The sequence below is a fragment of the Podarcis melisellensis genome (genome assembly GCF_964234715.1).
Source record: "Podarcis melisellensis genome assembly, chromosome: 7".
Lineage (NCBI taxonomy): Eukaryota > Metazoa > Chordata > Lepidosauria > Squamata > Lacertidae > Podarcis > Podarcis melisellensis.
The window spans coordinates 46,342,349-46,486,527 of NC_138539.1; the positions used below are offsets into that span (position 1 = coordinate 46,342,349).

General features: G+C 41.1%; 3 protein-coding genes and 2 long non-coding RNA genes across 6 annotated transcripts in view; 2 read left to right on the forward strand and 3 right to left on the reverse strand.

Annotated features, from left to right (window-relative positions):
• The first annotated feature begins 2,442 nt into the window (after window positions 1-2,442).
• On the forward strand, window positions 2,443-40,072 carry EMILIN2 (elastin microfibril interfacer 2). Its single transcript, XM_081918031.1, has 8 exons — window positions 2,443-2,975; window positions 9,445-9,567; window positions 17,760-17,935; window positions 20,570-22,465; window positions 35,159-35,644; window positions 36,587-36,628; window positions 38,902-39,030; window positions 39,703-40,072. Exons 1-8 carry the CDS (start codon window positions 2,854-2,856, stop codon window positions 40,038-40,040), a joined length of 3,312 nt encoding a protein of 1,103 aa, XP_081774157.1. The 5' UTR covers window positions 2,443-2,853; the 3' UTR covers window positions 40,041-40,072.
• On the reverse strand, window positions 19,724-24,330 carry LOC309373722. The gene is made up of 2 exons (XR_014170160.1): window positions 24,122-24,330; window positions 19,724-20,025 (listed from the first exon to the last, which is right to left on the reverse strand). It is a non-coding gene; the product is annotated as an uncharacterized lncRNA (long non-coding RNA).
• Window positions 40,073-41,573: 1,501 nt separating the features above from the next.
• On the reverse strand, window positions 41,574-76,780 carry LPIN2 (lipin 2). The gene is made up of 20 exons (XM_081918068.1): window positions 76,625-76,780; window positions 67,719-67,919; window positions 65,823-65,918; window positions 65,096-65,397; window positions 63,956-64,063; window positions 62,420-62,543; window positions 59,945-60,281; window positions 58,718-58,817; window positions 56,107-56,294; window positions 54,817-54,910; window positions 54,460-54,529; window positions 53,691-53,780; window positions 52,786-52,865; window positions 51,623-51,764; window positions 49,915-50,063; window positions 48,985-49,071; window positions 47,220-47,372; window positions 45,627-45,741; window positions 45,292-45,395; window positions 41,574-44,909 (listed from the first exon to the last, which is right to left on the reverse strand). The coding sequence occupies exons 2-20, from the start codon at window positions 67,908-67,910 to the stop codon at window positions 44,765-44,767; spliced, it is 2,676 nt and encodes an 891-aa protein (XP_081774194.1). The 5' UTR covers window positions 67,911-67,919; window positions 76,625-76,780; the 3' UTR covers window positions 41,574-44,764.
• LOC309373708 lies at window positions 69,300-73,838 on the forward strand. Its single transcript, XR_014170144.1, has 3 exons — window positions 69,300-69,764; window positions 72,474-72,582; window positions 73,498-73,838. It is a non-coding gene; the product is annotated as an uncharacterized lncRNA (long non-coding RNA).
• Window positions 76,781-84,326: 7,546 nt separating the features above from the next.
• The window catches only part of MYOM1 (myomesin 1), a 66,170-nt gene continuing 6,317 nt past the window's right edge, over window positions 84,327-144,179 (reverse strand). Inside the window, exons 3-38 of one of the 2 annotated variants that reach the window (XM_081917989.1) lie at window positions 139,418-139,543; window positions 135,752-135,965; window positions 134,394-134,551; window positions 131,081-131,173; window positions 124,327-124,415; window positions 124,172-124,234; window positions 123,295-123,459; window positions 122,555-122,716; window positions 119,173-119,314; window positions 118,590-118,789; window positions 117,660-117,716; window positions 117,080-117,204; window positions 115,051-115,234; window positions 114,218-114,392; window positions 112,398-112,519; window positions 111,219-111,536; window positions 108,712-108,908; window positions 107,746-107,872; window positions 106,450-106,634; window positions 104,713-104,827; window positions 103,380-103,536; window positions 102,269-102,375; window positions 102,080-102,124; window positions 99,442-99,578; window positions 98,938-99,082; window positions 97,680-97,739; window positions 96,284-96,351; window positions 95,527-95,640; window positions 95,322-95,409; window positions 94,053-94,091; window positions 93,851-93,956; window positions 92,493-92,656; window positions 91,930-91,966; window positions 91,121-91,143; window positions 89,113-89,168; window positions 84,327-85,139 (exon numbers count right to left, since the gene is read on the reverse strand). In XM_081917989.1, the coding sequence (XP_081774115.1) occupies window positions 84,840-85,139; window positions 89,113-89,168; window positions 91,121-91,143; window positions 91,930-91,966; window positions 92,493-92,656; window positions 93,851-93,956; window positions 94,053-94,091; window positions 95,322-95,409; window positions 95,527-95,640; window positions 96,284-96,351; window positions 97,680-97,739; window positions 98,938-99,082; window positions 99,442-99,578; window positions 102,080-102,124; window positions 102,269-102,375; window positions 103,380-103,536; window positions 104,713-104,827; window positions 106,450-106,634; window positions 107,746-107,872; window positions 108,712-108,908; window positions 111,219-111,536; window positions 112,398-112,519; window positions 114,218-114,392; window positions 115,051-115,234; window positions 117,080-117,204; window positions 117,660-117,716; window positions 118,590-118,789; window positions 119,173-119,314; window positions 122,555-122,716; window positions 123,295-123,459; window positions 124,172-124,234; window positions 124,327-124,415; window positions 131,081-131,173; window positions 134,394-134,551; window positions 135,752-135,965; window positions 139,418-139,543 (4,663 nt within the window). In that variant the 3' untranslated portion in view covers window positions 84,327-84,839. The remainder of the gene's footprint in view (window positions 85,140-89,112; window positions 89,169-91,120; window positions 91,144-91,929; window positions 91,967-92,492; window positions 92,657-93,850; window positions 93,957-94,052; window positions 94,092-95,321; window positions 95,410-95,526; window positions 95,641-96,283; window positions 96,352-97,679; window positions 97,740-98,937; window positions 99,083-99,441; window positions 99,579-102,079; window positions 102,125-102,268; window positions 102,376-103,379; window positions 103,537-104,712; window positions 104,828-106,449; window positions 106,635-107,745; window positions 107,873-108,711; window positions 108,909-111,218; window positions 111,537-112,397; window positions 112,520-114,217; window positions 114,393-115,050; window positions 115,235-117,079; window positions 117,205-117,659; window positions 117,717-118,589; window positions 118,790-119,172; window positions 119,315-122,554; window positions 122,717-123,294; window positions 123,460-124,171; window positions 124,235-124,326; window positions 124,416-131,080; window positions 131,174-134,393; window positions 134,552-135,751; window positions 135,966-139,417; window positions 139,544-144,179) is intronic. The other variant, XM_081917990.1, reaches the window with a different exon arrangement.

Consider the following 144,179-nt stretch of genomic DNA (forward strand, 5'->3'; position numbering starts at 1 on the left):
AGCCTCTCGGAGGGAGCAGGATTAGGAGAGAACAGAGAAAGGGGGTTGGAGCAAGGTGTTCAGCCGGAAAGGGTGGAGAGCAGAACAAGGGGTGGTGTAGCGGTCGAAAGAAAGGTCAGCAGCAACGTACGCGCGCCAAGTTCAAACGTAGAGGCGCGCGGAAGTGGAGAGAGCTCAGGGGAGGAGCCCGGCCCTAAAGCCAGAAGGAGGGGGGAAGAGGCGGCAGAGGATTCAGCCTCAGGCGAGTCACGGAGAGAGGGAACCCAGGGGGGCAGGAAGACCCTGCGGAAAAGAAAGGAGAGGAAGAGGTGGTCTAGAGCCAGGCTATTAAGTTGGTGTGGAAGAGGGGAGGAGTCAGAGGGGACTTCAGCGGTCTAACGTGACAGACGTACGGCCACGATGCTGAACTGTACGAGAAGCAGAAATCTTCAATAAACTTTTCCTGTAAATAAACTGCAACGGAGTGAGGTCTCTTGTGAGCTGGGACCCGTCCTGGGTGGCCGTGACACTAACTTTTACTAGTATAAAAATAAGTGGCATAGTCATGGTACAAAGTTGGGATTTCCTTTTGCACAACCATAACTCATACAAAATAACTGCAATAGCATTTTTAATATATATGTCAACTAATGCAGTTAGGGAATGTGCAGCAATGCAGATGTTGCTCGGCCCCAACTTTCACCAGTCCCAACCAGCATGGCAAATGGTCAAGGATTATGGGAGCTGTAGTGTAACAGCATCTGGAAAGTCGCATGTTCCCCACCCCTGAAATAAAGAGAAGCAGAGTTTGGGGAAATTGTGTTGTTTTTTCCTCACTTATGTCCCTAAAGGGTGGAGAATGAAGCTTAGGCAGCAGTTGGCTTATTTGATGTTTTGTTACTTCATTAAAAGGAAGCAATTGACAGTTCACCAGTTAATCTCACTTTCTGGTTGTACAAACACATTTGCCATCTAAGGCGGGGAAAACTTGGTGGCAGAATCAAAATATGTTTTCGAGGTAATTTTTAGTACAGCTGAAACAGATGTAACTTGATGTGATATTAGATCAAGCAAAATATTTTCTATATAAAGACATGTCAGTGTTTCCTGTTATTTTGATTAAGTCACTGTTAATATTTGGCACTTAGTCATTCAGATTAGAACATAGCAACGACCTCAGTAAATGCATTATTTTCTCTTGTTGCTTTGTGGTAATGGAGAGATATATGATTAATTTACTAGTCTTCAGGGATGCAAATAGTTTTATTTCCTTTCGGGGTGTATATGCATCAGTCATAGTCCATGGCAGCCTTGTCTAACCCCATGACCTCCAATTCCCATCAGGTCCCAACCAACTTGCTTATCACATGCCTGCTGGCTGAGGCTGATGGGAATCAGAGTCCAGAACATCTTGAGGGCACCAAAATGGGGAAGGCTATGGCTCTTTCGGGATTAGACTAGATGCTATTGTCTTTTCTCACCAGGAAGAGGTCTTGAAGCATCCAGCAACTGTTCACTGATATTAAGTGCAATATACTTGCAGCTGTAAATCAGAGCCCAGCAGAGTATTTAAAATATGTTTCTAACATTATAGCATGCCGTTGTTGTTTTTATAAAGCAACTCTGGACCCCTGTTAGAACACTCTAGAATCACTCTAGAAAAGTTATTAAATAGTTCAGTAGTTAGAAGCATTGGCTGTCTATAGCACGCATGGCCAAACTTGGCCCTCCAGACATCTGAAGACAGCCCTGTTTAGGGAAGCTTTTAATGTTTGACGGACTATTGTATTTTAATATTTTCTTGGAAGCTGCCCAGAGTGGCTGGGGAAATCCAGCCAGATGGGTGGGGTATAAATAATAAATTATTATTATTATTACTCCATATGTTTTGGGACTACAATTCCCGTCATCCCTGACCACTGGTCCTGTTAGCCAGGGGTGATGGGAACTGTAGTCCCAAAACATCTGGAGGTCCAAGTTTGGCCATGCCTGGTCTATAGCTTCATCCTGCCAAGTGGTCAGGAATATTTGAGTCCCCCAACAGGTGCACTGGGCTATGATAATGACCCGTGTAGGGGTAGCACGGCTGCCTGCATCCCCTCTGTGACGGCTAATCGCCTCCCTTGGCCTAAGTAAGCAGCCTTCCTTTATTAAGCAATTTTTTTGGGGGGGAAACGCTTGCTGAGTTGCGTAAGATTGTTCTTGGAAAAGAAGAAGGCTCCGCCGAATGGAAAGAAAAGTGGGGAAAGAAGGAGCAGCGGCCGCCAGAGGAGATTCCTCTGTCTGTAGCTCACAATGGCGCACGTGCCTTTCTCTCGGAGGTCACGCAGGGCAGAAGGGGGGAGAGGAGCCCTCGAGGAGGGGAGGGGGGTCAGCGCGCGAGTCCGTCGAGCGTCCCAGAACAGCCGCGTGCGGCGGGAAGCGCCTCGCCGCCAGCCCGGTCCTATTCCATCCCCGCTGCCCCCGAAGTGAGTGGTTGCGCCCGCCGCGTCCAGGGCAAGAGCGGGGAAAAGAGGAAGGGGGCTGCCGCGCCGCTGTTTGGCCAGGGGAGATGTTTGTGAAGCGAGGAGGCGGCTAAGTCATCTTCGGCTCGGGGTGTGCGAGCCGGAGGGCGGAAACTTGGGAAGAACTAAGCGGGGCGGGGAGCGGGGGGTTGAGGAGTCTTGCGTCAGTGAAGTAGAAGCGAAGCTGAAGCGAGAAGTGGAGTTCGCGGCGGCGGAGCCAAAGAGGGGCGACGTAACAAGGAGATAAATAGGCAAAGAAGGCGGAAAGGGGTCTCAGGAGAGAGAAGAAGTCCTCAGGACGGAGCCTGAGCTGCGGGACGTCTCTCTTCGCGCCCGGCGAGTCCGTGGCGCGCCAGCTGTGGCGAGCAGCATGGAGCTGCTCCCGAAGCCCCTCAGGTGGACTGCGCTGCTGCTGCTGCTCCTGTCTCTGTCCGGCTCCCTCGGCCAGACCGCGCCGCACTTGCGCCCCAGTCGGCCGGGCGTCAGGAACAAGTAAGTGCCCGCCTCGGCCCCTCTCCGCGCCAGCTTGGGCTCCCCTCAAACTCCGCTCTCGGGCCCTTGATGAAACGCTCCCCACCCCCGGGAAAAGTGAGCCGCAGGGCGGAGAGCGGCAAGCTGCCCGCAAATAGGCAAGTTGGAGCAGTGGCGTAGCGTGGGTTGTCAGCACCCGGGGCAAGGCAAGTAATTTGCGCCCCCTAACCCGTGGATTTGCGCCCCCTAACCCGTGGATTTGCGCCCCCTAACCCGTGGATTTGCGCCCCCTAACCCGTGGATTTGCGCCCCCTAACCCGTGGATTTGCGCCCCCTAACCCGTGGATTTGCACCCCCTAACCCGTGGATTTGCGCCCCTTACCCTAACCCCCAGATATTGCGCCCGATGCGGCCGGGCCCCCCTGCACCCCCCCCCCACGCTACGCCACTGGGGGGCACTTCCAACAAACACCACAGAAGCAATTTCTTAATAAGTTAGCGAAGCAAGAAAACAACAAGTTCATAATAACATGGCAAAACTTTAGCAAGTATAAGAACAGGAGAGAAAAAACCCCAGCATATTCCAATATAGCAAGATTATATAGCAAAAATAACAAGGGAGCTGATAACAAGGTGCTGAGAACGCCAAGGATTGGGACCCCGTAGGGGCCACCTGCATATTCCTGCATTGCAGTGGCGTAGTGTGGGTTGTCAGCACCCGGGGCAAGGCAAGTAATTTGCACCCCCTAACCCGTGGATTTGCGCCCCCTAACCCTAACCCCCAGATGTTGCGCCCGGTGCGGCCGCCCCCCCCCGCCCCCCCATGCTACGCTACTGAGTTGGAGCAAAGTGAAAGGGCTGTGTTGTTGAGGAAGAGGGAATTGGTGGGGGTCTGGCGTGTCCAGGGAATCCCCTCATCTTTGCGGCTGCGAAGCTCTGGTGAGAGTTTAGGTTGAGTTCCCAGCACATGGTCTGTCATCAGTCCCAGCAGAGAACAGAATTGGATGTTACACAACCGGGGTGGGGTGGGTGTAATCTGTATTACTTGAGATGGTTGGAGCTCTTTCCGCAGTGCTTGATATGTGACCAGTGTTAGAAACTCAGAACGATAAGCTAGGTGCCAAATGGCTCCGCTTAAACCAAGGTTACAGTCGCCAAAACGGAATTCCTACTTGCCATTTTGGGGCAAGAAGACAGCTCTAAAATCTTATTTTTCAAATGATGGACTGACTGTGAATGATTATCAGTTAAACATCAAATGACAACCTTCAGCTAGCTTAACAACTTTGAGAACATAAAGAAGAAAAGTCAAGTTATCCAGGGACAGTTCACACATTTATTGGTCTATTCCAACCTCTTTTTCTTAATGGTGACATGGACCATAATGTAAGAGTGTTCTTCACAGCTGAGAGCAGGGCAATAGGGTGGGGTAAGTAAGATACAATAATTGGTCCTGCACAGACTGCGTAAAAAAAGCATTTTGGTTCCCGAAATTCATTTTGATGGCGCAGATAAAATATAATTGACAGAATTCTACAGGATGTGTTATTAGTGTGAGATGTGTATTAGTGGGCATCTTCACTTGGTTGCAAGTGGCTGACAGGTACAAAATGCACCTGTTGCCTGGCTGATTTTGAACACTGTGTCTCTATTATTATTTCTTTTGAAGATTTACAGCTTGCCTTGGATCATGATCTTCAAGGCTTCTTACCACTAGTTGCAATTATTTAAATAGAAAACACTTCACATTGACAACCTCACAACCATGCACGTATAACTCAGCAGGCCTTAGTTCTCCAGCTGATAGTTAGGGCCAGACTCTGAAGTTAATTATCTTCTTGTAGGCAGTGGACTTTTAGATGATAATATTGCATTTAGGCATCCTTTGGGATTTCCACCCCATAGTACTGCCATGTGGGCCCTACGGATTAAAGCCAGAATGTGCTTCTCTTCAGTTCAGCCAGGGCAATTTGCAATTGGATCCGATAGCTTTTTCTATTTTTTTTTTAAATATTTTTATTGGTTTTTACACATATTAATAACAATACAAAACAAACAGAAACATCAAAGACAAACAACAAAAATTGACTTCCCCATGCCTTCCCTTCGCCACATCCTTATTTTACCATTTTTTCGAGCAACTCATCAATCAGACTTTGATTAAATCCCTTTTGAGTTTCCTTACAATTTAAGATTTACAGCTGTAGTTCTTTGTTTCCTACCCCTTAACATCTTATCAGTCCACAATTTTACAATAATTTTTTAAATATACTTTAAATTTCCCCCAGTCCTCCTCCACTGTCTCTTTCCTTTGGTCACGGATTCTGCCGGTCATCTCTGCCAGTCCCATGTATTCAATCACCTTCGATTGCCATTCTTCCAGAGTAGGTAATTCTTGCATCTTCCAATACTTTGCCAACAGGATTCTTGCTGCTGTAGTTGCATACATAAAAAATGTCCTATCCTTCTTTGACACCAATTGGCCGACCATGCCCAAGAGAAAAGCCTCCGGTTTCTTTACAAATGTCCACTTAAGGACTTTCTTAATTTCATTATAGATCATTTCCCAGTAGGCCTTAATCTTTGGGCAGGTCCACCAAAGATGATAGAAGGTACCTTCAGCCTCATTACATTTCCAACATTTATTATTGGGCAGATGGTAGATCTTTGCAAGTTTGACTGGGGTCATGTACCACCTATAGATCATTTTCATTATATTCTCTTTCAAGGCATTACATGCCGTAAATTTAACACCGGTGGTCCATAACTGTTCCCAGTCATCAAACATAATGTCATGGCCGATATCCTGTGCCCATTTAATCATAGCTGATTTCACTGTTTCATCCTGTGTATTCCATTTCAGCAGCAAATTATACATTTTAGATAGGTTTTTAGTATTGGATTCTAGCAATTCTATTTCTAGCTTTGACCTCTCCTTCTGAAAACCAAGTTTCCTGTCCTGCTTAAACACCTCATTTATCTGACGGTAGTGTAGCCAATCTCGTACTTTGTGCTTTAGCTTCTCAAAACTTTGCAGCTTCAGTCTTTCACCATCATATTCTAAAATTTCAGAATACTTAGGCCAATTAGAGTCCATGTTAATTTTTTTCACTGCTTTCGCTTCCATTGGTGACAACCACCTGGGGGTTTTACTTTCCAATAAATCCTTATATCTATTCCAAACATTATACAATGCTTTCCTAACAATATGGTTCTTAAAACTTTTATACACCTTTACCTTGTCATACCACAAATATGCATGCCAACCAAAACTATTGTCATATCCTTCCAGATCAAGAATGTCTGTGTCTTCAAGAAGTAGCCATTGCTTCAGCCAGCAAAAAGCTGCTGATTCATAATAGAGTCTTAAGTCTGGCAGGGCAAAGCCCCCTCTATCTTTTGCATCGGTTAAAATCTTAAATTTTATTCTGGGCTTTTTGCCCTGCCAGACAAATTTAGATATGTCTTTCTGCCACCTCTTAAAACAGTCCATTTTGTCTAGAATCTGCAATGTCTGAAATAAAAACAACATTCTTGGCAATACATTCATCTTAATGACAGCGATTCGGCCTAACAAGGAAAGTTTCAGCCTAGACCATATATCTAGATCTTTCTTAACTTCTGTCCAGCATTTTTCATAGTTGTCTTTAAATAAATTCACATTTTTTGATGTCAAGTTTACCCCCAGGTACTTAACCTTTTTTTCTATTTCCAACCCAGTTTCACTTTGAAACCTATCTTTCTCCTCTTTTGTTAGATTTTTTTCCAGCACCTTTGTTTTCTGTTTGTTCAATTTAAATCCTGCGACCTGGCCGAATATCTCCATTAATTCTAGAACTCTTTTGGTACTAGCTTCTGGCTGTTGCAAAGTTAACACTAAATCATCTGCAACCGATAGCTTTTTCTAGCAGGGGATGGGGTGGGAGGAAACTAGGTTTCCACAGTTGCTCCTTCTTTGGCCAACTGATGGGCAAGCCCTTGTTGTGATGTTCTTCCTGGGAGGCTGCTGTGGACTGGAGGAGGGCACTTTCCCAATGTCAGTATTAAATGAAGATCCAACTGCAAGCTCACTCAGATTCTTTACATGGAATTAGGGAGGGAAAATATTCTCCTTTGCCTCAGGCAGAAAATGTATTGGACCATCTCTGTTGACAAAATATCTAGGTAAGACATTTCGCAAAGGCTGTGTCTGCATGTGCCTTATTTGGTTGGCTAGTTGAACACTGGGTGACATAACAATACACACAATCTGCGTGTGTTGGGCATGGACAAGTTGAGCACAGACGAGATACTGAAAGATAAACAGCTTGGGGGTGGGTTCAGGCTCCATAGTTCAGTGACCTGGTCTACTTGTGCCACACCAATTCTGTTTTTGGTGCCTACTTGTGACCCCTTTTGTGACTAGTAACAGCAGAAAGATATTTGTTTCTTTTTAGTAATTTTCTCCTCCACGCATGTAGCACTAAATCATATTGTTAAATGAAGCTCCTCAATTCTCAAGCAGTGAGTAGTTTAGGGGGTATCAATGAAGAGTTTAGTTTCTTCCAGATAGAAAAAGCATTGGAGAGTTATGCTGCCTTTGTAGTGTTTTATTTATTTTATTTATTTATTCAAGTAGAGAGAGACTTTTAGAAATAAACAGTTTAAAACAGGCAGACAACTCACTGATCCTTCATCTGATTTCTGGACAACTTCAGCTTGGAATCCCCGCTGTCTTTCCCCTGTCCCAATCTAGTCTATCTAAACCTAAAACTCTGTCTCCAAACCTGCACTGCCAACTCCTCTGCACACACGTCTCTGCAAAAGGACTGGACTCAGACTTCATCCTAACCATTAGCTCCTTTTGAAGAAATATCAATTGAAAATAACTGTTAGCAAGCAATCCCCGAAATAGCATTCACCTTAAAAGGTGATCTAGTCCCTCTAAAAGCTCTAGAGAGCCTATAGCTCACCCTGGAAAAGATGATAAAGGGACATAAATTGAAAACATTCAAGATGATTCATAGTTACTCATTTCCATATTTACAAATGCATTTCTTTCTCCAGTCAGTATAACCATCCCCGGTAAATTATTCACTCTCTAAACAGCATTATTCCTTTCCAGAAGACTGCATTCACAGTTTACAGAACAAAGAGACTTAACAGCAAAGTTATATTCCCAGGTTTTTAAATACTTTCTGGTTCCATCATATTGTTTACAAAGAACAAAACAAAATGACCATCATTTTACCCTCTACACAAAACTGTAGATTCAGGCTTCGCTTCATGCTTCCATAAAGACAAGGCAGTTTGTTTCTTGTTCTTTTCAAGCATGGTATAATTTCCTTAAATATAACTGAAATTCACTAAGTCCTCAATATTTAGCCAATTTTTAAATGATGCCTGGGGTTTCACTAACATGGGTAAAGCAAGGATGAATTAATGTGCCTTAGAACCAGGCAGTAAAACTGCAAGTGTAAAGCAAGCATTAATGCAGCTCCCTTACGAACAAGTCTCTAAAACAAGTTTGGATTTCCTTCCAGCTTCCATTTAGACGCTTATCAATTGCTTGTGCACATGCAACTTACAGCATACTCTCCATCTTCAAATCCCAATTGCCAACTGCATATGACTTAGTAAAACCTCTGAAGTCCGACCGCACTCTGCAGATAACTTGCTCATTCAGGAAAAAATATATCCTAACCTTTAAATTCCCTCTGTGGACAGCTGATCATCCATCATAAGCAATCAATTTAGCAACAAAGGGTTGGTCACCCAAGTGTCCTACTACCAAAGAGATGGAAAAGACCAAAGGAGGCCATTTAGCCCAGTGCCTTCTCACAAGGCCAGAGAACATGGTTGATTCCTTAACATCCAAAGTTATCCACCCCAGATTCAGTATTCTGTGGCTTCAGTTTAATGTTAAGCAGCCAGTACCACATTTGTGTTCTAACATCAAGCACCTCCTAATTGCTTCATAATAAACTATATTGCTGGGCTGGGATGTGTATTTGGTCATTTAAAGTATCTGCATTTGTTCATATAGGAAGAACAGAGCAGAAAAAAAGAATGTACTACCACACCCTAGGTTCAAACACAATCCTTGTCAGTTTGCTATGAGATGCTTTTATTCCTCCATTTCAGCCTCTATTCTGTAGTCACCAGCTATATTTAGTGAGAATAGAAGTTTTAACTTGGTGCATTTTATTCTTTTAAAGTAAGCCGGGTATTTTTGAATACTCAACTTCCACAGTAGCATTCAAGAGACTACTTTTGTTACATCTCCTTATAGCTTTGAAATTGCTTTACAACCGTAACTGTATTGGGCTAATAACAACAACAACAACAATAATAATAATCAGATAATTTCAAGTCTGTCTTCTCTGTCTCTTGAATGGAATCTTTGTGGTTGTATATTTGACCCAGAGAAATGGCTAATAACTTTCACTGTTTGATGGCTTAACAGTGTGCCTGTCCTGTTCTTGTCTCCCTCTCTTCTTCTCCCCTGCAGGAACTGGTGTGCCTACATTGTGAACAAGAATGTGACCTGCTCAGTGCTGGATGGCACAGAGAGTTTTGTTCAAGTTCAGTACTCCTGTGCCTGGAACCAGATCCCCTGCCCACATGCTCCTGTGTAAGTAACAAAGGAAGACGAGGAGGAGACTGAGTGGGTGGGGAAGTATTTGGTCATCTTTCCAGCAGTGAGGTATTCCCATATGTAGGGAGAAAAATCCTCTGCTTCATCACACAACTTAGTACGGCTGTGGAATTCTTCACATTTCACCATGTGGGTACTTCAGGAGGATGTGCACCATTTTCTAACATCTGATTTCTAAGCCGTATTATAAGCTGAACAGAGCTTGCTCTTTTTATTGCAAACATGAGGCAGCTGCAACTAATTAGAGCTATGTTGACTCTTCTGTCAACAGATAATACAACAAGTCACCATACTTTAGTCAGACAAAAGAAGGAAATTGCAAAAACATTACCCTAGCATAACTACTTTGGGGTTGACATCAGTTAAGAATTATTATTTTTAAAAAACTCTGATTAAAGTTGAAGCAATTAGTACTTCAATTTCTGTGGCAGCTCTGTGAACACCTGCTGCTGAGTACAATTACATTCCTTGGCCTGCAATCACCTGCAGGCTCTAGTCATGCAGAGCAGTCATAAACTTTGCTGTAAATCAGTGCAGGTCCTCTTCTTTGAAATGCCTGGGTGGAAGCCAAAATGTTCCAGTAATTTTGAGCCCGTAATTTTTTGCAGTGTGTGCTGCCCTGTGATCCACATGGACAAAAGGAATATAAATAAGGGCTATAATGTTGGTGAACAGAATATACAGCCATTGAAGAGGCTATTTGAATAGGCCGTCTCAGCAAACCAGCTAACTTTAGGAGATGTTGCCAGGTGTGCAAAAATGTATTCCATCACCTGCTCTCAGAATGGTGACAATTTGAAGGTCTGGACAATATTTTACTCCCTCACAATCTGAGAAAACCTAGCAATTCAGATGCTCAAAGCCCTGTCTCTGTGTTGCTTGATAGTCTAGAATGCTTACACTCAAGCTACAAGCTTCTGGGCTATATAGTTTATTTCATAAGGGAGGAGGACTAGGAGAAGAGCATATGGAAATCTTCCAGAATAGTGTACTGGCTTTCATGAAACTACCCTGGAATAAGTTGTAAAGAATTGAAACTATCACCTTGTGTTAAATGGAAATCAGGTGCCTTGGAAATCTAGATATCTTTGCCAATGTATGTATGTCTGCATCTGGAAGAATGCTGTGAGTATTCCCACCCCCAGCAAATTTGCAGTTACAATTTCTTCAAAATCATGTGAAAAGAGGTGTATGATTAGTCACCTCCTCGGGTGTGTCAATTATGGCTTTACATTCTGATAGTAGTCAAAGACGGGATGCGGGTGGCGCTGTGGTCTAAATCACTGAGCCCCTTGGGCTTGCCGGTCAGAAGGTTGGTGGTTCGAATCCCCACAACGGGGTGAGCTCTGGCTGCTTGGTCCCAGCTCCTGTCAACCTAGCAGTTCGAAAGCATGCCAAAAAGGGCAAGTATATAAATAGGTACTGCTCCAGTGGGAAGGTAAACAGTGTTTCCATACATTGCTCTGATTTTGGTGCTCCATTGTGCCAGAAGCAGCTTAGTCATGCTGGCCACATGACCTGGAAAAACTAACTGCGGACAAACGCCGGCTCCCTTGGCCTGTAAAGCGAGATGAATGCCGCAACCCCAGTCGTCTGCGACTGGACTTAACTGTCTGGGTCCTTTACCTTTTTTTTTTTTTAGTAGTCAAAGACATCCTAACAAGTTATGTAGTGCAATCCTATACAAGTCAACTTGTAAGTAAATCCTGCTGTATGCATTGGGGCATACTCCCCAGTATGTTTGTTTAGAGCTGTAACTATTGATCAGCGTTTTTGTTTTGTGTGCTTGAATTTTGCAGCACAAATGCTTTTGGCAAAAAAGTAGCTTGCCTTTGCCAAAAAAGAAGCTTACATTCAACTAAACATTGACAACATCAGCTTAATTAGAGGAAGCTGTGGTGAGATGTTCTCTGTGTAATGTTCCCTGTTGATTCTTTTCATAGTATCTTAACTTAATTGACCACTTTATAATCCTTTAAAGAGAGAAAGAGGAAGATTGGATTGGGCTGACTGATGAGAGGTTCGGTCTCTCTTTCTATGCACCCATTGGGAGTAGTTCCACTTAACACAGTGGGACTTACTTACAAATAAGTATGCATGTGTTTGCATTGTGAATTAATAGAACAGCAAGGATGGCCTGAGCAGGTACCTTCACTGGCCTGAGAGAGATCAGCATGTGGGTACAGCTACAGCAAAAAGGTCCCTCCCATGTCTTTCTAAACAGAAAAACCATGTGGTTGATAGGGCTGCCTACCAGGTTAATCCTACTAGGAAGGTTCTCACTATCTATTGTTATGAGGCCTAACAAGAAGTCTCAGTAGGACTGCCTTGAATGGCCATCTGAGCATGCTCAGAGCTGTTTCTGGAAGCCACACCTCAAAGCCCATTCTTTTGTAGCTAGCCAGGAGAAGGGTGTGGTGGCTAGTTTGAGCAGCTTGTGTTTTTAAACGAATATTCATCAAGATAGAGCAATAGTGGACAGGGTGAGTATCTTTTTATAATATCGATATTTAAATCATTTTTGTGACTGGATGAGGAGAAATGGTTGGTGGCTTCTATGTGTGTTGTAACTTTCAACACTTCTGTATTATTGGAACTCTAATGTTTGTACATAGGCTTGAGATTGTATGGATGTTTTGTATTCCTGTTTTTCTTTAGGTTTTAAAAAACACTGTGCTGCTTGGTTGGCTACTGTGAGAATAGGATGCTGGACTAGATGGGCCTTTGGCCTGATCCACATGCTGATCCTAAACTACTCTGGTGATTATATACATGGTGGATATGTATGTTACATTATTAAATACAAACAAAGGTTTGGTGAGACTGATGCACTCTGTGCATGCTCTTTCTATTTATTTCTGAGGCTTATAGTTCCTAATCATGTCTCCTCTGCTCAAGTTTGTGAAAGGAAGGTGTGGTTTGTAAGGAGCAGTTGGCGGTGCCCTTAATCTGCATCACATTTTAATTGGATAGAATATTGACTGTACATTTTCCTTCTAAGTAAGCCAATTGGCAAGAGCCTTCTTGTCTATACCTTTGAAAAACAAGTACACCAGTGGATCTGAAGACTTAAGTTTATAATCCTCCTCTCTGTCACTGGCTGTTTGGGTACAGTACTCTCATATTCTTTTAATCAAAGGGGCAGTCAACTATTTTATAGGTGCCAACTATTAGTAAAATTGCAATGCTTAGGTTCCACAGTAGCTTTGCAAGGGAGGAGGATGGGGAGAAAATCAGAAGAACTTGGACACACCCCTGGGACCACTCATTCTCCACACTCCTGAGACCCCCTAGCAGCCCTACTACGTGTAGTGGGTATGAGCTGCTGCTGGGTAGCGGTAATACACAGAGCCCTAATCTGTATAAGGATGTTCATCAATGCATGCATTGTATGGGCTTAAATGTCTTGAGATAAAAATGGCTCAGGTGGAATAAATGCAGAAATCTGTCCTAAGCTGAAAACTTGCATCATATGTAGACAATACTTTTAAGTATAGACAATCTTCGTTTTGCACATGAGTTATATTCTGGACCCCTGCATACGTCAGCGGGCCCCACATAAAGCATTCTGCCCCGTCCCCATTCTGCTCTTTTAGTAATGTTTTCAGGTCACCTCTGGATTCATCGCAGTGTGTATACATTTCCATCGGTCATTGCCGGTAGCCTAAAATTTGTTCCAGTAAATTTAAGAGTAAAAAATGGTTTTGGATGTCTCAAAAATATTTACAAAAGGAGCACTGCTGTTACATAATCAGGAATGACTCCTGGGTGTGCCCAGGGAAAGGTTTTTCTGTAGAGGCCCCATCTTGCTGACCTCTTGGGGGAATGCTGCAGAGGGACAGTGTACTGGAAACAAAAAGAAGTTATCAGTTATCCTTAGTATTTTGGCATGTTTGATAGTCTCAGTTTGCTGGATGAGATGAACTTTTCTGGCCATGTGTCACTGACCTAAAATTGCCCGTTTTTGTCTGTAAACAGTGAACAATAGACTCTTTCTCATCTATGGGTTGCAAAGGGGTATATTTATTTCATACAACATTCACAACATATTCTCATGGTCCAGAACCTATCAAACTTCTTGTAACATCTTGTAGCCCCTGCTAAGGTATCGACATGGGAAATACTGTATTTTTCGCCCTATAGGATGCACTTTCCCCCCTCCAATAATGAAGGGGAAATGTGTGTGCGTCCTATGGGGCGAATGCAGGCTCCTTGGCTTAAGCGATAGCAACGCGAAGCCTCTGAAGCCTGCACTCCGAAGGCTTTGCGTTGCTTTCGCTGAAGCCAGGAGAGTCTGCTCTTTGAGGCTGGCGGTGGGGGAAAGCAGCGCTTCCCCCCATCGCCAGCCTCAGAGGATCGGGGGGCAGCAGGAAGGCGCGCGGCGCCTTTGCGCTGCTCCCCGACCCCGCTTTGAGGCTGGCGGTGGGGGAAAGCAGCGCTTCCCCCCATCGCCAGCCCCACAAGCTGGGTTGAAAAGCCCGCAGGAGCCGCACACTCTTTAAAGGGTGCGCGGCTTCTGCAGGCTTTTCTATGAGGTGGGGGAATTCCCCCACTTCGCAGAAAAGCCTGCAAGAGCTGCGCAGCCTTTAAAGAGCGCACCGCTCTTGGGGGCTTTTCCCCAAGGAGGGAGAAGGGTCTGACTGGCTGAGTCAGTCCCTTCTCCCTCCTGTGGGCTTTTGCAGGAGATGGGGGAATTCCCCCACCTCCCGCAAAAGCACCCAGAAACCATGCACTCTTTAAAGGCTGTGTGGCTTCTGCGGGCTTTTCTATGAGGTGTGGGGGGCAAATCCCCCCACCTCGTAGAAAAGCCCGCAGGAGCCGCGTACCCTTTAAAGAGCGCGCCACTCTTGGGGGCTTTTCCCCGAGGAGGAAGAAGGGACTGACTGGCCGTTTCAGTCCATTCTCCCTCCTGGTCGAAAAGTCCACAGGAGTCGTGCGCGGCTCCTGTGGGCTTTCACGGGAGGTGGGGGAATTCCTCCACCTCCCGCAAAAGCAGGGAGAAGGTCTTGGAGTAGTGCACAGGCTGCGTGCAGGCTGTCCGCTGCTCCCAGAGCTGCAGGGGAGAAATCATATTTTTTCCCTTGATTTCCCCCCCCCCCCCGAAAACTAGGTGTGTCCTATGAGCGCCTTATAGGGCGAAAAATACGGTAATATGAAATACAGTTGTACCTTGGATCCTGAATGCCTTGCAAGTCAAACATTTTGGCTCCCGAACGCCACAAACCTGGAAGTGAGTGTTCTGGTTTGTGAATGTTCTTTGGAACCCAAATGTCCGACAGAGCTTCTGCGGCTTCCGATTGGCTGCAGGAGCTTTGTGCGCTACTATAGAGGACAAGCCTTTATTTGATGGACTAACTAGATTAAACTAGATTAACTAGATAAAACCTCCTGCAAGGGTGGAGAACAGGCACCTTGAAGTTGGTCATCAACAGTTAGCACCTGAACAGGCACACAGGTTACTTAGTCAGAGTCTTCTCCCCTATGGCCACATGCGCTGTATATTTATTTAAATTATTGTAATTATTTTTAAATTTGCATCTATGCATATAAATTTTCATATGCACATTTTATGCAAATTTGTATCTTCTGTTGGCCTCCTTTTTGTTGATCTGTAAATGGCCATGCTATTAAAAATGTCTCGTTAAAAAAAGTTTTATTTTATTTTCATGTGAATCAACCTGGGGCGTATCTGCAGAGTCATTTTGAAAAGTCTTGACCCACCATCTCTGGATGTAATGCATTTTCCAGACCTTCCTTCCTGCAGCACATTCATGACTCACTTGTCAGGTTTTCCCATTCTTATTGTGTTAAACTAAGTCCCTTCAAAAAATGGGAAACTATTGCCAGAAACTATTTTGATGACAGGGTTAATCCAGTAAATGGATTTCTAATTAACAGGGAAGAGGGAGGAGAGGAACATGTGGAATAAAGGTGCTTGGGAAGGTTAAAGGCAAGAAGTGTACTTTGAAAATGGCATCACTGTGTGGCAAGGTAGAAAGGCCAAGAGCCTACCTAAAGTTTTCCGTTTGTTTCTATGGAGTTGAATATGTGGGTATCAATCTCTATTACCAGCCTATGCTATGATATACTGTACATAGGTGCAGGGAGTGAGGGAAGGAGTCCTCCAAGAATACAAATGCAGGTTAGCACTACTTTCTTGGTTTGCGTTTTTAGGACTCAGAGGTAGTCATGTATCACAATTCTCCATCTTTCTGATAGTATGCATTACTATAATAGAAGAATGAAAAGATTTGTGTTAATGCTTGCAACAGACATGCTGAACAAGTCAGCTTAGGTTTGAACCCAACAGATTGCCATCAGTTGATTTCAGTAGGACTTTGTATGTGTTCTTGATTTCAGGAAGGCAGCTTCAATTCATATTTCCCAATAAATGAAGATGCAGGTGGTAGCTATTATGAGTTCAAGCACTTCTTCGAACTAATTAATTCATTGATGTTTGTGAAACATTTAGAAAACGGTTGGAAATCCCCAAGCGACTTCAAAGGCAAATTTTGTCTTTTTTTCTGTAGTAAGATTTAGGAAGCAACCTTAGGAAATCTGAGCATTTTAGATGGTACAGTACAGTGGTACCTCGGGTTACAGACGCTTCAGGTTACATACTCCGCTAACCCAGAAATAGTACCTCGGGTTAAGAACTTTGCTTCAGGGTGAGAACAGAAAGCACGCGGCGGCAGCAGCGGGAGGTCCCATTAGCTAAAGTGGTACCTCAGGTTAAGAACAGTTTCAGGTTAAGAACGGACCTCCAGAACAAATTAAGTTCTTAACCCGAGGTACCACTGTATTTGGGTTTGTGAGTGTTTAGTTTCTTGTGCTGCATAGCTAATAACAGAGAATCAGCTGAATCCCATGAGGAGCAAATGATTTCATTGTTGGAGAATTTTTAACTGCTGTGGATTCAACAGTAACAAATAGATGAAAATAAGGGAGTGGTACTAAGAGCTTCAACTGTTCTGTAACGTAGAATATTTCTACTTGTCTTCTACAATGGACAATGTTCTGAAGTAATCCTGGTAGGCTGGTAATCTAGCCATACTCCTTAGCTCTAACTTTGATTGCAGATTGCATAGAGAAAGAAGGCTATGTCAATCAACAAAGCTCTGTAGATCATAATAACTGAATTTATGACTACTAACTGTAGCTAATGGCAAAGCACTGGTTATAAAACGTGGGTCTTTCTATTTCAGTGGACCACAATTAAGGTTGAACCTGATTATAATTTGTTATTTTGATGATGTTACTGTAATTTGGAAAATAAATAAAAATATTAATATAAAAATGTTAAATAAAGAATGGAAGTTACTTTAAAACACTTTCAGTGAGTTGATACAACAAACTTCTTTAAATATCAAAATGCTTTATTTATCAAACTTTGAATTGCGTTGGTGCAAAGATACCACAGTTGAAATGTGGGCATAGATTAATGCATGTGAATCAGATTTACTAGGCCTAATTCAAAGCAGTTAAATACTGTTAGGGCTGGAATATCTCTTTAATGACTTTAAATCACTTCAAAGTGGTCACTGTTGTCTCTAGCAGTGAGTTCAAAGAATACTCATCCTAGCTAAATTGCTTTCACAGTAATAAGTAGTTAAACATACATAAGAGAACAGGGAGGAAACAGGATAGTCATGGGCGAGCAGGATATTATATTTTCCCACTCTCCCCCTACTCATTACAGGGATTGTTTATATAGCTCTCTAATGACTTTAAACCTCTTAAAAGTAGTCATTGTTGTCCTGCTACATGGACAAAGAGGGAATGATTTATTATTGTTTCATATGGAGGAATGGTTGCTGAAGTTGAAATGTTTGATTAGAGAAAAACTATTGCTGACATTTATTAATAATAGTTAGAGAACCCCTTTTGGATTTTTTGTGTGAAAAGGAAAATGAATGGAGACATTTGGATCTGAAGATTGGGAAAATATTGCTTAACAGAAAGTCGTACAGTTGGATGTCGTGCTAGAGTGACTGTTTTGAATAATTTATTTTATATAACTGACAAGTGGAAAATCAGAAGTCCTTTTTATTTTTATTTCTTCTTTTTCCTTTTCTTTTCTTTTTCTTTTGCTTTGTTTGAAAGAACCCCGGCCCAATAAAGATCGCCATAATATGTTAATGCTACCATTTTCATTTTATTTATTGCAGGTATCGTACAAGTTTCAGACCTAAATATAAAATAACATATAAGACAGTAACAGAATTGGAATGGAGATGTTGCCCTGGATACATGGGTATAGATTGCAAAGAAGGCACACCCCAAAAGCCAAGGTCTGCTGTTTACCCAGCACAGCTACCAGCAGATGACATGAAGCCAAGCTTGGGTAATTCTTTTCTTTGAATTTTGGTATGCATGTCCCTGCCCATAATTTTTCTTTTTGCTATGTTTGACACAGCACTTGCAGTCCAAAGTGTTTTACTTATTTCTCTGCCATTTATCAGTCTCATTAACCCTTTGAGGTAGGTTTTTGTGGGCCCTGCCACAGAGCCATCCCACATGTACCCCAAAAATCTGGTCTGGAGGGTGCCCAAGCTTGCAGAGCTGTTTCTGAGGGTCTAGGAGGTTGTGGAGGAGACAGGAGAGGAAGAGCAAGCATAGCTGCATGGACAGAAGTCCATGGAGCTGCAGTATTGGATATGCATCATTGTATATATTTTTTAAAAAACCAGTATTTTTAAAGAACAGTCTATTAACCATATTGATAACATGGCAGTAACTATAAAGTTTTATTAAAGCAAATGGACTGATGGCGATCTGTTGGGTTCAAACCTAAGTTGACTGTTGTAGTATAGTATTATAGCAGTATAGCAAATTAACAGTATTGGGTTATAACACTTTACTTTTCTTTCATTAAAAAAGCCCTGAAAGCATTTCAGCAATAATTTAAAAAATGATTTTTAAAAAAAGGCTTTTTCTGCACAAAAGGTGGTAAACATATACCATCAGTCTTGGAAGTGTTCCAAGCTAAACCCCTAGCACAGTTATTATATGGGGCTCAGATTTGGACATGCACTCACCTTAGATCTATGGAAGCTGTCCAATGAAAGTTCTTAAAGCAAATTTTCTCTGTACCACCCTGTGTCTCAAACACATCATTGCGCCTAGAGGCTTATCTTCCCTTGGTAGAATTACGGATTTGGCATAGGACACTTACCGTAACTATTGGCTTCACCTAAACTTAAATCCCCCCGGTCTAATATGCCTAGTGCTGCAAAATTGTCACAAGAGCGCCTGGGCTAAAATTGTCTATCAAAAACTTCACCACAACAGCTACTCACTTTGGGTTTTAGCAAAGCAAACAGTCAAACTTGTCAGTGCCTAAATGATATCGAGCATCAGAACAACTTGGTCACAATAAGGAAATTTTGCCCATGGTATCACAATTTTCCACCTACCCATTTTGACTCTCCGGCACCCTATCTGCATAACCTAGCAATTTTAAAATATAGACATGCTTTTACTCTCACTTCTGGCTTGCACTCTTTATAAAGACTTGGGGAATGAGGTTATCACCCCTCTTTTATTGTCCATTCCGGGTCGCCCAGCCACTGCCACAGTGTCCTTTCTCTTGGCAGATCATGATGAGCAGGTAACAGCAAGGTTTTTAGCCGGGGCAATTAGAATAAGATCCAGTATTTGACTATTGATTCAAAACCCTAAAATGTATTTTATATAATTAACTTTTTTTCCTATTCTTTGTGTATTGTATTGTTGTATATCATGTTGTTTTACTGCTATGGCCAATGGCTGACGCAAATAAAGATCCATTCATTCATTCATAAATGGTGTGTGTGTGATGAAATGGCATTCACCAAAAGAGTTATAATGAATATGTGCTGAACTTAAAATGGCCTCACCCCAGCAGTGTGTGGGCAGAACATAGGATGTAAACACAGAAAAAGTGCATTACTGCCAATAGTGTAGAAATTTAATTCCAATTTCACTTGCAGCTTACAACAAAAGAACAGTGATTTGGTAGTGCTGGGGTCACTCTTTTGGAAGCAGCTGTAGTGTCCTTGAGCTTATTTCAGATTTACAAGTTCAGTGATTTTTCAGAATGTTGTATGGAATGATTCTGTATTATAAGAATATGTGGGGGTTTTTTTAATGCTAGTGCTTGTCACTAACACTAACTTGATAAGTTAGTGATGACTTTTAAGCTACTGTGTGGAAACAGAGGCTAGAACCAAGAGATGGGTGAGGGCTGTTTATGCAGGTGAACATGCTTTCTTCTGCACAAGAAGCTTTTGCTAGTCTTTCTTTCTTTCAGAGCATATTCCATTTGGCAAGGCCAGTTGTAATATTCAGTTTGGATGAATTGGGGCTGGTTTTCCTTGATGTCATGTTGCAGGCATTTCTCCTTCATTGTCAGGAAAATGTTCAGGATTTAGGTGCAGTGGCCAATTTGCACAGCTGTAGCAAAAGATAATCAGTTTGATATGCAATATCCGCCCAAAGTACTGTGCATATTTCAGTATTTGAAAGGGCAGCTTAGGTTGCTTCCCTGTATAAGCTTTTTTTGTGCTGACTCCCATGAAAGTACAGAATGATGGACTTGGGTCATAGTGAGATCAGCACAGATGATGCAGTCTCAAATCAGTGTCATATTTTGTGTGTGCATTGATTGTCATATTCCTAGTCTGGTGGAAGAGTGGGGAATCTGTAACCCTTCACATATTGCTGGGCTACAATTCCCATTATCCTTGACCACTAGGGATCTTGACAAGGACTGATGAGAGTTAGATTTCAACAACATCCATCATCAGACTTCCTACCCTTGTATTAAAGCACAGAGCCAAATATAAAAGAAGTAATTCACTTTGAAGGAAAAACATGGGTGGGTGAGAAAGTTGTAAAGATTTATCCCTCTAAACCATCTAAGTCAATTTGGGGTTTTGTAACTTCAAGTTTAGTTTTAAATGTTGTTTCCACATTTTTCTTTCTTTTCTTTCTGCAGACACTAATCCAAAGCAAGAACAACAGGACTCGCAGGATAAAAGAATTCAGCTCCTTGAGGATGAAGTATTCCGCCTTACACAGACTGTGCTAGAGCTTCAGTCCTCCTTAACAGGTGTGAATGAAAACCTAAAGCTTTCTGTTCAAGAAGATGCAAGTCGGATGCTTGTATCATGGTTGAACAACCTTCATGACCGTCCAGAGCCTGACAGTACGGCTGAGGGCGATACAAAGAAAATTCATGTGTTTGGAAATAAAGACCAAAAGGAACCTGGAATAGAAAATATAAAATCTGAACCAACAGAAGATGGATTGAAGGACAAAGATGACAAGGTGGAAGAAGTGAAAGGGAAAGCAAGTGGCTATGAAGCACAATTAAAACAGCTCCAAGAAGCCGCCCAAGGCCCAACCGTAATGATGCCGAGTAGCCAGTTGTATCAGCAATACATTGATGCTAAGTTTGAAGATCTGAGACAGGAGATTTTGGAAGGATTTGAGAAGAAAATGGCAGATCTGAAAAATTCCTGTGAGTACAAACTCATGGATATTCAACAACATTGTGATGATCATGAAGCCAGCTGCCAAGGGATAAGGGAACTTATTGGAGAGAAAGAAAATGACATCAGAAAGGAGATAAAACATCTTCAGACTCTTATCCAAGCACCATCAAACCACTCAGTTTGTTGCAGTAATGCTGAAACTGATGCTTTTGGACAGCAGCTAAAACATTTGGGTGAGAAGATTGACAGAACTGCAGAAGCAAATAGGATTTTAAATGCCAGAATAGATAATGAAATGAAATACATAGCCACTCCATATCTGGAAGGCAACTTTGATGCAAAATGGGAGGAAGTGGAAGCCAGGATCAATGTTACAGAGAGAAATGCTGAACAACACTGCTTTTACATTGAAGAAACACTTCGTGGTGTTATAGCTACTGAAGTAGATGAAGCGAGAGACATATTTGACAAAAAGCTTCGGGCACTGGAAAACCGTCTGAGTGCTACTTTTCTAGATGTTACTAATATCACAAATCCAGATGAGAGAAATGTTGATCTATTATCAATTTTGCATAGCAATTCAGGGTCTGGAAATGAACAGTTTGGTTCTGAAATAAATATTGTGAAGAACAAACTGCAAGATATTGAAAACCTTTGCAGGCAGAAATGCCAGCCGGTATCACACAATGTGGAGGGCCTCCAGAGAGACATAGAAAACTGCAACAGTAAATATGATGTATTGTTTTTTAAAACAGAGGGTAATTCTGGTCTTTTAAAATCCTTAAATGGCTCTTTAAGCGAGAAATTTAATTTAATTAAAGGCAGCCAACGTGACATTCAGAAGCTTCAAAAGGATTTACGAATTATTCGTTATGGTCTGAATGCTGTTGATAAAAATGTTAAGAAACTTCAGGGTGGTTTGAGCAGCTGCAATGAACAACTTCTAGGTATCAATTCTACTTGCGAAAAGGTACAACTTGATGCTTTCAGAAAGGTAGATGAAATACAGAAAACAGTGGGCAATCAAACCCACCCAGACAGTAATTGTTGTAATGACTTAAAGGATAGGATGGAACAGCTAAGCACGAAGCTATATTACAACCTGAACAAATGCCAAGAGAAATTGCCTGGTGTCTCTGATATGGAGGGTAGAGTGTCCAGTGTTGAAAAAACCTGCAACAAACTAGATCAAGTGTCTAGCAGCCTCCAAAGGATAAGGGAGGGATTAAACAAACATGTCTCCAGTCTTTGGAACTGTGTCAATAAGATGAACAGAACTATAATTTCCCATTCTAAAGATATTTCTGGACTCAAGAATTCATCCCAGCAGTTCCACAGCCAGTTCCACAAATTCACCATTGACCTCCAGAATCTGATGAAAACTAAACCTGCTACATGTAAGTTACCCTCCCTCTTTCTAGATACTAATTTTTAATTTTAAACAAGGTGACAATAGGGGTAAGCTAAACAGATTTTAAAATAACAATGTACATCATGGAGAGCAGACGGAATTGTGTTCATATTTTTACTTTCTACCTTTGTTTTTTAAATGTGGTTTACTGAAATCAAACATTTGGGGAGAATCCAATTTGAGCCAAATGCTGTACAATTTTTCTCTATACAACATGACATCACTTTATAGTAATACTGTTTTTTACAAGTTCTTGATCGGAATGTTTATGATGCATTAATTGAATCTATGAATCTAAATGTTTCATTAACTATTTCTGGATATTCATATTCATGAAATGTTGCATGCAAATGGACAGAGAGCACCATTCTTTGCTCATGTACAGAGTGTTCAGGCTCAGACATGATCTTGCCCTACTTTCTGGGCAAACACAGCTGTGTATGTTGTGTGGGGTGTGTGTGTGTGTGTGTGTGTGTGTGTTTAGAGAACAGCTGATAGTGCTGAAGTCAATCCCTTCTGCCCTACCTGTGGCACACTGAATGAGACAAAAGCTCCTAAATTCAGCATAGCTGGGCATCCCTTCAGGCAGATCTGTAGTAGAGATATCCATTAGCTTTTAGAGTCCAGTAGTGCAGAACTGTATAGCTCTGCCCTACCCTGCGCATTTCACAACTGACACCGCACGAGCTGTTGTGAAATAAGCTGCCATATTACAATTGTTAGAATATTCAGTCAGATCTGAAGCGAAGTGCTTGCATCATAGGGCAAGCACACCATCAGAGCATAGTGAGGAATCTGTCAAAACATTGCAGGCAGTGGAACTCCTAAATAGGAATGTAATTCCTCTGCACCCAGAGAAAATTTCCTCATGCCCCAAACATGTCACACATCTCCCTGACAGCATCCTTTGCATTTGGGACCAGATCCCCTACTCTGCACCAAGTTGCGAATGTGAAAAAATGTGAGTGTAGAAGGGGCTAGTATTTGTCTTGTTAGTATTTCTTCAGGTTTCATTTAAATGAGGCATATAATATTATTTCGTAATTTATATAAATAGGCTGTCTCATATGTTGGCACAAGCATATCCATTCTGCACTGTCTGTCTCATCCATGGCCTAGGCTGCCTGCAAATATTCTTGATTATTTTTTTTAAGCCATGGGTGGGGGACCTGGGGCCCTCCAGATTTTGCTGGACTCCCATCTCCCATCTGTCACAAACAGCATGGCATTGGTTAGGGATGATGGAAGTTGTAGTTTAGCAGTATCTGGAGAGCCACAGGTTCTCCATACTTGTTTTAAATCTTGGAGAATCAGAGTAGAAGGTTTCTGTACAGTCATAATTATAATTTTTTTGTTTTTTTGTTTTGTTTTGTTTTTAAAAACTTGCTACACAGTAGAACAAACAAATGCAAGAAGAGAAAAATGTGCTGGAATTAGACTCTAGTTCCCATTTACAGAGATGTGGAAGACAGCCTTGGGTCGATCGACCCTTTACTTAGTTCTCTTTTCCCTCCTATAAAAACTACGCAAGACACTCTCTTTTAAAGTTTAAACTGCATATGATTTTTACTTAGTGTACTTGCAGTTGCAGATTAAATATATAATGCAGGTGGGTATTTCTTAAATTGCTAAAACCTCTTACACAGATTAAACTGTTACAGGGTAACTGACTCTGAGGCAGACAGCAGCACAATGTAACATAACCTGCTGCTCTAACTGTTAAGACTGTTCAACTAACTGCCATAACTGTACCAACTGCTTTAACTGCCAACGGGTGTATGACATCACAGAGTTCTACAGCTCTTGCGATTAACCCTTTGCATATGCATTTTGGATGTTATCATCCCACAAAATGAAGTACTGTATGCATTTCCCAAACATACACCATTTTGAAACTGTGAGGCAGCCTTTCCCCATCTGGTGCCCTTCAGATAAACCTGCACTGCAATTCCCATCATCCTTAACTGTTGGCTTTGCTGGCTAGGGTTGATTGGTAGTCCAAAACATCAGGAGGGTGCCAGATAGGAGAAGACTAGGGCAAGAAATCAATAACAGAACACTCTTTGAGATTCAAAACACTTTAAGAACCCTTTTAATAATGCTAACACAAGTAAAGATCCTACCTTCTGAGTACGTACAAAGTATGCTTACATTTTATTTTATTTTTTTAATTAGAGGTTGGATGGTCATCTGTCATGGATGCTTTAGCTGGGATTCATACATTGCAGGGGGATGGATTAATGACTCTTGGGGCTACCTTCCAACTCTACAGTTCTAAGATTCTATCACTCTGCTGCCCTATGTTTCATCTATATTTTCTCTGTTTGCTGTCTTCCTTTCTCTTGGTCTTCCCAGGCTGCAAAGTACATTGCAATGTTGTAATGGTTAATATTTCAGGTTGAACAGCTGAAGTAGCACAATGGCACTCTTCTAGCCCAGGGAAGTAGTGTAGTACAGTATGTGAGATGTTGATCTGCTACTTGCCTGGACAGAATTGCTACCCAACTCAAGCTCAGAAGTGTAGGGTCTACATTTGTAGTTTTCCTTTCCAAGTATATATGACTACAAGGAAACGTCCAGCCCAATAGGTGCATGCGGTTTGCTTTGAATGAAAGCCTTCTACATTAAATGATGCTTGTGCCAGTTAGTGTGCAAAGGATTTCAGACTTACAAAGCAAATAGGTTTCAGAAAGTTTTGAGATGAAATGACAGCTGATACTGAAAAAATTGAGTAAGGATTCTTGGAGTACTAATAAACGAACTGTACTAGGAAATCTCTGATAAAGTTTTTCAGAGCGGTAACCATGTTAGCAGCAAAAATGACAAAGTGTATTGTGGCACCTTAAAGACCAATGGATCTTGTCCTACTTGTGTATATGTGAGTTTGTGTCTGTCACCTTGGGAATCAACTTGAAAAACAAAGCAGATGGTTCTCTTCGTCTGAAAATCATTAAGTCAAACTGAAGCGTTCAGTATATGGCTGCAATAAACTGCATCTGAATGGGCTATGGGCAACCTTTAATCTTACATAGGTTAGTTTTAACCTCAAGCATAGGTTTATGAAAATATCTGACAACGTATTATATGACTTAAATGATTGCACTTCAGTTTGGCAGGCTCAAACCATAATTGTCTTCCTTTGATAATAATTTTCGTACTGATTATCAAACAAATAGGTTAAATAATATATTCCAGTTGGAAATTCAAGCAGGGAAAAGGTGTGCTAATTTGCAGCCAAGAATATTCTAGCTTTGGCATCAGTTTTTACTTTAAGCAACATGGAGCCAAGGACATTTTTAATGAGTCAGTCCAGATGTATGTTGATGGGTTGTTGCTGTATAAGCCATGGGCCAAATCCTTATTTGGTTCTTAACTTATTCAGTGCTTCCCTGAAAGGTAGTGGGGTGCTTGCTTGGACACAGAAAGAATATTCATCCTCCAACAGCATTAGAATGTCAGGGCCTACTCATGATGAGCAATTTTGTCCTAGGATCAAACTTACTGTCAACTTCTCCAGTAGCTCACAACACAAAATTGCAACAAGGCCATCTTAAATTGGTAAAATACTAATACCAGTAGGGATCCACAGCACAATAAAGGTATTTGTGTTATCTTCTGATCATGCCTGGGCCATAAAGCAGCATGTAGAGTTGTGTCCAATATAGTAAAGGCAAAGGGTGGAAGTAATGGTGACATTCACCTGAATTACATGGTATATGTGGCAACCATTTTATGCATATCCAATTGGCATGCGACTCATAGGTCCTTTTGGACCTGGAAGAGGTCAGGACGGGGCGGGAAAGGGTGTGTAACAGGGCAGAACAGACTTATGTGCACTCCAGTGACGTTCACGGGGGCCAGGAATGGAGCCCCATGCAAAATGGTTGCAGGAGTTACCAGAGGGCCATGATCCAACCATAACAGGAGTGTCTCCCATGCTGTTCTGATAACAAATGAAATGGGCTACAATTGAGGTAGAGAAAGTCAGGAAAGCCATCAATGCATCTTGGTGTTCCTTCTGCAAATAGGACTGCATTAGAGGAGCCTAAGTCTAGGATCCTACTGCTGTTACCTTTTCCTTTATGCTCTCTCTATTGAATTCATCAGTAATGCTGGGAATGGATGGAGATTGAACTTTGATGGATGATAAAATTACAATTGGTTGATTGCCTAGTACTGTTACAGATTTTAGTTTTATTACTAACTTAGACTTCCTAGTATCCCTGCTTTGCATGAACCAAAGTGTAGAATCTGATGAAACCACTGATAATCATAATGAAAAAGAATATTTAATTAGGAACAGAAGGTAAGATGGCTGTGAAATTCTGCAGTCTGTTGGAGGAGTAGCCAGTGTGGTCCCCTCCAGATGTTGTTGGACTATAACACTCATCAGCCCTAGTCAGCATGGTCAGTGGTCAGCTGAAGGCCAGCATCCGGATGGCACTGTGTTGGGTACCCCTGGGCTAGAGGTTTTTGTTTTTTTTAAGGCAGTATAGTGGGACAAGGTTTTATGGATAAATGTGCGCCTGAATTGTTTCTTTTGCATGTTAGAGATTTTCTCTTGCAAAGCATGGCATATGCTTTGCTGATGTGGTGCATAGGTTTTGGATTAACTGTTGCTAACTCAAGTCATTAATCTTCTATATTTTGTGTAAATAGAATGGGTGAATCACTAGCTTTTAGTTTTGTCCCCTGTTCTAGTTTCTTCTTAAAGGAAATCATATTTTTTTCACACACACAAAAAGTCAACAATTTTGATTTTAGCACAGTTTTCTTTGTACCTTGCATACCTCATCACATTAATAAAAGTTGTGGACCAAGAAACAGAGGTTTAAATCTGAAGGTAGCTTATCTCAGTGTTTCCCAACCTTTTTTGGGCAAAGGCACACTTGTTTCATGAAAAAAATATCGAGGCACACCACCATTACAGCCCCGTGACGTCAGCGCGCAGCGTCACGCCGGGAGGGACGCACGAAAGTGTAAGTTTCAATTTTTTCCCCTCCCCCTTGCCTTCCTTCTGTGCCAACCGCCAAAAAGCCAAGAAAAAAGCCAAGACTTTAGGGCAGCAGGTCGACACGGAAGAAGCTCCTACCTAAGGACAGGTGCGACGGCCGTGTCCTCTTCTGCCACACTTGGCAGCCCTGCCTCACGGTCGTGACTCCCACCCTGATTTCTCCCCGCAGTCTGTCCCCCGACCTCTTCTGAAGGCTGGGGGGGGGGACAAGGGCTTTTCTTCCGACCCCCAGCATTTTAAAAAACCCCGGGACAGCGGAGGACTTCTCCGCTGTCCGGGGCAATCTTAAAATGCTTGCGGGCGGCATTTTAAAATCGCCCGGGACAGCGGAGGACTTCTCCGCTGTCCGGGGCGATTTAAAAGCCCCTGGGAAGGCAGGCAGGGGGGACAAAGATTTTCACCCCCCGCCCGCCTTCAGAAGAGGTCCTGGACCTCTTCTGAAGGCGGGCGGGGGCGAAAGCCTTTGCTCCCCCCTGCCTGCCTTCCCGGGAGAGGCAGCGCGTTTCTCCGCTGTCCCGGACGGCTTTTGAAGGCAGGCTTTTGAAAGCCGTCCGGGACAGCGGAGAAACGCAGCGCGTCCTTGCCGCTGCCCCCCGACTTGGCTGGAAGGCTGGCGGGGGGAGAAGCCTGCTCCTTCCCGTCGCCAGCCCCGCAAACTCGGGGGACAGCGGGAGAGGCGCAGCGCGCCATAGCGCTGTCCCCCGACTTGGCTGGAAGGCTGGCGGGGGGAGAAGCCTGCTGCTTCCCGTCGCCAGCCCCGCAAACTCGGGGAACAGCGGGAGAGGCGCAGCGCGCCATCCCGCTGTCCCCCGACTTGGCTGGAAGGCTGGCGGGGGGAGAAGCCTGCTCCTCCCCATCGCCAGCCCCGCAAACTCGGGGGACAGCGGGAGAGGCGCAGCGCGCCATCCCGCTGTCCCCCGACTTGGCTGGAAGGCTGGCGGGGGGAGAAGCCTGCTCCTCCCCATCGCCAGCCCCGCAAACTCGGGGGACAGCGGGAGAGGCGCAGCGCGCCATCCCGCTGTCCCCCGACTTGGCTGGAAGGCTGGCGGGGGGAGAAGCCTGCTCCTCCCCATCGCCAGCCCCGCAAACTCGGGGGACAGCGGGAGAGGCGCAGCGCGCCATCCCGCTGTCCCCCGACTTGGCTGGAAGGCTGGCGGGGGGAGAAGCCTGCTCCTCCCCATCGCCAGCCCCGCAAACTCGGGGGACAGCGGGAGAGGCGCAGCGCGCCATCCCGCTGTCCCCCGACTTGGCTGGAAGGCTGGCGGGGGGAGAAGCCTGCTCCTCCCCATCGCCAGCCCCGCAAACTCGGGGGACAGCGGGAGAGGCGCAGCGCGCCATCCCGCTGTCCCCCGACTTGGCTGGAAGGCTGGCGGGGGGAGAAGCCTGCTCCTCCCCATCGCCAGCCCCGCAAACTCGGGGGACAGCGGGAGAGGCGCAGCGCGCCATCCCGCTGTCCCCCGACTTGGCTGGAAGGCTGGCGGGGGGAGAAGCCTGCTCCTCCCCATCGCCAGCCCCGCAAACTCGGGGGACAGCGGGAGAGGTGCAGCGCGCCATCCCGCTGTCCCCCGACTTGGCTGGAAGGCTGGCGGGGGGAGAAGCCTGCTCCTCCCCATCGCCAGCCCTGCAAACTCGGGGGACAGCGGGAGAGGCGCAGCGCGCCATCCCGCTGTCTCCCGACATGGTTTGGAGGCTGGCGGAGGGCTTCCTCCTCCCCCAGCCCCGCAAGCTCCCAGAGCGATGCCAAAGCTGCGCGCAGCTTCGGCATGGCTCTGGGTCCCGTTCTGGGGGAGGGGGAAGCTCGGGCTTCCCCCGCCCCAGCCCCACGCCTGGCGGTGGGGGAATAATTTTTTTCCCCTTTATTCCCCCCCCCCTGCCAATTTTTCCCGCGGCACACCAGGCAAAGTCTCGCGGCACAGTAGTGTGCCGCGGAACACCGGTTGGGAAACACTGGCTTATCTCATGGCCTGGCATCTGACCAGAAAGCAAAGCATGACGTTACTTGGCATGTTGCCTCCTTTGGTGTCATCATTTTAAGTTGCCAATAGTAAATAAAGAACTATGAACACTGCTGAAAAAAGATGGTGCCCTGGGGATATTCTATTTTCAAATGCAACAATGATCTAAGTGCAGTTCGCCTTTCCAGCTGTTTTTCAGGCTGTGGAGAAAAGTCCCTGCTTTATAATTTATCCAAAAAAGAGTTAGACAGAGACTGTCCTAAACGTACCCTTTTAATTTACTGAGTTAACTACAGTGGAGTGACACCTGGGATGAATTTTGCCCTTGCTGTCTGGATTACTAACACATGCTTTGTCCAAATGGTGGTTCCTTTATCACTATTTTTAGATTTCTTTTAAAAAGCAGTCCCTGATATAAAGCAACTCAGTATCAGAGGCCAAAAAGGCCAAAACATCAGGTACTGCAAAGTATTAGCACATGGGCATCCATGTGTGGAATATTTATGGTGAACCACACCAAACAAGCTGACTCTTACACTTTTCTTTGGAACAATGAACCATCTGATTCCATCTAGATCTTTCATTGCCTTTTTCTCAATGAGAAGAATTTAAAAAGAGTTAAATTATATGGGTACAGTGCTAGAGATAAGGTAGCTTTGTGCCACATTTTTCAGGTGGCAAACCTCTATTTAAGGGTTGGTTGGTTGAAGCCTGGTTTAATGAGAGGTATTGCATTAAAATTTGTTAGCATACGAAATTTCTTTGCAAATCTTCACTATTGCAATTTCTCTTTTTTTGGTAATGCATGAGTGATCACCCTAGATGGATACTTTAAGAAAGCATAGCTAGATAATATAAAAAGTATTATTGTGTTTCTATCTAACATCATTATAGTTCTTTTCTTATAAAGAATACTTAGTACTTATTATTGTGTTTAATTCAAAGCAGTAATTTAGCGTCCCTCAGCTTCTGAGTTCACAGCCCCCATTTTTAGCACTCTATGTCCCCTTCCTTCTTAGCTGTCAACAACACACAGCTCCCTCTTAGCCCTTGGCTCTGAGTTATGTATTCCCCTAGTCCAAACAATCTAGTTTCCTTTCCACCAGCTATACTGGGGTAGGCAGAGCTTCCTTTTGTTTTAAATAAAAACACTCTATGAAATACATAAGGCCTGCATCAGTAGTGAATGTCACAAGAATGTTTTCAATTGCTGCTTTTCTTGGCAAATTACATGGAAATACGTTTCAGTCACCATTTCCATATATTTTGCAGAAAAACACCAGTTTCAATGCAGTGCACTGTTCACAAATGATGCAAGGAACATGTATTTTGACTATCTGTTAGAGTTCAAAGTGTCAAATGAAAACTTGCCTTCTTTAGGGTCACTGTTATCTTTACCCTGGGATTATGCAGTGAAGCATGGCTGCTTCTTACAAACTATTTTGCGCTATAGGCATATGCTATCAAATAAGAATGTGTGTGTTTGTCCATATATATTTGTGTCTTGTTTTTTTAAAAAGACATGTAAATGAAGACGGGGGGAAATGCAGGGTCCCATATATTTGCATTTAAAGGGAAAGGAACTTACTTACAAATGTGTGTGGTCTTCGTAATTAGTGCAATATGTGTGTTTGAGTATTTGAGTGCAACACATGTTGATGGGCTAGCTTCTTACATTCCATGAATTACTCTTGCTCATTAGCAGTTAGAGTATCTGTGAAGACTTTTGTGACACTTCAGTAACTCAGCCAATGATTAGCTGACAGACGGCAGTTAAAAGCTGATTTGGTATATGAACTTCATTTGCTTAGCATTATTATATACAGTGGTACTTTGGGTTACAGATGCTTCAGGTTACAGGTTCCAGACTCCGCTAACCCAGAAATAGTACCTCGGGTTAAGAACTTTGCTTCAGGATGAAAACAGAAATCGTGCAGCGGCGGCAATGGGAGGCCCCATTAGCTAAAGTGGTACCTCAGGTTAAGAACAGTTTCAGGTTAAGAACGGACCTCCGGAACGAAGTTCTTAACCCAAGGTACCACTTTATCTAGAATAATTCTCTGAGCCTCTGTGAAAAAGCTCTGACCCTCTCTGCCACTTCTGTCTTCACAGCATACTCTGAACAGAATATCTCACTGAAATTCCTGCATTGCAGGAGGTTGGACTTGATAGCCCTTGGGGTCTCTTCCAACCCTACAATTCTGTGATTCAGGGTGGGGGTGGGGATGTTCAGTCAAGCAGATGCAGAAGTAAATTGCACTTAGCTTTGTTTCAATTCACAAAGAAAAAAAAGCTAAAAAACATTTCAAGAATCAAAGTGCTATAACTAAACAAAAAGAAAGCTACATTATAGCCTGCTAAAGGAGGTGATGACACCTTACAGAATCACAGACTTGTAGAGTTGGAAGGACCATGAGGGTCGTCTAGTCCAACCCCCTAAATTGTAGGAAACTTCCACCCACCCATGACCCTGAGATTAAGAGTCTCATAGTTCAGGTGGCAGTGTTCTGGGAAGAATGACTTTGGCAGTCCCAAACATCCTTCAGCCCAGTGGGTTTTGACTATACTCGATTTTGGCCTTAGGTGTGATCATCAATAATAATAATAATAATAATAATAATAATAATAATAATAATTTATTATTTGTACCCTGCCCATCTGGCTGGGTTTCCCCACCCACTCTGGGCTACTTCCAACAAAGATTAAAAATACATTAAAATGTCACACATTAAAAACTTCCCTAAACAGGGCTGCCTTCAGATGTCTTCTAAATGTCAGGTAGTTGTTTATCACTTTGACATCTTATGGGAGGGCGTTCCACAGGGCGGGCACCACTACCGAGAAGGCCCTCTGCCAGAATATAACCACGATGTAAGTTGTGCACCTTCTGTATATTACTGTCGGGGGGGGGGGGAGCAAAGTGTGCTGCAAATGATGCTTGTGGTTGAACTAGATTGGCTGAGTGGGTGACCTTCATACCAGTCCTAGTAACAGGAAGCTTTGTCAGCTCAGGTATAAGAAGGCATCAATTTCTATTCCACCATATATTCATCCCATGCAGCACTTTTTCTGCTGCACTGCAGTATGGCTTCTTACAAAACCACATTATTTGTCTCACTGTCCACTATGGTGAAATTTTAAGTAATTAATTCTGTTATTCCACATCATTGCAATGCAAAGGAGATGCAATTCAAATTGGGGGTGGGGATTTATATATCTTTTGATTACATTCACTGGATGTGGGATGATGAAGTGAACATTGGCAATTGCTGCTTCCATTTTGTTGGTTGTCAAAAAGGATGTAGAATATTCTGTGCCAAAGAGCCAAGAGAATGTAGCATTGTCAGGGGCACCCACAGGATGGAATCTGTATCTTAAGAGATGTGCAGAATGGAAATTCGTTATGGTATGCCTTCTCCTGTCATTAAAACCCTATGATGTTGAAAGGCCGCACAATTTGAAGTATTGTGTTACCTTAAATACAACATGTTGGGATAATGGGATTGTTGCAGGGTCTTCTCCTTGCTGTCACTTTCCTTGGAATAGGGCATTTGGAGCACCACCTTATCAGAATATTGCTAAATTCAGCAATGACACTTACAATGTCAACATAGTTTATCTGCCTCAGATAAGCAGAACAGAATGGTGCAGAAATATATTTCCACTCATATCTCTGTATTCTCTCATAATTGTAGAGTTCACTCAGCCTGCTAAACATAGTAATACTTTAGCTAACACATCTATCAGCAGAATTATTTATACTATAGAAGATACAACAGTATTGTTTGATAGGGTGCCCATTTTTTTAAATAGCAAATGTCCTGAGGGCAGTGGGAGCTGTAGGATTTTTTTTTCTATATAAAATTTTGCACTGCCTAGGCAACATTCACACAGATTATCCTAAATAACATGTGCTCTGTTTATGATGTTATTAATAATCACTTTTTCTTACAAAATGTTTAGGGGTACTCTCATTTCCCTAATCATATTGAAATACTGCCCATCAATGAGGCTAAACTTAGATTCACAAAATGTTTAGGGCTGTGCGTACCTCTGCGTCCCCCCAGGGGGGAAAAGCACTGGAAATAGGGTGATTACTGTCTTTTTGCAAGCCAAGAACCAAGGCTAAGAGAGGCTGGTTTAGCAGACCTATTTCCCCACCACCTGCAATTACGAGTATATATTGCAGTTGTACCTTCTATAGGATTGCCTGTCCTACTGCCTTTGGCTCCCCTTCCCCTTTATCCCCAAGGACACAAGGACCTATGCATGTGGCAGAATAACAAGCAAGGGCTCCCTCTCACGGGACTTAGGGGGAAGTAGGAAGCAGGAGCTATCAGTCCTGGCAACTGGGCTATGGAAGCTGGTCCTGACAAGCGTTTTGGAAAGCATTTTGGGTAGGCCAGATTACTAGGATCACGTGGAAACAGCTTGCTCATTTGGTTTGTTCACTTCTCGTATCTCAGTGAACTATTTCTTTCATAAATTTCCTTTGTCACGTTCAAGATATCCCTGCAGCAACTGCATATATGTTAGAATACGAACTAATATCTTTCAGTGCAGTCAGTGCTGCAGTAATTTCCCTTCAGCACTTAAGTAGCACTTTTTAAGTCCCCAGAGGGCATTATGCATTTTTAAAATGGTAAACATACTAATATTTATCAGCCTAAACTGCTTCATAAATCCCACTCAGCACTGCTGACGTATTATTTGGCTGTGATCATCTAGCAAGTCTTATGTAATAAAAGTGGGGCTTCCCCTTTGCTGGCAATGGGGAAAGCAAAGCAAAACATACCCATGTTTCTCTCATAGCCCTAAGCTCTAAAGCAGTAAGGATCATGATATGATGTTCTATATGTAACAGCTTTAAATCCTTGTATATGCTTCCCACAAAACCATCTGTGAACTTATACAACAATGACAAGTATATTACATGGTTAGAAACAGGCAAGAACTGGGGCGGGAGCTGGGCCAATTGGCATAGGCCTACGATTTTGAGGGAGCTTGCTCTGGGTCTGCTAGGTAGAGGCAAAGGTTACTGAAAAGCTTGGCCATATTCCCAGCTTTGCAAGGCCCTAGTTAGACAATCTGAATTCAAAAATAGAAAGAAATGTTAAATCGGGAAAGATATGTCCTTAGCCCTGTGTCTGCAAAAACAAGACAGGGTTAACAACCTGTAGGAAGAGGTTGTTGATGCAAATCAACTGCAAGCTTTCCCCTAGAGTCACCGGAGGGTCATGCCATGGCCCTAGCCACCACCTGGGCTTCGGACAGGAACCACGACCACCGGATTTCTTTAACGGAATACTCTTCAAAGGGAGGGGTAGGTGATGGCCACAACCTCCCCTCCAACACACAACACATTTTCCAATGCCGGACCGCCAAACCTTACAAAGCTGTGATGGTTTGTTCCGTGCATGTAGGAACAAAACAGGCAGAGCGCAGGGCCCACGACTGCTTAAATGCGGCAAACCATGCCCCCCAGCTAGCTGGATAGGCTGGCTGAGGGTGTGATGCAGGCCCGGGACTCCCTGTGACTCCGGGGGCCCAACCATGCCCCCCTGCAAAGTGCGGGAAGCGAGTCCCACTCGCAACTCCTCCCCTAGCGGAAGAGGAGAGGCTTTGCCATTCTTATATATTCAAGTATTATTCAAGCCAAGTTAGCCAAAACTTCTGATTGGTCCATTTTCTTCCCTCTACAAACCTTTAGCTGAAAATCCAGCGGTGTTACTACCAAGGAAACCCCAAGGAAAGATTCCCCTGCCACCACCAGATCCAAGAAAACCATTACAACCATCTCAGTCAGGAACACATCCAGCACCATCACAGCCAAGGACACCACTACAGCCACAACCAGGGGAACATGTGCAGCCATCACAGCCAAGAATACACGTACAGATTCCAGAAATAAGAATACCTTTGAAGCCATCAGATCCACAAATAATCGTACAACCACCATTGCAAGGAATACCTCTTCAGCCACCAGATTCCAGAACTCCTCTACGGCCATCATCACCAGGATTTAAAGCAGGATCAAAACCTTCCTTGCCTGGGTCAAGTGGGATATTTATGGAAACTGGACAGGCAGGACCGCCTGGTCCAGTTTTAATGTCGGAAAAAGGACAGAAAAAAAGCATAAATGGCCAAAATGGCCAGAATAACATGCTGGTTTCCGAAGGGTCTGCTGGAGCACCAGGTGAGCAGATTATCTCTGAGTTACTTGTTGTTTCTTGTCATTGATAAAATATGCATATTTATTCAGAATCCGGTGATCAGATATTCTGTGTAAAAAATATGACTGTTTGTTCCATACCAACATACCTGAGGAATCCAATGCTCTTTCCCTTTGCATGTTGGGATTTACGATGCTCTGGGGTCGCCCAGAGGCCCCCTCAGTCCCACTGACCTTTCCGAGTGTCCTCCTGGTAAGCACAACTCTGGAATGGCACGTTCCTTCGTTCCAGTGTGCCCTTCAGTGACATCTTCCAGATGAAAGATGCACACTAATCTTCTGGCATAGCGCAGCAAGAAAAACGAACCATCCGTAGATCTAAACTATGTATTTATTTATACTATATACAGACACAGAATCATGGCTCTCTCTCATTCAGCTCCAAGAGAGAACAGGCAGGCAACTAGTAAGAGTGAAAGTACATTACATAGTACATACAGATAGGACTGTATCTGGTTCTCACGCTTCTTCTCAGTCATGTGAATTACACCAATCACATAATGCAGCCTCGGAGGAGTGATTTGCTAACATTGTACACCACTGCAGTGGAGGATAGCAGCCATTCCTATCTGCAATATTGCTGCTTCCCACCAACATTGTATAGATAGTAGCAGGAGCCAATATGTACGGTATATTCCTTTCTTCACTAAAACATGCAGGAAGGGAATGAGAATGTGCCAGGTCATGGCCCTCTAAATTTAAATAGCAGTAATTAAACCACTTACTGGTAGTCTACTATAATGCTACTCATTTCAAAAGGACCACTCCAAAAATTCTGAGAAATGCAAATGCAGAGTTTACTAAGTACTATAGTACAGATACTGGTGGTACTGGAAGGAGGGGTGTTTCATTATTAGAGACTGTAAATTTGCTTGAAATATGCATCTTTTTCATACTTGTTTGTAGGTTATCCAAAACTTCTACGGCCTCCCTCTACAACTGCACAAGGTAATCCCACGTTTTCAGATTTCTTTTCTTTTCTTTTTGCTAAATCCCATAACTTGCTTGCTGGCATTTACTAAAGCAGTTTATAGCATAAATACTATTTCAGATGACAGTTATTTCTTGAAATATTAACTAAGAAACTATTTCTTCTAGTATAGTTTCAAAATCTGAAATTTATAAACTACTTTCCCTAAATCATCCTCCTGCCCCACTGCCTCCTCTGTTCACTCTTCAGATTCCTGGCTGTCTCTGACACCTAGAGATCATTATTTAGTAATTTGTATACAGCCCTTCATCCATAGTTCTCAGGGCAGTTCACAAGATGCATGTAAAAGGCTATTAACTAAGTAAATAAGCAAAGAGGATATTTTAATACCTCCTTGTTGCTTTCCCTCTGTTTACAAAGGAAAGCTGGTGATATTCTCCTCTCTCAGGTATCCTACCCAAGTAGGAGTACAAAGGCTGATGCTGAAAATAGGCATATATGTCAGCATAGTGTCTGGGGAAATGAGGTGTATCATGATTGAAACACACGCATCAACATATGGCTGAGTGCTGGCATTGAATACATTGTGGCATGCACACAGATCCAATAATTTGTATCTAGTAGTCTATTACCTTCAATCTTCATGCAAGGCTAGGCGTGGAGAGACTTAGCTAACCAGAGCCCTTCCTTCAGCTAAAGATCAGAAACTATTCTACTTAAACTGTTCATCTTAAACTGTTTAAAGTAAAAACAAAAAAAAATTCTTTCCAGTAGCACCTTAAAGACCAACTAAGTTAGTTCTTGGTATGAGCTTTCGTGTGCATGCACACTTCTTCTTCTTACTTCTTTAAAGTAATTGGTTGTTGACACGTTCCAGACCCGACTGTGTGCAGGTGACTGACTGCAGAGAGCATAGCACTGCTGCTAACACTTGGATAAAGTTAGCTTTCTCATATTAGGCTGTTATGTGGCTCCATTGTTTAAGATAATGCCACTGAAATAATTGAGATTAAGGTAATGGTGAGCTTCATAATTTCTTTGCGTCAGCTGGCAGTCTATTGTATCAACATCTTAAAAGGTTATATAGTGTGTATATACAAATGCTGTAATAGTTACCTGGAAATTTATCTGACTACAGTTGGAGGTGTGGTTCTGCAGTCTGTTAAGCAGGGGTGAGGAACTCCAAGTCTGGAGGCCAAATGTGCCCCTCCAGGCCTCTGTCTGGCTCTTGGGACCCTTCCCAGGCTATGCCCCCTCCCTACTGGTCCTGCTCCATGCCCTCCCAGGGACAATAGGTTTGCAGGGCCCAGAAAGGAGCAGCTACTATGTAGAACTGATTGAATAAGAAATCAATCAAAGTAAGTTTATTGTACTAGCTGAAAGCCATGTTAATTCCATACAATCACAAATTAAAGAATAAAAGGAAATAGCTACAAAAATATTAAACTGGAGGGAAGTAAAAGTTAATTAAAACATCACTTTTGAATGTGTGTATAGAACAGTTGCAGCAAGGGAATATGCAGGGCCTATTTAGAAAAGTACTTCAGTGGGAAGGACTGGGTAGGGGAAGCTAAATCCATCCACACCACTCCCTAGAATGACTGTTTTTCTAAGCAGGCTCTGCATGCACTACACCGCTCTGCTAGGTGGATGAAGTAGAAGAATTGTACATATATTACTCTTAGATGGATTGCAACAACTGCTTGTTCACTTTGAACTTAGTTACTTATAAGGAATGGTCACTTTCACTGTGCCAGCACATGGGACTAAAATCGAAGGTTTGCAATGAAAGCAGTCTATTTAGCAAGTTTGTGTTATGCAACACACTTAACCCTTAGCAGTTGTGAAATGGAGCATGTTGCAGTAGCCTCCATGTGGTGGTTGTGATCTGTAGATTGACCTAGTACTTTCTGCATTGGGCCTTCTTGGAGAAGCCGAAAGGCTTAAAGCCATGAAGGCCATCTTCATGTGGTGGTAATCTCTTTTAGCATAATTGGGATGTGGTACGCAAAGCTATAGCTATATCCATTGTGTTTATTCATTCCACACACTTTTGGTGCTGAATGAGATAGGGATAATATTGCTATTCACTTTGTAGATGATAGGAAAAGTGTAAATAGAAGAGGACTGTCAGTCGTCATAACAGTGGTGAAACTGCAAAAGGTGTGCTTGTTTTGTTTTTGCTGAAGTGTTCAATTAAGGGCATGGGGAGAACTTCATGTATAAGACCAGCTAAAGCACTTGTAATGCTGCATTATGTGTCTAAATTATGACCACTTTTTCATTCTAGGAGCAGCTGTTACTTCACCGGTGTCATTCTCTGCTGGTCTCACTCAGAAGCCTTTCCCTAATGGTGTGGGTGTGGTACATTTCAACAAAGTGCTTGTAAATGATGGAAACCATTATAACCCTAAAACAGGTATTGAAAGGTTCATAATTGATAAAGGGAAACGGGGGCAGAATCTATTGAATGATTTTTTTAAATTTTAAATTTTGTAGAATTTAAATGCATTCCAGCATTTTCTCAACTTGTACCTGCGTAATATATAAAGCAACTTAATAGGAGGTTCCTTTCCTGTCCAAGTTAGTGTGAAAGTAGACACTACTGATACATTTTTTTCAGATCTCTCAAGCTACTGAGGTTGGTATTAACTCTGTTGCTAACATCCATTTCTTTTAACCTCCCCAATATTGTTTAGTCCTTGAGCATGCTGTCTTCCCCCCATAAAGTCACAAATACAAGTGGCAGAACTGAAGGATTTAATGTTGGGAGAACTTGCTAACAGCAGACACCATTGCATTCTTTCCTATGCATTGGGGAACTGAAGTGAAGTCACAATCAGCTCAGTGGATAAAAATGTATAATAAGCATGTGCAGGAGCTAAGGGAGAATGAGTTCATAAGAGGAATTTTATGTGAAGAACTCCTCTTCGTTGTCATGCCAAATAAAATATGACACGTTCAAATTAAATGCCCTTTATTTCCTCCCAGTTATTGTACTGACATACTTGTGTTATTTGATAAAGCGGTAGGAATTGGATTTGCGCCAACTGTACTTGTGTGTTTTGATTAATGTGCGTCTTCATTGCAGGCGTCTTTACATCTCCCTATGAAGGTCGTTATCTGATCACAGCTGTTCTAGCTCCAGAGAGAGATGAATACGTAGAAGCTGTGCTGTCTGTTTCCAATGCAAGCATTGCTCAGCTCCACACAGCTGGCTACAGGAGGGAGCTGCTCGAACACCACCGACCACGATCAGGGAAACGAACTTGTGGTGGAACAGGGGCTTTCCATCTTGTTCTTCACCTCAAAGCTGGAGCTGAAGTAAGCATTGTAGTTACTGGGGGCAAGCTGGCCTACACAGACTCTGATGAAATATACTCCACATTCAGTGGGGTGTTTCTATATCCTTCCCTTTCTCGTGCATAGAGGGGAGTAATTAATAAATGGTGAAGCTTTAATATTTTATTCCTCATTTTTTTTCATCACCTTCAATACTTCTCTGTTTTAAGTGCAATCTTTACATGACTATATTTTCTTTCCCTCAGTTGACTTTCTTTTAGATTATGGACATTTAAACACCCTACAAAAGAACAGTAGTTACTATGGGGGTATCACTGAAATATGTTCAAAGTAAATTATGCACTGTTTATTAACTTTTGAAAGAGAGACTTTATAATTGCAATCCTGAGTCATTAAAGCTAGTTAAATAAATTTAAAAATTATCCTTGTGAAACTATCTTGTTTTCATGCATTATCCTTAAAATGCTGAAAGAAGCAAAGGAGGTCCTTTTCAATTGTTTGAACTAGCTGTTGAAAATTATAGCAGTGGTTGCAGCAATAACTTTTGTATTTCACTTTCTAGTCTTCAAAGCATTTCATGTGCATTAACCTGTTCTAACAATCTTGTAAATCATGTTGTCATCATATTTTAGATAGGGGGAATGGAGCCCAAGGCCACAGAGTAAATTCAGGAAAAAGGTGATATTTGAACTACTATGCTAGAAGTACGAGGTTCACACAGAATTAGGTTCTTGTAAGTATCTGATGTCATAAAAGCCACTTTCACTTGATACTACTTTAATGTCCTAAAAGCTTTCATCTGGGAAAAGTGGAAGTTGAGAACAGGCATAATACAACATGGTCTAAATAGCATCACTCCCTTATGTGTTTGTTTTTGCAGCAAACTATATACTAAAAAGCAAAGACACCCAGCCAAATAGGCCACACCCTCCTTTTTCTGTACTTGGTAATCTACTAATGGTGTTAGGAATTCCTGCAGCCAAGGAAAGAACATCCCTCATGAGGCTTGAGAAATTTCTCTCCTTGTCTTGCCTCTTCACTCTTGCAGTTCATCCAAGTTATTACAAACTTGTAGCCTACCCTAAAATACGGAAGATGGCGCTACATGTACTTGTTCTGTAGGTTATGAGTGGAGTTTCTTTATCGCAGATAGTGCAGATACAGTTTTGTGTACTGTCTTAGTCCTATCTACTCATACTTAATAGAAGACTGCTGCTCTTCTGTGGGAATGGCCAGGAGCCCTTCAGTAAACAGTGGGTAGTGCCTTTACTAAAGGTCTCCCTCATGTCTCCAGAAGAGGCAGTCACAGTAAAAATCTAGTGCTTTATTGTAGTTGGCAGAAATTTTGCCCCAGCCCCCAACTGCATGAAGGAGGCTCACCAGCCCCAGTTCTGCAGCAAAATTATGGAAATTGCATTTCTCAAAGATACACATCACTTCTATGGTAACCCAAAACCTTTTCAGCCTACTTTCAGGTAAAGTCCAAAATGAACGTAACTACGGGCTTTTTCAGCTGACTGTCTCATCCGTGTTTATTCTCCTCTACACCCAAGGTAACTTTTTCCTATATTGTACTGAATGGAATTTCTGTGATTAGGCTGCAGGCTGTTCTGAGCGCCACAGGGAATAATTTCAAATGTATAAAGATAACACATGTAGTGAGGTTTTATTGTAAATTTTATTAACACAGCACAGTGGACATTTTTTCCTAACAGACCAGTCTTTACAAAAAAAAACACTGTACTGGAATGTTCAATGATTAATAAGTGAATAAAGGTATATCAAAGAAAAAACTGGTTATAACACAATTAAATAGAATGTACTGAAGAAGTATCTCCAATCTTGCATTCAGAACCAACCACAATGTAGATTCTCTCGCTCTCTAAAGAAAGGTGTCAAAAGTTTTGCTGATGAAAGCCTTATCGCAAAGGTATCAGTTCTAATATATCTGTCTTACATATTAGTTGCTTTAAAGACTTGAGATATCTTGCACTTCAGTTACCAGCCTGCATCACAGCCGTATTTGCATAAATGGAATGCATTTAGAAGTTTCCAATGCTGAGCCATGTAATATTTTTCCAGGTGAGGGCACAATTCTTGAAAAAGTATATGGATAGCGGAGTACTGTTTTTCAAGGATCCCATTTACCCTGCTTAATAGAGACTATTTTTGCATTTACACACACATTCTCTCCTCCAAATACTAGTTTTAACACAAGGACACAAGAGATCTAGAACCTTTACACTATAGAAAACAACTGTTTTCTTGCATAAACAAGCAGAGATTGCCTTATTTATCCATGCATTACTTGCAGGCTTTGATTTCCCAGCTCCTTACTTTACTTGTATTCATTTTATATGACAAATTCCAGGTAAATGATTTGAGAGGTGCAGCATAAGCTGTTCAATACACTTCCAAAGTAAAAGGAAATGCATATTCAAAAACAGCCTTTAAAAGGTTCTTTGTTCATAAACACAAATGTATATCTCTTTCATGGAAAGAACTAAGAAACTTGTGCTGATCTGAAATAGATTTAGTACAAGCGTTGTTTCCCAATACCAGTTCCAAACCATCCATTTCCAGTACAGCAAGGAAACAGATTAAAAATTACCTCTAGCAGATAGCTATATTGGGCACCATCTACCAATGAGCAGCTCTGGAGTCACTGAGGTAAAATCCAAACTCATCATGTAATGGTCTGCATAGCGCTATTCAAATTGAGACCAAGAGATAGAAAACAATAGTATATCATTTTAAGAAGTGCATATTTTGTTCAAAAGAAGGAAATGTTTGGATCAAGGTGACTCAAGAGTACTCTTCAGCATTAAGCAAAAGGGAATTCTTCCAGAAGTTTTGGAAATTCTTAATATTCAAAAGCAGCACACAGATCTCCACTCCAAACACTGTCAGAATTATTCACTCCAGTTAACAGTACTGATGCCTTATGAGGAGCAAGATAACCTATTACTGCAAATGTGAAATAATGTACCGTACCTCAGAATAAAGAGAAGAAAAAAGATTAAGAGCATAATGTGAAACAAACATTCAACTCAAATTGAAATTTAATCTAGGATATTTCAAATTTTCAGAGTGCTTTACAGAATACCATATAATATGAAAACGAACAAGTGCTAAATGTTGGAGTGAATTTTATCCAGTACAGTAGGCTTTTCTTTACTAGAGCTATAACTTGTACTTCCTTGTGTGTGGAGATTTAGGTATTCTATTACTTTAAGATATCTGATTGAAAAATAGTTTCAAACCACATACCACATGACAATACAGAGCCCAATCACTGTTTAGTTAGAAATTTCAAGCTCCAACATTTTCCTAAGGTTACATCTACTGTACTGATCTATTTAACTGATCTAATTAGTCTCAAATGTTTTCCCTGTACAAAGTCAAAAGGAGCACATTACTAGTTGTGAAACTCCTCGATAAGTCTGATAAAGATTTTATTGAGAGCACTACGTCTAGTCCTTAAGTGCTGCTACCATAGTTGACAACATAAAACCAGCACCGGTAGCAAACCTGCAGATTAAATTTAGTAGTTCATACCTGGCAGAGAATACAGTTTTGATACATTTACATGGATCCTTTGGGTGACCAGGAAAGCACTAGTCAGCATTTCAGTTCTTAAGGACTGACCTAGCTTCAAGTTATATGATGATTCAAAAATGTTAACTCTTTCAGTTTGAGTTGGTTAATGGCATAGTAGACTAACCTGGCAGGGAGTTGGAATGTTTTTTGTTTTAATCAACTATCATTTTTGTGTCAGGGGTTGGATAGAAATAGGTGAAAGAATGTAAGACAACTAGCTACTTAAATCAGGATCTCGATTGCTTTTGGATACACTGTGGAGCTAACATACTGAATGTCTAAACAGAAGTAACATTTTTGTACCTGACACACACAGTATTTCTCACTTGGATGCCCTTGTCCTGTGCCACTTTTATCAAAACTGAAAAACCCTGATACAGAGTTCTGGAAAGGCATTAATAGTAGTTCCAGTTTTAAAGACTGACTATATACATTACCTTCTGTTATAAAACAAGAATTTATCCCTGAATATTTTCTGAATCTGTTGCCTGCTGATCTATACAGTACCAATGCTAAGTGCAATTAAGAGAGCTGTTTGCAGCAAAGATGTTCTTACTGTTCTTTAGAATTCTAATTTCACATAGCAGCTTAGGAAGCAAAATTGCTGCAAGAAAGAAAAAGCATCTCGGACAGCCCCAATCACTGTATAGTAGTTGTTTATTCTTTTCTTTCTTTTTAAAGGCAATATAAACCATGAGTGGGTAATAGAAGTACCATTTCCACTACAATCCTCAGTTCTTTAAAGGTGTAGCAAAACAGAGTGACCACTACACGCGAACTCATGAATCCTTAAGATATTTTTAAAGAAATTAATAATGAGAGAGACATTGTATCTCAAACAGCCTAAGTGCTGAATTAAGTACTAAATATAATTCCTATAGTGGGCCTATTAAATCTCTGCTATCAGTTTTACTTACTTTCTCTTTTCCTTTAAGATGATATATCAAGGAGGCTAACATACATAACATCACACACATCCACTGTGGTTTGTATATATGAAGATGCAAATCTGCAACTAAATTTTCATTTTCTGTCCTCTATCCTCTGGATGGTCTGCTATTTCAAAGGATTGCTATCTTTCTAATGCCTTAAATCAAACTGTAAGGACATCTTAAAAGAACAAAGAGAGATCAGCCTTGCATTTTGTTTGCTTATGCCAAACCTTTGGCGCTTCCTGTATTTAATAAGACACATGGTACCAAAGGATAAAGGAGCCTCTGCAGAAGGAGGTTCTCTGTGATCAGTGCTGTTCAAGCTAAGTCTTCTATGTTCACTTCAGGAAGCTGTTCTCTCCAATAGCAGAAGGAGCTGAATTCTGGGCATACAAAAGCAGAGCTCTGTTCTTTATTAAGAAGTGGAAACACATGTTCTACTAGTTCACTCAGCCTATAATACCTGTATGCAGAAATAAATAGGAAGGGTTACTCATTGTTATACAGTGCAATCCTGTACATGCCTATTCAGAAGCAAGCACCACCAAATTCAGTGGGACTTACTCACAGGTAAACATCTATAGGATTGAAGGCTTAATATAGCCAAGCAGCAGTGCTAAAAAAATCAACGCTTGTCTAATTCTGGGCGTGTTTAATGGGATATAAACCTTACCAGGTTTAATCACCTCCACAACTGACTTCTGCCCATAGTCAAATCATTTAATACACTGGGAGATAGCCATGATTTTAGGCACTTTCCTAAAATTGCACATACTAGGCAGCATGGTTACCCAAATCAATTCAAAAATTGTTCTTCCCACTGCTTTTAAAAACCCTATACTTACGAAGATTTGTTTCCCTTTGTTTGTTCCTGGATTAGTTCACCCTTTGGGTTGACTGTGAATATTCTGCAGTCTGGAACTCCAACTTGCATGTAGGCATACACATCCTGCAGTCAACACAACTACATTTTAGACTAGAGGCCATAGTGCCATTTTTTTAATTGAGAAAATGTCACATTACAAAATTCATATGCATGTACTCACTCCGAAACACTTACAGAGATACGTGAAAAATCATCTCAAACTCCTTCCTACGTTTCAAGAACTATTTGTGCATTTAGCATATTCATGTAAAACAGCAGAACAGTTTAACTAATTGTTGGATGGTGCAGACTTACATTAGGTCTGTTTCCAAAAGCAGCATAGAAAGGTTGTTCACATGGAGAAAATAAGTTCTTGATATCATTTAAACACTCAATTTTGAATTTCTCTGGTTTCTTTTCTATCACTTCCCTGGGGGCAAAACATTAAAAAAAAATCAGATATTTTCTGTGGCCTAAGGCAATACCTTAGAGAAATATTGTCCAGGTTCTTAACAAAGTTATAACATTTAGTTCTGCTCTTCCTAAAAAGGTCATTTAAACAGATGAAACAAAACAATATATGAAGACAGCTAGGCACTGATGTAAATCAGTGCAAGTACAGCTATTGCCTCCTCCTGAAATGCTGTTGCCATGTGCCAGCTTTTGCCTTGCAATGAAGCTGTAAAGACAGTACAGTTTAACATACTCACTTGGAAGAAGGGGCTCAGTGGCAGAGCATATGTGTGTGAAAGAGCCCAGGTTTAATTATTAGTATTCTCAATTAAAGAATCTGGAAGGTGTTGAAAGAACCTCTATCTGATTCCCTGGGGAGCTGCTGCTAGTCAGAGTACAAAATACTGAGCTAGGTTTAAGGTGCTGGTTTTAACCTTCAAAGCCCTATACTGCCTAGGACCCTCGTACCTACGAGACCGCCTCTCCTGGTATGTCCCACAGAGGAAATTATGGCCTTCAAACAAAAACATCTTGGAGGTCCCAGGCCACAGAGAGGTTAGGCGGGCCTCAACCAGAGCCAGGGCTTTTTCGGCTGTGGCTCCGATCTGGTGGAACACTCTGTCACAAGAGACTAGGGCCGTGCGGGACTTGACATCTTTTCTCAGGGCCTGCAAGACAGAGCTGTTCCACCAGGCCTTTGGCCAGGGCACAGCCTGGCTCCCTCCCTTGGCAATCCTCACAGAACTTCTAGCCCAAATGGTTGCCATTAATTTGATTGGAATTAGTTTTATAATGAAATGATTTTAGAATGTTTTATCATTTTACTGTTGTTAGCCACTCTGAGCCCGGCTTCGGCTGGGGAGGGTGGGATATAAATAAAATTTATTATTATTATTAGATGAACTAATGGTCAGACTCCGTACAAGTCAGCTTCATATGTTCATATTCAATCCAGCTACTTATTTATTCCTGCACAGGGGGGCAGAAAACCCATTATGAACTAGGCTAAAGACAGATACAGTCTACAGAAGCTAGCAGCTTCTGCAGTGTAGTAAAGGGAAGCTCAAAAGCAGCTTTTAAATTCTGCTGCAATGGTGCCCTGACTTCATCATCCCTTCACTTTCTCTGACATATAGTGAAAAATTGCCGCTCTCTTCAATAGAATATAGTGACTTTCTTATAAGATCAGACTAAGGTCTAGCAAACAAGAGGTGTTCATCAATGGACCACTCCAGTTCTATCAAGTATATAGGCTATTAATACTACAAAGTCCCATGTGACTGTATACAAATGAAATATTTAGAAACTTCAATTTATGTCCATCACAGATTGTGCTATGATAAAAAGCAAGGTACCATGAATGATGACGAAAACACTTGTTTCACTCAGCTTCTTAAGTTATATTTCAAAATTCACCCCTTACAAAGATTGCTAGGGTGTTTTTTGCTTACATACCTATGAAAAGCAGAGAACAAACTGCTGGGAGACAACATCAAGGGACCCCTGGGCAAGATCGTTCCTTTGTCATTAACCCAGTGCAAGTACCCTCTTGTCATGTCTGCCATTCCAATGGCACGAGCAGAACAGTACAGAAACTTGTAGCCATTCCTAAGAATGAAATTCTAGATTAGGAAGATCTCTCTTGATGTGGTAGACCATTCACACCAAGAAGTCACAGTCAGATCATACTGAATTGAAAAAGAGAAGGCAGCTATTCATTTTTTATAAAGCATTTAAGCAACTGGAAGGGAGAAGGGTGTGTTGACCCAAGGTCACATCAGAAACTAATGTGCCAGTGCAGACATCTTTAAGACTATATTCCAGGGGTGGGATATTGGAGCCAGCTGGCAACCTTCCCCACCACCTGAGGGCCAACTCTGGCAAATGGGTGAGGTACTGCAATGTCATGTGACCCATTTTCCTTTGTCCACGATATGAAATCAAACTGGGCAAAGAGGCACAGCTTTGCAGGTGGTAATGATCCACTGCAAGCCCTGCTTTCAGCAGGGGACTGGTGTGCATGGAAAACGTAATGGTAAAAGACAAAGTACAATAAAACAACACTTTCAAGTGTATTTAATATTCTCCACAAAAATGGTTTGAACTGGTTTTGAATCTTTAGATGGTTCCAACTTCTCAAAACTCTGGTTACTAATTCAACTTTTATTCTCTTCCCACACTCCCTGAAGCATTTAGGCTGCAACTTTTACTTGGAAATAACGCCCACTGTATACACACATTAAGATTGGGCTGTTTTAAGCCTCCCTCAAAAACAAATAGACCTTGAAGCTTTTGATGTTGCTGCCATAGGCTTTCACTTTTCCATATCCCCCTTTCTGTGGTATTCACCTACTTGCTTGACTTCCACTTACTATTCCATATCCTCCAGCTGGTAGTCTGTCCACAGGGTGTGGCCCCTTGTGCTACTGCATCTCCTACTCCTCCTATATGTGATCTGCTTTATCACTATCACCACAACTCATAGCTACTTCGATATGAACCAGGATCCTAGACTTGAGTCCATCTTTTTGGTACAGCCTTAATCTACTAGTGATGCTAGTAGTATGCTTCCAGGAGCACACAAGTCAACAGAGGTGCCCTCTTTGATACCAGCAGTAGCTGTCACAGGGTGAAGAAGGGATGCACAAAAGAGAAAGGCCATGGGCAGGCTGCTGCTGCCTCCACTACTGGAACATGCAGGCGGCTATGGGAAATGGAAGGCAGAAAATCTGAAGATGGACAATGTTGCTGCTGCTGCTCAATCCCACAAATTTCAGCATTAGCAGCCACTTATAGGCATGCCCATTTCTTTTTGGCTGACATGAGGAGAAAGAGGAAGCTGGAACCTTTCCTCTGGAGTCATTTGACTGAAGTTTCCTTTGGTCTTTTTTGTGCACCGCAAGCTCAGCTCATGAATGCTAGGGGCTTGCAGCATGCTGCAGAAAATAATGATAATGTGCTGAATTGGCCTACATTTGCCTCATGTCACATGTCTAACTTCTATATTTTAATTCCTCTGTTATTTGAGTTTGAAATGTAACTTCTAAACAGGAAGGCAATGAGAATACAAATACAGAATATACAGGATCATGAAATGCACCTTTGGTTAAAAGTGAAAAGTGTCGTGCAAGAATTCAAAACTTTAGATCTTTGGTTGTTAGTTGAATTAGCATAATCAATTATTCCTAAGTTTCACAACGCTTACAAGCAAGGTACTTACTCATTAATGGAATGATAGAGCTTTGCAATACCCTGATGTGTCCAGTCTTTGCCAAGCTGTGGTAGGATCTGCCCTAAAGCATCAGACCTAAACCAGGAACGAGGGTTAGAAATAGAAGTAAGAGTGTGAATTGATGCTTTCTACATTAGGTATTAAAAGACCCACCAGAGTTTTTTCTGTGCCAATTTTTAAATACTTGCTGAAAACCTTTCTATTCTGCCAAGCCTATGCAGGCAATTTAACAATACAATGGTACCTCGGGTTACATATGCTTCAGGTTATGTACACTTCAGGTTACAGACTCCACTAACCCAGAAAGAGTACCTCGGGTTAAGAACTTTGCTTCAGGATGAGAACAGAAATTGTGCTCCGGCGGCACAGCAGCAGTGGGAGGCCCCATTAGCTAAAGTGGTGCTTCAGGTTAAGAACGGACCTCCAGAACGAATTAAGTTCTTAACCCGAGGTACCACTGTACATAATTCAACAGTAGCTAATTGATGCCTGCTTGAAACTTTTTGTATGTTTTTTATTGTACAGCTTTGTGTTTTATTGATGTAAACAACATTTTATGACATGACAGTGTATAATTAGTTCTTTAAACAAAGAAATATTCACAACAACTCAAAGCCTACCTCTCTTTAGTAACTAAGTCAGCCTTCTCAAACCAGGAGCAGTCCAAATATTTTGGACTACAACTCACATCAGTCCTGGACAGCACAGATATTATGGGAGTTGTAGTCCATATTATCTGGCGGTTACCAGGTGTCAGAAAGCTGAATTCCTAATTTACTTTTCCCTACTTCTTTCCAGGCTTTAAGAAAAAGCATTGGTTTTCAGAACCAAGTCACTGAGTAGTGTTCATCAGACACATATAGATTTTGAACACACTGGTGCAGTGATTTATAGAGGTAAAACTACACTACAGCTTACTTGGTTATTGTTCCATCGATATCTGAAATAATTATTTTGTCATTCCAGTTCCACAGATATATTGTCCCCGCACAACGGCAAGTTCCTTGATACTGGGTTGTAATGCTGAACACAACATCATTGGGGCCATCTCTTAGCTTCAGTTTTTCCTTTAAATTAAAGAGACACAATAATATATTAACCCAAAAGGATATTAGATTTCTCTGCCAAAATATTTTACATTTTAATGCTAATGTTAATAAAGATAGGATGTGGGTGGCACTGTGGTCTAAACCACCAACCCTCTTTGGACTTGCTGATGGTAAAGCCGGCAGTTCAAATTTGCATGATGGGGTGAGCTCCCATTGCTCTGTCCCACCTCCTGCCAACCTAGCAGTTCAAAAGCATACCAGCGTGACTAGATAAGTACCACTGCAATGGAAAGGTAAATGGCATTTCTGTGCACTCTGGCACTTGTCACGGTGTTTCATGCGCCAGAAGCGGTTTAGTCATGCTGGACACATGACCCAGAAAAGCTGCAGACAAACGCCAGCTCCCTTGGCCTGAAAAGCGGAGGTGTGAACCACACCCCATGGTCAAATTTGATTGGACTTAACTGTCCAGGGGTCCTTTACCTTTACCTAATATAGATAGTGCACAGAATTTCATCAACTCTGGGTTATTTTTTTTTAGTGCACTAGTATATAGAGTAGCCACCAGCTTTGCCTACAAATTAGATAAGCCAGATGTAATGAAGAAAGCATGTTACCCCTGATCATGTAGTCAGCGTACAGGATACAAGTCTTATGTCAGCACAGTGTAACAACTGATAGCAAAGTTTGCCTACTCTAGACTAGATTATGAACCATGGTTCCACACCAAGGTGGAAGCAAAGGCACTGTCATCCCATTACATGAAGTGCATTCGTAAATTTGGGGAATGAAGTAAGAGTTCTTCTGAATGGCACAACTTACTGAAATCTGCATTTAACCAGTCTGTGCATTGTAGATAAGCTTCTGCTGCAGTTAAAACTTCTCTCTTTTCTACAGCAGCATGAGAGTTATGTTTGGTGACTGGTAGAAAATATAAAATAGTAAAGCAAATAATAAACCTAATAAACCATGAGTGGTAGTCAAGGCCTGTTCTTGGCTTACTACCAGTGGTCTGTTTGGAGAGAAATAAACTATGAGCTTGGATCCAGATGACACAATAAGACAGGCCATGACTACCTTTTTGTTAGTGCAGCAACAGCAGGAGGAAGATAGAAGTGAAGTATCCAGTATTTCAGCACCATGCAAAAATGCACTGCTCATCCACATTGAACTATGGTTCAGTTTATTACGGGATGTGCAAACCATGCCACTATCCATTGAGAAAGGGTAACAGATTCCCCCACCATGACCATGACACAATTTAGAAAGAAAAAGACAGGGGAAAACAATGATTTCATGTTTGCTATAATATGTGATCATATCTCTCCATGACCCAGATCCAAAGAAATCTTAGCAACACTGAGCCAAAATTATGGAAATAAGGGAGTGTTGCAGAGCAGGAGGATTTATTTAGGAATTGCAAAAATTGACTTAAACATAGTTCACAGAACTGGTTTATTAATAACAACACAGAAACAAATTTCAGCAAGGGGGCCCTTTTCTCTCTCAACTACTCTTGTCATTTCCCCGCTAACTACTTAAAATCATCAATATGTTTACAGAATTTGGCAACTTACAATTTGATCTGAAGACAATCTAAGTGACTTTTTGTAAGATGTAGCATTCCCATGGCTTGGAAGTGAAGTGGATTCTATTTTTAAGGTTTCTTTTAGTTCCTGGGATCCTTCATCATCCGTTGAAGATTCATCACCTGTAGGCCTAAAACAATACAAGCACAATAAGCAATAAGAAATGTTGCACATTTCACAGATCCAAGCATTCTAAAGCACGTTAAGCCATTCTGAGAAGGAGAAGCATTTTCTAGACTGGGTGGGAGAAAACTAGGAAAACCTATCATCAGGGTTGTGCTTTGTTTTTTAAGCTTAATGGTTTCCCATTTTAGTGACAGAACAGATGGATTTATGCTAAATAAAGGTAAGTATACAGCATGCTGACTATTTCATGCTTACAATGCAAGCAATATAACTATATTTATGAACCTTTAACAAGATATATTCAGTCTCTGATGTATTCAGATCTTTTCAGTTAGCACAGGTATTTTCCCACGTCATCAAGTCAGACACCCCCCCCCCTTTCTGAACAATTTTAGCTGTTGGGACAATGGGCAGAGAAAATTTTTCATAGCTACAGGCCATGTTTTTTCATTTCATCCTAGTTTTAATGCTTTCCCATCAATACAGAACATTTTGAAGCTTACAAAGCAGATGGTGCATTTATGCAGCACCATAATTTCTTCAACTGGGTTCTGGTTTTGTGTGGCATACACATACACCTCACCGGACCTGGTCATATTTCTGTTCTGCATTGATGAAGTATCATAAGAAACTGCTTTATATCAAGTCAGGCCATTGGTTCATCAAAGTCAGAATTGTTTGTGACAAGGGTGTGGAACCTGTGACCTTCGAGATGTTGTTGGGCTGCAATTCCCAAAATCCCTGACATGCTGACAGGGACTAATAGGAGCTAGACTCCAACAACATTAGGAGGATCACAGGTTCCCTAGCCCTGGTCCACACTGTCAGAAGCTTTCTGGTGTTTCACAGGAGTCTTCCATCCCCACCTAGATATGCCACCAATTGAACCTGGAAACTATTGCATGAAGAACATGTTCTCTGCTTCACTGAGTTAGAACCCTTCCCAGATCACCCAGTAGCAAATTTCTATTCTGTTCTTCAAAAGGTCCGCTGTTCACTCTAAGCACAACCTATTTAAAACATACCGGATTTCAACTTGTTCCTTTGTGGCTGTTGATAGGTCACCTTTTGGAGCTTCAGATTTTCCCTCCTTAGCTTCTGGAAGCTAATATATGAAAAGTACATAAAGACTACATAAACATAGTCACACTTTCACCTGATCAGAAATAAAAGCTTGTAGTATCTTTAATTCAAATATCAACCTAGTTGTAAAAAGGTGCAGCAGGACTGAAATATTATTATTCAAATTATTTGAAGCCTTCTTCACAGGAGTGTTATTTCATTCACCTCATATTTAAAATATAACAATTGTTTACTATAAAGTGAGAATGCAGTATTATTAATCTCCTAAACCCAAGACCAGTTGGCAACAATAACTGAACAGGCTCCCAAATCACTGCACAGATAACAAGTTCTAAATTTATAATGAAAAATGTAAGGTTGTGTTGTTTGGCCAGGATAGGTGAAATTTTAAAAGGCTTATGCTGTTGGGAAACAAACAAACAAAAGCAGAATAAATGGTATAACTAGATTTCTGTATTGGAGCAGCAGCATCATTATAGATGGTAGACTTTACAATAAAATCACTGGTTTTAATGTATGTTTGTTTTAGATTATTTTGATCAGAGAGGAAATAAAACAAATATCTTTTTTTAAAAAAAAATCAACAAAGACTGAAGCAATTCAACCATGGGACCTGTACACAAGGCAGAACTAAATGTTGTAGAAACCAGAAGTTGAGCTTCCCTGTGCCCAATTAGATAGAGTACAACTATGGCTGGAGAATCTGTCCATTTAGATTTCTCTCAGTTTTGCTAGCCTTAGTTTGGTTCACTCCATTTCAGGTTTCAAATATTCTTTTAAAGTCTACATGGATATTCATATGCACTTCTCCTTACGCACACAGTATTTTTAGTGAGTTTTATCTTACCTGTTTAACCAAGCTGTCCTTCTTACGCCAGAACCACCACCTTCCAGACTTCTTCGGCATTTTATCCTTAATCCAGGATTCAACTGTAGCCTAATAAACATATGAAATCAGCGTACAACTACAAGGTTGCCATCTGGTTCTAACATGTATAATGGTATCTCATGTGTGCTTATCCATTGCTTGGTTATGCTAAATCTCTGAAATGTTTATGTGCTTCCATCATGACTATGCAGGAATGTACTTAGTTCAGCACAATTAAGTTATGGGAGAGCTGTACTCTCTTCATGGAACGGCTTCTCCCTATGGTAAAAAGGCTATCTCAGAGAACAGCTCACTACAGCTACCACTGCCTGGCCCAAGTTCCATTAAGGCTGTATTGCAGGACACCCTTGGGAAACTAAAACCTGCCAACAATTTCTTATGGAGTGCTCTGCCTTAGCAGATGCCTCCTTCCCAGCTCATTAGAAAAATTGCTGGATTAGGAGGGGTGGGGACCAAACCACAGTAGCAGAAGTGTTGTACCTTGGAACTTGGGAGCAGCATACTAGTGTTTCTCACACAACTGTTTGACAGGCTCATGCTTTTCCTTCACAAAGCTAGGAGACATCCCAAATACCCGAATTACTATGCTTTGCTTCCCCCATAACTCTGCCATGAGAAGCCTTGGAAAAGTAGGGGACAGTGCCTCTGCCACTCTACTCTGCTTCTGTGGCCCAAAATGGATAGCCTAGTTTAATATGTTTCTGAGTATTTGCTGGTATTAGATTACCTGTGGCAAGCTCTTATGGAACACCTGCAAGCTGAGAATCATGGGAGCAGCCAATGCCCAATTATAATACCTGTTTATATAGAAAAAGTTACTCATTATGGATATTACAAAATGCACAGCATGATGAATATGCCACATACTCTTTATTGTAAACATAAAACAGCCTCACGGCAGCGCTAAAAAAGTTTGGTATGAATTCTACATTATATGCTGCTAACAGGCAAGAATTACTCACAGAAGGTGGGTTTTAAATTTTAAAGAAGGACAATAGAATAGAATGACAGCTACAATACAGATGAACCAGACAAAATTATTATTAAATAGCATAGGAAAATTAGGAGATTTGAGGAATGTTACCTGTTGTATATTCGTATTACCAAATTAGGATTGTCTATGAGTCCTGGGTTTTCAGCAAATTCATGGTACGTAATGATATGCTCCATGAATTTTTCTGCAACACAATGACATTTTATCAGATAATTAAAGCATGTTTGTTTCCCCTTATTCGCTTAACCTAGCCCTTCTTGTATAAAAGATTTATGATTTTTTCAAATGGATGCATCTTCATTAAATGAGGGTGTAAAATCCTGATTAAGCATGTGGTTGCCTGACTCCCCACCCCCACTCAAAGCCCCAGATCACCTGGATCCAACTCCAGGTGATCAAGGGCTGCTTTGATCTGCTCTGGACAACTCCTGGATCAACCTGGACCTGCAATTTGTCTGGAGCCTATGTGCAGCCTGATTAAGAGTTCTGTAGAACTCAAAAGCTTGCACACTGTGTTGTGGTCCAACACTGCCATTTCTACTTTATGCAGAATATAGTGTGGTGGACCAAGAGGAGCTATTGCTACAAGGAAGCAATTTCTGGGGGCATCTCTTACTTTTTACTCATGCTTTGTATATCCATGGTTAACATGTGGAATAATTCAAAGTCAAGATACTAAGAAGCCAGATGTCAGTGGTTAATCTGCTGCTTTTTAAATGTCAATAAAGCAATTCCAAAGAAGTTCAGTGGTGAACTTCCGCTTATTAAAATGGCAGTTTGTTTTCTATGTAGCACCATTTGCTTCCAAACTTCCTGACTGCCCTACATGCACATCTGCTTAGCACCAGTTCCCTGATAACCATGCTAAAAGTGCAAAAGTAAGTCTGGAACACAGGTTTCTTTCAATACTTACTTGCCCAGCTGTCTTGTACTAACGGTGTTTGTGCACAAGTGGAAACCACTTCTGCTAATGCAGACATGGGCCCCTGCTTTTCACTCAACCCTCCATCCAACCCAATGCAGCCTCCTCTGGTTCCACAGAGCTCCCCAACCCTCATATCTCAATCAAACTGAGCAACAATCATAGCAACGGCAAGTTCTTAAAGCACTTCACAGGGTTTTGAAGCTCTCTGTTACATTGAAAGCAGGACTTCCACAAAACAGCCAATAGCAGATATGGCCTGGCATTTGACATATGCTGCATCTCAGCAGGAAATTACACTCGGGAAGACAGCTTCCTGCCTAGCTTTAGAAAAACACATGGTGGCACATATGTTATCATTTGATCCTGCGCACTGAGATAAGTGCTTCCTATAGGGCAAAGTTATATAAAATACAGACTTCAAGAGTTTATTAAAAACAAGGCTGATTATTACATACCTTTTGATATCTCCCCATTTTCACTAAGACCTCCACAAAGGGATAATGTGACATCAGGCAAGTCCATTGCAGAATCAGACATACACTCTGTACCACTATCTGCAGCAGCACTTCCCACCGATTGTGGCGACTGAGAACCTGACAGCGTGTCAGACTCCAGCCATTGTCTGGTACCTGGATCAGAGTCACTGAAGACAAGAAAAGCAAAACATTTGCATGTGATTCGTTGCGCTCACATAGTACCCATAGTACTCCAGGGCAGGTCACAACATGATAAAACACAATGAATCTCAGAATAAGGAAAACTTCGTATGCAAAAGCAAATTAGTCTGACACAGCAGGCAGCTGTTAGACTTCAGAAACGTATCTGTCTCCCAAAATATACGGTTTTTATATACAAACATGGATATACTGTACAGTTGATTATCCATAAGAAATTTCTGAAAAGTGTTCATAGCTTGTTGCTGTTGCTATTTTTTAATGTTGATAATGTTGTAAGAATGTAAGCAGCCCTTTTGGTGAACCGCTCCCTCCATCAAGGGCCACTCAGATGGCAAGAAAGGCATGACCACAGCCATTACCTTGTTTTCCTCCACCTATTTGATGATCAGAAATGTACCGCTTCTGAACATGGAAGCTCCATGGTTAAGTTATGCAGTTCTTAGGCTTTTCCTCCATGAAGCTATCTCAAGTGCCCTCCTTCTCAAGTCATAACTTATCTCTGCCATCTCTGCAGCATGAGCTGCTGCCAGAAAGCCACTTTGCCCTGAGTCAGCTCCAGTTCTGGCACAGCGCACAATGAAGTAGGTTTTTTCTCCTTTTTCAACACATGCTGACTTTCTGCAATTGGCTTTTAGCACAATATCAACACCAAATATAGACAAGCATGGCAGTGATGTGTTAAAAATCCAACCAATATGTAACTCAGCATGACTCAGCAATAATCATAAAACCATCCCAGGGTTACGTTAAATAGGCCTGGAGCAAAGTGCAGCCAAAGTATTCTTAGGCAGCCCTCCCCATTGACAGGAAATCACAGGATAACATAAGCTGGAGATTATCACCGTAGCATGAACAATGCCCTGTACGTAAATTACATGCTATGTGTGGAAAGGAGAGAGAGACAGAACGGTTACATAGTTTAGGCATGACACATTCTCTGTAAAACACAGATATATACACACCCACACACCAATTCTATCCATTATAACAGGAGAGAAGCCTCAGGATCAGAGGACAGACGCATCTCTATCCGGCTTCCAAGACTTCCAAGGCCCTGCTCCTCTCCAAGCCACATCCCTCACCCACACCCTAGAGTGCTTTTGCCTGGCTGAATGTGTCCTTAAAGAGTGGAGATGCCTCTTTTTTGGCTGTGTGGAAGATGAAAAAAGATGTACATGTGTACTGAGTCCCCTGACATGTGGCTGAAATGTAGCATATTGTAGGAATTTAAGGTTATATTCATTGCTCTGCCTGTTTCCCCCCCTCCCCCTGTCCAACACTGTAAGACTACCCACAAGGGAATATGGTCCTTGGACTGAAAAAAGACCCCCCACCCTCTCCCCCAACCAACCAATGATAAACCAACTTAAAATATTGGAGGAGGAGGAGACTTGTGTCACATTTGTGCAGTATCAACAGGCAGCAAGTGGCAGAATAGGTTCCACCCTGTCTAGCTCCCCCTGGCTGTCCCCACATACTGCAGTTTCCCCCTCAGTTTCCCTGCGCCTCTGAAGATAATGTAATTTTGATTAATAAAGGTTGCCAGGAGCCTCCAATGCAGTGCCTGCTGCCAGCACTTCCAGATATGGTTGTTGGCTTCTGCTGTGTTCTGGCACGCTGCAAGAGAACCAGTGCTCAGGGACTTCCACCCCACAGCTTTCAGCACACGCAGCATAAGAGAAGCTAACAGAGACTCCGGAACGCTGACAGTGGCAGGCTCCTTTCCCATGTCCCAAGCTGGCTGGTGGGCAGTGCGGAGGGACAAGGCGAGCAGCCAGGCAGACTGACTCATGTTAGGACTGGCCTGTAAATGAGAGGTTTGAGGGAAGAGTGAGAGAAAAAGCAGTCTTTCTGTCAAGTTCCTGCGACACACTGTGCTCTGTTGACAACAGCACCCACCAGGGCTCTTTTTAAAAAGTCTCAGAAAAGTGATTAGGGGGGCTTGGCTTTCAAAGTACAATTGTTAACATGGGAAAATTAAACTAGAAAGGGGCTTGGCAACCACTTCTCCATTATATGCCCTAGCAGCTGCGTTGGATTGTAAAAGCGCTTTTTTAAAAAGCCCATTATAGAGCTCTCAATGAAATTTTACACTGACGATTTTACATTGCTCTACAGCACCCTCTGGTGTCACATGCTTATAACGCGTTTATAATGTTTTAACTGACAAGAATAGATTAGTTCTGTGTGGCTGAGTAAGAGGTGGTGGCAGGGAGCAGATTAAAGTTTTTACAACTATCTTATTTTTAAGACTTTTCTCTTACATGAAAAAGGGAAATCAAACAGGGGAACAATGATTGATTTAAAGAAATACACATTACTTGCATGTTTTACTGTGAAATATCTGTGTGTTCTGTCAATTATCTGTGTGTTGTCAATTAGGAAATACCTTTTGGGAAAATAAAGAGCAGCAACTTCAGGTTCCAAAGCTGTCAGGTCATCCAAATATATGTCATCGGGTCCTTGGTGATGACTTCTCTTATGTATCCCTTAAAAAAAACCACCAGTATTCATTTAGAACAATTAACAAATGTATTTTAAAGCAGACTGCAGACTCCACATAAAAGTTGCTTCCCGTTAAAAGTTAATCAAAGAGCCATGCAAGATGTCTCCACTGAATTCCTTCCTATCCTAGGAGTCTCCTATATCCCGTTTCCATTCCTCTACAGCAGTGTTGGCCAAACTTGGCCCTCCAGCTGCTTTGGGACTACAATTCCCATCATGCCTGACCACTGGTCCTGTTAGCTAGGGATGATGGGAGTTGTAGTCCAAAAACAACTGAAGGGCCAACTTTGGCCAACACTGCTCTACAGGGAAGGGCCATATTTCAGTGGAAGAACATCTGCTTTGTCCTGAGAAGGTCCCAGCTTCAACCACCAGCATCTCCAGGAAGGGTTGGGAGAGAGACTTGTCTGAAACCCTGGGGTGATGCTGCCAGTCAATGTGGACAATACTGAGCTACACTGACCAATAGTCTTGACTCGGCGGTATAAGGCAGCTTCCTATGTTCCTCTAGAGAGACTTTTGGAGGGGCACAGCAAGCTGTAAGGGAGAGGAAGACACACTCAAGTCCTCTTCTCTGAACTTCCCTCCAGTTACATAATTACAATACAAGCTACTCTTAGGGGCACTTTTACCCATTCTGCTGAAATTGGCTTTCAGACCATTTAAGCTGTTTAAATATATTTGCTAAAAGACAAGAGAGAACCCCCCCCCCCGAAAAGATCTGAAGGCAGCCCTGTTTAGGGAAGTTTTTAATGTTTGACAGACTTCTGTATTTTAATGTTTTGTTGGAAGCCAAGTGGGCATGGTATAAAAAATAAATTATTATCATTATTATGAATCCAAATAACATTTTACATAATGTAATTTTATCATCTGCATTACAGATGAAGTAACATAAATGATTTAAGCTTTATTTGTGAAACTTAAAACTTTGTGTATGAACCAGAAATTTTAAGCTATTTATACTACAGTATTATTCTACATGAACAGCTGCAAGCAGGACTAGCAAACATATTTGTTACTTATCTCTTGAAAAATGGTTAAATATGTGGAATCTGGGGTAAAAGAGAAAGTATGTCAACACTTTATCAGGTAATTAAAAATATGTTACCTTTTTTCTTTGATGGGGAATCAAGTTTTGCTGGTGGTTTAGTTTCTGTCGGAGAATCTATCAATGGACTGGGAAGACTATCAGAATCTAATGCCAATGAACCTTGCAGAATGTCCAAAATTGGTTCTGTGGCTGTAGAAGCAAGTCTCTCTTTAATATCTAGCTCCTTAAGTAGATGGTGTGTTCTTGGTTCAGGCTTTACTACTGTACAAACAGAATCATTCACCAAAATTCCATCTTCAGCTACATCACTGCTGGATATTACCCTGAAATGCGTCTTCTCTGATGGAGTGATCGTAACTGTTCTGGGATGTTCCAATTTTTCCTTCTTGCTTATCTGAAAAGAAAAGCATCATTTTAAAACAATAATGCTTTGATCTCATTCATCATCGGCATGATTCAGTTCCAACAGCTTAAAGTGGTTCTAATTTAGCATTTCAATAAAACTTGTGTCCCACCCTCCTCCACAATTCAGAAGTGTGTTTGTGTTAGATCAATAGAAGTCCACCTCATCTGAAGTTTTGGCATCCTTACTGCACCTGATTTTCCAAATATAAGACAAGTCTCTGCAATGTCAATGGGCAGCATAGTTGATAGACAAACGTGGAAAGAAATACCAATTGTTTGTACATTAATGCAGCCTTGCAAATCACTCCACAAAACTTACACACTCCCAAGCATTAGGGACCTTCTTATAATGCTGTGGTCAAGTTGTTGACATCCATCTGTCTAGAGAGACCATGGAGTGAAGTCTGGGGGTGAAGTCAAACTGCTGCATTAGCAGCATCAAAGTGCCCTCCTCAGGGTGCAAGCTTGGGCAATGTGTATGGAGGTCCTGGGCTGCCCAGACAACAAGATCCCTCTCTCAGCCTTGCTGATGTGGTCCAAAGGAATTGAGAGCAGTATGTTTGGCACCAGCTTGGCTGAAGGAGGTGTACAAGACACCATTCAAGTGTCTTAGGGACTCCACTTTAGAGTAGGGTTTACTCCTTAGCCTTTTCTTCTCCCAAGAAATCACACAAAGCAGCAGAGGCTTAGGATCAGAGAGTTTTCCTTCTCCTAGATGGGCCAACTTCCCCTCTGCACCTCTATAGCATGTGCATCTTCCTGACAGCTGGATTCACTATTGGTGTTGTCCACTCAATCCACTAGAGCCCGTTTTGGCATGCAGGGAAGTTCCTAACTCATCAAGGGTCCAAGACCCTTTGGCTATCCTCTCCTGGTTTAGACAGCCAGTCCAAGCTGTTTCTGAGGGTGTGGCTGCTATCACATGCTGACAGCTTCTAGGAGTCACTGGTGAGAGTTGAGAGCAGGGTGCTGAGCAAACCATGGCTGTTAATAACAATGGCCATGGTCACACCACATTCTGGTGAAGCTCAGTTTGTCAGTAGGTAGCGGGAGGAGCTATTATGATGCCCCACCCTTGGAGACAGATGGAATCTGATGGATGCCTAAATGCTCTAGAGGTTTCTTCTCAGTTTCCAGCTGACAGGCCTGGCACTGCTGTTGAATCTAGAGTTTCACAATGGAATGGCTAATGACAGGATTGCTCCCAAGCAAATTTCAGATAGACTATGACTGAACACAAGGAAGAACAAAATATTGTGCGTATTTTGTGATCGTGATGGTGGCACAGTGTGCTCACTTTTGTGACACCACTGCATCTCCTCATATAGCAAAATCCAGTAGAGCTCTTCCAGGTGGTAAATACATATTAAAAAATCATTCTGTGACACATTTGCAAAGCACTTTTGGGGATAAAATCCATCCAATTCACAATGAACTAGACATTGATGCCAATACTTGTCTGTCGGAATAGGCCACTTGCGACACAGGTTTAACCTTCATTAACAAGGGTACCCAAGCCACTTAGGCACAGTCAACCATAAGAAAAGGAAGCACTTTTCAGAATACCGAGAACAGGAAACACATCGCATACAAAAATATAAACTGATTTACATTTTTCCATAATGCACGCTGGATACAAAATATGGCAGTGCCTCCTAACAGCACTCATCCATGAAATGAATGGTTGATTGCAGTTTCTATATTATTTTTTTAAAAAAAAATTAAAAATCTGGACTTTCAAGGCAGAATAGGAAAATGATTTATCTGGACTGCAAACTATCATCAAATGTGACACAAAATCCAACACTAGCTGCCCATGATCCACACACCACTAAGTGTTAATAATGTAGGTGTTTTTACATTGTAACACTAACCATTAGACTGCACAAAATTCACAAAATTCTGCAGCAGGAGCCATGTAAGATTCCTGTGGTCAATCACAGCCTATGCTGAAAGTTCGCCTCCTTTTAGAGAAGTACCAACAATGAACCACAAGAGGGAGCTACCTTCGTGCTATTTCTATTGGAACAGTCTCCATAATAGTGCTACTTTTTAACCTATAAAAGAAAATCTCACGACATTATCAAAACCTTCCCTCCAAAAACCTGTATTTGCAAATAACTTTACCTTGGTAGATTCTGGGAACCCTCCCCACGTCCATTCAATGTGAGACTCTGCTCGGAGTAAGCTCTCCGTAGGCTTAACTTCAAGTTCTGAATCACTTTTAGGACAAGTTGGCTGGCTAAATGGGCTGTCAAAATAAAACAAAGATATTGTGTTTCAAGGCATGAGTTGTTCAGATCTTTTCAAGGACTGTTTTCTCCAGTTTAACAAAGCTTCACTTATACAGAAAGCCAAGTTGGGCTTTCAGACTGTGAGGCAACAGGAGAAGAAAACTAAAAATCACAATAAAGTAGTTAATGTTGGCCATTCTAAACAGATTTCTTCATATGGTTTTTTTTTAGACATTTTCAACATAACTATTCTCACAAGGCAAAATAATTATAGTTGCAAGTTCTCTCTCTCAACAATATATTCCTATTCTGCAGGCTTAAAACAAAAATGACTGAGCACATTTTCAACCTAAGACAAGTATGTACTCATGTAAGCACATCCAGGACTCCCAATCAAAGCATGGTGTGTGATTCAAGTATATTTATGGAAACCTGCAAAACCAAGTTAGATTTCTTGGTCCATTTGCAGCCTACTTTTTTTTCTCTTGAAAGGAAGCAGTTTTCAAGACATACGTTCAAATCAAGGAGATAGATGGCAGGCAAAAATCCACTGACTTTTCCATTGTGATCATAGATCACCCTCATTTCTATTGCCATTCTACCCCTTCCCCACATAATTTACTTGGTCAGTTACACAGCAAAGAAGCCCTAGTTCTTCTCAGCTGATTTGAAGAAAAGTGTCTATAGAGTTAATACCACATGGAAGTTCCAGGTGTTATTAAGGTAAGAGGTTCTGGAAAATGTCTAGTATCAGAGGTTGGGGCGAGGACAGCTTAAATTAACTGCCAGGGTGCACTATCCATAGAAACATGGCAAGCCACAGAAGTATTGCCCATGTTTCAATAGTCCAGTGTTATGCCTAATGTAATGTTTATGCCAGAAAAGCCTCACAAGAAGTATTGATCTCTATTACAAAAGTAGGCAATCTGTTCTGAGTCAAGAGCAACATTCCCATGGGGGCATGTGCAATGCATGTGGTGCCAGGGGGGAGAGACATATCAGCAGTGGTTGGGGCCAAAGCTGGGGGGAAACAACCCTTTTTTTGCTTTTTCCTTCTCTCTCATGCATGCTTTGTGGTGCACACATTCCCCACCACCACCACCAACCACCCCTTCTCTCTCCCCAACTCTCTTCCTCGCTTTCCATCATTCAGTGTTCTCTCCCTGCCAGTCAATCTTCCCTTGGGATGCCTAGCCTCCAACTGCTACCAGCCTGCTCTGCTCCTGCCTCCCTCCCTCCCCAGTTTGCTCTGGATCCTCAGCCTGGAAAAACCCACAGATGTGAGTGAGGAGCCCAGATCTTCTCCTTCTCCGTCCCAGAGATCACAGGGAATACCCTGGAGAGTCCCATAGGAGCCAGGGTTTGCCCAGATGTGCTGTAACACCACCGTTCATTACATTAAAAAGAGTGACACATGAAAGTGACCTACTTCTCCAAAGGAGACCAGTCTCCATCTGATAAAGGGTAATGGTCCTTTGCGTGGTAAATCAATGATTCTTTATACTCCTCATCCTTTGGTGGAGAATCTGATGGGTTCCTGTGGAGATGAGAGTATATTCAAGAGGGGGCTCACAGAAACAACCCTGGTGATGTATTTTAACTGAAGAGTTCCAAGCAACTTGAGGAGAAACCAATAGATCCCGTAAGCAACTTTTCAACATGGTCCATATTCTGATTTGAGCAAAGCCTGGAGATCCAGCCCCACTGACTCACAAGCCAAGGGCTCTAACTCCATTTCTCCCAGAGTAAACAGCAACAGGAGCTTTGGAAGATCTCTCCTTTTTGTTGAATGCCAAAGCTGTTCACTATTGTACACATGCTTGGAAGGATTAAAGAGCCTTTGCTTCTTGGAAGAAAGTGGCTGAAGTATGTAATAGTATGTGTAATAGTATGTAGTATGTTATGATGGAGGCTGGATAGAAAACCATGAGAACTAGATCACATTAACTCTGGTGCTGACTTCCCTATTCATATGACAGACTGTGTTTTCTTTGTGGGTCTCACCCTTCATGATTATCTAGTTTGTTGCGTGTGTGCATGCACTCGTACACCACAACCAACACTTGCTCGGGGAAAAAATTACAAACATATTTAATGACTTACAAATTAGAAAGCCTCCAGCATTTTCCGATTGAGAAATGGGGTTTGAGTGTTCTCAAAAGTAATGCTTTACAAATTAAAAACTTACGTAATGCAATTTAGATACAGGTTAAAATTATATATTTTATTGCAGGTATTTGCTTTAGAAATACATTAGAAATACAACCCGAATGGGTAATTATCAGTGCCTGACTGTGTGACTAGAACATTCAGTTGCCATATCAGCATATTTCTTACTAAAGACCACCCCCTAGTTTATTATCTGCTTTTCTGATTTATAAGTAGTTATAAGTTATTACAAACTCCAAATCTGAATTTCCAAATATTAAGTAGTTGAACATTTAAACAGCTGGGGGATTTTTTTCTGGTAGGATTTCACACTGTTGCCAAATATAAAACAAATATAATTACTGAGCTTTTTATATTTCAACAGGTTAGCCAAATAAGAAGGTAGTTTTAAAAACTTTACCTCAGAGGCAGAATACTTCTCTCATCATCTGAGCTAATTTCCATTTCAAAGCCTTCCTCAGTTCCAGGAGCCGAGATCTGATCTTCCTTCTTGGCATCTTGTTTACATTTTCTTTTCCTTCGCTTTTTCTTCTTCACTGCCCCAGAGGGAAAAAAAGGCTCTGCTTCCACAATCTGTAGTATTTCTGAGCTTAGACACATCCGTTCATTGTCACCCGATTTCAGCAAGTGATCATCCGTTTCTTTGAAGAACTGGTCTTCTGTAGGTATTGGGGATGTTGCAAGATGTGCAGGAACTCTTTCCTAAAAAAAAAAAAAAATGATTTGTGAAAGAATAACAGTTACATACATTATGTATGCACTACTAAACTATTACAATATTCACTATATTGGAATTATATTGGAATTTATACTAAATTAGCATATTGAAATCACAGTGAATGTATGAATTCCCATGTAAATGCCGGTAATTCCAGATCCTTTTTTGTAATGTTCAGAAACTCAACAGACATACCTAAGACTTTTCATTGTCACTTAAATAGGAATGTCAGTATTCACTCATGTACGTCCAAAAAGTGAGGAAAAGAAACACCTGGCCCCTAAATTCAAAATGCTTAATTATATGAAATCCTTATTTCCCAATACACAATTTCCTCCCTACTACATAAAATATGTACAGCTACAACAGAATGTCAGAATAGACATGGATGTTAAATTATGCTACTTACAAATTTTTCTTCTGTTTCCTGCACAAAGAAAGCTTCGCCATTATCACCCAATTTCATATGAAGATCAACTGCTTCTCCGTTAATTTCAATATCAATCTGTGGAACACACAATACCCTTTCAGAATTTGAAAATGAGAATACACACAAAAATTAAAATATATTTTGCCTCTTTACGTTATCCATCCCACCCCTCTAATCTTTGAGAGAAATGGGTAAAGACTGAATGATCAACATACTCTCTAGTACTTGTCTACCCACTTTGATCAGAGCATGCATTACCTGTGACAAGCTGACCCAGTATATCTAAACTTTGTGAAGTTGGAAGAAGGTAACAACCCCACCAGCATAAACCAACACATGTTACAGAAACTGAGAAAGGCAGGAAAGAGCAACTACAGCCACTTCCTTCATCAAAGCTGAGAGAGGTGAGAAAGAAGCAGGTTGCATCATACCTCATATGAACCAGTGAGACTGGGCAAGAATGAAGTTAAGAAGAGTTCTGCTGGCTAAGGTCAAGCCCCATCTTGCTGTTCTCACAGTGGCCAGCTAGGTACCTATGGTAAGTCTATTAAGTAGGACATGAGAGCAAAAGCACTCTCCCTACTTGTGCTACTGGTATGCAGAGGCATGCAGTCTTGGATGCTGGAGGTAGTACACAGCAATCATGTTTAATAGCTATTGGAAGCCTTATCCTCCATGAATTTTAAATCCATGAATTTTAAAGTAATCCAGGTTTGTGACCATTGCTGTATCATGTATCAGCAGCTGTTTGGCCCAGCTGCAACCTAGCTGCCCAAGGCCAAATGTGATCTGCAGGGACAGAGTCACCTAATGCTGAATCTATGACAAAGCACTCATTCCTTGTCACCTTCCTGAGTAGCTCATCCGGAGCAACAACACTGACTCATTGTCCATTTCACTAGAGTTCCTAAACATGACTAAGGAGATTCATTCATTTTACGCCAGAACTAGCAGCAACTAACCAAGAAAACCAGGGATCATTATGGATAGCTCAATGAAAACATCCACTCATGTCTGCTGAGTGAGAAGTTTCCATACCCCACAATAAAACCCACCAAAGCTAGAGATTATTAAAAAAGAGAGGCTGAAAATCAAACTGCCAGTATCATAATGCCTTTGTATAAATATATGGTGTGGCCACACTTGGAATGCCGTGCACAGTTGTGGTTTTCTCTTCTGAAGGATGATTTTGTACAGCTGGACAAGACAAAGAAAGGAGCAACTAACATTATCAGGGGCCTGAGGAAAGTTGACTATTTAAAGCTTTTTATTTTAGAAAAATGGCAAAGGAGAAGCATAGGAGAGAGGTTTATAAAACTGTGCATAGTGTAGAGAAAGTGGACAGAAAAGTTTTCCTCCCTCTCTACTAGAACTCCCATTACTATGAAGGCACTGGTTTCCCAGTGAAATTGAGTAACAGTAGATTCAGACAGACAAAATCCAAATGAATGTATGGCATTTGCTGTCAACAGTTCCTATATTTTCATACTTAACCTCACAAACTCTCATGGCTGCTAGTCATAAGATCAGCCCAATTTAAAGACATCCCCCTCCTCTGTAGGTTAAAAAGAGAAATGCATGCAAAATATATAGCACGCAACAAGAGATGCAAGTCTTTGTTGTACTAATGAAACAACAAGGTTAATAATACTCTATTTAGTCATAAATTAGAGTGGCTTAGATTTCAGATCTGCACCATTGTTTGAGAAATGCAGTATCAGTAGGAAATTTGATTTAAATCAAGTCATCCTGTATCAAGTCTCAAATGCATCCATTCCCCTTTACAGCTTTCTTCCCCCTTCCAAAAATAGATTTATATAGACGAAACTGCAGAATAGTTTTCATTACAAGGTCTCCATCATTCATGATACTCACAACTTTCTCCTTCGAACGTAAGACACCAAGCTTTCCAAATCGGACATGGAATGGGGAGCAAAGGTATGTGCCATCTTGTTGCCGAACTACAATTACATCAATGCATCCTGAGAGCGTCGCCTGATTGATTCCTTTGTATAGTTCCTTAACAGTCACCAGAACTTGGCCTGCAAGCTGCCCCACGTAATTCATAATTTAAGGCTGCAAAGAAGAAATTGATTGAAACGATTAATCAAAATTTAGGCAAAAGGTAAAAGGTAGTCATGGTTGCACATAAGAAAATTCCAAAGTTCTCCAAGTCACTAGCATAAAAGTGTAAGAAGCTTTTCTAGACCATGATCCCCACACACAGCTTATCTTTATATGCCATATTCAGTATCTCAGTTTCCAGCTTCTACAGTTCTAGGAATTGATAAACGTCACTAATAAATCTCTATAGCTCAAACGTTCAGTTGCCTATCAGCAACTGTTTACTAATGAAGTGTAGATGAATCCAGAAAACTACATACATGTGTGAACTAGTCCTAAGTTTAGGAGCATCTAATGATGAAACTAGGAAGGAGGGCAGGGGAAAATGGACAGAAGGTGGGAGGATGGTATGATCCTGTAGCCCAGTCCTTAAAATTTTGGTTCCAGTTATATGAACTAGATATTTATTACTGTTCTAGTTTTGTTCTTTTATCTGACGGTACCTCAGTAATCAGTTTCTAAAATGACCTAATAACCAGCTTGGATTGTTGTACACAACGGGTTACTTTGCATGTGAGTGCATGTGTGCTGCATAAAATAAACAAAATTCCATTTTCAGATGATTAAAATGGCATTCCATATTAAGTGCTTTTATGGAATGTCAAGTAATGAAAAGCTAGGATGAAGTAATAGTTAAATATGCAGCAAGTAGCAGAGCAAGCATACGTAAATTGCTAACCAATAAAGCGTATATATATATATATATATGCAGGTTTTGGTGTCCTCGGGTGTCTTCCCGTGTAAAAGTTGGGGTGTCTAGGCGACGTTTCGACGAGGTCTCACTCGTCATCTTCAGCACCAGCCTGAAGATGACGAGTGAGACCTCGTCGAAACGTCGCCTAGACACCCCAACTTTTACACGGGAAGACACCCGAGGACACCAAAACCTGCATTCCTGTACCCGTGAAAATCTACGAAAACATATATATATATATATATATATATATATATATATGCAGTTGATATTGTTGTACCATGGCAGAATGTACAACACTCTGATGAAGCCACTGAATAATGGAATAAGAGTTACAGACTGACTCTATGCCAAATTAATATTTTTATTTTATTTTAGTAAACCAGTATGTGTGTGTGTGTCAAAAACCTAAATGCTTATTCAATGTTAAAGCACCACTTAACATAAGAACAGACTGCTACTAGTATTTCTTTCTACAATAAAAAGGTTTGAAAATGTTTCCTCAGCTTTCTTACAGAATAGTAGTGCAGTTTAAAAACAACTCATCTCAAGAAAGCCTGTGTGTGGTATCTTTACTATATGGGCTTTCCCAGCTGTCCTTCACTGCTAGAGATAACCAGTCATGCTCTGTTTACAGTGATAGGCAATGATGTTGCATTCCGAGTCACATGATATTAGTTTCATTCTATTTACCATGTGATTTCTCCTATCGGACTTAATCCCAGGCCTGCTTAGCACATGCCTTTTTCTGAATTTGCAGACTGCATTCCGTCAGTGGGCAGGTGAAAGCAGGAGATGCATGCTTGCTCACTTCAGGACATAACACAGGCCAACAGGAAGAAAGAGGTTTTCTTTCTGTGCGCCCACAGCTTTCTCTGGCTTCCCCCAGACATTATTCTACCTGGTTTCGTGTTAGCTTTTGTTTTTCATATCTGGCCCATAGTCCAAATGTGGGAGCAGGGTGCATGGCCATGGGTGTGCCCACACTGTAAAGGGATAGGTCAACTGCTGTCAGCTGCTATGCACAGTGCAGCTGGAATAACAGGAAGAGTGGAGCACTGGGATGGAATCACAGATCAATCAGTCCAGTCACAAAATGCAAGGTATGAGCTCAGATATCTAACTGAAGGGGGCTGGGATGAAGGTGAAGGAAAGAAGCAGACAAAAGGACAGGTAGGCAGTGGGGTCTGGAAGAGAAGCTGCCTTGCATGTATCACTCTTGTCTTTGACCTGGGTGCTGTAGCAAATGAATTATATGCAGGTGAGTGGCCCGCGGGCTGCCAGAAGAGAAACAACACTCTGCTCCTCTTCTGGCAGTGCCTTGTGTTTCTGCACTAGGCGAGTGGTAAAATACCAGACTGGTATAAACAATTTAATTATTGTATTCTCATAATGCAAAGCCCTTGTCAATACAGTGGTACCTCAGGTTACATACACTTCAGGTTACAGACTCCGCTCACCCATAAATAGTACCTCGGGTTAAGAACTTTGCTTCAGGATGAGAACAGAAATCATGCTCCAGCAGCGCGGCGGCAGCAGGAGGCCCCACTAGCTAAAGTGGTGCTGCAGGTTAAGAACAGTTTCAGGTTAAGAACAGACCTCTGGAACGAATTAAGTACTTAACTCGAGGTACCACTGTAATAGGGAAACTCTCACACACCCCAGGTGTTCAGATGTCCAAAAAGTTGCTTCTGACTAAAACTTAGAAAGTTTGTATATTTCTTAATCCTTGTTTTAAAAAATGCAAGTCTTTCTTTTCTTTCTAGCTTTCTTCTTGTATATGCTGCTGGTGGTAGTGTTATAGAACATTGCAGATACATGTAGATTCACTTGCATGAAATTTGAATACTTTAAGCTATTTCTTTGTTACCATCTTACAAGCAGCAGTCCAAAAGAAACAACTTCTTTTCCTTTTTTTGCAATGTTGTTACATTTCTTGAAAACATTGAAAATTCCCTGGCCACCTATTTCAACTAGTTCCTCTGTCTATAATAAACCCTAGTCAAGCTATTTATTCCTTTACTTAATACTATTTCTTTCCCGTCCTTAATCACCAGGTGTTTCAAGGGTAGGTTACATAGAAAAAAGCAGGTGCACACAATAAAACCAAGCAACAGAACACTAAACAGCACCAAACACTGAAGTGTTTTAAATAAAGTTGCTTAATATCACTATGATAATTTCACCATAATTTGCAGTCAGGGGAAGGATTCCGTGCTATTTACCACTGCAAATACATTTTGAATGTTATTACCGCTTTGCTGTACCAGAACCTCAAGGTATTGCCAGGGTGATTGCTGTTAGATTGCTGTTATCACTGTGATAGCACCAAATAAACAAATGCAGCATGTAAACAAAAACAACAAACCAACCCTTCTGCGGTCTAATTAGGTAGTTCAAGTAATGCATGGGAAAAGGGTCAATAACTTGTGTATACCCCAACTCATTGTTAAGGAGATTTTTTCATGGACTGCAGAGAGAAGGTGCACTTCCTGATACACATGTCAAGCAACCCACAAGCCCATATATCTGGCATTTGGTGGACAGCAGCAATACGTTGTGAGCTGCTTCTCCACAGCCTTGAATGGCTGGGCATCATTTTTTAAAATTCAAAAATCTCCTTTTTCTACTTCCTTGTAACATCACGCAGCCAGTCAGATTTGGCAACTGTGACATCACCAAAGGCAAACTAAACAATGCCCACATTCTAAACTAGCTTCCTTTGCCACCAACATCAACATAATCGCACAGCCAAATCTGATTAGCTGCTATTAGGATAAAGGGGCTCATTTTTCAAACAAAATATGGCACCAAAGTGGCAACTAATGGGGCTGTAGAGCACAACCATAGTAAGGGTTTTACCGGTAAAGATTGAAGGGCCCCCAAAAGGTCCCTCTTATGCCAAAGTTTTTATTAGAAGACATTTGTCTCAGCCCATGTGTTGAGCACATTTCATTATTTCACTTCTAGGTAGCTTGTGAAGGGCTTTCAATAACAAAACATGTTAATTTTTAACACTTGTAATCCCATCTCATTGTGCCATAAACACCAGAGATCTAATCTCCTCTATCTGTCAGCTGTACTTTCTTGACAAATGCTATGGGTGAAGTAAATGTGCCCAGAAGGCAAGGTGAATTAGTGGGAAGAGAGAGAGGGAGGGAGATGGAGAGAGAGCACAAACCAGATGGAGAGAGAGCACAAACCAGACTCCTCTTCCCCCTAGCATCATCCATTCCCATTCAGACTCACCTCGCTTACTCACAGTGTAAAAGGTAAAGGGACCCCTGACCATTAGGTCCAGTCGTGGCCGACTCTGGGGTTGCGGCGCTCATCTCGCTTTATTCGGTGTACAGCTTCCAGGTCATGTGGCCAGCATGACTAAGCCGCTTCTGGCGAACCAGAGCAGCGCATGGAAATGACGTTTACCTTCCCACCAGAGTGGTACCTATTTATCTACTTGTACTTTGATGTGCTTTCGAACTGCTACGAGCAGGAACCAAGCAACAGGAACTCACCCCGTCATGGGGATTCAAACCGCAGACCTTTTGATCGGCAAGTCCTAGGCTCTGTGGTTTAACGCACAGCGCCACCCGCGTCCCACTCACAGTGTAGCAAACTGTTTAATTCTCATCCTTCTGGCATAACTAAGCCAGCATCTCCACAGGTGCTTATACCTTTGAATGACAACAGTCAATTGACAACATCTGAGCTCATCAGGGTGCTGACTTCCCAACACACGCTAGCCTCATGTATTTTCTTGGTATATGTTTTCTAGTTGTTTCCACTAACCCTTCTCTTTTTCTGTCATGAAGCTCAGGAAGCCAATGATCGTATGGATATGGCAGACATCCCAGAGTCCACTGCTTCTGAAGCCATGTTAATGTCCAGAGAAAGGATCTTGTCTAAACATATTTTTAGGAGGTCTGTGTTTATGATGTTCCATCTCTTACCCTGAATTGTTTTTACTTGTGGGAAGCATCTCATCCAATAACAGTGTCAACCAGTTTTCTAGCAAGGTAATTGGTGGGTTATCCAGGATCAGATACCATGGGAAAGAGCATTCTACCACTGCACCAAAGCACATATATTGTGATATACCTATGCCATACTATGGTGGCCACCCCATTTCATCCCATAAGGTCACAACATTCAAGGCCTCCATAGGTTCAGATTCAGGAGGCAAGAATCATGGCAGCTTTTATATGGGAGGCTTCCAAAATGTGGAATTTCTTAAGTTAGCTCTCCCAAAACTTTCCTCTTACCTATTTTCCAGGAGCTTGGGGGTGTCGCAGACTAATATGTGATCCTATGCATCTTTACTCAGAATTCCAATGTGGTCAATAATGCTTACCCCATACAAAGGGTTCACAGGATTGCAGTCTCTGTGTGCCTGTTGGAGAAGTAGGACAACCAGATTGTCTGAAGTCAGCAATCAAGCCATATTCTAGAAACATGAGCTTGAATTTGGGTATTGTAATAGAACTAATCAAGCACAATTGTTGCCTGTTTTCATTTAACATTGCAGGACAAATAAAACAGATGCACATGCGTTTTGAAATTTCTTTTGCCTTACTGACTAAACCCTTGTGTGTTTTGTCCTATTATTTCATCTAGAAAGAGCTAACCAATGTGCATCCTTTTACTGTGTAGCCTTAAATGGTCTCTCTCCTCTTTAGGACTCAAGAAATAAACAAGGTTTTATATCTCTGATCCACAAAAGCACCAAAGTAAATGTGATTTTACTTATATAATTAGCAACTATGTGGTTTTTGGTTTTTTTTAATGGAAGTCATGAAGTGGGAATTACTAATTGTGTGAATAACATATCTGTTTCAGCCCTTCATAATGAAGAACTGATCAACAGGCAGCTTTACATCAGCAGTAATGAGTGCTTAAGACATCTGAAACTCCAGCATGTATTGGGACTTCCAATCCCTGTGTCCATATCCTAGAGATAACAAAGAGAACTCTACTAATCAGCATCATTTCTCACAGAAGTTCACTAACAATAACAAAGAATGAAAATTTATTATCCAGGGGCAATGTACGGTACATTTGATTACCAAACTTAGGGGGAGGGGAGGACAATAGGGTATGTGTATTTCATTCAGCATCATTGCAATGCTAAAGACAGAGTGCAAGATAAGATGGAAATTTAATCTGATTCAAGAAGACAAGTCTTATATTCTTAACAAGCATCAGACAATGTTGCGCTGAAAATAATGCAATGTGTCTTCATCAAAGTATCTTAAGACTGATAATGGGGCTATTCTATTACTATTGTAAGTCACTTTGAGACTATTTTATGGCAACAGGCATGATGGAAATTTTACAAACCAGTAAGTCCATTATCCTACACACTCCCACTTGTCAGTTAGTCTCGCTGAATTCAATAGGATTAACTTCTGCCTAAGACAGCACAGGAAAAATCACTTAACCACCTTTTATTACAATCAGAAATTCAAACCTCACAACATGAACTTGCGAGACTGTCATGGGGTGATGTAAAGAAGTGCTGCGGAAAGGCCAGGTTGTTGGCAACATGGTGGCACAAAGAACCAACAAATGGACTTTAAAGAACTCACAAATTAAGTTTTGACTGTGCAAGTACAGATGTGTTTTGTTGAACTTCCCCAAATCAAACCTGAAGAAGCAATGGAAGTTCCACAGCTCCAAGGTGCATATGCAGACTAAATTTGTTAAAATGTTGGTCCCTATTAGAAGGCAAACTTTATATCCTATTTTGAATAGTAGGTGTATGTTTTCATTTTCAGGTTTTTGTATTCATGAGGTGTTCTGAGCATTATATACCTTTTTAAGAAGCCCCCCACACACACACTGTTAATGCTTTAACCATCTAGTGACACACACACAGTTTCTCTTTTTAGGAAGAGTTGTGCAAATATCTTCTTATTAGACTTTCCAAGTAATTCAAATACCTCAGGCTATCTGTGTGCCAAATTCTACATTTTCAGGTTGTCTGGAAATACCTTAACAATCTGGGGTGCATTTTTAGCCTCCAGTTTTCAAAGAGAGGTGTACAAGTGTTCCCTTTTCAGATATTTCTAGTAATCAGGATGTCTTACTTCTACATATATATCAAATTTGGGGGCTTTAGCTCATTAGAAAGGATCCTAAATGTCACCCCCCCCCATGAATAAGTAATGCACTAACCCAAATCTGCAATCTACTACAGGGGGGTGAAAGCCCAGACTAGACCAGCTCCATCAGGCTTTACTCAGCTGGTACAGATATCCCTGTTCCACCTGTTGGAAAGCTTTCTACCAATGGTAGTCTAGCTTTACTCAGCTGGTACAGATATCCCTGTTCCACCTGTTGGAAAGCTTTCTACCAATGGTAGTCTGCAGAATGTTCCAAAACAGGGTGCCCCAGAGAAAGGGCTCAGCCAGCCTGGGAGCCACTGAATCCCAAACCAGCTCCACTACTATCATTTGATGGCACCGGGTCCAATTCAGGCCAGATTGCTACATCAAGTCCAGGTTGGCGTGCCCTGGAACAGTTTGTGACTCCCCCTCCACATTCTGCATAGGCCAACTTGAATGATGGGGCTCTGGATGTGGCGGTAGCTACACTGCTCCATTGCTACCTGCCATGTGTTTGGATTGCTCTGGCAATCAGGCAGAGACCCAAGAGTACGTTCATATAGATATGTGGCTGTACCTCCTATTATCAGAAGTAAAAGTAAAAGTAAAACATGACCTAACACTGTGCGTAAACATATCAGACAGTTTTCTTTAACATACGCCATTGCTAAAGAAAGACATAAAATATGTCAATATTTACGACATCTCAGACTAAAACACATGGTTCTACTTTTTTATTTTAAAAAATGCTGTTTTAGACTTAACAGCATAAGATTTTAGAAGATTTGCTAGGCATTTGGTATCGTACGATTAAGTCTTAGCACATGATAGCAGTTGCAAATTCATAAATAATGTGCCAGGCTTTCATGGTAATCTCAACCAAGACTTCAGCATGATTTCAACATTATGTATTCATTCAGTCATTCATTCATTCAAGTAGCAGTTCAACAAGAGTCCCAGCTCACAACATACATTAACGGTCACAGAAGCATTAACAACCCACTGAGCTACATGCATCATAGGCACTACAACCATAGGTTTGAATCAGAGAGCAGACAGCTACATCCAGAACCCAAGCAACCAAAGCACATGAATTCAAGAAAACCAAAAGCCAGATATACTCAGTTTTACTTTACATCCCATTGAAGTCAATGGGCTGCAAACCCTATGTAAAGGATTGCAATCTGGGGCCGCTAAAAACCTGCATGCTTGCTTTCAGTGGCTGCTCTTGAGTAAACCTGCCCTGATGACAATAAAAAAACCCCGTACAATGCATGCTACAAAACAGTGGAAGATTACACCCCCACCCCTCCCTCTCTGCTGGAAGGCACCACAGCCGGCATTGATCGTGGGTCACCTCCTACCACCAGCTTCCTTTTCCCCGATGCACTGGCAAGCAAGCAAGCAAGCAAACAGGGCTCGCGAGGCCAAGGGAAACGGGCTTCTCCCTCACCATCTATCTGGAAGCAGGGGGAGGGGGGTGGGGACCAGAAAGAGAGGAGAGGCGCGCGGCTGCGCCCTGTGACCTCGGTGGGACTCCCTCCTCCTCCTCCTCCTCCGTGCGCAGCTGTGGAGGCAGCCGCGAGTCCGGAGCTCCTCCGGCGTCTGGTTGGGGTGAGGGACCCAGGCGCGAAGGCGACGCTGGGAAGGGGCGCGTGGTGCGCGCGGGCGAAGGAGGGGAGGAAGGATGCAGAAGCAGCAGCAGCAGCAGAGCCTCCTCAGGACCAGACGCGGAGCTGGAGAGGAAGTGGCGGGGCGGGGTGGGGGGAGAGACGGGGACGTGGTGGCCCCTCGAAGCCGCCCGGTTCCCCGAGGCTGCCTTGGCGAGGAGGTCAGGGGGGCTGCCCCTCCTTGCCTACCTTGACTGTCCGCCCTCCGTGGGATGGAGGCAGGAGAGCGAGAGAAGCTTGGGCGAGGGCGAGGACCAGCCACCGGGCGCTCGAGGCGGCGGTTGAATGAACTGAATGGGCTGGAAACGCAGCCAGCGCGCGGCGCCGGAGGAGGAGGCGGGGGGGGGGGGTGACGCACGCGAGCGAGCGCGCGCGCCCGGCGGAAATTCCCGCTCTCGCGCCCCCTCGCTCTCTTGCGCGACGAAGCCACCAACTAGCAGGGGGAGGCGGGGGGGGGAGAGGTGAGGCGCACGTGACGAGGAGTGGGGGTGGGGGCGGGAGGCCACGGTATTCTCTCTCTCTCGAGCGCGCGCCCAGCATTCCACCCTGCTGCGATGTAAAACGACCCGGGCTAATTAGTGGCAGTGGCGGCGTCGGCAGGAACAGGGAGGAGCTTTCTTCTTCTTTTCCTCCTGAAGTGGATCGTGTGATCTGTTGCTTGCAGACTCTTGCAAGCGCGGCGGGTGCATCTCCCTTCCAGAGTGCATATACAGTAGCCAGCGCCAGCGTGTGCATTGTGCTTCGGGCGTGCAGAAGCCCTATATACAGTTGCATATTATAAGCTACACATTAACATTCCTGTTACATGTTATGCTTCGAGCCTGGAAGGATAAACACCCACCGTCCTCCACGCAGTGAAGACTTCACCTTAAAAAAAAAAGCCAATCTAGCATGGAGCTGAACATTTGGAGGGCTTCTATCGACTCATATGTTTGATTTCAGATGAAAGTACTGATAGGTATTGTATTCTCAATGTGAGCTGCCAGTGTGGGTCCCCCGTTTTTTAATATCTTGCTTTTGTTTTTCTTTGTCAACTTAAAACACTTAAAAAAATACAAAGCATTCTTGTTAAATGAGAACATGCTTGTGAGTAATTCATCAAATGCATCTCTGTTGCACATGTGTATGTTCCTCCAGGGTATTCCTTTTGCATCACCTGCTCCTGCTATCATGCATTCTCTGTATATTTTCTGCATTTGGCATACAAACACAACAATATGCTCCATTTTATTAATGTTGCATGACTGGCCCACCAGTGAGGCAAGGTGAGGCAACTGCCTCAGGCAACAAGATCCACAGGGGCAGCGGATCCTAATGTAGATCTTTCTTCCTCACCTTGTTGCTCAAGTAGATCTTCATTCACCCCTTCTTCCCTGGCAGTGAGGGAAGCAGACTATAATAAAGCAATATAAGTGATGATTCATTCAGTTAAAAACTCTTCATAATTGACAGGATAATTTATACACGCGTTGCTATGCATACAGTATATAGCAGGCACTGATCAGGAGCAAGCAGAAACATATTTAGGATTATCTGGCCTTTCGCCTTCCTTTTTTTGCTATCAGGATACATCTTTTCTGTGGTGGGTTCATCTGAGATCCCTAGAAGTTATTTGATGAAAATACTACTACAACGTAAGTGCAGGTAGATGTTGTAAAACTCCTTCTCCAAATGGCAGAGGCAAAATATTTAAACTTTGCAAAGAGGTTTTGGCATGTTTCCTGTTGTGCAGGAGACACTCACAGTACTGTGGTATACATCTCTACTCAGCAGTATGTCTTTTTGTCTTTAAGGGGGCTTACTGGCAAATAAGTGGGTTCTAGATGGCAGGCCAGACTTTGATTTAGGGTTGACACTGGGGAAAACAGGGTTCTTATGCCATTGATAGTTGTATCTCCACAATCAAAACCAGGTTTTGGGAGGTGTGTGCATGGGAGCAGCAATGACAATACTCTCTCTAATTTTGTGTTATGTCATGCCCTCGTAGCAGCCATTTTGTAATGAACCCATATCACTTTCTCAAAATTTGAAATGTACCCACTGGTCCAGAAAGGTGGTTGACCCCTGTACTACAGCATCACTTGTGGTGATCCATTGTGGTGAGGTTCTCCTCACAAGCCACTTACGGTACTTGGTAAGGCTGCTTTCAAATTTAATAGTGCCTTCATCTCCTACACAGCCATATATGTGTCAAATACTACTGTGTGGTGCTCCGTTCTCCCCTCCTCTCATTTTCTCTTCTTTTCCTCTGGCTAATATAGATTGCAACTTTAAGGCTTCTGGGAAGACATTCTATCCCTTTTCCACTTCTGTTTCCACCATGAGAAGACTGCCTATAACCATCTTGTACTGGGAAACAGCAGCATAAATAAGTCAATAATTATTTTAAAATGTCAATAAGTGGAATGATTAAGCTACTAAGTGGGCTGCATTTGACTTTGTTAGTAACCGTGTTATAGTCCACAGCAGAAGGCCTGAGGCAAGTGCACACAGACCTGGTACACAAGCTAAAGCGTGGGTGTATAGGTTTTTTATGACATTTTATTTATTTAGCTGTGTGGAGGTTTGCATTAAAAAATAAAGCTACAGAGTGGTTTGGTACTGCCTTGTTGCTTTATATAGTGATTTAATATCACTGTGTAATTGCTTGTGACAATTTGTGGGATGGTATCACACAAACAAGTGCTGAAATAACTGGAAAATACTCTCTATCTATCTTAAGTAAAGGCACATTAGGTACCTGGAAAGCAAAAACAATATGTTCAGCCTTTGTGCTTTATCTTATCAGCATTTCTGTATCAGTACTTCTGTATGCAAAGTCTATATTATGCTGTATATGAAAACCCATCTTTCCCCTGCACCAGTTCTTGCAATGGTTAGCCATAATATACCGGTATATAAATCCAGTTGATGCATACACTCTTCTCTCTCTCTCTCTCTCTCTCTCTCTCTCTCTCTCTCTCACACACACACACACACACACACACACGGCTCATAGTACAGGTAGAGCACAACAGGTGTTGTAATTCCTGCTAGTAATGTTTACCCAGCCTAACCCATTGGCTGCCCAATCCTGTAACAACAATACTCTAATTACTGTGCAGAGGTTAGTGTTCCCTGTGTCCACTGAACTCAGTTCATCCTTGGTTTTGTTTACACGTTCAGGGTGTGACTCATAGACTGAAGTGAGTCAAAAGAGGGTCAACAATCCCTACAAGAGTAAAAGCCCTTATCCTGGGATAAGGGATCGTGTAAGCAGTAGGAGGACTATTAATTTCTGGTGAGGGGGGGTTCAGAAGTCCACAGGGAAACACAGGGACAAGTGAAAACTTTAGATAGCAATGGAAATTTTTGTTGAAATGGGCCAAGATTTTATATCCAAATGCCAGCTCTTGTATCTTGTATCTATTTAAGCAGTCTCATAGAAAGGCAGGGACAATACATTTGTCAACTGCCCATCTGATGTGCAGGAGATATGAGTATATTGAGCTGATGGTCAACTGAGTGCAGTGTAGTATTATTACAGACAGATCAGCTGTTTTTACATGTAGTCTGGAAAGCAAATATATATTGTACACCATTGTATATGGGAACATGATTCTAGATTGGGAAGGTGCAGAGTTATATTGTATACAACCAGCTGTGCAATATGGGCCCCTAGGGTCTGTTCATCACTTGTTAAATGAAATCTATTGGAACAAAATGGTTGGTTATCTTTCATATATTGTTTCTATTCTGCAAAATACTTTACTGTACAAAGTATTTTAAAATCACAGCTTAACGCCTGCTCACAAGGATATTCCTTTTTAACGATTATAGATATACATATACATATACATACGCACATCCACACACATGAAGGCTGAAAGAAAACAACCTGCATAAGGCTAAATACTTTGGTTTCTAAAATCCCAAGTCCCAATAAAATGTCCACTTGCACTACTAGTTTCTAAGGCTGGGAACCTCTATTTTCATTGGATGTTTGTGTCTATACGGTCACAAAAATAATAATGTGATACTATAATAGTAGAGAATATGGAAGTCATCTTGTATCTATTGTTTAACTTAGTCTCAGAACATAAAAAGAGCCCGCTATGATAGGCCAATCCAGTCCAGCATCCTATTCTCACAGTGGCCAACCAGATGTCTACAAGAAGCCCACAAGTAGGACTTGAGTGCAACACTATTCTCTTCTCCTGTGGCAGCTCTGTCCCAAGACATTTTAGCACCTGAGGCGAACCACAAAATGGCATCCCTCACCAGAGAAAAGGGGATGAGTGAAGTTTTACATCAGGAACAATGTGGGGAATGAAGATATACATTGGGAACAAAAGAAGGAATCGAATCAACTTTACTCAGTGGTTGAAGTGGGAATCAAAGGCCGTTGCAGGATGTGGGAGTGGCCTGCTCTGAATCATGTTGGGCAAGCGCAGAGTCCAGGAGACCCCAGAAGGCAGCCTTTCTCACCATTTCCTCCCTCAGGGTGGGAAGAGACCAGCAGTGACTCCTGTTCACTGAGAAGCATGGAGGTGAGCTGGTGAGGAGGTGGCAGATACAGTGCGCCGCAGCCATTGCTGCCACTGTGGTAGTGGTGGTGGAGACAGCATGCGATGCATTCCTTGGATGCTGGACCTGCTTCTCCTGTGGATCCTGGCGTCTGAGGCAGTCACCTCACCTTGCCTCATGGGTGAGCTGGTCCTATCCTGCAGTTTCCAGCAACTTGTATTCAGAGGCACACTACCTTATCCATGAATTTATCTAATCCTCATTTAAAGCCATCCAAGTCAGTGGCCATCACTGCCTCTTGTGGGATCAAATTCTATAGTTTAACTATGCTGTGCAAAGAAGTACCTTTTTAAGCCAGTTTGCAAATAATACAGCACACATAGGTATACAGAATGAATAAATCATTTATCCGGCTTGATGCTGACATCATGCTGTTGAAGTACTACAAATGCATAAGAATTTCAGCTTTTATTTATTGGAAAACAGCCAGTCTGACTCTCTCCTAGTGCTGCAGTGTTGCCTGCCTTTTCTATTTCTCTGGGACTTGTGCCAAAGGAGCACTTTAAGTATTACAGTGTAAATGTGTAGCTCTCATAAATTTATAGATATCTTTTAAAAGTGTCACTTTTCAATGACTGTGTACCAAATGCTGATTTAAAAACAAAAATGCTCGATATTTTAAAAGTTATGATTTTAACCCAGTCTCTAGCTGCTAGAAGTTAGAATGTTAGAACTGACTCACTGATTTTTTAGTACTTGAACTTGACAATTACATTACAGTTCGGTTTTATGAGATTACAGAAGAGTGGGTATTCAATCTGGTCTTTATTTTAAAACATGTTAATCCATATGGCATGCATGTTCTGCAAATTTATTTTTATTACATCTCAGGTTCTCAATATTCCATGAAGCAGAACAGCCATAATGATGGATATGAAATCCTTGTTAGCATTCAAATATACTAAATTATATTTATTACACATTTATCCACATCTTTTTTGCTGTTCGTTGAATTACATATAAGAACTTATTTACATTTATAAGAATACCATTAGAGCATAGGAAGAACCTTGGAAGCTGTCTTATAAGTGCACCACATACACACCTTACATTTCCCCCAAAGCATACTGGGAACTGTAGTTTACCCCTCACAGAACTACAGTCCCCAGTTCCCTTACAGTTCACAAGATTATTTAGTGAAGGGAATTGTGCTTTAAACGTGCAGTATGTATACAGCCTATGTCAGACCAGCGTTCCCTTTAGCTCTGCGTTCTCAACACTGCCATGGAAGGGTGAATCTAATAGTTACAGTACAGCAGGACAATCAAGTTTGAGTTTATGACAAAATGCTGTGTTCAGTGAAGCCATTCTCATTTCACCACAGACATAGTACTCGGCATGAAATGCTATCTAATATCAACACTATACGTTTCATAATAAGAGTAATATAACAACAATGATCCTATGTTTTAACTCAGTCTTTTCTCTATGAATCTCAAGAATTTGTCTGCTATGCCATTCTGTCTTACTACCCAGAACATTTTGTGATCCCTTTAGTTTGACCAGCTGTCTTTAGGATCACCTCCATCTTCTACAATTGGATTTTCATTTGGATCAGACATCTCTTCTATCTTACTTATGGCTTAATGAAATCTGATTCAAGGAAAATAACACATGGTTCATGTTGGGGGGGTGCCCTCACACACTTTCTCTTTAAAGGGACATGTGGGGTTTATTTGTCTCTTCCCATAGTGCTAAGTATTGTGTTTACCTGAGATAGCACATGATCAGAAGAGTTGTGAAAGTCCTTGTCACTAACTTATGATGGGCTCTTCTTGGCAAGATTGCTGACTTCACTATGGAGCAACTAAGAAGCATCACAAACATGGCCTTCCCTTGTTATGAAACACCTGCTGTGTTAAAGGAAACTGATATTTATTTGTGCACACCAACCATTTCGATTCATCTTCCTGAAGTGCTTTAATTTGAGCAAATAAAAATGAAGCAATTTCTGAAACAGTACAAACTGCTAGGATCTATTTCACACACATTTACTTACTTTCTTTACTTAATACAATTTCAATTATGATTACACTGCAATTTAAGTCCATACTGAAGGTTCTCTTGGCCAATTTAATATAAAATAAAAAAGACTTGCCAGCTGCTGCTTAAAATAATCAAATTTAACTAGCTGATTTTCCAAACTTGGAGAATCAGGAGCTGTTGTTTAGTCACAAACCACATTTATAATGTAGCAAATAAGGGAACACTCTGACCCAGCTAAGCATCTTAAATTATTAATTTCAATGGGAAAATGAAACGTGTCTAATACTCTGTGACTGGAAGCAAAGGGACTTTGAAGGTGCTTGCTCTCCCCGTGTCTCTGCTTAAAAACATTTCAAAAGGCTGAAGTAAAAAACAAACAAATAAAAGGCAAAGTACCTTCAGGTTACTTTGGGAAGAAATAAATAGTTTTTCTTCTTGGAACTAGATCTAAGCAGCTAAATATTTTTACCTTCTTTCTTCCCTGAGGCTGGTTTCTTTTTACCTATGGCTACTGTATCTAGGCAAATTCCATGCATCTCAGCAACGAGTGTAGCCAAGCCAGTTTGTTCATCTGTATGAGATACAGTCAGCTACAGGAAAGCAAGAAGAACGCACAAACAAGGAAGTCCTGTTAAAAATAGCAACCGTATAATTTGCAAGTTGTGATTAAAGATTCAAAGAGCTGCATTCAGTGAGCGGTAGACTATTTTTCTCTCAGTTTCCAATGCCGTAACAAACTATGACTAACATGAACCAGGAAATTGAGGAAGGAATCAGGTACACAAGCACATGTTGACAGTCAAAGCCATGTCTGAAGTAAGCCTAGGCCTGGAGGAAATATAAAGGTCATTTATCCCTGGAGACTAGAATTCAATAAACCAAACCCAAAGAGAAACAAGTCTTAGCAATTTACTTGATACAGATAGATAGCCGTGTTGGTCTGCCATAGTCAAAACAAAAAAAAAATCTTTCCAGTAGCACCTTAAAGACCAACTAAGTTTCAATTTACTTGATTTCATCTTATCCAAAATTCTGCCTCCAGTGTTGCCCAAAAGTTTAAAACTGTTCATAGGCTATCCCCCATATTGTTGCTATGGACCATACATTTAATCTTATACCACTATAAGAGTTGCAGTTCCCAGCAGCCTTAATAAACTACAGTCAGACTGAATCAGGCAGAAGTTAGTGTAGAATAAATAAAATTGCCAGCACCTCCTTTCTCTGTGCTGCATTGAAGACCTAAGTGAAGATGTTAGGTGTGGGGTGATGTTAAACTAAAAGGGATGGTAAACAGCCATCAGAGTAGTGAGCAAGTAAACAAGTCACACACACACAAAACAAGGTGAAAGAAAAGTGTTTTATTTATTTTTGAATACTGAGGAGGGTTCAGTTTTTTTCACTGACGTTAGTGTGTATTAATACCATGTCAACACAAAACATTTGTTTGCTTTAATATCTGTTTTCTAGAGTCCTATCCTATACTACATTCAGTTTATACTAGATTACCAGCAGGCTCAAATCTAGATTCCTGGTGAGAAAATCTTCTCCAATAAACGATTGTAATTTTTCCCATCCTTTCACTCACATCACTGATTAAATGACTTGCTTAAATATTATGCTTCTGCATTATGAGCATTATCCTATTATGCTTCTGAGTTAAGTTCATGTGACAGAAAGCCAGGCTGGGAGTGGGACCATTCCCCATTTTTGCCTGATCACAACATCTAAAATGAAGTGAGTGGAAGGGTTCAGATCTACTTCATACTCACAGGCAAAACCATTTACACACACATATTATTAAACCAGATAGAACTCTACCTCTCTGCAACACTTGTCCATCTTAGCTTTAGCTTCATGCCTTCTTTTTCTTATCTCCTTTGCCATGATCTGGAAGGGGGACATGGGTCATCCCTTCCTCAGGTATGAACACACTTATAGTTAAATCACTTGTCTCTGTGCCATACTGGTTTTTCACTATAAGGCTGTATCTCCCTGAGTCAGCTGTACTGACAGCCGTGATGGTGAAGCTTGCTTGTTTTCCTGATTCAAATTTCAGGATGATGTGATCATCTCCTGCCAGAAGCTTTTCATTCTTCATCCATGAAACCTCTGGAGCAGGGTTTCCCCAGACACTGCAAGTAAGATTAAGCGCCTGCAGGAAACACACAAAAGTTTTTGTAAACAGTCGCTATAAATAAGCATCCTGAATATGCTCTGTTTTCACATTACACATTAGGAATAAAGTGATGCTAAATTAACTGAAGCTTTATTCATCATATTTACAGCACAGTTTGTTTTAATCTAAGTCACATTGTGTGTTCAATGGGGCCCAATTCCATGAAAGTGTGTATAGGAATTGAAGTCTATCTTACAGGAATATGGGTTTGGGGTTTTTTTTTGGTATTTTCCTTCAATTTATTATTAATCAGACTGGTCACTTCTAAGAGTCCTTAAACCAGGGATAGAATGGTTGGCATATAAAGGTTTGCTTACATGTATTGCATGCATTTAAAGTCTGGGATAAATCATTCCATGTGATGACCATAGCTCCACTAAATACTAATAATACAGGCTATATATTTTTGAATGCCTATATCAGTGCTTACATTATATAGAAATGATGTATACAGAGCATTTAGGGGGGAAATATTTTGGCCAAGGGAAAAAAAATCTGACGTATAGCTGAAATTCGGAAAAGGCAGCATCTCAACCTGAGTTTTTCACAGGACAGGAAAAAATGTGTTTCCAATTTTCTTGCTGCATAAAAGCTCCCTGTCTGTAGTCTTGAATGCCAAATGTCAGACTGAAGTGAATTTTTATTACCCACTTACACAGCACTGAGAACACTGTTTCATTATGTAAGTGCTAGCATAACCAGAGCACAGCTAGCAAAGTAATGCACCTATATAAAACTATATAGTGCCAGCTATGAGATACACGTCCGACATGATGAGATGATAGCATTTTTTCCATTGTACTGCTGCACAGCCTGAAAAATTCTCAATGAACTGATGAAGGCTAAGCTAGATGTGATACAGGAGACCAGTGACCAGAACGTCTGATATGTATTTTCATATTAAAAACATAAGAAGGAGAGACGGTGGAAACTGGATCAGACCTATAGTGCCCAGGGAGATGATCTAATTTTTCCTTCACTTATATTACCCCATGAATGCCTATTAGCCATGGTAGGATAAATATGTAGGTACCCATAAAATAAAGCAGAGGGAAAACATTTTATTTTCTACTTGTTTTTACTTTTAAAGTTTCATTAATATAATCTGTTCACTTGTTTTCCATTGATTTTAGTGACACATCCAGCCATTCTTCTTCTGCCTGTAACTATGGTGTTTGGTTCATTCAAATTGCATGACATTCCATACCCCACTTATCTAGGCATCAGACCTGTCAAATTTCAGATATACAGGATAGAGGGTCCTCGTTCTATTCACAATTTTAAAAGGTGCATAGACACAGCCACCCTAAATATCACCCTGTTTATATCCAGACTAAACAGAGCCTCCCAGTCTGTCAATTTCACTGATTTCCCCCTTTCTGTAGACGCCATCAATGCTAATCAATGCTCCCAAAGCAGTGAAAAGCAAATGTATGAATAAATGAACCAATTTTCAATTTTCATACTTTCAAGTTCTTATTTGAATAAAAATGAATGAACAAATATGGGAGCAGGGCTCACTCATTGCACTTTAAAAATGAATGGGAATGTATAAAAGTTAGGGCTGCCATATGTCCAGAATTTCCGGACACAGCTGGCATTTGTCTGCCAGAAATTGAGTCTAGGCGGAATTTTTTTAATGTCTGGGGAAAACCCGGGCGTATTGCAGCCCTTATCAGAAGTGGTGTTGTTTTTGCCGATTTTCCTACCTAAAAAAAAATAGCTAAAACAGAGCTCCACAACTTCAGCAACCATAGTATAAGTTAACACAGGGAGCAAAATAACAAGTTCTAAAATGTGCTTCTAACTGGGCATAATTTTTCTGCTGCTCATATAGGCCAAGAAATCACACTGGAAGCTCTCTTAGTGCTATGCATTTCCTTGGTTTCTGATGCAGTTTATATCTGAAAGGAAAAACCTAGTCTAGACACATATTCCATCATGTACTTATTTTGACACGTTCCAATCAACGGAAAAATACTTATGTTGCAAGAGGAATTTATAATTATACACTCAGCAGTTCTTCTTCTGCTTTTCTCACCCTCCGCCAGGCTTCAACCTCATTTCCCACAGATCAGCATCACTGGGCAAAGACTGGTGACAGGAAGCTAGTGTTGGTATATCTCATGAAAGGACTGAAGATGCAATGTGGAGTGGGCAATGTGGAGGACAAAGCAGTTCATGTTACACTATTCCTTGCAGGGCAACTGAAGGGTAAATCCACTACTGGAGTCACTGAGCCAAATATATGCTATACTCCTGTGAGGTGCCTTTTTATTACAGGTTAAATAGCATACAAGTTGTGCTTTGCCTTTTCACATGTGTTCAGAATTGTTTATGGATTATAACTGGTATAATTTTGAATCAGGTGGCCAGAAGCAGTCATTTGTAGATGACTGTTGGAAGCAAACCCTAGTTTATTGATATGATATTGTTATCCAGAATCTTAAAAATGTAATGCTTACATATGACGATCTAAGTATTATTATTTTTTTGAGAACAGATGAAATGAAACAAGATCACCAGGATATCTATTCTATCCCTTATTATAAAATTCTACATAAAGCAGTTTATAGTTAACACCATTTGGACCAAAGCCTAATGTTAATAATTCTGGCATATTTAATTAAATGATAATGAGAAAGCATTTCTCTTAAATTATTTTAACTCCATCACAGAGAGAAACCATCCTCCCACCCTTATTGATTTTGCCACAGAATGAAAATCTTGGACTTGATTTTCAGTGGCAGAGATCCAAATCCCAGTTACACTAGGATACAAAGATTTGTGTTAATTTAGGCCACAGTTTAAGTAGGGATGAATATATAATTATATTTCTGGTCCATATACATTTTGCTTGAGTTCGTTCATAACTCTGTTCAGCTCCGTTACTGCATTTATCTGCTTTTAAAAAAGCTATATAAAAATTGTGCTTAAATTATTATTTTATCACAATATTTAAATATATTACATATTTAAATAGATAATTTATCTCATTGTATGCCATTTGCAAATATATTTTTATCCTAAAATACACATTTTAAATATATTTTGGTATGTTTTTTAAGCCAAGTGCTGTATTACAAAATTTGAAGATATATGAAATCCTTATTATACTTACATTCCAATCCAAATCTTAGTCTGGAAAGCTGATTAGGTCAGTTTGCATAGAAATTTACTGAAATCAATAAACTGTTATGGAGATATCCAACTAAACACTTCTGCTAAATCCAAGCACTTCTGGCTGCACAAAGGAGCTTCTCCTCCCTTGTCTTCCTCTGCACACCCTAGCAGAACTATCCATAGCCTTAAGCGTACTTCTTTGTAAGTACATTCCACTGAAATATGTGAAACATATTTCCAAGCAAATGTCTTTAGGGCTAAGGTCCTAATGTTAGAATTGATATTGGCCACAAGCAGGCTTATCCAATGACTTTGAACTACTTTCCAGACTGTCTTTATGTCTCTTTTTAAAAACATCTGAAGATCTGTGTCATCACACAGGAAGATTGCGCATGATTAGAAGAAGAGGGTTTGAACTACTGCAGTGGTGGATCTTGTGCATAAAGTATGAATTTCTAAAGAGTCAGTTCTTCATAAGTCATCCATTGAGTTGATTCATGCACCTTGAGCCCTACTACAAACATAAGCACACTGAAAGCCACTGGAATCAATGGGGTTAAGTAATCTTAAATCTATGTTAGATTGTGGCCGGAACCTTGGCTGGCACCCTCTTCAGTCTTCCATATCATGCTTAACAAATGAGTGCTCCCTAAATACATAAAGGTAGTCTGGCTACCATGGTGAAATTATGTACTGAGAGAATGAATGAAGAGTGCTGTCTCTTGATTAAAAGAAGCAAAGCTTGAGTATTCTTACGCTCTCTCTTCTTTCAGAAGAAGAAAGTTACAGAACTGTCTCTTCAGAAGTTTCAGTTAATTTACTGTACCTTGCCTTCCTGGATGGTGACAACGTCGGGGAGCCCTCCAAGCACCCGGGCACGATCTGAAAATACATTAGCACATTTTTCTTTGTTGTCTGCAAAACAATCTCTGCCCTAGATTTCAATTCCCCTCTAGTGCCTTTCTTTTATCTCATACTTCTACAAGCTGCCGGTGATGAATGCAAACTGAGAAAGATATTTGGTATTTCCAGCTCGCTTTACTCGAAGTGAAAGCAATGTGAAATTTACTTGGGATGTTGCATGGTTAATGTTTGACTGCCAAGCCCTGGCTCCATTAATGAAAGATGGACAGGTAGATCTTTCAATGCCACAAGCTGAACAAGGAGGGTTTTCATCTGATGTGCCTAAATTTAAAAGCCAGTAATAGTGCAAGTAAAGGCTCAACAGGGATGCGGATGGCGCTGTGGTCTAAACCACAGAGCCTAGGGGTTGCCGATCAGAAGGTTGGTGGTTCGAATCCCCGCAACGGGGTGAGCTCCCGTTGTTCGGTCCCAGCACCTGCCAACCTAGCAGTTCGAAAGCACGTCAAAGTGCAAGTAGGTAAATAGGTAAGGTAAATGGTGTTTCCGTGCGCTGCTCTGGTTCACCAGAAGAGGTTTAGTCATGCTGGCCACATGACCCAGAAGCTGTCTGTGGACAAACGCCAGCTCCCTCGGCCTATAGAGCGAGATGAGCGTGCAACCCCAGAGTCGTCTGCGACTGGACCTGACGGTCAGGGGGTACCTTTACCTTTAAAGGCTCAACACATCACAGTTCTTGAAGTGCAAGCTGTTATGGTCATTCACCACTGCTGGATTTCTTAACTTTTTGATAAAATGGAGCTTCCATCAGAAGCAGCAGGACCAAGTCCAGTTCTCAAGCTTTTCTTATTGGTCTTATGAATAAATCTTAGCCTGTGCTCTCTTGTCCTGATATTATGCATTTTCCAAGCCCCGCTTACCATCAAAGGTAGCTGTCTTATCCTGAGGCAGGCCATTAGCCTATCTATTCCAGTAATTTTCTACACTGGCAGTAGTTCTCCAGGGTTTCAGACAGGAATCTTTTCCCAGACCTACCTAAAGTTGCCAAGGGTTGAACCTGGAACCTTTTTATGGAAACCATGTGCAACAGCCTCCTCATGTAGCTGCTACTCTCAAGGGTGGGGAAGTGTATAATGCTGCAACATCATGGCCATATTTAAGTTTTATTATGCATTATGACCGAGAGAGAAATTGACATGTCTGCCACTTTGTGGCTGACATGTGACAACTTAGTGTGTAGCATACAGTAGTTATATCTTTTATTACACAGACGGTGACCATTTTGTGCACATCCAACTGATGTGTCTGCCAATGTGTGGGTCCTTTCAGACCTGGAAGAGGGCAGAACGGAGGCAGAATGGGGAGAGAAACAGGGGTGAAATGGGATATAACAGGGGCTTATGTGTGCTACACCAACATGCACGGGGGCCAGGTATGAAACCCCCCCACAAAATCGTCACCACCTATAATTTTGCTGTAAGCTGTGCTGGGAGCCCACTAAAGGGCAAAATATAAATACCATAAATATATAAATGGCATCAAAGTAGAATTGCATTCAAAGGCATACACATAACAATACTGCTAGAAAAGTACAGTTGTGGGTGACAAACTGTTCCATTTTGTGGCTTGGCTACTTACAATGAATGTTGATTGATGGGCAATCAAGGCCAGCAAGGAATAAAAAGCACTCCCATATGCTACGGTGTAGGCTAAGGGAAGCAGTTCTGCCCTTCTTGCACATGGTAGGCAAGAAGCAGTCTCTATAGGGATGCTAAAGTGGGGCAGTGAGTGTGAGGGGAACACAGATAACGGCTTCATGACTAGTTCAGCCTGTCTGAATGCCTGCTAGTGATCAACCTGTAGATTTCTAAACAGAAATACTCTTTTCAAAAGGAAGCTACATTGAAATTTCCTACTGGCAGTACAGCATCCTATTGATAGTCAAGGCAGACACCAACTGACAATCCACTTACTTTTCTCTGCAATCGCCAATGCTCTGAAATTGAAAAAGACAAAAAAAGGCATCCTCAGTTTCATTTGATGTTAAAAGTATGGAGACGGAAAGAAGTTACTCTTTATATATTTCACATTACACACCCCCACACTCCCACACTGTTGACCTAAATCTGTCTGCAAACGATTCAATGTGATGACACAATTTCTCATAACATATCAGCATAGTTTTAATGATGTTTTTATACATATCATGTAAACACTCATAACAACACAGGACATAGATTTCTCTGTCTTCTAATGCTGAAACTAGTCTTGACCAATGGAAAAATCACTGATTTTTTGTTTTAATGCTAATAAAAGCTGAACAATGGAATAACTTTCTGTCAAAAATCGGGGGGGGGGGCAATTAAAGTTCCCCAGAATGCCATACCGCCTTCTTTAGGGAAGCCTTAGCTCCCAAGCTGGAGTCCAGGTCCTCAGCTCAACCCAGGACCTTTCCACAGCAACATTTGTCATACTTTATATCCCCCTGTACTTCTCTCCACCAGAACCTGACTTGCGAATGGGTATAAAGTCCAGGCTGCTTCCTCCTCTCCTTCCACAGTGGGAAATCCTCTCAAACATCTGGGCTGCTGATGCTCTCTCCCCCCCCCCCCTTGCTCTCTAAGTGGTCAGGATGAGTGAGATTGTGCAACTGTCACTTCTGGTCATGCTTACTCCTAGCAATGTTGTGGGTGCCATCAGTGGCCATCTCTGAGCCCCACACTTTCTAAAACAGAACCCCCATTATCCTATTTAGATGGTATCTTCCATGAATTATACTTACTTTAACCTCTGGAATTCAGCAAAGGCTTCATCAAAGGCTTAAAAAAAGAGAACAGGATTAAGTTAATAGTTTTTATAAATATAATTTGTGTGGATATTTCTTTATTGAGTTTTCTTTGGATTTGGTGGTTTGCTGACAGAAAACGAACCATGGTTAGCCTTCTGGAATGGCTATGGATGTGACAAAAAAAGGAAAAACCATGGTGGGGCATTATGTGGAAATTGGGACACTGTTGTGTCCTGCCTTTTATTATTTTAACGATGCAAATTATTGTTCCTTGGATTCCTTGGATTTCTCCTGCTGCTTTAAGTACCTCTGTAAGGAGGGGGAAATATTTAAAATGAAATATTAACAAACAAAAACTTATCAGCCATAAACTCCACAGCCTAGTATGCTCTTGAAGCTCAAGTTGTGAGGAGCCCAGCAGGCCTACAAGCTCTAACTCAGCCTATTGGGAGTTACATTGAGAATCATATAACCAGAAGAGTAAGAGCCATTGTCATTTTTCTCAGTTTCTGCATTAAAAAATAGAAGGTATGATAAAGAAAAAGGAATCTATCTACCTTGCCCAGAAAGATCCACTGTCTTTGTGTGTCCAGTTTTGCCATCAAAGAGCTCCAATATATATCTTCCCTTGTCGCTGGGTGTTGGCTCATTAATTTGCAACCAGATTTGCTCCCCAGTAACACCAGTCTTAACTCTTTCTGTATACTTCATTTTAACATCACTGGGAAAAGAAGAACAAGGAAACCAAGTTGAGACACAAGTTTTAGATAAATTCTATTAAAGATAATGGCCTGTCAAAGTAACATTTCTGTGCTAGCTCTATTTTCTTTCAGTAAGAGACAATGCCATATGCTTCAAAGGAGTTTTTTCCAATATGACTTCAAAAGATTGTCTTCAGTCTACAGCTGCTGTGCCTGTCAAACTTGAACCTCAGCACATATTCCCTTGCAGGAATATCAAGACTAAAGCAGGAGTTATGATTAAAGGTTAGCATTTAAACTATCACAGTGGTATTGACTGTGTGCACTTAAAACCAACTGTGGGGTGCTAAAAGCTGCTCTGCCTAACACAGGCGCTCCTGCTTCATGCACCTTCTGGGTACTTTCGAGCCATTCAGAAAGGATCCACTGCTCATGATGTCAGCAATCTCCCTATAAAAGGAAGGCACAGACCAAGTGTAGGGAACTGTTTTCAGCCGATGGGCCAGACACCCCAAACCCTCAATACCTGCTGATCATAAATTTTCAAGTTATCAGGTGATGTTTGCAGTTATTACATAATATGTAACTGGTAAGGGCATTGTGCCCTTACTTTCCCAAACCAACAACACAGAAAAATTAGAAGAAGCAACCATTTGCATACCTCTCTAAACAAGAACGGTGGTGCAGTTGAAGAAGACTAGCACTAGTATTGCCCCCAAAATTTATTCACTTGTTGATTTTATATCTTTAATAATGTGCTTTATTCTTGTGGGAATGTGTTTTGTTTGTGTGAGGCTTTGCAAATCGTTTTTTTATATATATAAAAGGGGTTGTAGAAGTCAATTAAATAAAATAAACAAATACATAAACTAGGTGTGACACTTTCTGAGGTAGCAGTCCTAAGAACGCTTACTTGACTGCAAATCCTATTGAGTTCAGAGGGAGGTATTTTGCTGCATAAACATGCTGTGTCTGATCTCACCAAGGATCACTTGCTTGGCCCTGGAGTTGTCTGAGGTTGATCACATATCATCTGCATATCTGAGCCACAGGCACAGCACAGCATGTATACAAAAAATTGGTTGCATTAAGCTGATTCAAAGCCAGCATGGAGTTATTCAGCACTCTGGATGTGCCCTACATTTAAATGTGTATAGAATGTTCCTGTTGAATGAGATCTTAATTACTGTACTGGCAAGAGCTCACCCACTTACTTGTGTGACCAGCTCACTCTCAGATCTTCCAAGTAGTAGCTAACAAATGAATATAATCTGATGCCTTCTTCTGTGCTCTGGATTTTCAGTTCTGTTGCAGATAAAGCTGAAAATATAACACATATTTTTGTAGTCTTACAGTCTTTCATGGAGTAATACAAATGAGTCATTCATCAGGAGAAGGGGGGAATTAAATACTCACCAATCACTTTGCATACTTCCGTCATCAAATCTGCAAAAGCTGTGGAAACAAATCCAGAGACTGAGACTAAGTGTTCCCAGATCAGACATGCCTGGTTGTAGCTGAATGCTGTCCTGAAGTTCCCTGGCTAATCTGGAGCATTCCTGCAAGTAGATTCCTGCAGGAAATCTGAGTTGCCTTTTAAAATGTGCTGCAAAGATTCTTAAGGAGTTTGCATGTTTCCTTCATGGTTTTAATGTCATGCTAAACCCCTTTGTTTCTGTTTGGTATTATTGTACTTCAAAAGAACATCCCTTTATAAAAGAGACAGGTTTTGAAACTTGTGCAGTTTATGCCTAACAAAGAAGTCTTCTTTAGAATTCACCTAACTACAAAGTAATTCAAGTGACTGCTTAGGGAAGAATCACTGGTGGATAGAGGAAGCAATATTTAAGCTGTGCCTCAACAGAGTATGGTGACATTGCCTCTTGTATCTTGCAATCCAAGATGTAAATAGGAAGACAGAAAAGTGCCTTATACTAGGCGAGACCACAGATCCATCTAGAATAGTATTGTTTATCTGGCAGAGAGTCTCTAGGGGTTCAGACAGAAATCTTCCCCAGCCCCAGGGACACCAGGGAGACATCAGGGACCTTCTGCATGCAAAGGACCACAAATGCTATGGTCCTCCTGGGCATCCTTATGTAGTCCCTGAGGGTATCAAAACAGCTTAGGCTCCCCCTAGTTTCCTTCTAGAGACACAAATCACAATTGCAAAACAGAAAGGGTTCACTAACATGAAATGAATTTAGAAAAGAGCTGGATAAAATAAACGATTAGTTTAAAAAATGGAATTCCTGGCTCCACAAACTGAACATTAAAGATCATCATCACCATCAGAGCTTTCTTTCAGCCTGAACTCATCAGAACTCAGTTCTGGCACCTCTCAGGTGGACACCATTTTCATTATAAAAGAACAAGGGAAGTTTTCGTGGTGGGTTCTGGTACCTCTTTTTCTAGAAAACAGCACCGATGACCATAATCTGGTTTTATACCACCCTTCCTTTCATACGAGCACAGTCCACTAAGGAACTACACAAATAATGGAGGACTGGGATGTACAATCAGAAAACTCTTCTGGAAATTTTTTAAAAACTGTTTTGCTGCTGATTCCTTGTGAAACTAAGGCCACAATCTTACACACAATTACTTAGAAATAAGTCAGATTGAATCCACAGGTGCTTATTTCCAAGTAAACAGAAACAGCACAATTTTACACGTTATTCTCACCTGTGTCCAGAAGCTTCAATATGCTCTTGTCCTTCCCTCTGTCATCCTTCAATATTACTTCATATATACCAGCATCTTTCTTAGAAAACTGTGAACAAAATAAAATCAAGCAGTAGCAACACCTTTTCATCTCTGGAAGCACTGCCCATTTAGGAAATCTGCCACATCTGAAGTGGAAGCATCAAGGGAGAAGGGGGCCACTCACCTCTGTTATCAGCAGAGTACATACGCCATCCTTAAAGTCATGTTCTTCATCAACCATTATCTCTCTTTCATCTTTGTACCAAACAATGTGCGTTTCTTTCTTGATATTGGCTACCTAAAATGAAAGTATGCTAATGTACTTTCTTTTATATAGAAAACATGTATCAAACAGCCTGCTTTGGGTAGCAAAACATGAACAAACAATGCAGAAAGTAGATAAAGATTCTTCAAACCATTTGTTCACACGGTTCTTGGTCTTGAGGCCAAAAACAAGCATCCTATATCTACTATTCGCTATATATTTTGGAAAGTTGTTTGTTCAACTTTAAGACATCATAACCAAATTTGTAATGTGATTTCAAAGTACAGATCAATATTTGAGAAGGCAATACAGTAGTACCTTGGTTCTCAAACAGCTTAGTTGTCGAACAAATCGGCTCCCGAATGGCGCAAACCCGGAAGTAAGTGTTCCTGTTTGCAAACGTTTTTCGGAATCCGAATGTGCGACATGGCTTCCACTTAAGTGCAGGAAGCTCCTGCAGCCAATCGGAAGCCACACCTTGGTTTTTGAATGGATTAAATTCGAGAACCAAGGTACCACTGTACTGGATCTGTGATAGCGACCATTAGGTTTCTGATCAGTGTACAATCCTGGATTCTGTAAATGCACCCAAGAGGCAGCTGACCACTAACAGATCTTGTGTTTGCAACTTGTGCTTCTTCTATCACAAACTACCCAAACTGTAGCTGTTTCTTACCTTGCATTTCAGTAACACATTGCATTCAGGGGTAACTTCCCATCCCAGATACTCAACAAAATGTGGACCTGTTTGAAATGATATGCAAAATAAATCCACTCAGAAATTATGAAACAGACAGAATCAAATATATTTTTTCAAACTACTCTCTATTTTTTATATTCTCTAGATTTGTTGTTGTTGCGCTGCAAGAGCTGAGCACAAACAGCCCCTCAAAATTCCTCCCCCAATTTGTGGAAAGATGAAGTGTGGGGACCATTATACAGAAGTTCTGCAGGAGGAGGATAAATTCTTGGGGGTGGGGCGCACCATTAACTGTGGCATTACAGTTAATACAGCTTCTTTCTCTTCCCCTAAGGATTTATTGCTGCTGTCGCAACTGTGCTGGCACTCTGGCCTCCCTTTTGTACCCTCCACAATAGGGATAGGAGGATCTGTCAATTTCATTTCTTTCAGTTTCAAATTTTCCCAATCTTAAATTCTTCTTTTTTTCCATATTTCTGTAGCGAGTTGTTTTTCTTTAAATCCTTATGGGAATTCTTCAGCATTCTAGTGCAAATTTCTCCTAATAAATACATTTTTGTATGCAGTTTTGACTAGTATTTTGCATGTATTCTTCTAATATAATAGATTTGGGTATGTTATTTTCACTAATAAGTTCATTTTTATACACATTTCACCTTAATATATGCATTGTTGTAAAAAAATTGGTTGGAGACTGCATCAGAATCTTCAGTGGGAATTTTCTCTTATTGTTTCAGAAACTGCAAATTTGAGAAATTCAGCTTTATCCTCCATCCCTACTTTTATAGCTCCCTAGACATGGCAATGTAAAGGGTGAAAGCTGCTAGCAATAAATAAACAAATGGCGAAGCACATTCAGGGAAAATTATGCAAAGTGGTCTTCTTTTTGCTAAGGCAGGGGTGTGGAATTGCTGACCAGTCTGGTCCCTCCTTCTCCCACACTCCTGTAGGCCAACTTTGACAAACTGATGGAGCTGTCCACCTGCAAGCACCTAACATCATTATAACATCAGGCGAGAACTTGAAAGGGGATTGCCGAACACCTTTGAAGGGCTGGCTGTCAGGGCCAATCAGCATTCAAAAGGGATGGCTCTCAGTACTGATCAGCTTATGAGCACTGAGACCAATCCTTCTTGAAGTCTGTTTGGCAAGTGGTTTGAATACAAACCACCTGCAAACAGACTTCAAGAGGAAAGTTCTCAGTCATTCAGAGGATTACTCTTGAAATCTAGTGAGTAATAAAAATAAAAATATAATAATTGCCTTTTTAAATGCCCTTTAAAAATTTGTTCATTAAATTTTAGATATACGGAACTGAATTAAATCAGCTGAAATGTTTCAATAGTCTTCTCCTTTTTGTATGATTTCTTACCTTGCTTCCTGAACCACTCTTGCCTCTGGAATTCTGCTTCTTTCTGTAGTTTCTGGAACACTAGACATTTTTAAATAAAGAGATTAAAATATAGCCATCTTTGAGAGACAGAAGATCTGCACACCTAAGCCGGCTGTGACACACTTGCAGAATCATGAACTGGATGATTGCAATTGATTTTTAATGGAATGTATATTCCAATATGGTGGAGCTAATTATGAGTAAATAACTTTTAAAAGCACGACTAGACCATAGAAGGGGATGGGAATGGGATGGGAATGGGATGGTTTTGTTTCAAATTCAAAGGCTGTCTTTATGTCTGTTGAAAAAAGAAGTGGGCCAATCTTACGTCTATCTTAAAAAAGCAGGACGGCATTCCACATGATCCTGCCCCATTTTGAGCACTGACTGACCAGAATAGGATGAGAGCGATATGATATTGTAAAGTAGTTTTTAATTATTATTCACAACAAATGCTGAACTAATCTACTCACAATGTTATTATCACAGCTGACCTGCATAGTCCTCACCACTATTAAAATTCCACATGTGGTAAATAACTGAGCCACACAAATTCTTATAGGTTTTCACTTAAGCAAAACAAAAACAACAACAATACCTAGCAATAACAATACTGATTTAAGCTGAGAATCACAGAGAAAAGCATTGCATTGTAAGTTGCACTATACAGGTGCCAAGTACATGTTAAATAATGATAAGTATGAATTATTATCATTCATAGGGGATGCATTTTGTTTCTGTCAATCCCATTTTTAATATAAACTCAAATAATTATTTGCAACAGCAAATATATACTTCATGAGGTCACTGACTGGTGATGACAGCATGCTTTGGAAACTCCCTTAAATTTCAACATAGTTTGCTGTATGCCTTCAACAGCTTCAACAGCTTCTGTTCAGAAAACAAACGTTTCACTGGAAGGGAGGAACTAGTCATGTATTTATTTGGATCCCAGCCTAGAACACTCTTTTCTTAAGGTTTTCTATAGGGTTTTCTATGCAAAATTCTACTCCTGCAACACACGTTCCATATTAATCAGTTGGCAGCACTTCTGTAGTTTCATAATTTACTGTCTGAAACATAACACTTTCCACTGTACAATAAAAACATTAAATGAAATTTGCAAAAAGTACAATTGGCATACAAGTCTAGTTTCTGATTAAAGAAAATTAAACTTCTACAAATGTATGTTAAACCATACTACCAAATTCTAAAAAGGCATATTAGAAACTCTTACCGTCACCAATGAGAACAAGACTGGACTGATTGGTTGCTTTGCCATCCTGAATTTGAAAGGTATAGGTGCCTTCATCCACATCTTCAAGTCTATCCATAACCATTTCAATCATACCAGAAGTGTGGTCAACCTTCATCTTGTATTTCTTCAAGAGAAAACATAAAAGTGAGCAGAAAAGTCATCTTCCTATCTCCCAAAATAGAACGTTTTCAAAGCCTCCTGGATGATTTCTTAGAAACAACCCCACAATGTTAAAGTACATACAGACATAATGTTAAGTGGTAAATTTGCAGCTGAATTTTCAGCGCACATATAACCTTCTCTCCCTCTCCCCCCAAAAGTCTATTTTGGGTTTTCACCCAAACCACACCCTGGAGTAGATTTGGGGAGTGTGTGGGGTGCATGCAGGGGAACTTCTGTGGTGTGAGCATAAATCCTTTTGCTAACAGAAGGAGTGCATTGGATAACACCCTGTTACAGAAGCAGTTAGTTCCAACCACTTACCTCTCCATTAACAATTTCCTTGTCGTTAAATACAAAGTTGACTTTACCATGAGGAGACAATTTCTCAGCCTGCATCCAGAATCGCACCTGTCCCTTCTCCAGAATTTCAACTGCCAATTCAGACTTAAGGGGGACAACTGCAGCAAAGAAGTAGAGCCTCAATGGATGTTTTTGGTGTGTTCACAAGCACCGACTTTACTAGTTCTTGGACAAATTTCCTCCATTGTTAATCTCTGGCTTATTCTGTCTTTATTTTTTTCTAAATGATGGAAGCGTGTAATCCACACAGGTAGATGTTTCAAAGCTTGTGTTATTCATGTAGAATAACATGAACACAGACAAACAAACTACAATAATTTTTTTTCTATTGTTGTCCTTGCAATATTTGTTCTGCATATATTTATACTTTCTCTGACATGAAATGCATTTCTCTACTTCACTCTTGCTTTTCCCCTGAAACCTCTCTCTCTATCTCTCTGGCCACGTACACACTATAGCTTTAAAGTACATTTTCCCCACACAACGAATTTTGGGCACTGTTGTACTTCTGCATTCTTTCAATGCATGCCAATATGTGCACTAGAACGGTACACAAAAGGCTCATACATGTGGTTGAGGATTTTGCTTTTTGCAGTTACTGACCCTGCCTATGAGCCTACAGGCATACATTTTCAATGCGCACAGGTACATTGCAAACACAACCAGGGCAAAGCTTGCCATTGCTCCCCTCTAGACATTGATTATGTGCACACAGGATTAAATGAAGTGTTCTGCTGTCATTTCTCCTCATAACAATTTTGCTGAGTTTTCTTTCACAGAGCTTTCCTCGACAATATTTTCCCCTGGTTAAAATGTCAGAGCCCAGGGTTTATTGGGTGTCCTTATCAATATTCTAGCTATGTATGCAGGTGCCAGTTAGTTAATAGTACCCAATCCCAAGAACAAATGCCAATTGCTCTCTATTTGTTTCTTTCTAATGTTCCATAGCCTTGGAAACATTTAAGATATGCTTAATTTCCTTCTGACATGCATCCATTTTAACCTACAAGGTCATCTACTTAATACTCAGCGAAGAAATTATGGCATAAATGAGTACAACCAAGTTTAAAACTTAATAGGTAATATTATGGGGGGGGTGGCGGCAAGTTTTTAGTGAGAGACAAGAATTTTATTCTGCAGAAGTAGTACCAAGTAAACAGATGAAATCCCCAAATTTAGATTCTACTTGGCATCATATCTCCGTGGAAACCAGGCAGCAAAAGCTGGGGAATCTGCCATAGCCCTGTGACAAAAGAACCCAAGATGCTAGGGATGTAGGACACTGGCAGATCATTATTTCATTTTGTTTGCCCTTCCTTGTGATCCTTTAGACTGGAACACAGACCAGCAAGGCAACTGCATCTTAATTTGTGGCCTGTTTTTGAATAAGTCTAATCCGCAATAAGCAGGGTCCATGAGCCAGAAGGAGAGGTGAGGGAAGCTTCAAGAAACAGGCACTGAAATGCCCCTGTGAAAAAGCTATTTATTATTGCAACACCTGAAGGTGAATAGAAGGAGGCAACCTTATGACCTTGCATAACTTCTAAACCCAGACCCTCCAAGTGTTCCTATTTTCCAGGTACATCCCTGATTTAGAGAAGCTGGCCCGGTTTCTGATTTGATCGTGGAATGTCCCACTTTTCCTTAGGATGTCCCTATTTTCATTGGAGAAATGTTTTAGGGTATGTAAACCCAAACAAGTTAATGCCACATGTGTCTGTGCTTGCATTAACCCGTGGGTGTAAGAAACACACACACCAAAAAACAGACTTTGTGCAATGCTACTTGTGTCATGCTGTCAGTTCTGAGGCAGTTTTAGGCCCTTGTATATAATTAGCTGTGAATATTTTAGCCTAAAATAGAACAGAAAGCAAGCACAGGAGTGGTGCAGCTTGGTAATTTTAGACCCTGGACTCAATAGTCTTAAGGAAGTAGACCTTTAGACAGTGATGTATTAGTTTAATTGTGCACTACACAACTGACATTTCTATTCTCTCCCTCCCTCCCTCCCCCACTGCCTTTCTGTGCTTCAGAAATCTGATATGTAAGAGCAAAACACACACAGCACCCCCCCTCCCAAGTTTGCCAATCTGGATTGCAAAAAGTAATACTCTGAGCATGTGCAGCATTCCATTTTAGACTCAAATCACAATACTATAATGAGTACAGGAATAAAAAATGTTACAAATGTGAAAGTGACATCCCTAACCTTGGGGGAACAGAACCATGTGCTTGTGAAACTGTGACAGAAAAAGAGTCAAGCAAACATCCTGAGGAAGAGAATAGTCCCTGCTATGTGTGGACGTTAATCAGGCTTCCATTAGAAGTTGATACCTGAAACAGGCTCAAGCATTCATATGACCAGTGCATTTTCTTCTTCAGGGGATACTCAGGGGTACACAGTACCGGCACCTCTTTTTTGTTGTTAAAAAGTGTGACACTTTTCGTAACAACCTCATGGTGAGTACTGGCACCTACTTTTCTATGAAAAAAGCACTGCATATGACTATCCAGCAGGCTGATGCTTGGAAGCATTTATTTTAAAATATGCCACAAACATTGATGCCTTTTTCCACTTAACTATTTTGTTGTCACTTACCTGGAAATTTGTGTTCATGGCTGAGTGCAAGCAGGCGTTTCATTTCTGCAAGAGAAAGGCAGATGTATATAAAAAAGAAGCCCTTTGTTTGGCATATTGGCACATTTTACGGTATGATCATTCATTGTCATGTGACATAAGAAGCAAAGGGAAAGGATGACAGGCGGACGAAAGAATACTGGTGCTCACCTTCCTCATCTAATGTATAGCTTGATGAGACTCCATCTGTGTCTGTTACAGTACAGGAGTAAATGCCCAAATCGTCTTCACTGAGATCTTTAAAGATAGCTTTTGACCTTTAAGACAAAAGAGCTTTGTATAAGCAACTGATACAAGTTAAAATCAAATATCAGAGAACACCCACATACAATATCTGGCAAGTATGTACGTGAGGTACTGTTAGCTCAGGTATTAAGGTGGGTTTCATTTATTTTGATAGAATATTTCAAGCAGTCAGAATTTAGGATGGAAGGATTTCTCAATTTTGGTTCTCTCAATTTCTCATTTTCCCTGTCTTAATCTCAGTTTTTCACATTTTGGAGCAGTCTGCTTTTTAGAAAAAATCCTCATCAGCATTTTAGTGCAATTTCTCCAAACACATTTTTATATGCAATTTTGACTAATTTACACATTATTTGCAATCAATTTCCCCTAATATATGCATTTTTTAAAAAAACACTGGTTGGAGAACTGCATTGCAAAATTTGGGTAAGCATGAATTTTGAAGCATTGCGTATTGTTTCAGAGAGTGCAAATCTGATGGATTTTGCTTTAAATGCAAGCTGATTTGAATTTCTTCTTCCTCTCTAGTCACAGCACAAACTACTGTGGTCTCATGGGTTAAATCTAAAGTGCTGTAAAATAACACAACTTGAGTGTTGAACCAAAGATCAGAAAAATAACATTCAAGAACCAAACTGTCCAATCTGTGACTGGATTTCCCCACACAATTGTATTTCCTAAATTTAATCACAGGGATGGAGCAATTTGGACTGGGGCTCTGGCAGAGTGTGAGGGAGTCTAGCCTTTTCTCCTGTTGTGTGCTGCAGTCCAGATATAAATTGCACACATATCTGAACTACTGTTTGCTACGAAGAAGAAAAAAACCCATACAGGCACAATATGCCTATGAGTCACTGAATTATTTTCAATAACATGTATCATTTTGTACTACCAACAGTTTTAGACTGGTCAGACTGGAATCTCATTGCAATAATTTAATCTGCATGTGAAAAGAGCATAAAGAAAACAGGTAACATGATCCCATAGAAGGAGTCCTTGCATTTCTGAAACTTCTTACTTTCCACCTTTGGTGTCAATGGCTAACCGCGAATCATCATCAATTGGTTCATAATTCTTGGACCAGATGAATTTAGAGTCTGCAGTCATCTGATCACATTCAAAGTTCAGGGAAATTACTCCATTGTCATCTACTTCAACCACAACTTCTTTTGTTCCTAGAAGATCAAAAGAAAGCATTTTAAAAACTGTCATCTATTTTCTTCAGAAGCTGAGCATAAACAGAATATTGCCGTGGGGAGAAATTAACACTTTTATCATATCAGAGAAATAGAGTTCACCAGAAAAAGAGGACCCCCTAGCTACAACAGACCCAAAGGATACAGTCTGACTCCCAGGGGTGCCAACTTGAATAAAATATTGTGGGGGCCGAGGTAAGCCCCACCCCACATAATCGATCACAAGATGTAGTGCACACACACCATTTGAAAGGGAACGCCCATCAACTTTGTGGGGGCCTGGCTCCCTCAAATATTTTATTGTGTGAGCCAAAGCGCCCACGGCCCCTAGGAGTTGGCTCCTACGCTGGCTTTGGTTGTCAAGCTAAGATTCAAAAATGGAAGTGTGGAAACAGTTTTCCACTTGGGGAGGCAGGCTTCAGGCTTCCCAATGCCCACTGTGAAAACAAATGCTGGATGAGATGGGCCTTTGGCCTGATCCAGCATGGTTCTCCCTGACAAGGAATCTAGTCACTGACTAGGGCTCAAAATAAGATATATATAAAAACAGAATAGGAGCTAAGAGAGGTGGAAATAATTCAAGGATAGTAAGGATGTGGATAGTATATAAGTAAAGGGGAAAAGTCCTCACTGCCTTAGAATATCCCACCACGGTGTCATTTGATAAGCTGGTGAACAGTACTTCAACTGACGCTTCACCAGTTTTAGTTTGTGTACTTCATCTAACATTGTGCATTTTATATGCTGCCTAAAAAACTGAACAAATATTCAGTGGAACAATGATCCTAAATAATCTCTTGCTACCACCATAAAAACCTAGGAACGAGGACACTGGAGATTCAGGGTGGGGTTATGATTGTTTCTTCTCTTTCTAGAAGAGGAGAGTACATTTATGTCTACCCCTCGGTTTATTCCCACAATCTCCTCTAGTGTCTTCTTGCTTGTGGATTACATCAAATATGTGATGGGGTGGAGTGAAGTAGACTTGTCTAAGTCTTCTGTTATTTGAGAGGAGATGCAGGCGCTTAAAGAGGTAATGTAAGGTTCAGCTTCCTTTTCATAACTATAGTGCAGACTGTGTTTGTTTCTAATCATTCTTATATACACAGACATTTTCACTTTGCCCTCAGTGGAACCAATGAAACATGAACAAACCTGGTCGAGTTTCAGCTATTACAGGGTCAGTGGGATCTGAAGGCTTCCCAACTCCAGCTTGGTTTGCTGCTCGTACACGGAACACATAACTGGTGCCTTCTTTTAGGCCAGTGATCTATTGAAAACAAAATCCAGGAGAGCAGTGAGTGAATATTTTTAGGCTGTGCCTGCAGATTAAGCTGTGAAGACTGGTGTGCACCTGAACTTCAGTGTTGCTGTTCACGAGATTTGCTTCTCAAACCACTCAAGATGGAGCAGGGCACCATGAGCCACTGAAATGCTCCCATGTTATTAGAATTCTTAGTGGAGACTAAGTAGCAGACTAGAGTCATTGGATGCTTCTTATTCATAGCTCTAGAGAGGAACAGCTGCATGTAGAGATACAACCAGCTACCATGTCATCTCAGGTATTTTCCTTAGAGCTCAATGCCCCTGTAGGCACAGGCATACAGACTGTGCACCGCACTATTCACAAAGATTAAAACAGGTTTTAATTGTGGTACAAAAACCAACACCACAAATTTAATAAACTACTATGGAAATGTTTTCTAATAACTACACTAGCTTTTTACATGAGCCTTTAGTTTCTGACCCTTTCTCTTCCCAGTGTAGAAGCTGGTTCTCTTCTTATTTTGTTTCTTACTCTGAAGATATTTCCAACTCATAATGGACTGTATTCATTGGCTTGTCTTGAATTTGTTACTTCCTTGATTGTCTATCAGCATGTAGCTCCTCTCTTCTTTGTTCCCTAGATACCACTTCTTTAGGAGTGCTTATAACTTCAACTTGTTCCAGGTGGGTGGGATAACATTGTTTTTGATAACATTGCTTTATTTGTTTGGTTCTCATAGCTCACTTTTCGTGCCATCTTCTACATTGCTTCATGTGCTAGAACAGCCCCTTTCACACCATTATGGTAAGTCTCTTTTCCTTCTATAAGGTCTTAGAGCCCTAACCCTTCCACAACACCTTAGCTTCACCCTTAATGCCTGCCCCCCTACTCTTTATGAAAATCTTTCACCTCCCTTCTCTTTTTTCCTGGTGCATTGACTAGCTTGGACATCCATTGGGCAGGCTTCGCTCATTTGTGATGCAAGTAGTAATCTATCAACTCCCGGATAGTCACAGGTTCCCCATCCTCGATGCAGGAAATTATCCAGCCAAACCCAAGCATAGGTTTAAGTCCCTTTTGGAAGCCATTTCACAATATGTGTAATTCTCCCATTGAAACCAATGGGATTTAAAAGTGCTTAGCACTGGTTAGACTTTGCCCATCCTTAGAAAGGAATCAAGACTCTAAATGCAGATAATCCTATGTTTAGGACCAGTTCTGTGAAACTGTATATTCAAATGTTATAGAAATAGAAATCATAAATTTGTGGTAAAACAAGATGACATGGTGTGGTGTATATATAAAAAAAAGAGCCATCTTGTCATATAGTTTCCAGCACATGTCTGAACAGAATGCTCATGAGCTTGAGTGGCTCATTTGTCCAACAAATATATGCAACCACTGAACACGTCATCCTATTTGCTTAACACTCTACTTCTATTTCTGATGTAGTGAATCAGATTTCCTCCCAGTGCAACTGCAGTAGATTTTTATGGGTGTGACTGAAGGCAAAACAGTTCCTAAGCAATCTAAAACCACAAGGAATTGCCAGAAAAATGAAATGTGTAACAATTAGGGTTCAGTATCAGTCATCATACAATTATTTGTTCCCTAAACTGGCTTACCTTGAAGAATTTGTTTGCAACAGCTTTCTCGTTCACACTCCTCCAATGTTCCTCTGGTGCATCTGTTTTTTTCATGTCAACATAAAAACCAGTTACAGGACTTCGGCCAATGTAAATTGGTGGTTTCCACAATATAACCAAAGAATCTTTCCTAACTTCGCTGCATGACAAATCATGGGGTGGTCCTGAAAGATAAGCAAATGACAGAAGAATACAACTGAGGTCACAACAACAACCTTTAATCAAATTGTGACCTAACCTTAGCTCATATTAAAGAAGAAAATGATGTCACCGTGACTTTCATCTCTCTTTATCCATGCTACATCACCATGTAACAAGAGCATCCCATTTTGAATATTTGTACACTTGAATTTGCTTGGCAAATTTTGGAGAACCAAATAGGTGTTTATATTTAGAAGAGCCCTGTTTGTCATATTAAGGTCATATTAAAGGCTGTCTAGGCTCCTGGTTCAAAATCCAACAGTGGGTGCTCTTACTTTTGAGTAAGGAAAGAATTTTTTTTAAAGACAGATTAATGATATAGACCCAGCAGCAACAGAAGAGCTATTTCATTTACAGAGCTCACAAGGTTAGCTGAGATGGACCCAATCTAGGAAAAATGGCCAAGAAACTTGAGTTCAGGGTCAGTTACAAGAAGCTCAAGGCTGCAAGAGAGTGAGGTGTTCTAATAAGTTTTCCATGCCCACCAATTCAGCTTTGAAACTGAGGTGGGCATAGCCCTTGAGTGCCTGTTCCTACATCAGCAGCTAGCCTGCAAGCAGGTACATAATCTATCTGGAAACATTTAATCCCTTCTCCTAAGGTGGCACCTGGTCCTGGGAGAGAGCATCGGACCCAGCTGCAACCCCAAGCCCTCCCCAAATTCCAACGATCTCTCTTCCAGGGGAGGGAGCTGGAAGTCCTATTTCCGTAGTAGGGCCAGATAGGACTGGGAGAAGGAGAGGACTTGTTCTTGTCTTGCCCTTCCATTCGTTCTCATCTTCCTCCAGAGCCTGCCATCCTGTGGCTGAACCTGATGGAACCAGGGAAACCATGACAAAGGCCCTGAAGATAGTAGGAGCTATCTTCAAAATCTAACAGCTTTTTAGAAAGTGTTTAGCACCCACAGAAGCATTTTTTCCCTAACAGCAAGTAGCCTGTTAGGATCACACATAAATTGCTATCCCAGTTGGCATGCTGTGTATTTCCTTCTTATCTTGTGGAAAGTTCAGTTTGGCATGTCAGATTGAAGAAGGCTACTCCTACCAACTCTAAAGACCCCTTACTGCTTCTAACCTGGAACAGCAATGGTCCATTCTTCACATTTGAAGGACTTGCTAGCTGGAGAAGGAGGACCAAGGCCAGCTAGGTTAGCAGCAGCCACTTGAAACTGGTACGTCATATTTTCCTTCAAGTCATGGAGCTACATCATGGATAGGGGGGAGAAAAGTTAATATGGCATGCAACATTTTAGTGAACAATTCATTCATCTTTAATGTTGCAAATGATACTTCATATTGCCTTCTTATATAGATATATCTTTATACACACACACATATAGATAGATAGAGAGAGAGAGAGAGAGAGAGATCAGGCATAGGCAAACTCGGCCCTCCATATGTTTTGGGACTACAACTCCCATCATCCTTAGCTAACAGGGCCAGTGGTCAGGGATGATGGTAAGTGTAGCCCCAAAACATATGGAGGGCCAAATTTGCCTATGCCCGATAGAGATATATAGACACACACATATAGAGCCATTTTATATGCCTGATTTAGAAGTAGTTGTAACTTGCACCTTCAATCTGAATCAGGCTTAAGATCCTATAATGACACAAGTCAAGCAGCTTTCTGATGCTGTCAACCCAAGCATTGCTTTTTAATTTTTACCTACAAAAGTATAGACTACACAGACATAGAGAACATATCCAATACACTAATTATGTCTGATAACTGCAAACAAAACTACATTAAGAAAAGAAAATATAACAGAATGAGTGCAATTAAAATAGCATGCAGAGCAAAATAAATAAATCAGATTATAGGTTTGGATCTGAAAATAAATTAACCTAAGGAGTTCATGTAAGGTAAGGTTCTTGTCCCCTCTTTCTAGCAGCAACCACCTGCACCACCAAAAAGCCTCTCCAAAGTGTTTGGATGTGGGGCTCTTGGATAACATGGGAAGAATGGGCCTGGGGAGCAGGTAATGCCAAAAATCAGGCAGAGGCCTAGTGTCTAGCAGTAATAAAACCAATCTCTTACCCTGTATGCCCTCTCACTAACTGCCTTAATGTTAGCCTCTTTCCACTCTCCAGGTTTTCCACCAATCACTTCCCGGTAATTCACATAATAGCCAGTTATATCAGCTCCACCGACAGTTTTCGGCTGTTTCCATCCAAGGACCATTGAGTCATGAACACTTTCAAGCACCGTGATGTCATATGGTGGAGATGGAGGAGCTGTTTTAGAGGAAATAGTTTATAGTTATGACAGAAGTTATAGAAAAGTTATGATGGAAGTTAGTCAAATCAAACATTTGTTTGGATTCAGTTCTCTCCCAAACAAAATTCTAGCAGTCCACAGAAACACTTCCTGGATAATGAATACAGGCTTCCGAAATCCATGTTATGTAAGAGAAGAGACCTTTTGGAACTTGCTGTTTATAAAAAAATCTGACCTACGGTGTGACTTCAGCTCTTAAGAAATGATAAGTCTACTTCAAAACAATGAAAATGCAGAATGAAAACCGTGGTAGAATTGTGCTTTAAAAATATCTGGAGATGTCAGTGATCTATATTCTTTTGCTGAATTCCCTTACAGGTTTAAAAATAAAAAAATAAAACCAACCCTCTTCATGTTTGATGGTATAAGTGCTCATCTTGGCATACCTACCTTACGGAAAGTATATGCACATCGTAAGACAGCAGACCAACTGAAGGATAACTGAAAATATTTGGAGCAATGCTTTTATATATGGTAAGGAAAAAAATGAAGGAAATATCTTTCCAATCACAATATTCACACGTGATATTTTCTTCCTGTAACTGCAATGTCATGTTGAAATAGACCTTACCTGTCACTGGTCATTATTAATTATGGTCAGATTTCACCTCTTGGGTGTTGTTATGGTGGGAATTCCACCATTCAATTGATTAATCTTTTTTACAGACGTTTATCATATCCCAACTTGATTTAATTAGAAAAAGGAACTTACTAAATTTCCAAAGGAATCTTTGCAATCAACTGTGTGGATTTTCACAAGATTTATGGGACAAGTTTTCCTTAAAGCCCATTTGTAAAAGAGAAATAAGAACCAGTAACCAGATGGAGCAAGAATTTTTCAGCAGGTGCCTTGAGGTTATGTGAATTATCTGCTGCTGAGGTCCATCCCTCTGCTTACCTCTCTGGCCTTCATTAAACAAAGAGGTTTGTTACTTTCAATTGGATTTAGAGGTTGAATTGAGGTTGTTGTTTCGGCCTTTTGGCTGGATTTCGAATTGTAGTCCTGGAGTGGGGTGTGTGTGTGTGTGTGTTGGAAGCTGTAATAAATCTGATGGGATAAGATGGGGAAGTTTTCCAATAAATAAGATTTAATTATGGCTCACTGAATTTACTGTTACCATAACATGTTTGTAGAAACGGTCCGTTACCCAGGTTCAGGTTAAGTTTATCCATATTCGGGTATGTGTGAACTGATGCATTAGCAACCATGCCTCAAAGCAAAGGCTTAAATTAGATGATCACAGGCCTATCTCAAATCTATTATTTTATAATCTACAGTATTGCTGTATATAGTATTTTGCTGTTCTGTTTCATAGACTAGAGTAGCAGACAGATCTTCACTATCTCCCTGGAGAGTGTAGATCCGCATCTTGCACTTAATTGTAAGCCACCTTCTGCCCATGCAGGTTTAAATGGAATGTGAACATTCTGCTTTCAGGATGTGAAAAACAAGTATGGGGCCTGTCTGCTCTGCTGTCCTAGGTACTGCTTATACGCTTGGTTTCAGGTGGACATTGTTTTTCTCTATTTGGTCAGATCCTCAATGGGAAGAAACAATCTGATCCTACAAACTACTACTGCTCACCCCTCTCTGGTGGTTGCCAAGTCCCCTTTTTCCTTTTTTAAAATCTTATTTGTTTCTTTGTCTGTTCTTTCACTGGTTGCCTGCAATTTTGTCTGTGTTTCACTCATGGGTGGGTGTATCAATTTATTGCATTTGTGTGGGGTTCTAAACTTTTTTATTTTGTGAAATGGGTATTTTGCAGACTTTTAGATTGCCAAATGTGTCTCCAGGCCTCAAAAGATTGGCAAATTCCGATCTACTAGGTAACAAAAATGGTGATGATATACCAAACAATGATTGCGTGTCCAACTTGATCTTCCCTTTTTCACTTCCACTGTAATCATGATTTTGCAAAAACTAAATACAAAGTGCTAAGAAAGCATAAATGTCACCAAGCTGATATTGATGTGACATATGTATTTTTTTTACAATTAATTAGAATAAGCCTAAACAACACTAACCAATTAGCAAATGAATGCATCATGCAAGCTCATTGTTAGATGCAACATACATATGTGCCATAGCTCTAATTGCCAGTATACATAATGACCTTTGGTAGAGAGCAGAGCATTTATTAGATGGAGATGGTGGAAAATGTAGCATTGGCAAGGATGAGTTTTTGGAGCTTGGATGATCACAGATGATTAAGTGTCTGAAATGAAGGCGCTAAATGATGAAAGCACCGCATATGACCAACGCTCACCTATATCACCTTTCTTTTTCATTCTCTGCAGTGCTGAGCGGTCCTCAGGACGAGACTTACTTGCCTGCTTGGTAGCTGCTTTTTGTGGTGAAGGAGATGGAACTTTTTCACTCACTTTATTGTCTGTCGGACTCCTCTGCTTACCAGAGCTATCGGGCACTGTTTGCCTGTTAGGTTTAGCATTGCGTTTTAACAAAGCATCTGTGTCAAAGATAGGCTGGGAGGACTCATGCATGCCTTCCCAGTTGGCAGTGTGGTCTGTTAGTCCATCAGCTTTACCACTTAGTCCAGGACATACATCATGAAGCAATCCTCCCCCTAAAATTGCCAGAAAACAACAAAGACATTTGAAATTAGAGTCCATTCATTCCCAGTTCTCCATTATTCAAATGAATGAAGAAATGGACACAAAGCATGACAGAGACAGGACATTCAAAAGATACACTCACAGACAATACACTGTATGGTTTGATTTATATGAAATTGTCATCAGCATATAATACCATACACCTCAGCAGTTAATACTTGCATGCTGTTAAGATTCTTCTGAATGTTAGACTGAACAATTTCCATTATATTGAAAGTACTACATTAATGCTCAACTATTTGGAGGGATATATGATCTGTTAAAGAAACCTCAGAAGCATGTTACACAGATGATCTCTGAAGTTGCAAAGTTCTTCAATTAATAGTATTATTAATGAACGGATCATTCCAAATATTTCAACAGTAAAATACAATATAAATAAAAAGACTTTGGAACATGAAGACATAAAAATCATTGTATTATTGGAATCAAGCAATGAAGCAAATTAGGCATGGAAATTAACAAGCATACTTTTGCAAGCTAGGGCATGTTAGAGGTGAAATATATACCACTGCATGGAATCAGACTGCCAGGTCATTTGAGGGAATGATGTGAGGTGAACTTATTTTCTATACAGAGTTACAGGGAACACACCCAAGGAAGTCTGGGATGGTGAAGGTGAGAAGTCTACAAGTGCATGGTGACTGGATGATGACTGTGAAACGATGAAAGTGAAATACAAAATATTACGAATGCATAGTCAATGTGCACAAACAGTACTGCAAATAAATATTATTAGTTAATTGCACCCCTGTCTTTAATACTCGTAATGCTGTTTTCCACTTCTGGTATAGGAACAAGAGGTCACTTACCAATAGCTGCCTTGACTTCAATGGCTTCTGACTCCTGTGAATACTCACTGAGTCCTGCTGCATTAACAGCTCTGACACGGAAAGTGTAGTGATCCCCAGTAGTAAGTCCATGGCAAGTAAATCTAAAGTAAAACACCACTAATGCCATCAGATTTCAGATTTTGCAAACAATTGAGCCCTTCTATGATATGCTGCATTTGGACCTCACTCTTTAAAAGTTCCAAGAACCCAAGGTATGGACTACAAAGGATATCTCAGATGGGGCAGCACTGTATAGACTCTCCTCCTGCTAGAGAGGGGAGTGGTTGTGGTTGGGAGCCGGACTCCGCCTCAAGCAGGGGGCGTTAGCCCCATGACTCCCACTCACCTGGCTGCCGCCCATGCCCACGGGCAGGCACCCAACCAGGTGCCTGCGAGGAGGCGTGTTTAGCAGCCTAATTTGCTGCGGCACCAGCCTTCCGGCCTCACTTTTCGTCGTCCCGTCGCGAGTCACCCACCCTCCACTTCCTTAGAGCTCAGGGTCTCAGTTTTCTTTTGGCCTTGCTATGGACCTTAGGTTGGTCGCCCTGGTTGTCCGGGGGGCCTGGTAGGAATTTTTCCATTTGGCATTAGGCTTTTTGGTTTTTTTCGCCTACCTTGTAGCAATCGTCACAACTTTCGTGGTATTGGTGGGTAGGTTAGGCATTGGAATAATGTGTTGTGGTGTGTCAAAGGGCTAGGTGTGGCCATCGCATGCGCCTTCAATTTTGGGTATTCCGTTAAAGGAATCCGGCGGTCGTGTATTCTGTCCGATGCCTGCGTGGCGGGAGGCCATGGCACGACCCTCGGTGACATCAGGGGAGAGCTTATAGTTGGATTAGCATCAACAGGCTCCACCTACTGGTGAATAAACCTCCCCTGTTTTAGACTCACCCCTCTCTGAGGGGGTGGAGTCAGCTGACGTAATCCAATGCCTAAGCCAATACATTTTCACTTGCTGTAATCAATAAAGTTGTGGCCTTTTCTTGCCCATTAACCTTATATACGTGTCCTTGTGTTTTCATTCCACTACGCGGGGATCGGGTCCTCGAAGCACAATACTGCATTCTGGTGCAGTTTTCATAAGCAAGCATTTTGGCAGGACTATGTATTTAGAAACACAATTAAGGGAGGGCAGGAAAAACAATCCCAGCTTGTGTTTCAGATTACTTGCAATTATTCCTTGTACTTATTCCTTTATTTTTTGCTAACTCAATGCTTCTACCTACTGCAAGGGAAATATTCTAAACATGAAATGGGCCTAAGCATTATGTATACCAAGGACACAGATCCTGTTACTGTAAACTGTGTTTGGAAAACATTGCTATTGTTATTATGAGGTGCTTTTTTTAAGAAGCAGGGGAAATGCTCTTAAAATAGACTCCCTTTTGGCAATCCCATCTTCAATACAGCCTTACAGAGATTGTTGTCCCTGCATAAGTGAAATCACAAATGGTGCCCCTGTATATTCTTCTCTAAAAATAAAACATATTTCTCTGGATGAGATATTATAACAACTATTGGGCAAAATCCAAGAGTGTCCGTCCTTCAGCAGATGTCCTCTTTTGCAACAATAGCCTTATTATAATTATTCACTTTGTGCCAGCAAATAAGTGATTAGAATTGGAAATGCCAGTTGCTGCAGAAGCATATTATCACAAACCACAACGTTATTCCAAACACATTAATTTGAAATTGAGAAAAGGTATTCTTTAACTTTGAAGTATTTTTAAAAACCTGGCAAGCTGTCTTTTAGCACATAAAAAAGTTCAAGCTTCCCATCCAGCCACTAATCTACTTACCTTGTGCCTTTCACAGGATTATTGTTGCATGGCTCCCAGTGACCAGATCCGACTTTGCTTGCTTCTACGTAATATCCAATCAACTCTTTTGCATCTTTGGATTCTGTCCAAGTGACAACTACTGAGGTGTCTGTATTTCTGACAGGTACAAGATGGCTAGGAGGACTAGGAATATCTAGAGACAAAGTATAAAAGTACCAGAACAAGTTAATGGTCACCATTGCTGACATTAATACACCAGATACCGATGTTTCTGTTACTTGTGCTAAATGTAATGCTGAAATCTATTAAGTGGATAATAATTAGAGGAAAATGTGAGCAGATCACATCTTATGTGTACAGGTACCATGATTCTTATGTTTATTTTAATTGTGTGATAGCAGCTTTGCATGGGTGTGTGCAAGGGAATGAATGAATGAATGAATGAATGAATAGTGGAGGAAATCCACCCTCCATTTATTTATTCCCCCCAACCCCATACCCCAATCTGCAGGCTTATCTGTTGGCTTTGGAAAGGTGGTGCATGGGCTCTGGCAGAGTCCTAGAGCCCTCCTTCCACCTTCCTAAAGCTGGGGAAACACTTACTGGGCTTAGAGAAGGAGAAAGGAGGACTACAGGACCCTGCCAATGCCCTCCACCTTGACTGCGTTAGGAGAGATCCTGTGGTGAAACAGGATTGATCACAAAGTGTGGGTTGAACTTAAGGCAATGTGAAAAAATGGAAACACATATAAAAGCCAACACATTCCCATTCAAGGGAGAAAAAGAAACAAGTTCATAAAAATCCTGATGCATCTAAAGCTGATCCAAAGTGGTCTGCCCTGTACACTTACCAAGTTTGTCACGAACCACAGTGGCTTCAGTGGCTTCTGAGGGCTCACCAATTCCAGCTGAATTACAGCAACGGACACGGAACTGGTAGGACTTCCCTTCAGCTAAGTCAAAAAGTGCAAAGCGAGGGGACTTTACAGGTATCTCAGTGTTCACTCTCTGCCAGTTTTCGGTTCCTGCAACACACTGAAATGGGAAGTTCAGAATTGGACAAAATCAGTATCATACAAGAAACTTTGCAGCTGTCCAGCAGAAAGTTGCAAATTATTCACATTCTTACAGGGATTCATTGTGCTTCATCATTGAGTTGGAACACACTTTTCGTGGTGGGAGATTTGCAGCTAATGGAAAGCAGATTTGCCAGCTGCAGCAGAAATGATCAGATGCTACATGAATAATATTCTCATACCCAACTTTGGCTTAGAGACTAACTGTAACCTATTTTGAGGTAATAAAGCATGTGTATTTGGTGGATAATTATGATTGCATTTGAATGAACATGAGCAGTGGAATTACACCACAGTAATTTCCAAAGCCAACAGATAAGTAACTCATTAAGCATTAGAAAATATATCTCAGGGGGCGGGGTTTAAAAGTCAGTGAGGCATAATGGTTAGTGTTGCACTAGGACCTGGGAGACCAGGGTTTGAATCCCCACTCAGCCATGAAGCTCACAGAGTGATCTTGGGCCAGTCGCCATCTCTTAACTTAACCTACCTCACAGGGTTGTTGAGGATGAAACGGGGAGGAGGAGAGCTACGCAAACCACCTTAAAATCATTGGAAGATAAAAGGTGGCATATAAATGAAATAAATAAATAAATAAATAAATACTTGGAGATAATCCTGGTATGACTTCTGAGTTAGGCTCCCCATCTTTAGGAGAGGAGGTTTGGGGTGGGAATCACCATCAGCCCCAGAGGTCCTTACTAACTTGGAGACACCAGTGCAAGAGGAGCCCATTATGCCAGTGCTACTTCATTCTGTGGAGCTGGAGTTGCCATCCTCTGACAGCAAGGACTCCAGTGCAGAAGCCTTAGTGGAGCTATGGCCTCTCCAAAACTGTGTTGAAGCCGATGACTCTTAAAGCAGGCTAGGTCCCCTTAAATAAGGCTGCCGTACATCCAGATTTTCCTGGACATTACTGGGATTTCAAAAGTGGAATTGATGTCCACGGGGGGCGGGGGGGTTGTTCTGAAAGGCGGCGCTTTGTCCTGGATATTAGGCAAGTAAATAAAAAAATGTAAATGTAAAAAAACTCCTCAACGTTTGGTGTCTTGGTTTTTACTTTTTGAAATGTGGCAACCCTACTTTAAAAGTAGCTCTTCTCACTGAAGGCAGAGCTAGAGTCCCACAGTTCCTATTTAAGGCTTAGTCTAAGGCTGAATTGTGTTGGGACAACATTTGAGCTGTGTTCCTAAGAAGCCACTAGCCTGAGCTCCACAGAGAACAAAACCTAGACCCAGCCCTGCTGCGCCTTGCTGAGCTGTTGTCTTCAATGTGTCCCCACTGGAGCCAGAATCCTCATATCCAAGGCCATTGCTTGGAACAGAACATACCCATTCCCAACTATGCTACTAATCAGTTTGTGTGAGCACAGACGGCTGCTCTTATTTTTAGACAGGATTCTAGTTAAGACTGAATCTATTTCTATACTGCATTAAGAAAAGGAGTTCATGACAAAAGGACTTGACCTACTTGTGAGCTTCCCACAGGGATTTGGTTGGCTAACAGAATGTTAAACTAGACGAGCCTTTGGCCTGAACCAGCAGGTCTCTTCTCATGTTCTTATGAGGAAAAGAAATGGCAAACCCTTCTCAAAAATATGTTTCTGCTACCTATTCAATATTTTCCTTTCAGTTTGATTCTCCCCCCTCCCAGCCCCCAATCTTAACACTAGTTGGAGATTTTTATCTTTGATGTGGAGTGGGGGAAAAAAAAAAGGTACCAGCCTGCTGTTCTTTATCTGAGGATAAAATGTGGCTTGTGGGGAAATGAATGAGAAAACTATGCTCTGGCACTGTGGTTTTACCTTTTCAACGAAGTACATGACACCCTCATGGCCCCGCTCAAACGGAGGTTTCCAACCGAGCACAATATAGTTCTTTGTGGCTTCTGTAACATGAAGGTCTAAAGGTGGTCCAGGAACAATGCCCTCTGTATAAAAGAGTGATGAAAGAAAGGCCTTTATATATTTAATGCCATAAATTGAAACTACCACAGAGGAGCAGAGCAGGCAGTCTGCAAAATTATTGATGCAGCTCGTTTCTGTGAGATCAAGCAATTTGAGGCCAGAGATTTAGACACTTTATTTCTCTCAAGAATATAGATTTAAAATAATTTTTCAACCCAACACAATTTCCACAGATGTGCTTTGTTCATATAGGTGGGCCCAATTTGTTGCAAAATTCAATATTCCTCATTAATTTAAATTTAAGGGGATTTATCAGCTGCCTCACAAAACTAGTTTGTAGGAAAGTTTTCTTGAGGAAAGTCGTGGCAAAAAAAGAAAAGAAAAAAGATTGCAACCAGTTTAAAATCTGCAATCCAGACATGCACTAAAAGCTAAATAGAATTCAGATCATCCTCCTTTCAGAGGAACTTTTGCTCACCTGTAGGTTCCTCCTCAGTGACAATAATCTGTCCAGTCCAGGGGGCAGAGGGGTGACCTGAAACAAAGTCAGAGCTTAGGCAGACGTGGGTATATGTGGGAAAGCACTGCATCTTACTAACGCAATTGCTTTTTAAACAAGGGTTACTAACTATGACAGCACCATTTCATTAAGTAAGAGAATGTATTAATCATTTCTAGTTGCTGGCAGAGAGCCTGCCTCAAACACAGTGCACCAACATTCTGGCTACAATGGTTACTGAACTAAGTCAAAGCTTTGTAGCTGTAGATCTGGAAACAAACTAATTCAATATACGTTTGAACCAGGCTTAAATATATTCCTATAGAATGAAGAATTGATTCTCTCTACCGCAACATGACTGAAAAGAGAGCTTTAAAAGCCACACAACTATATATAGAAGGTATGCCATGGTATCTTGAAACACATGAGAACTGAAAGAGAATACTTGAACAACATCCCAGCCATGGCCAGCCAAAAATGTTGAAGTGGGTGCATTTTAGATTAGAGCTCTGGTGTGGGATGAACCCTTGGCAGCATAAAGAATTATTCAGATAAGGAAGGCAAGTCTATCTGAAGCAAGAACATTTAAAGGACTGGCTAAAAACATTATGCATGTTAGAACATAGGGCTGCCATTCAAAATGTGGTCTCTGTTGTGGTAAAATTATCTACCACAGCTTGTTTCTGGAGAGGGTGTTCCAGGGCTGGTCCTGATTCTGATAGATAAGTGGGGGTGCAAAAGAAATATTGGGAGAAATATGGAAGAGTTTGGTCTTGGCAAATCCTAATTTGCATGGTGCAGAGTTTGCTTTACTCTTGCTCCCTCTAGTGGAAGGACACTTTGGTCACAACCTCCACAAATTCAAAATTTTCAACCTCTCGATGGGATGAGTATTAGGGAGACTCTTACTTCTAAGTCTGGCCCTATCGGCAGGATCCAGGGCTGCTACAGGCTCTGAAATCCGGGATGGAATGCTCACGCCAGCATTATTCACAGCTCGGACTCGGAATATGTAGGAGCGCCCTTCTATTAAACCTGTGACTGGGAAGCGAGCAAATTTCACTGGTGTCTCATTGCACTGGGACCAGTGGGTAGTGCCAACTTCACATCTGAAAAGCAAAAACAAAACTGTTTTTAATGTCAAAGAGAAATTACAAAGCTATTTCAGAATCTCCCCAAATACTTGCTCGTGTAATGCTGGCTTGAATATATATATATATATATATATATTCCATACAGCAAATAGATGGAGGGAAAAGATATGGAAAGGGGCTATGGTTAGATATGGAGTAATTCATTTGCACTGTTTACTAACATGACTCAGCAACATTTGCTAACCCACATTCTTGACCATATTAACTTGCCTTCATCAGAAAAGGAGACATAAAATAGCAAATTAATAATGCAGAAGGGGCACTGGTATCTTCCAAAAGCAAGAGATCTTTATGGTCCCAGAGATCAGAAGTAATTTCATTCTGGCACAAATACTGACTTATCAATGAAGTATCCCAAGATGGGACTTCCTCCATCAACTGCGGGTTGTTTCCAGGAGATGATGACATAATCCTTGTTAGCATCCAAACACTTCACATCCAGAGGAGAACCAGGGGCTCCTGGTATGTCGGCATCAGCATCTATATAGATGAAGGCATGCATTTTAAAAGTAACAATTGAAAGCTATTGTTCAAAGGTACAATGTGTCTCTGCTTGCATCGGAAGTGGAAGTTTTGGAGCACAGTTCCAAATCTTCACTTTAGGTCTGTGATGGAGGTTAGGCTGATTTAGGCGATGGGGATTCACCTAACAAGTCTTGTCAGTGAAATCCCTGTGCAACATCCTCGACTTGCACAATGGGGATTTCCCCCCTTTCCTCTCCTCATAGCCCCGAAATTAACTGGGCAGGTGAGAGAACCCCCAGAACAACATGCAAGGAAAGGGGGTATAATTCCATCTTGCAAGCTGAAATGCTTGTGCTTATGAAATGTTTGACATAGTGTGACACTGAATTTCTCCCACAATGACCCAGTGACTGACTTGACATTTGGACCTGGTTCCATGGTTCTAGCCTGGTATACCTCACTGGCTTTCACATGTTCCTTTTAATTATTTTAAATTGTTTTTAGAACTTCATTCTCATTTGCAGCATAATACACATATTATGAAACTCTACACAGTGGAGGACTTTGAGCTCTTAAATTTCTGCGGCACCCTATGTGATGCTAAAATCCAGTGCCTTCCCACCTCTCTCCCTCGATTCTACAGCCTTGTTGTGGAGCCCCCTGCAGCAAAGCTGAACCGGTTGCAGTACCTTAAAACCACCTATGCTCTGTGTCGTTTTAAAGGTAAAGGGACCCCTGACCATTAGGTCCAGTCGTGGCTGACTTTGGGGGGGCGACTTTGGGATTGCGACGCTCATCTCACTCTATAGGCCGAGGGTTGCTGGCATACAGCTTCCAGGTCATGTGGCCAGCATGACTAAGTTGCTTCTGACGAACCAGAGCAGCACACGGAAACGCCGTTTACCTTCCCGCCAGAGCGGTACCTATTTATCTACTTGCACTTTGATGTGCTCACCCCGTCGTGGGGATTTGAACCGCCGACCTTCTGATCGGCAAGTTCTAGGCTCTGTGGTTTAATGCACAGTGCCACCCGTGTCCCTGTCTTTTACAAACTTGTAAAAGGGAAGAATTCCACTACCTTTTCAAGAATGATGTATGAAGAGAATTCAGTTATTTCAATACACCTGCCCCCGCAACTACTCTTGACATTCCTCTATTTCCAGTAAAAATGGATTTGTAAACAACCCCACATCCTACACTTACCTGGGAGCAAGTCCCACTGGAAGCCTATAGGGCTTAATTCTAAGAAGATGTACATAGCACGGGACTCCAAATCAATTTTGATTGATGGGGAAACTCAAAAGTGCCCACTGGAAGTCCAGGGTGCTCTAGGATCACATTGCTTATTAATGTGAAAGGAAAACACTTTAAAGATCTAGCAGAGTCCTTACATGAAATGAATAGCCGCTTGCTAGTATAAATATTTTAGCTGATTCAGGAGCTCCACTTTTTTTTGTGAACTCCCCAATGACCACAGCCCCTGGAGATTTCCTATAATTTGTTACCAAGTACAGTTTGCTCGTGTTCTGTAAGAGGGCTGTTAGCCACATTTCCCTAGGTTCTGCTGAACAGGGCAAACTGGCGCCATTCTGGGCTTGGCCATAGAGCCAAGAATGTGAAGAGCCTCCAGGGTCCACATTGCTCTCTTCAGCTGCCTTCAGCAGCTGAGACTGATATAGAGTCACTGCATGAACCAGTGAAATGTGATCACACAAACACTTGTTCATGAGGCATTCATTCAAGCACTCGTTAAAGGGACACTCCCTCCAGGAGAAACTGTATTCATCGTGCAAAAGTTTAACACAAACCAAATCAAATGAAGTAAAACAAATTAAAAGGTAGCACGCAGTGAATGTTCACTCAGAAGTAAGCCCCACTTCTTAAATCCTTTAAACAGGCCTTGATCCCAAGTCCGTGTGCATAGGAATACGGCCACAATTTAAAATGTTGATTTAAAACAAATTCTGCAGTTTGCCTGTGTAATAAATAATTCCACATAGACTCTGGTGTACTCAATCCCATCATGGGTACTGCCTGTCAAGCAACACAGCCATATGTTTGTCTCAGAGTGACAATAATGCAGTGGTGCAAGGGGAAATCTGTGGGTGGAAGAGCTGCTATCCTTTCCCCTCTTACTACTTTGCCCTAAGCTGTTCACTGTTTTACCACTTTAAGCCAGTACAGCCATCCCTCATTACAGGGATACAGTGGCGGGAGGGCTGTACCCCTTAAATGCACATGAGATTTTCCATGATGAAGCCCAAGACTCTGGGCTAATCTAGAAGATTTTTATTGATATTTCTATTTTTAGTAAAAAGTAGCCGCAGCCTCAAAGGTACCTGTATGTTTTCATCCGCCAAGCAAACAAAACGTTTGGGAGGAAAACAATAAATCAATAAAAATGAAACAGGGGAAGGTTTAACATCCCCCACTCCTCTCTGTTTCAGTACTCTTTCTCTGCTCAAAATTGGAGGGCTCCCCCTGAGCAGTTTTAACAGAAAGCAATGGGAGTTCCAATCATGGATCTCCTGTGGCTCATGCAGTTTGGCCCTAGAATTGTAACATTGAAGTGTCTTCCACTAAACTCTCACACTAGCCCCCCTGTGCTCTCACCTAAAACTACTGCTGCAGTTCAGGAATCAAGCAGATACTGCAAGGATCTTAAAAGAACAATTCCATAGCCCCCTTTTCTTTTTCCTGGCAAATATACTCTGTTCCCCTTACCTGTCCAATTACAATTTCTCTTTTTTCCCTTTCTGGCAAGGCAAACTGAATAGGGAGCTAAATTTTGCTTTAAATTCTTCCAGCTGAGTCAAGAGCTGAATTGAATTTCTAGAATGCTTGTCCTTTGCACCTTTATTTATAAACAAAGGAAAGTGAACTCATGTACCAAATGCCAGCTTTTGACCTCTGTGCTGCAACTTCCCTCCATTCCACTGCTCAAATACCTTTTTATTTTAAAACCTGAGATGTTTTCTCCCCACAAAAATAAAACAAAGTTCTGTTCCAAGAGCTAATGAGAGAGCAAGCTCATGTGGTGAGCAATATAACTCTTCTGAGACAGCACTGAGAGCTTCTAACACTTTCTGTTTTATTTAACTTTTTACATGGACTCCTAGAACTTACAACATAATTCTGATTTATGCTGAGGATTCTTAATTACATGAAGGTATTCTGTGTATGCATGTCATTAAATGCTCTCTATCACTACTACCACCAGCACCATGAACACAATTTGGCATCACTAAAACTTACCTCGAACAAAAACATAAGCACTGTACTGATCATAATAGTCCCCCATCACCACACGGAGGGTGTAAAGGCCTTCATCCTCTTTGTTGGCATGAGTCAGGGTCAACGTAGCTCTTTCTCCACTCCAATGCGTCTGGACCCATTTGGACGGAGAAATTAGGACTCCTACAAGTTGAAAAAGATGCAACAACAGAATCTATTGGGTTGTAGCGCTCATCTCACTTCAGGCCGAGGGAGCTGGCGTTTCCCCACAGACAGCTTTCTGGGTTATGTGGACAGCATGACTAAATTGCTTCTGGCACAATGGAACACTGTGATGGAAGCCAGAGTGCACGGAAATGCCATTTACCTTCCCACCACAGTGGTACTTATTTATCTACTTGCACAGGTGTGCTTTTGAACTGCTAGGTTGGCAGAGGCTGGGACAGAGTAACGGGAGCTCACTCTGTCATGCGGATTCAAACTGCCGACTTTCTGATCGGCAAGCCCAAGAGGCTCAGTGGTTTAGACCACAGTGCCACCTGTGTCCCCAAACTGATGGTAGTGTTGTGGAGTCAGTGTCGGCGGCACCATCTGTGATGTAATGAGTACTCCAAGTGTAGGATTCCACTATATCTCTTTTTTAGTTCCTTTCATGGGATGCTTCCCATCCTTTCCCTACAAAGCAGGGCCTCAGAAACCTCCTGTGCAAGCATAGCCTAAGTGAAATAACAAACAAGTTTCATCTTGCCATGCATACTTACCATTCCTATACCACTGGATTTCCGGCTGGAACCGTTTAATATCAGGGTGAATGATAACTGAGCAGCCCAGACTCATTGTTTCACCTTCTCTTCCAAAGGAAACCTCAAATTTATCTATAAAGTGGATCTCAAACTTGGAGGCATAGCCATGTGGAGTAACACCAACTGTGAGGAGAAGAAGAAATGTCCTTATTCTCCAGGATTGTAGTACAAAGCATAAAGTGCAGCCTCTAATCAACACTGCCAGAACAACCATACCTAAACTTTGTGAATACTTCTTTGATTCCATTGAACAAGCACGACTGAACTGCCCAAAGACAGCATCAAAACAAGGCAACCTGTAACACAACTATGTCCTCTTTCGGCAAAAGAGAGCAGCAGATCTCCGAATGGTTTGAAGCCAGCATTAAGGACATGAAACCTGTTGCTTCTGTAACGCGTGAGGCTCTTGTGAACTACAAGCATGCGCCCTGCTGCACTGAGAAAGACAAGGAACGATGCCCACCGGATTGCCAGACAATGTGCCAATGACTACTGGCTGAAGCTGTGTCAGAGCATTCAACTCAAAACTCACAACATGTACAAAGGCACGAAGACAGCCTTTGGACCAACAGTCAGGAAAACTGTGCTGCTTAAAACCTTGTCTGGAGAGATCGTCACAGACTGCAGCAATCAGATGAAGCAATGGGCAACATACTATCAATAACACAACAATTGACAGCAGCAAGACACTGCCTGTCTTGGAAGAGCTGGGTGTCCTTGACAAGCTGAAGAATGCCATCAACTCTCAGACATGTGGTAAAGCCACAAAAGAATTCAAATACTTAAAAAGCCTCTATTTCTTACAGTACATAGCAATGATTAGTTAACAACTTACAGCTCAAGGGTAGGGTGACAGTTCCTGCATGGAAACAACTCTCATCAAACTCTCCCTTGTATCCTAGAAAAGAGAAGCGCAAAAATTCTAGCTACTAGAGAGAATTGAAAAAAGATGCAATGCAAATCCAAATAATTCATTTTTGGCAAACCTACTCTTCACCACCAAGGAAGCATAGGCTGAAAGCTCTCCTTTTACATTCATGGCAGAAGCACGATACTGTGCAGTGTCTTCAAAATCACATCTGAAAAGAATGGAAGGATTAGCAATAATGTCGCTGTCAACAGAAGAGTTACATTTTTATATTTATTGGTTTTTTAAAATAAGCAATATCCTCCAGCATTGCTAGTCAAAATGTTGCTCAGTGTTGAGAAAGGTGTCCTCTATCTAAAAGGAATGATCCTTGAACTAGAATCTGTTAATGTAGCAGAAAAAGGTTACTACTAGTTCTCATGACTTCAAAGTAATTGTCTAATTCAATTCTGAATGATAAATAATGAGTAGGCTTTAACTGGATAGAAATGTTACTAATCCTGAATTAGCATATGTGCCTTTTCTACCGGTAGTTACCTGCTTAATGCTCACCAGCAAACAATATGTTCACATTCACTTTATATCTCCCATTTCCCCCCCTTCTAACATTTCAACCACATTCTTACCCCTAGATGCATGCAAGCAAGCACTCTTCTCATTCACCCATGCTGGCTTTGCAAGTATCAATTCTATCCCTACCACTAGAAGAGAATTTCACTTTATTGACTGAATTCAACTTTTGTGCATCCCATATATATAAAATTTCTATTTAGTAGAGGGTCAGGCATCAGCCAAAATGTTTCAGAATTGTGGGAGGGTAGCAGGAATGTAACAGGAATACAGCAAAGTATGGTAGTTAAGAGAGCTGGTAAAAGGGGAGAGTGCTGGAACGTTATTGAAGGGTTTCAACAGAAAGAGAAATGAGAAAAGCAGCTGTTAAAGGGTTTTGTATTTTAGTTATTTCAGCCTTACCTCGGGTTCTTAATACTTGCTCTCAGGAACAAATTTCTCCACTAAAGCAGTTTCTTGTGGACCTGTTTTTTCTTCATGGAACAATTTAGTCCAGTTTATGGGGCAGAGTTGTCTTTTGCCAATGAAGAAATAGGACAGTGTGCGCTGCATCGCACCAGAAAAAACATTTCCATGGGGTCTTATGCCCTAGTCACTCAAACCCCACTCTTAATCCTGAACAATGTTTTAATTGTATTAGGAACTGAAATCTCATGAGCTTTATCTGGGGGGAGGCCTGCATCTTATCAGATTCTCCAGGGACATTAGATGAGAAAGTAAGAAATTCATGGAAGGTGCGCTGCTACTATTCCTTACAGCAGACACAATGTGAAGTGAAGTTTGGAGATGAGAGTGGATCTTTAAGTCAGACTAGTGTTTTTCTCCCAAGAGGAGGGCATGGAAAAGAGCAAAGGTAAAAATCACAGCAGCAGCTTGGATCCCAAGTTGTCATCTATGTGTGCAGGGAAAATACTTCCACATGTGAATGGAAGGAGGGTGTTATCAACCAATTTGCATCACCCAGATGCGGCCCCTGTGTCAAATTGCACAACGTTTTGAAAGGGGCTCCTGACACTCATGAGTAGTTTCTTGTTATTTTGAAGGTGTGGGAGCCTGCAGAGCAAAAGAGGGAAGCAAGGCTCCTGGGCACAGGTGGGATGCTGCAGGTGGTACTTCGGAGCCAAGTGAGAGCTTGCAGAGATGCTCAAATAATAATGGTGAAGGGGCTGTACTGGTGAATTTCTTTTCGTATCCACAAGCTTAGCTTTAAAACAAGCACAATAAATGGGCACGTACTTGATGAACTCTTACAGCAGAGCCATAACTTTTTCTGGGATGTAGACTCTTCAGAGTTTAAAAAAAGTTATGTGGATAATTTCAACATTAGGTCATGTGCACAGGACCAAGGTGACAGAATAAACTTGCCAGGGATAAAATATGTATTGGGAGAAGCTCTGCGGCTTCAATGATAAAAGTACTAAAGTGACCCTCACCATGTAAATAAAGCCATGTCTGGCAGAAGGAGAATCTTGGTCTGAAAGGCATATTTAGCCTCACTGCTAAAGTCCTTAAAGTACTAAGTTCTAGTTAGTCAGGCTAATTATTACTTTCTAATGCCACATTCAGAGTAGGATTAGGATCCACCATCCTAAGAGATAAGATAAGAAAGAACCAGCAATTTCAAATAATTGCTAATAATTATGCTACAGAAATCGTTGGATATTTTAATCTTCTTCAAAAGAAGGGGAATTTGAATGTTAAATGCTGAAACATTTATCCAGCAAAGCTCATAACCTTTAAATGTGGTTCAGGCTGTAAAACAATACCAACAAGGGAGATCATTTCTCCTTGGGAACGCAGGAATTCATGAATTACCATGGGTCAATCAGAATCTGGTACAGATTCAGGATGTACCAACATTGTGCTGTACTAACATTTTGATATGCCAGTACAGGTTTACTCTAGAGAAGGAGAAAGAAATAGAGAAGGATGTGCAAGAGAGAGACATTATGTTAGATTCCATGTCCAAATTCCAGATTGCTTACACTAAGAATAGATGGTTAAAATATTCTGGACAATTCCTTTAGCTCCAAACTGTAGCAATTCGATCTTAAGGTGTGTCCAACAATTTGTGCAAGAAATCATTATTTGGGCATATGATCAGGCACAACACTGACCCTTCAGTTGGGAGGACAGCACTGGCACAAGGATTCCCTTTGCTCATAACTGCCACAAACTTTAATTTTTTTTAAGGATTATTTGGCAGGCATTGTGGGATAATGTAACCCAGCTGCTTTCACCTCCTCAGTTCTGTGAAGAAAAGGGGGATGACTCAGAAGTCAACTACTTTACCACACAATTTATTGAAAACAGGAAGAAATAAGTCATTAGAAATCCAAATCACACTTTACGTCAACCAAATGAAATAAAATAGGAGTAGCTTACATTCATTTATTCTTACTAATAAAATCTGGCTCATAAAAAAAAAAACTCATTCAGTTGTGTGAGGCAAGTCTAATCGTTAGGGCTGTATCCAATAAAGCTGTCAAATTCACATAGGTAGTTCCACAACAGAAAGCCTCTGTTTCCTCACCATGTGTGCTCCCCAAATCTGTTTTGGATTTCCCCTCAAACCTCCACAGCAGATTTGGGGAGGGTACAGGGGGAAAGAAGAAAAAAGTTCTGTTGCACAAGTGGAAGTCCTTGTTGGATACAAGTCCAAGTTCCCATCATCAAATTAAGGTATAGATTCTTTTATCTGTTTTTAATCTTCTTGCCTTCATCAGGTGTGCATGGATGTTAGTGCTAGGAGAAAGGGAGAAAACCCTTTCTCTATCTATGGATAATTTTATGAATACCTATCATGTCACCTCTTGCTCACATTTCCTCTAAACTAAAAACGTCCCAAATGCTGCAACATTTCCTCATAGGGGAATCACTCCATATCCTTCACCACTTTTGTTGCCTTTTTCTGAACCCTTTTCAACTCTACAATGTCCTTTTTGAGATGAGGTGACCAAAACTGTATACAATATTCCAAGAAATAAATGTGCAACCTGCACATAGGTTGCAGTCCTCTCTATGGACTAGCATTCCAATATTTCTTTGTCTCTTCTTCCTAGCCTTCACCAACTTTTATCTTACAAGGATGTCAACACATTCCCTGATAACTTGAATGGAATGATCAGGTAACTTGTCAGTGTTTGTCCGGCTTGCAAAATGTTATGCCACATATCAGTCTGTTGGTTTGGAAATCTCTCCCTCCTAATTTAGGTTTAGCACACAATATGAAACAGCATCTCAAAAATGAAGAATGATGGTGTGCCAGTATTTTTATGCCTAAACCATGCCGCCTTCTGTAAAAACTACATAGCATGTTCAAAACCTGAAGTAGTCTGCATCTAGGTGAACAGTTTTAGGATCATAACATGCAGATGACCAAATAAGGGCAAATCCACACCATACATTTAATATACATTCAAAGCACACGATCCTGGAAACTATAGTTTGTTAAGGGTGCTGGGTATTGTAGTTCTTTGAGGGTGAAGCTACAGTTCCCAGAAATCTTTGGGGGAAATCATGTTGTAGCATTGAATATGCTACAAATGAATGGTGTGGATCTATCTAATGAGGAGGAGCTAAGCCTACCCAGATGCTTCAAAAGTTTAGGTAATGTTAACCTGTTTTATTATTTTAACTTTCGTACATTTTAAAGTATGGTTGTGATTTTTAAATTTTTTATTGCTTCATCTTTTGTAAACCACTTTGATATTATTTACTGTCAAGCGGTGTACACGTTTTATGAAATATAAATAATATTCACACAGAAATCTGCAGCAGACAATATGGGACAAGTGGGATAACTGTATGAATAACACTATGCTGAAGAAACCCCCAAAAAATTGTCATGCTATTCTGTGTTTCACTCTCCCAGTCTCATTGAAGGTACTTGTTGGTTGGTTCAAATGTAACACCAAATCATAATTTTGCACTATTAGAATAAGCCTGGAAAGAGCCTTAGGCTTCTGCACTTCTTCACCAAGTTGTTTTAAATTACTTCTTGTGTTTATATTCTTTTTTCGACAAACCATAATTTGCCATTACGTTGAGCCTGTACCATGAAACCAAATTGCAAACCAGAATTGCAAACCCTGGGCTCATCCACACTTCCACTTGGCCTAAAAAGCAAGGGTCCAAGCAGTTTTCTGTTTGCCCTGCCATTTTCCAGGGAAACCCACGTGCTAGCACTGAATCGGAGCAAATGTCAATCCATGGAAGATGCAATTGACGTTTGCTCTGATTCAGCAGGAAAGGTTGGCATTTCTGGGGGGAAGTAGTGGGACAAACAGAAGTCTGGATGAACTCCTTGGCTTTCAATCACCCCTGGTTTGCAATTCTGATTTGCCAGGCAAGCATAAAACATAGTTTTCCAGTTCATATGCAATGACGAGCTATGGTTCTCTAAAAACCAGGAACTAATTATTTGGACTACATAAAGTTGTGGAAAGAAAAGGAAGCATGCAAGGCTGAGGCTCTTCCTAGACTCAGTCTTGCAGTGCGAACTTATGGATTAGCACTACATGTGAACCAAGTTACTGTTTATTATTTACCTTTTGAATCAATATGAGTTTTCCTTGTATTGGTAAACTTAAAGTTTCATGGATCACATAGTCTTTCTTCATCACTGTAAATATTATGAAATGCATCAATAACCCTTTAATTTTAAGATTACTTAGTTGACTGTAGACTTTTCCTATATAAATAAAACTACATTTCTATTTGGAAGAAGAGGAGGGAGGCAAGATAACAATATCTCAAGAAAATAGAGGAAAAACAGCATTTCACATAATATAATTTTAAAAGGTAGCTTACACTACTTATTTTAGCAGTAGTTTTAACACTGACAGAAAAGGCTGTTTCCCATATTTGAAACTGGATTTCATTGGAAATATGCAAAAGTGTGACAATTAATTACTCAGAAGAATTAGCTAGCATATATTTCCAATTGAAAATTGCTATCTGTAGCTATGTTCCATCTACCACACAAAAACAATCACGTCATACCCTAAAGAAAAATATCAATTGGAAGATAAATAACAAACCCTATTTAGATAAATTTACTATTTTCCATTCAAATGTTGACAAATCAACTTGTTTGTTAATCTCAGGGGAGAAAAGGGTGGTGCATGTGTATCATGATTTAACTTTTACTGTATCTATGATCAATTTCACAAACTCAGGTTGCAACTCTATGCATACTTACTGGGAGTAATTGAATTTGGTCAGACCTAGTAATCACACACAAGCAGGATCCAAGGCTGTATGCCATAAATTCAAAACATAAACTGTTCCAGCTATTAACTTCAAAGAAGAAAGCTTTACTAATTTGTCATTACAACACCATCCCTTTTCAGGATAAAAAAAAAAAGAATCATGTCATATATGATAGTCACACCACGTCTTTCCATCGACTCAGATCAAGAAGATTTTGATAGTTTTGTTATTGTCCCAGTAGGTCAAGATAGCATTGACTCCAGATCTTCCTCCCACATTTTCTGGGATTACATCCCATAAACATATACACGTTTTGTTCTTGAGGCAACAGCATCCCAGAATATGTAGCTTGAACGGGACCGGCAGGTTTCCTTGTGACCCCTGCAGTCATGGGAAATCAGAATTTGTGAAGGCCTCAACACCAACAGGATCTGTTGCTCATTAATCACGCTCTGTGAAGGAATTTCTCTTTTGTAACTTCCCCAATTAAAGGCTAAGAAATCACAGGATCTTGCTTTAAATCAATATGGAGTCGTAAAAGAAGGATGACCTTAGTGTGAGAAAGACTGATTTTGAAAGCTCAGAAACTCTTTTAATCAAAATCTAAAAGCCCCCATGAAGGGATGATTACCGGTAGATTACTTAAAACAGGATAAATTGCAGCCAAAACAGCAATCCAAGCTCACAGAAGAAATAACCCTGCAGTTCCCTTTCCACAGCCAGATACTAGAGGGCAAATTGTCCAGCAATTAGTGGTTCTATTTGAACTACAAGAAATTACATGCTCAAATATAATAGGGGTAACAACACTAGATCAGAGAATTAATTTTGATTATACAGTAGTAGAAAAAAATGGATCAATCAAGTAGTGTGAAGGCCATCAAATCTAGTCTAGATTTGTTAATAAGAGACTCAGTCCAGCTGAAAACCCCCCACAATAGTTTCTGTTTCAGCATATACATCTTTTTTGATACTGGTAGCTTTATAACAGCACCTTCATAAGCAACACACACACATTACATATATGCTGGCAATTAGTACCCAGTTCTGAATCAGCAGGAACAATAATAAACTGTACTGCTATTCCCTTACTTGTTTATTTCCAGAGAGTGCATCCCATACCGACTTTCGATTGCATATTTGCCAGGATTAATGTGGACATTGATGGGAACATGGTTTTTGTACCTAAGAAAAAAACAGTATTAAAATGAATAAAAAAACTAAAACTATGAATAAAACAATGTATAGATTTGCAAAATAGCATGTATCCCAATACAGAACCGAGTTAGATTATCAGAGTATCACCCATCAGCTGGCAGAGTGGGAGGCACTAAATTTAATGACCTGCTTTGCATTCTGGCACCTGATTGGCAGTATTTGTAGAATCTAACTGAGAATTCTTGTACACATAGGAATTGGGCAGGGGAACTTTACACACAGCATCCATTATACTGTACACATGATTTGGGTTCTAGCCAGAGCAGGAAAAATGAGTACAGCAAAACTTTGCTTGATTATATTATCTTGACATTAATCATGGATACATCCATTTTAATATCTCCTGATTTCAGTGTGTTACAACACAGCCATTACTCAACACATAAAACTGAATAAACTGAGGATGTGGCCACTGTCACACATGAACTGCTTCTGGTAAAGTTTGACTGCTACTCTTTGTGGACCTGCCTTTGAATTCTATTTGGCCACCGTGGATGGTCCAGGATATGGCAGCAAGGGTTTTAACCTGAACCTTCCACATAAAAACATTGTGATGATTTTTTGTCAATTTTGCTGGTTTCCAGTAGATTTCTGGACCCAAAGTTTTGCTACTGAGCTTTGAAGCTCTAAATAGCATCTGTCCAGCATAACTTAAAACAACATTCTTCCATATAATTTTGCCCATTCACTCAGATAAAAAGGTTCTTCTCTGTGTTTCGCCAACATTTTAGGTCTAGTGGGTGATTACACAATACAGAGACAAGGTTATTTCTTATTCAAAGTACATGTACCTATTGTCCTTAGGCAGCAAGCTTTCTTTGTTTATAGCACTTCTAAGGAAGCAGATAGGTAATGTTCCTGGATTCCCCTTACCCATTTAGCTTTAATGGTTTGTTGTTATTTGCTCTGTGCTGTAATTACGTTGGTTTTAGCACAGTTTATTTTTATTTGGATGTAGGCTGGCTGGTAGATAATTTGATGGAAAGGTGGGCCATAAATACATATATAAAGAAATATGATGGTTAAATATGAAATATCAGTTTTCATATATATATATATATATGTGTGTGTGTGTGTGTGTGTGTGTACACACACACACGTATTGATCCAAGCTATTTCATTTGATTTGCGGCATAAGTGAATGAACCATCTGCATATTTCATCACCTAAGCTATTTTTAATACTGTCATTTCCCCCACTTGATTCAAAAACAAAAACCAGGAGACCCAGTCCATTTCAACAAACAATAAAGTGACACCTTGTTGAACGGCCAGCGGTGTTATATTTAGCTCTTCCAAAACAAAGTTACAACTAAATCTGTCTCTTCTATCAATCTTCACAGAAAAGGCTGCCTGTCAGCACCTTCTGTGATGGACAATTTAGACTAGTGCACACAGGTGCACATGTTAAATATAAATGGTGCTGAACTTTAAGACGAAGTCGGGAGTGATACCTTCACAAATTATTTGTTGTTTGGCATTTATACTGCACTTAGACTTAGTACATGTGTATAGAACATCTTAAAACAGAGGAAACTTGTGCCTCCTGAATGCAGGGAGTTGGACTAGATGACCCTCAGGGTCCCTTCCATCTCTACAATTCTATGATTCTAGGGGAAAGCAAGGAGCAATTTCACTGCAGCAAAACCGGAACAACCTTTCCCACTTTTTCAGCTGCTCTGTATGAGATGCTGCAGTTATTCCATGTCCTTGTTCAGGCAACCTGTAGAGATGTGACGAAAACCAAGCAGTGTGCTTGGCTCAGACAATAAATATATTTATGTCCTGATATAAATAAAAAGCTGCACATTTAAGATGGACCATTTAATCTCTGATGAGGAAAATTCCAGGAGAGGTAAATCATTTGCTAATCTGGGGTTGCAACACTCCTACTCTTACTGTGTACTAATAGTTTGCACTAACTGCCGAGAGTCTCAAATATCCTGGAGTTTCCATATCTTTTTTCATTGAAACCCATAAAGCAGCATGATTAAATGAAACGCATCCCAATGCAATATAAGGAATTCCTCAGAAGAGGCCGCTACAGCCTGTTCGCCCACAGCTCTTGTAATTTCTCTATGCTTGTATTAATGCAGTTCACTTCAAGTACATGCATGACATTTGTTTAATCAATGATGAACAAGAGCTGTCAGATCAGGTTCACTGCATTTGGTATCCCAAAGCAAAACACCTGTTCAGACCCTCCCTCATTCTTTCCATTGGGAGCTAAATGCACACAGTGCGATTCTATGCACATTTACTCCAAAGCAAGTTTCATTGCATTCAGTTGGGCTTACTTGCAAGTAAGTTTGGATGGAACTGCCGCCTAAACACCTAATGGAATCCCAATAAAGTACATTATTACATGGATTTCTAAACCATACATATTGATATATACCAGGGGTGGCCAACTCCCAGGAGACTGCAACCTACCTACTTATGGAATTAAAAACTGGCAGTGATCTACCCCCTTTTTTGGGGTTCAGGTCAAAAGTTTTTGGGGTTCATGTCAAATTGCTGGGGAAACATACAGCCTCACTGAGAAAACTATGTCTTCCATTCTGCAGATTGTGCAACAATGGAGGGGGGGGGGACTGGATTTGATTTTACCAGCGCTAAGGAAAGGAACCCAGTGATCAACCATGATTTACCAAAACCTCCCAGTTTGTATATTGTAAGTCAGGCTTGGATTTGTTTTCAGTATTGAAAGATGGAATACAGATTGAATGACTAACTGCATTGTTTATACAAGAGTATGGACTTCATATGCGCACTGCAGCTCCTGATACTTGGAAGATTACAGTGTGTACAAGGGCTCCTGTGTGTGAAGTTCCGTTGCCCAATCCACACACACTCCAGTTTCACATCAAAGGAACTATTATCATCTCTGCTCAGGGTGTGTCAGCAATCATAACGAAGTACATATTATCCAATTAATGACGGATGAGCTAAGATTCAAATTCAAAAATTAAATATACAAATTCACCAGTGTGAATGGCTTTATGCACGCACAAAGCAGTGTGGCATTGTCCAAAATGATGGCTTACAGACTGGAGAACATTTCAAGCCTTCTGATCAGTTTTATCTCTCTCAATGCAAAAAATGCTTGAGTTTTATTTTCATATTATCCATTTTAAACACACATATATAATCAACAACATGCAGTGCTGATAAAGAAAGAAGCTTACCATGTAACACGAGGCTCTGGCCAGCCAGTCACAGTGCAGTGTAATTTGACATTCTGTTTTTCCCAGATAGTGTGGGAACGAGGTTTGATAACAAATTCAGGAGCATGTAATAGTTTGTCTTCATTTAACTTTCTGTGGAATTCTATCTTATCACTTAACTGCAAGGCAAAGAATCATCTTAAACTTTATCACCTGGACACACTATAGTTTTATAACAGGGAAACATTATTTTTGTTTACAACAACCTTTCCCAATCTGGTATGCTGCAGACAACTCTACAAAGCTACTCTAGAACAAGTAGAGAGGAAATAACTATGCTTGTTGCATGATGCTATAATTTTACAAAAGGACCAACTTTTAAAATAAAAACATGGGTGTTGTTGAGATTTTCTGATAATTAGCTGAGTGCACTTACTCAGAAGTAAAGTTTATGGAAGTTGTCAAGAAATTGAACTTTGTCACCTGCCCTGGGCTACTTGTATGAACTGTAGCATATTAGATGGGGTAAATATTTTTTACTTATTTTCTCATTGGGGATTATAGGTTTAACTGAGAATCCTAGCAATTTCCCCGAGGCTCAAATATCAAGGCAGTCCAATGTGAATGTAAGGAACGGCACAACTCTTGTTAGGGGGTCCTTGAAACTGGGCTATCTGGGAAAAGCATATGGTGGACAGAGTGAAGCTATATGAATAGGTGCATAGCTGGGAGGTGGGCAGATGAAGATGGATCTCAGAGTGGTAAGGAAAGATTTTGGTATGCCTGGGAGAGAAAGGTAGAAAAAAGGGCTGGATGTGAACAACAAAGGAGCTTGTGTAAGGTTCTATTTTAGGGAATGTGCTTAGAGATAGGGTCCCATTGATTTTGGTAACCAATCAAGAAATGAATTCAGCAGTTTGAATATTTCCCTCTGAAATCAAAGGTCACAAATGGGACGCGGGTGGCGCTGTGGGTTAAACCACAAAGCCTAGGACTTGCTGATCAGAAGGTCGGCGGTTTGAATCCCCGCGACGGGGTGAGTTCCCGTTGCTCGGTCCCAGCTCCTGCCAACCTAGCAGTTCGAAAGCACATCAAAGTGCAAGTAGATAAATAGGTACCGCTCCGGCAGGAAGGTAAACGGCATTTCCGTGCGCTGCTCTGGTTCACCAGAAGCGGCTTAGTCATGCTGGCCACATGACCCGGAAGCTGTACGGCGGCTCCCTCGGCCAATAAAGCGAGATGAGCACCGCAACCCCAGAGTCGGGTACGACTGGACCTAATGGTCAGGGGTCGCTTTACCTTTACCTTTATGGCTTTAGTTATGTTTCCTACAGTTCTTTTACAACAACAACAAAAGCATTATTCCATAGCTGTAGTACCGTTTTCTTTAGAACCATTTCTTCAGCTGTCTCTTGTATTGCTATTTTTCTTGACTTCTTCTGATGTGTTTCTTCTTCCATAGAAGATGAAGTTTCCTTTTTGGCTACAGTAATTCCTTCCCCAGCTGACATAAGGTTCCTTCTTGCAATATATGCAGCACTTTCCTTTATTCTTTCTTCTTCTGTGTCTGTAATCCCGCTGATATGGGTCTGTCTGCAATATATATTTTTTACATTGAATAGAAGACAAAATATTTTATTTAGTTCAGCCTATTCCATTTTAAAGGCAATGGACCTTACAAGGTCTCCTTGGATTTCTGTTATGATAACCACCATCTGAAGTGAAGAAAGGTAAAAATGAAAAGACAAGTGGGTAAATCAAAATGCTCAATGTACTGTACATGCTTTCAGTTCATTATGGCTCTGAAAATCTGACACAGTATTTTATTTTTTTTAGACACAGCTTTTCCAATTACAGCTAAAAGTAGTCCAATTATATTTAAAACATGTAATAAAGCAACCAAGTTAAAAACAAAACAAAATACATCTCACACTTAATTATATTATAGCTTGCCTGTCATTGGTGCTTAACGTCTAGAAAGGGGGATGCCAAGACTCCTTCACTTATCTATGAAATATACACCAGAGCTTTCCAAACTGTGTGTCATGACACATTAGTGTGTTGGCTGCAGTGTGTAGGTGTGTTTTGATAATTCTCATCAAGCTCATCCTGGGGCAGAAAAGGGGTTAGTTTAATCTCTGGTTTGTTAGTACAACTGAATTACTGTGTTGCGAAATGATTAATGTATAAACGTATGTTACCAACATGAAAAGTTTGGAAAGCTCTGGTCTACATGTTAAGGGTCAGGTTAATCTTCCCTTATCTACATATTGTAGCAAAAGGGATAGCCCAGGTGGCATCCTCCAGATGTTGTTGGACAGCAGCCTCGGTCACCCCTGACTTTTGGCCATGGTGGTTCATACTCTTGAAAGCTGTAGTGCAACAACATCTAGAGGGCACTACATTGGCTCCCTCTGTACTACAGTTAATTCCTAGCCTTGGAAATGTGTGTCAGGGTGAACTCTAGTAGCTCTGGTGCAAATTAATTCCTGTTTCCGGAATATTAATCTATAAGTGATTGCAGTGTTCTCTTGTCCCTTCCATTCAAACCTATCTCTAAATAGAATTTTACATTAAGGACCACAGCATTGTCCCCCCTTCCAACAAAAATCAACAATGGTTTGCTTCAAACTATTGTTAAAGGAATGGGTGGGTGGATTTCATGATGTGGGAGGAAAATATGAATCCCACATGTGTGGGGTAAATAAAGAATTGGCTGAGTGCCTGGATTCAAAATGTGAGCCTAACTCACCCTCCAGCAGGTCAAGTAGCAGGTCAAGAAGAGAGATGGAACATCAGATAAGAAGGGGTATGACCTAGCTCAGTCTAGGAACCCAGCCCTATTATCGTAACTCCTTCATGCATTAACTAGTACTCGTGCATACTTATGCTTGACTGCAATCTCATTCAAATGAAACTCTTTAGCATGGTACATGGTTCTTTACAATGTATAACTTGATCACCACTAAAAACATCAAATCCATCCAACCCATGAATTGGGGTCAATTTCTGCTTTTGGATACAGCATGCTTTTAAAGAACTATTAAAGTACAGTGTAGACTTGTGTAAAGGCTTTTTATGATTATATTAATGTGTGCAGATATATCATCTTATACAACGGGGTTAGGAACATAGGAAGAGATTGCTGGCTCAGACCAGTAAATCAGAGATAAATCAAGTTGTGTAACTAAGTTATGAAATGAGCTACAAATTAACTTTTTAAAAAGTTATTTGCTTATGAATGCATATATTGCAGGCCCCAAGCCCAACTCTGTTGGCTTCCAAACAGAATACTGGGCAGCTAATGTGTTATATCTCTAGATAGCTTTCTGATGTAATCATTTTTTTAAAAAACACACTGCCTCTCTCTGGCAAATCATCTGTCAATGGAAAGGTGCAAGCTGTCCTTGTAAGAGAATGCAGATATGATTTATAATTTGCACATGGAAAATGAGTCTGGACTCTTATCCTTCAGAGAATAAATAGACAGAAATGGTGTGAAACAGCATGTCCCATTCTGACACAAAAGCATAGATGGTATGTCAAATTTGTGCAACCATATAACAATGGATCAAGTGAGCTTTTCAACACTTTAAGAAATATTAATGAGAGCAGAGTAGTGGTGATAATGGTGAAGGAATTCCTATTCCATCATTAACCCCCATATACAAATCCCAAGCATGCCTACAGGACTAGTAGAGTCTAAAGACAACTGGCTACTCCACATCTGTATTTAAGGGTATGCCTGCGCCAGCTGTTATCACAATATATTTCTTCTGCATAAGCACCAAAACTCTCTCTCACACTGCAAAGTGCATTGTACTCTTCAATCTTAAATGTGTCTGCCTGTGGACTTAATAATAAGAGAGAAAAGGAGTGCACTCTTAAAGCAATGTTTCAGCTGTGCTAATGCCAGTGCAATGTAGTTGAAATCCTATGCTCCCCTAGCAGCAACCTTAAAGGCACCTATGATGCCCCCAATTAGTCATGCATAGAAGGCACCAATCAAAAGTGATGTGAGGAAGAACATCAAGATGAAATACTACACCCTGGAAAAACGTTAAACATGCACAAGCTATGCTAGTGTCATAGACATGATTTGTCCAACCACTCTTACAAGATATACATTCGGTCCCATCCACGTGTCTACTGACTATATTTCCAGCAGGTCTTCTTACCAATGTCCTTTCAGGTGGGGGAACATTGTGCTTCTTCTGGGGTAGTTTGTCTACCTTTGGTCCCCACCTTGTACTCAGCTCTTACTTGTGTCTCCTAGAAGCTTTCATCATGCGACAGCAGCCACACTCCAGGAATGGCTTTGACTGGCTGGGTAAACCAGGTGAGGGTAGCTGATGAAACCCTTGGCAAATTAGGGACTTCCCCCACACGTGAAGACAAACTCCAGCAGATTGAGCAGACAACACAAATAGTGAGTTCAATAGTCAAGAAGGTAGTTTCTGCTGTAGAAGGGAGGGGCCGATGGGGCACATCAACCTGGGAAGGTAGCCCATCTAGGGGATTTTTTTGGGAGAAGAAAGGGCTAAGGAATACACCCTACAAAAATCCAAAGCTGAGTCCCTAAGACTCATTTGGACCACATCAGTGAGGCCGAGAGAGCGGTCCTGTTGTATGGGCAGCCCAGGACCTCTATAGACACTCACCAGGCTTGTGCCCCAAGGAAGGCAGTTCAGTGCTGCAAACATAGCAGTTTGACTTCACCCCCAGAGGCATATTCCATTGTCTCTCGAGACAGATGGATAGCAGTTGTCAACAACTGTATCATATCACAGGGGGAAAGCAATGAAAATGTTCTGGTTTTGATTTGGCTTCTATGTAGAAATGTTCAGAGTCACGCTCATTTTCACTACAACACAAACCTACCACATCACATATATCAGGGATAACCAATATGGCCCTTATATAAATCTACATATATCAACTACTTTTCTTCCAGATGTGAGCAGCAAATCCATTACAAAGATACACAGACAAACCATGCTCTTTATCCCTGCTCCTGTCCACAAATCAATGAAAAAGAGACATACCTTCCTCTGAATACAGGTACTACATACTCAATAGCTGTGTTTTCCTTCTCTTCTTCTGACAATATACTCTGCTTAGCCCGCTTTGCTTTGGGACTTAACTTGAAAGAATAATCGTCCAACATTTTTCTGAAAGAAAAGTAATATTATCAGATTTATAAAGACACTGCATATACAATTAGATTTACAAGCATATGCCTTAGAAAACCATATCTAAACATAAAAGATACATTAAATATATCAGGACATCTGCTTATCTACAAGTATACAAGGTGAACATTGGGGAAGCAGGCAAAAAAACTACATAGAAAAATAGATGGAAAAACACAAAGATATAATGGTCAATTCAGTATTGCCAAAATTATATACAATAATGAGTTTTTTGTTTTTATTTTGTCTATCTGAGCACTGTCTTTAATACCATCAACAGGAAAAAACTCAAATCTAGATTACTCCTTGTTATTAGCAACAGCTAAGGAGCTTCCACTGTTACTATTTTGCAAAAGGGATTCAAACGCTTACTGGAACTTTAGGTTTCTGCAATTAAAGTGCATTAAAGCACTCTGTCACATTACTGCAACAATGCTGCTTTTTAAAAAGTATGGACTTTTTAATGTGATGGGAAATGCATGGAAAAGTGTGCAATAAACAAATTATTTGCAGGAAGATGGGTAAACACCCCACAAGTAAATCCAGATAATTGCAGAATGAATGCTTACTTATTGTCATATAACTGTCCCATAAAAGTATAATAAATGGTTAATAAAGGTTGGACACAGTCTAACCACCAAGTAATCTTTGTGCAAGCAAATCACGATATGAACTGGGCTTGACGTGCAACTACTTATTTACTTACTTACAATTTGCTTCTCATCTATCCTCACTGTGCTTCTCATAACAAAAGCAGCATTTTTTAAAAAAATATATATCTTAAAGAATACCAAGGGTCAAAGCTCAAATTTCTGTACTTTGAAAACTTGTTTCATATCACTTTTTTAAAAAATATAACTTGCTCATACTGTTATGCCATCACTAGAATGATCTTTATGGGTCTAAATTCAATTCGAACACCTTCTTCATCTTATTACAGTCATACCTCTGGATAAATGTGCTTCAAGTTAAGTATTTTCAGGTTGTACTCCACGGCGACCGGAGCGCGTTACTTCCGGGTTTTGCTGCGCGCTCATGCGCAGGTGGTCAAAATGACATCATGCACATGCGCAGAAGCGGCAAAACGCAGCCTGCACTGACGCCGGTTGTGTTCGCTTCAGGATGCGAACGGGGCTCCAGAACGCATCCCATTCGCATCCCGAGGTAGCACTGTACTTAGATTTTCCAGAGGGAAACAGAAAAGAGAACAGAAACAAGCAGCCTAGGTTTATGCATGTCTAGTTACAAATAAGTACCACTTGTTCAGTTGGATTTAGTCCTAGCTACTTCTGCATATGCTTATTACATACCTAGACTGAAATCCAATGCACACATTTGGGAGTAAGCACTCCTGAAAATGGGGCTTAGTTCTGAGTAGATACGCAAAGGATTACACTGTTTATATCATAAATATTCTGAGTAGCATTTCTTCAGAAGAAGTACAGAAATGTGAGCACTGATTAAATATAAAGCCATGCTGTAACTATTTTTTGCTGGATTGTGGATATTAGTGAAAGGGGAAATCCAATGCAATGGAGCTTTTTGTGCCAGCTCCTGAATCTGGGGAGTCCCCCAGACCCCCCAAGTGTCCCTATATCCCAGGGACGTCCCTGATTTAGAGAATCCATCCCAGTTTCTGATTTGATCCTGGAATGTCCCACTTTTCCTTAGGATGTCCCTATTTTCATTGGAGAAATGTTGGAGGGTATGGAGTTATCTGACCCCCGAGCCGTCTGAAGGCCATCCTGTATAGGGAAGGGTTTTTTAAAATGTTTTTATATATGTCAGAAGCAGCCCATAGTAACTGGGGCAACCCGGTAAGAAGTGTGGGGTATAAACAGTAAAATTATCATTAAGGAATGGGACCTCCCTATATTCATCATAGAAATGTTGGAGGGTATGGTCCACCTGACAGTAAAATGCAGATGATGTTTGGCCACACACACACACACACACACAAAATTTGGCTAACAGTTACTGAAAGGTCATGAGGCTGTTGTCCCTGAAACCAGAGAGCAAAGAAAGTGTGATAGGTCCTACTCTGGGGAGATTCAGTTCCACATACCAGGTAAGAAGCTCTGGTTGCAACATCCTTCACTGAAGGGCAATATTTTAGAATCTACTCTGGAGAATCTAGAAGCTTCTCTGTCTATGGACCTCTAGTGAGCCTGGACCCAAGGGACTATGAGAAAACTGATTTTAGAAACTTTTATAGTTAGTCTGCCGATACCTCAGGTGGTAATCCTATAAGCATTTATCTGGGACTGTACACAACTGAGCCAGTGGTGGAGCATATGCCCACGCTGCCGAGGGCAAGCGCACTCCTGAGGGGGGTGGAGCGCACAGCCAAGTAGGCGGAGGGTGCCCTCCCAGGTGCGGGATAGCTGTTTGGGTGCACGGAGCCGCATGCGCGCCCTGCAGCCGGCGGCAGAGTGAGCTGCCTATGGTGGACATTCAGTGTGCTGCGTACCCACAACTCCCAAGCCTCCCCCAGCTGTCAAAACAAAGTGGGAAGGGGGGAATGCCGCCAGCAAAGCGGTGTAGCTCCTCCCCTTTCCCCGACGGCTCAGGGTAGGCTTGGGAGTCGCGTGAAGGCAGCGCACCAAATGTCAACCCCCCCCCCCAGCGAAGACACCCAGGGTGGTCCACCCCCACCACACATCCCTTCCTCCGCCCCTGCACTGAGCTCAATGGGACTTACTTCTGAGTAAATCTGTATCGGTTTAAGCTACTCTCAATCCCATCATATATCTTTTAGCAGAATGGCAGGATATAAATGATCTTAAATAAATAAATGGTTTTAGGAAGCATTTCAGGGCATAAGGAGGAAGGCCAAAGGCCTATAACTTGTTTGCAAGAGCAATGGTGTTGTTTCTATATAGCATCAAAAATAACAGCTTACTCTAACATCTGTATGTAAGATCGATTTACAACAGGATGATATGTATTCATTGGGAAAGAAACTTGATTTTCAACTCTGGTCCTGCCCAATTCATACATTACTTGGCTATTCACACCAGTGATCCTAGTCACTGCTGAGTATGCACATAATGCTTGAGTCCTGCGCATAAGTTACTGAGTGGCAGCACTATATTTCTAAATGAGAAGTACCCAACAGTCATGGCTATTGCGGCCAAACAACACCTATGATCATTCTGTTCTTATATTTATTTGATGATTGCTAGAATAATTCACAAAGGATTTTGAGTCATATACAAAATGCCTGAAGCAGCCCTATACTGCTTCATAAATTTAATTACCATAGGTAGGAACATCTGAGAGTGACATTCAGAGCCATTGGTTTAGAATGTCACCTGACAACGTGAACTGTTTTCATGTCTCATCAGGGCTGAGAAGACAAATTGTACTATGGTCCCCTAGATGTTATTGATTTGGATGCTCTTATGTTACTACAGATTATGATGACCTATGGTTAAATTTATGCTAAGGCATTGAGAGATTTTAGAATTAGAATGCTAAAGCCAATTAGCAACTTTTGAAAAACTGCTTAGGTCTTGCCTACATAAAGAAGGGGGGAACCCTGGGTATGTTCATATTACAAATTGATGTACAGTTTCAGGATTTTTAAGACATTTGCTGCAGACAGACTGCTTATGGTAAGCAATGAAAAAGCCTGGAAGACGCAATTCCTTTGACAAGCAGAATTTGATTCCTGCTTCTTCAGATCTAACATAGAATGCTACTCTGTGAAACAGGCTTTCCTTCTAAATAATAATAAATGCAAAAATTCCTTTCAGAAAGGCGAAGCATGTGCTGTGTTGCCAGATCAAGAAGAGTAACAGGATCCCCCTAGAGATTGCCCTACTAGTCTAAGGTTGGAGACTCAGCTATTTCATATTCTATCTCCTAAGTGACAAACATATTTAGACAGATCTGATTTAGTAGAAAAGATGAATAAGAACCCTTCAAAAGACTGATAATTTTATTGAATGAATGAGGTTTTTCTCCTGTCCCTTCTTCCACAACTTTGCTTTGTCTGCCACATGACAAATGAATGAAGTAGCCTAGCTTTATTCCATGCACTGGATTGGGTAAGATTATCTGACATTAAGGTGTCCTCGACTGTAGGGTCAGGTTGAGAGCCTTCCAAATGTTGGCCATAAGCCATGAACAGGTTTAGGGCACATAAAGATCTGTGCAAGATATTTAGCACATTAGAGAAGCTTGCTGAATAAGCATGAATCAAACATTGAAACGCAAGGTATATAGCTGCTTTGGACTAATATATAAAGAAAAAAAAATTTTTTTACTATAAACAAATTAAACACACAGTTCAGATTATCTCCTAAACCACTTGATGGCTTGTAGGCACTGAGCAAAACATAAGAAAGCTTGACAGCGATACAGTGGTACCTTGGGTTACAGACGCTTCAGGTTACAGATGCTTCAGGTTATAGACTCCACTAACCCAGAAATAGTACCTCGGGTTAAGAACTTTGCTTCAAGAAATAGTGCTGCGGTGGCTCGGTGGCAACGGGAGACCCCGTTAGCTAAAGTGGTACCTCAGGTTAAGAACAGTTTCAGGTTAAGAATGGACCTCCAGAACGAATTAAGTTCTTAACCCAAGGTACCACTGTACCAGGAAAGGCCCTAG

Bases quoted from the DNA above. Each gene is read 5' to 3' on its own strand.
- EMILIN2 (XM_081918031.1), top strand. From the start codon at position 2,854: ATGGAGCTGCTCCCGAAGCCCCTCAGGTGGACTGCGCTGCTGCTGCTG. The intron at 9,568-17,759 runs GTAAGTAACAAA...TATTTATTGCAG, and splicing joins CCCTGCCCACATGCTCCTGT to GTATCGTACAAGTTTCAGAC. The intron at 17,936-20,569 runs GTAATTCTTTTC...TTCTTTCTGCAG, and splicing joins TGACATGAAGCCAAGCTTGG to ACACTAATCCAAAGCAAGAA.
- LPIN2 (XM_081918068.1), bottom strand. From the start codon at position 67,910: ATGAATTACGTGGGGCAGCTTGCAGGCCAAGTTCTGGTGACTGTTAAG. The intron at 64,064-65,095 runs GTAAAGTTTTTA...TCATCTCCACAG, and splicing joins AGAAGTATTCTGCCTCTGAG to GAACCCATCAGATTCTCCAC. The intron at 54,911-56,106 runs GTATGTAATAAT...ATTGTGTTGCAG, and splicing joins AAATGGGGAGATATCAAAAG to AAAAATTCATGGAGCATATC.